At 44.0% G+C, this 115,437-nt stretch overlaps 2 protein-coding genes across 2 annotated transcripts; one reads left to right on the forward strand and one right to left on the reverse strand.

Annotated features, from left to right (window-relative positions):
* Nucleotides 1-51,406: 51,406 nt before the first annotated feature.
* Nucleotides 51,407-94,448, reverse strand: ATG4A (autophagy related 4A cysteine peptidase). Its single transcript, XM_063430983.1, has 13 exons — nt 94,389-94,448; nt 85,573-85,686; nt 69,581-69,652; nt 66,018-66,116; nt 64,786-64,887; nt 60,972-61,044; nt 60,375-60,454; nt 55,973-56,160; nt 55,412-55,490; nt 55,075-55,220; nt 53,878-53,934; nt 52,737-52,848; nt 51,407-52,091 (listed from the first exon to the last, which is right to left on the reverse strand). The coding sequence occupies exons 1-13, from the start codon at nt 94,396-94,398 to the stop codon at nt 52,027-52,029; spliced, it is 1,197 nt and encodes a 398-aa protein (XP_063287053.1). The 5' UTR covers nt 94,399-94,448; the 3' UTR covers nt 51,407-52,026.
* Nucleotides 94,449-94,614: 166 nt separating this feature from the next.
* On the forward strand, nt 94,615-113,701 carry PSMD10 (proteasome 26S subunit, non-ATPase 10). The gene is made up of 5 exons (XM_063432134.1): nt 94,615-94,763; nt 100,379-100,477; nt 101,910-102,056; nt 104,164-104,330; nt 113,410-113,701. Exons 1-5 carry the CDS (start codon nt 94,647-94,649, stop codon nt 113,561-113,563), a joined length of 684 nt encoding a protein of 227 aa, XP_063288204.1. The 5' UTR covers nt 94,615-94,646; the 3' UTR covers nt 113,564-113,701.
* Nucleotides 113,702-115,437: the final 1,736 nt, after the last annotated feature.

Here is a 115,437-nt window from a genome sequence, read left to right on the forward strand (position 1 = left end):
TAAGTTGCTCATTTGGAATATTAATTCCTTTTATACCTATATTTTGTCTAATACTGCATGCCAAGGGTTCCACTGAAATAACATATAACAGCGGAGAGAGTGGACAGCCCTGTCTCGTGCCGTTAAGAATTTTAAACCATTCAGATCTTAAGTCTCTGCCTACAATTCTGGCTGACGGTACTGAATAAAGGGCCTCCATTGCCCCCGTAAACCAACCTTCAAAACCCATTTTTAGCATAGTTTGTTTTAGGAAATCCCAGCTGACCCTGTTGAACGCCTTTTCGGCATCAATGGACAGGGTCAGCTGGGGTATCCCACTTTTTTGGGCCCAATCCAAAATCTCTATCATTCTTCTAGTGTTGTTATTAGATTGTCTCCCAGCCACAAAACCTATCTGGTCTTTGTGTATAATTTCTGGCATTACTAGTTGAAGTCTATTTGCCAAAATTGCTGAATAGAGTTTTACGTTGGCATTTATTAGTGATATTGGACGATAATTTGAAAATTCTGTCGGGGATTTACCCGGTTTTAGTATTGGAGTAATGTGTGCTCTTAAAAAGTCTATAGAAGCATGGCCTATGTTTGATATTTCATTAAATGTGTCTGTTAACACTGGAATAATTTGAGATTTAAAGTTCTTATAAAATTGATTAGTGTACCCGTCAGGGCCCGGAGCCTTATTTTTCGCTAAGTTCTTAATTGCCCATTCTAGTTCTTCTGTAGTAAAAGGTTTATTCAAATTCCTTTTTTGATCTATTGAGATTTTTGGCATTTTTATCTTTGATAAGTATCTTTCCATAACTGTTATTGGAGGGTTTAAGTGTAAATTATATAATTTGCCATAGAATTTCTTAAAGGCCTCGGCTATATCCTCCGATTTTATAATATTCTCACCTCCTACAATTATCTTATACATTTTTCTTTCTAAATTTTGTTTTTTTAGTCTATTTGTTAACATAGAATCTACTTTATTGTTTTTATAATAAAATTTTATTTTAAATTTTTTAAGATTTCGTTGAATTCTGGCCTCAATTAACTTATTTATATTTGTTTCACATGTCTTGATCTTTTTCAGTCTTTCTATTGAGAAATTGCTTTTATTCAAAGTTGATAAATTATAATATTCCATATACATGTCTGATATATTAACCTCTCTTTTTATTTTTTGTTGACTTGCCAACTTGATTCAGTACCCTCTTATTACTGTTTTAAATGTACACCAAAGACATTCTTTAGTAATCTCTTCAGTTATATTTTCTTTAAAAAATAATTCAATCAAATTAGTCATATATTCTATATTTTTCTTTTCTTCTAAGAGACAATCATGTAGTCTCCATAATAGAGGAATTTTTTTTTATATCTTCCGCAACTTCAGCTAGTATTAGATCATGATCCGACCATGTATTACCTATTATCTTAACTGAGGTCAAACATTTAGAAAAGTTTATATTTCCAAGTATCAAATCAATTCTTGCCGCTGAGCCGTGGGGGGCAGATCTGTGAGTATAATTTTTATCGTTGGGATGCATCAATCTCCAGCAGTCAATGAAATCAAATTTATTAACTGTTTTATTAATTTCTTTAGCCTGCTTTACCAAGTTTTGATTAATTTTTTGATTTACACTCAGTTGTTTATCCATAGTGGGGTCAAGTATACAATTGAAATCCCCAGCCACTATTACTTTTCCTTTTTTTTACCTGTTCAACCAGTCTCAAAATCTTAATTAATTTTCTGGTTGGGTGTTTATTGGGCAAGTATACATTCACGAGTGTATACATCACCCTCATGGGGATAGGTATTACCCAGCAGCGCAGAGACCCCAAGAAAGAGAAGATAGAGACTTTGTGGGTTTGGCTGACACTGTCATGGAGGACTATTGATACCGACCGGGCTCCATCCCCCTTGGCCGAGCGGAGCCTATGGTCAATGTAGCAATAGGGGGAAAAAGGAGTTCTTTCATGATCAACACTGGTGCTGAACATTCTGTGGTGACTAACCTAGTCGCTCCTCCTTCAGGAAGAACTATCACTGTAATAGGAGCAACTGTGAGGAGTGCTGCTAAACCGGTTCTTAAAAGTCGACTCTGTACACTGGGAGGCCACGTAGTAAAACATCAGTTCCTTTACATGCCTGAATGTCCAGTCCAACTTCTAGGACGAGATTTTTTATCGAAGTTACAAGCACAGATAACATTTCTGCCTAACGGAACGATATCCTTGAAGTTTAATGGACCCTCAGGTATAATGTCAATATCAATACCGAAAGAAGAAGAGTGGCGACTTTATACAGTGTTGACCAGCCAAAACCCTAGGAGTGATGAATCCTTGTTTAATATACCAGGAGTGTGGGCAGAGAGTAACCCACCAGGACTTGCTCGCAATATCCCACCTATACGGATTGAACTAAAACTTGGGGTTTATCCAGTGAGCCTAAGACAATACCATATTCCCCAAAAGGCAAAGAAGAACATACAGTCTTATTTGGATAAGTTCATAAGGTATGGTATCCTAAAATTCTGTACTTCCCCCTGGAACACCCCATTGTTGCCTGTTCAAAAGCCTGGGACAGATGAGTATCGCCCTGTGCAGGACTTGAGAGCAGTCAATGATGCGGTAGTAAGTATACATCCAGTTGTGCCCAATCCATATAACCTGCTTGCCTTAATTCCGGGTGGGGATACTTATTTTACAGTTTTGGACCTTAAAGATGCCTTCTTTTGCCTACGAATTGCTACAGAAAGCCAGTGTATCTTTGCATTCCAATGGGAAAATGCTGTAACGGGCTCGAAACGCCAGATGACTTGGACAAGATTGCCCCAAGGGTTTAAAAATTCACCTACCCAATTTGGATCAGCATTAAGTCAGGACTTACTAGACTTCAAGTCCATCCCAGGAGAATGTGTACTACTACAATACGTAGATGATTTGTTGATAGCGGCAGTTACAAAAGAGATATGTCAGCAAGCAACATATGATCTACTGCACATTCTTTGGAAGGCAGGATACAAGGTGTCCAGGAAGAAAGCTCAGTTGTGTCAGCTAACTGTCAAGTATCTGGGATTCCATATCTCTGAAGGTCAAAGGATAATGGGGCCTGAGAGAAAAGAAGCTGTATGCCAAATACCAACACCCAAGAATAGAAGACAAGTGCAAGAGTTCTTGGGGGCAGCAGGCTTCTGCAGGATATGGATTCCCAGTTATGCGATATTGGCGAAACCCCTTTATGCAGCTATAAAAGGCACAGAACACGATCCCTTCCTGTGGACCATCGAACAGCAGAAGGCATTTGAGGATGTTAAGAAGGCATTGATGAGCGCCCCAGCATTAGGTCTACCTGATCATACACGTCCATTCTACTTATATGTACACGAGCAAAGAAGGATGGCTGTGGGAGTACTGACACAGTACTTGGGATCATGGCAACGACCTGTTGCATATATGTCTAAACAACTGGATGCAGTGGCCAGTGGTCTTCCACCTTGTCTAAGAGCCGTAGCTGCCGCCGCCCTGCTGGTAGCCGAAGCTGACAAGCTCACTCTGGGTCAGGAACTCTACGTGCGAGTCCCGCATGCAGTACAGACGTTGCTAGACTATAAAGGCAATCATTGGTTTAGCAATAGCCGTATGACTAAGTATCAAGCCATGTTATGTGAGAACCCGAGAGTGCATCTTGAAACTGTCAATACTTTGAACCCAGCTACCCTTTTGCCACAACCTACTGAGAGTCAACAGGATTGCCTGGAGGTGATGGATGAAGTGTTCTCAAGCAGACCGGACCTTCGTGATTTTTCCATCCAGAACCCCGATGTCCAGTACTATACGGACGGCAGTAGTTACGTGAAAGAAGGGATTCGCTACGCAGGATACGCAGTGACAACCATAGACAAGGTGATAGAAGCTCGGCCATTGTCAAAAGGAACATCGGCACAGAAGGCAGAATTAATCGCACTCACACGAGCGTTACAATTGGCTGAAGGATTGAGGGTAAACATCTATACGGACTCAAAGTATGTGTTTTTAACCACTCATGCCCATGGAGCCTTGTATAAAGAAAGAGGACTACTGAACTCAGAGGGTAAAGAAATCAAGTACGCAGCTGAGATATTACAACTATTGGAAGCCGTATGGAAGCCGAAGGAAGTTGGTATTATACATTGTCGAGCGCATCTGAAAGGTGATGGTGATGTGGTGAAAGGAAATCGGATGGCAGATAATGCAGCCAAGCGTGCCGCTGAATCGGGACAACAGGAATATGTGGAGTGTATAGCTGCTCTCATACCAACCCCTCTGTCTCAGTGGACTCCAGTTTATACAGCTCAAGAAGAAGAGTGGTTAAAGACTGAAGCTGGAAAATATTTGGAGAATAATTGGTATCAGTTAGAAGATGGAAGGATAGTTATTCCAGCATCGCTAGCTGTAGAAATTGTCCAGAACTATCACAATGGGAAACATTCCGGGAGAGATAGTATGGAAGAATCTCTTAGGAAGCATTTCTACATACCAAGATTGTCCAACATGACTCAAGCCATTGTACGAAGATGTGTGTTATGTGCCAAAAACAACGCAAGGCAAGGTCCAGTGAAACCACCGGGAGTCCAGTACATGGGAGGGCTCCCTATGTCCGATCTCCAAATAGACTACACGGTAATGCCTAAATCCGGCGGACATCGTTACCTACTAGTAGCTGTGTGCACATACTCAGGATGGGTAGAAGCATGTCCCACTCGTACAGAGAAAGCAGGAGAAGTTGTGCGATTTCTGTTGCGGGAAATAATACCCCGATATGGACTACCATGTTCTATAGGATCAGATAATGGTCCAGCCTTTGTTCACCAGTGCCTACAACAACTGACTCATATGCTTGGTATTAAGTGGAAACTTCATACGGCATATAGGCCTCAGAGTTCTGGGAAAGTGGAAAGGATGAACAGAACTATTAAGAGCCAATTGGCAAAAATGTGTCAAGAAACCCAACTCAAGTGGAATGTTCTTTTGCCAATAGCTCTGTTGCGCATTCGCAGTACACCTACCAGAAGGATGGGTCTCTCACCTTTTGAAATTATGTATGGGCGTCCACCTCCCGTACTTAGTAACTTAAGGGGGGATTTGAGTCAGTTGGGAGAAGGAATTACCCGGCAGCAGGTTGTAGAGTTGGGTAAGACTATGGAGGAGGTACACAAATGGGTACAAGATAGGTTACCTGTGAATATTTTCCACCTATCCATTCTTATCATCCAGGAGACCAAGTTTGGATAAAGGAGTGGAACAGTGTACCGTTGGGGCCAAAGTGGAGGGGTCCTTATGTTGTCCTTTTGTCTACCCCAACAGCTATAAAGGTGGCCGAAGTGATTCTGTGGATTCATCACTCCAGGGTTAAACCAGCAGCAGCAGATTCTTGGCAAGTTACACCAGATCCTGAGAATCCCTGCAAGATCCGGTTGAAAAGAGAGACCCAGTTGGATTGAAAGTGATCTTTGCGAAGAGTTCTGTTACAAGGGAACATCAACAAGAATCTACAAGTAGGTGTTTTGACGGCCACAATAAAGCCTGACCACCTGCCTACGTTTCATAGCCAGAGTGTCTTGAAGGGATCTCTGTGAAGGAAAGTGAGTTAGGAAGAAGATGTCAGGAGTGATGTGTTTGATAATGTATTTATGTGTCTTTTTAATTTTTCAGGAAGGTTGTGAGGCTGTGAGGTTTGCATTAAGACTACGAAAACCGTCAATCGCATTTCCCAGACCCTTATTTGGCATTCCCAGTATGAGTGTAAAGGACATGTATCTAAGTGTAGATACTTAGGCATAGATTATAGTGTATGCCATTTAGGAGCAAGAGAACCTAAGTGTTTTAGCCCTGAGTATCAACCCCGTACTATTTAGTTGACTATTCGGAATGGAGACTCACAGGGGACCCTGATAAATAAGACCATACTAGAAACCGTACATTCTCCAGGTGTTTTGCTATTTGATGCATGTAAGGCGATATCAGGTGGTAGAAAACCATGGAATGTATGTGGCGATTTTAAATGGGAAAGAACGTATGGGTCTAATGATAAGTATATTTGCCCCAGTAGTAAGTATAAATATAGAGATCCAAAATGCCCAAATAAAAAATACAATTATTGTCCGTATTGGTCCTGTGTGGGGTGGGCAACCTGGGGACAGACAGTAGATAAGGATATGATCGTCACTAAGTTGTCTACCAAGCCATATTGTAAGTCTAGGGAGTGTAACCCAGTCCATATACTTATTGTAACGGACCGTTTCACTTACAAGAGGATAAAACCCAGTTTAGGCGATAATCCCCTTTTCCATAGACCAGCAGCTACTGCAAGCACCAATCTCCCGGACTGCAAACTGTACAAATCTTCCAACTCCCGAACTGGAAACACACGAACCCTGGAATCAGCTGAACAGGAAAAACATATAATCCGCTTACACTCCTGGCAGTCAGCATACAATCCAATTCCCCCAAAAAACGAGACGACACATCGGTTTGAGGGTCAAGCAGAATCTCAGGTCTGGCACACCCAGCCTGGTTTTTATTACAAGTGTACACATACAGGCCACACCCAGGGGGAGGCATAAAATAACCAATAGTATCATAGGTGCCACCCACACATCCCCTCCCCTTAGTGTGACACATAATCCCATTATACATACAGTTAAAATATACTTTTTACGCAACTTTCATAACTCTAAAACCATACAGCACATTCACATAAAAATACATATCCACACTCAATCCATTCAGGGGAACAACATATTAAAAAATTGCATGAATCAGACCAGGGGTTCAAAAGTTAGTAAAAGTATCTTTTGGGCCCTGGCTTGCAGCATGGCAAAATCTGGCTCAAACAGAAGTAAAACATCCCCCACAATGCATCCTGGCTTCCTCCCTTCTGCCCTGGAGATAATTGGAGAAGTAATCCAATTATCTCCCAGGTCAAAGACAAAACTCCATTACACATGTGGGGACCTAAATACAGGATTATGTTTTAAAATATATAAAGTCCATTTTTATACATTAAACACAGACATGTAACATATCCCCAGATAGCTCAGGTCTGCGTGCACATTATTAGGTGAATGGCACGCAGACCACACAAATACAGTTTAATTGCCATGGAGCCAAAGTCTTTCCCATAGTCTTTCATTATATGAATAGGCTCCATGGCATAGCTATCTGGGGGTATCACTGCTCACACAGGGCAAGTACCGAATGGCCCCACTGTGTTTAAAGGGCCAGAATGAGTGACATGCACTCTGTTAGGGCCGAATATGTTTTGTAAAAGGGCCCAATCTCCCAGGGCCATAGTCCAAAGGCAAGAGGCGGGCAAGCAGCCCCCTCCAAGGACACGTGGCGAGGTCGGTTTCGCCACACTTCTCCCCTTTACCCCCCAGACTAACAGGGTATCTGACCTCCTGCCGGTCAGTGCCCTGGTTAGTCCAGCAACCCACCCACAAAACAGAAACAGCAGTACAGCCCACCCACAATAACTGGTTACTACACCTGGGTAGAGGAGAATTTTGTCCAGGTCCAGGTGTCTCACCACGGCTGTGTGGGGGACTGGTAGTCTGCCTTGGTGGGTTGCTGAGTGGGCAGAGACCAGCGGTACTCTGCCCTGGTGCCAGTACTACCGCGGAAGTAGCCTGGTTGGAGCCTGGTTGTGGGAGGGAGAGACCGACTGTCTCCCCTCTGGCTACACTGCTCTGTGGCTGGGGGACAGGACCGACCGTCCCTACCCCTTGGGCTGTAAGTGCAGAGACTACGGTCCCATCTGCACAGTTGCGGGGCTCAACATCTCCCCTTGGTGGGTTAGGCTGCCGCTGGAGAGAGGGTGTAACAAGCTCCTCTCTCTGGACTGTCAACTGCCGCTGGGGATAGGGGTTAAGAGGCTCCTCTCCCTGACACTCTCTCTGCTGGTGGAGAGGGGGACCAGCTGTCTCCCCTTTCATTATTTTGTCCTGCTGCTGGGGTGTGAGACTGACGGTCTCTGCTCCCTGCAGGACACACTGCCGCTGGGGAGGAAGGACGACACCTTCAGCTCCCTGGGGTACACACTGTCGCTGGGGAGGAAGGATTGCACTCTCAGCTCCCTGGGGTACATACTGCTGCCGGGGAGGAAGGATTGCACCCTCAGCTCCCAGTGGTGCACACTGCCGCTGGGGAGGAAGGATTGCACCTTCAGCTCCCTGGGGTACACACTGCCGCTGGGGAGGAAGGACGACACCTTCAGCTCCCTGGGGTACACACTGCCGCTGGGGAGGAAGGATTGCACCTTTAGCTCCCTGGGGTACACACTGCCGTTGGGGAGGAAGGACGGCACCTTCAGCTCCCTGGGGTACACACTGCCACTGGGGAGGAAGGACGGCACCTTCAGCTCCCTGGGATACACACTGCCGCTGGGAGGAAGGATTGCACCTTCAGCTCCCTGGGGTACACACTGCCGTTGGGGAGGAAGGACGGTACCTTCAGCTCCCTGGGGTACACACTGCCGCTGGGGAGGAAGGACGACACCTTCAGCTCCCTGGGGTACACAGTGCCGCTGGGGAGGAAGGACGACACCTTCAGCTCCCTGGGATACACACTGCCGCTGGGGAGGAAGGATTGCACCTTCAGCTCCCTGGGACACACACTGCCGCTGGGGAGGAAGGACGGCACTTTCAGCTCCCTGGGGTACACACTGCCGCTGGGGAGGAAGGATGGCACCTTCAGCTCCCTGGGATACACACTGCCGCTGGGGAGGAAGGATTGCACCTTCAGCTCCCTGGGACACACACTGCCGCTGGGGAGGAAGGACGGCACTTTCAGCTCCCTGGGGTACACACTGCCGCTGGGGAGGAAGGATGGCACCTTCAGCTCCCTGGGATACACACTGCCGCTGGGGAGGAAGGATTGCACCTTCAGCTCCCTGGGGTACACACTGCCGCTGGGGAGGAAGGACGACACCTTCAGCTCCCTGGGGTACACACTGCCGCTGGGGAGGAAGGACGACACCTTCAGCTCCCTGGGATACACACTGCCGCTGGGGAGGAAGGATTGCACCTTCGGCTCCCTGGGACACACACTGCCGCTGGGGAGGAAGGACGACACCTTCAGCTCCCTGTGATACAATCTGCCGCTGGGGAGGAAGGACGGAACCTTTAGCTCCCTGTGATACAATCTGCCGCTGGGGAGGAAGGACGCACCTTTAGCTCCCTGGGTTACACACTGCCGCCTCAGGGGAAGACGGCTAACCTCCTCGGATGCAGCCTCTACTCTGCTGCTGTAACACTCTTTCCGCTGAGTATACTCTCCGTCCATCCTTGATTTTCGCTTAGCCATGACCTGGTTCCAGATCCCCTGGAATATCTCCATGGATACATAACCCCCATACTGGGCCACTCGCTGCCTCACCTCGGCCAGCCCATAATCTTCAGCGTCAGAGCCTTCCATACTTGTCTGCTTCAAGTCGCTGGATACCTCTGCTGCCAGGGGCGCTGCACGAGTGCTAACGTTGCCCTCAATTTGTAACTCCAAGGAATTGGTGTTGTCTGTAGCTGTCCTTCTGGCTGTAGGAACGATCCCGCCGCTTGCCACCAATTGTAACGGACCGTTTCACTTACAAGAGGATAAAACCCAGTTTAGGCGATAATCCCCTTTTCCATAGACCAGCAGCTACTGCAAGCACCAATCTCCCGGACTGCAAACTGTACAAATCTTCCAACTCCCGAACTGGAAACACACGAACCCTGGAATCAGCTGAACAGGAAAAGCATATAATCCGCTTACACTCCTGGCAGTCAGCATACAATCCAATTCCCCCAAAAAACGAGACGACACATCGGTTTGAGGGTCAAGCAGAATCTCAGGTCTGGCACACCCAGCCTGGTTTTTATTACAAGTGTACACATACAGGCCACAGCCAGGGGGAGGCATAAAATAACCAATAGTATCATAGGTGCCACCCACACATCCCCTCCCCTTAGTGTGACACATCATCCCATTATACATACAGTTAAAATATACTTTTTACACAACTTTCATAACTCTAAAACCATACAGCACATTCACATAAAAATACATATCCACACTCAATCCATTCAGGGGAACAACATATTAAAAAATTGCATGAATCAGACCAGGGGTTCAAAAGTTAGTAAAAGTATCTTTTGGGCCCTGGCTTGCAGCATGGCAAAATCTGGCTCAAACAGAAGTAAAACATCCCCCACAATGCATCCTGGCTTCCTCCCTTCTGCCCTGGAGATAATTGGAGAAGTAATCCAATTATCTCCCAGGTCAAAGACAAAACTCCATTACACATGTGGGGACCTAAATACAGGATTATGTTTTAAAATATATAAAGTCCATTTTTATACATTAAACACAGACATGTAACATATCCCCAGATAGCTCAGGTCTGCGTGCACATTATTAGGTGAATGGCACGCAGACCACACAAATACAGTTTAATTGCCATGGAGCCAAAGTCTTTCCCAAAGTCTTTCATTATATGAATTGGCTCCATGGCATAGGTATCTGGGGGTATCACTGCTCACACAGGGCAAGTACCGAATGGCCCCACTGTGTTTAAAGGGCCAGAATGAGTGACATGCACTCTGTTAGGGCCGAATATGTTTTGTAAAAGGGCCCAATCTCCCAGGGCCATAGTCCAAAGGCAAGAGGCGGGCAAGCAGCCCCTCCAAGGACACGTGGCGAGGTCGGTTTCGCCACACTTCTCCCCTTTACCCCCCAGACTAACAGGGTATCTGACCTCCTGCCGGTCAGTGCCCTGGTTAGTCCAGCAACCCACCCACAAAACAGAAACAGCAGTACAGCCCACCCACAATAACTGGTTACTACACCTGGGTAGAGGAGAATTTTGTCCAGGTCCAGGTGTCTCACCACGGCTGTGTGGGGGACTGGTAGTCTGCCTTGGTGGGTTGCTGAGTGGGCAGAGACCAGCGGTACTCTGCCCTGGTGCCAGTACTACCGCGGAAGTAGCCTGGTTGGAGCCTGGTTGTGGGAGGGAGAGACCGACTGTCTCCCCTCTGGCTACACTGCTCTGTGGCTGGGGGACAGGACCGACCGTCCCTACCCCTTGGGCTGTAAGTGCAGAGACTACGGTCCCATCTGCACAGTTGCGGGGCTCAACATCTCCCCTTGGTGGGTTAGGCTGCCGCTGGAGAGAGGGTGTAACAAGCTCCTCTCTCTGGACTGTCAACTGCCGCTGGGGATAGGGGTTAACAGGCTCCTCTCCCTGACACTCTGTCTGCTGGTGGAGAGGGGGACCAGCTGTCTCCCCTTTCATTATTTTGTCCTGCTGCTTGGGTGTGAGACTGACGGTCTCTGCTCCCTGCAGGACACACTGCCGCTGGGGAGGAAGGACGACACCTTCAGCTCCCTGGGGTACACACTGTCGCTGGGGAGGAAGGATCGCACCCTCAGCTCCCTGGGGTACATACTGCTGCCGGGGAGGAAGGATTGCACCCTCAGCTCCCTGGGGTGCACACTGCCGCTGGGGAGGAAGGATTGCACCTTCAGCTCCCTGGGGTACACACTGCCGCTGGGGAGGAAGGACGACACCTTCAGCTCCCTGGGGTACACACTGCCGCTGGGGAGGAAGGATTGCACCTTCAGCTCCCTGGGGTACACACTGCCGTTGGGGAGGAAGGACGGCACCTTCAGCTCCCTGGGGTACACACTGCCGCTGGGGAGGAAGGACGGCACCTTCAGCTCCCTGGGATACACACTGCCGCTGGGAGGAAGGATTGCACCTTCAGCTCCCTGGGGTACACACTGCCGTTGGGGAGGAAGGACGGCACGTTCAGCTCCCTGGGGTACACACTGTCGCTGGAGAGGAAGGACGACACCTTCAGCTCCCTGGGGTACACAGTGCCGCTGGGGAGGAAGGACGACACCTTCAGCTCCCTGGGATACACACTGCCGCTGGGGAGGAAGGATTGCACCTTCAGCTCCCTGGGACACACACTGCCGCTGGGGAGGAAGGACGGCACTTTCAGCTCCCTGGGGTACACACTGCCGCTGGGGAGGAAGGATGGCACCTTCAGCTCCCTGGGATACACACTGCCGCTGGGGAGGAAGGATTGCACCTTCAGCTCCCTGGGGTACACACTGCCGCTGGGGAGGAAGGACGACACCTTCAGCTCCCTGGGGTACACACTGCCGCTGGGGAGGAAGGACGACACCTTCAGCTCCCTGGGATACACACTGCCGCTGGGGAGGAAGGATTGCACCTTCGGCTCCCTGGGACACACACTGCCGCTGGGGAGGAAGGACGACACCTTCAGCTCCCTGTGATACAATCTGCCGCTGGGGAGGAAGGACGGAACCTTTAGCTCCCTGTGATACAATCTGCCGCTGGGGAGGAAGGACGGCACCTTTAGCTCCCTGGGACTTACTCTACCGCTGGGGAGGAAGGACGGCACCTTTAGCTCCCTGTGTTACACACTGCCGCCTCAGGGGAAGACGGCTAACCTCCTCGGATGCAGCCTCTACTCTGCTGCTGTAACACTCTTTCCGCTGAGTATACTCTCCGTCCATCCTTGATTTTCGCTTAGCCATGACCTGGTTCCAGATCCCCTGGAATATCTCCATGGATACATAACCCCCATACTGGGCCACTCGCTGCCTCACCTCGGCCAGCCCATAATCTTCAGCGTCAGAGCCTTCCATACTTGTCTGCTTCAAGTCGCTGGATACCTCTGCTGCCAGGGGCGCTGCACGAGTGCTAACGTTGCCCTCAATTTGTAACTCCAAGGAATTGGTGTTGTCTGTTGCTGTCCTTCTGGCTGTAGGAACGATCCCGCCGCTTGCCACCAATTGTAACGGACCGTTTCACTTACAAGAGGATAAAACCCAGTTTAGGCGATAATCCCCTTTTCCATAGACCAGCAGCTACTGCAAGCACCAATCTCCCGGACTGCAAACTGTACAAATCTTCCAACTCCCGAACTGGAAACACACGAACCCTGGAATCAGCTGAACAGGAAAAGAATATAATCCGCTTACACTCCTGGCAGTCAGCATACAATCCAATTCCCCAAAAAACCGAGACGACACATCGGTTTGAGGATCAAGCAGAATCTCAGGTCTGGCACACCCAGCCTGGTTTTTATTACAAGTGTACACATACAGGCCACAGCCAGGGGGAGGCATAAAATAACCAATAGTATCATAGGTGCCACCCACACATCCCCTCCCCTTAGTGTGACACATCATCCCATTATACATACAGTTAAAATATACTTTTTACACAACTTTCATAACTCTAAAACCATACAGCACATTCACATAAAAATACATATCCACACTCAATCCATTCAGGGGAACAACATATTAAAAAATTGCATGAATCAGACCAGGGGTTAAAAAGTTAGTAAAAGTATCTTTTGGGCCCTGGCTTGCAGCATGGCAAAATCTGGCTCAAACAGAAGTAAAACATCCCCCACAATGCATCCTGGCTTCCTCCCTTCTGCCCTGGAGATAATTGGAGAAGTAATCCAATTATCTCCCAGGTCAAAGACAAAACTCCATTACACATGTGGGGACCTAAATAAAGGATTATGTTTTAAAATATATAAAGTCAATTTTTATACATTAAACACAGACATGTAACATATCCCCAGATAGCTCAGGTCTGCGTGCACATTATTAGGTGAATGGCACGCAGACCACACAAATACAGTTTAATTGCCATGGAGCCAAAGTCTTTCCCATAGTCTTTCATTATATGAATAGGCTCCATGGCATAGCTATCTGGGGGTATCACTGCTCACACAGGGCAAGTACCGAATGGCCCCACTGTGTTTAAAGGGCCAGAATGAGTGACATGCACTCTGTTAGGGCCGAATATGTTTTGTAAAAGGGCCCAATCTCCCAGGGCCATAGTCCAAAGGCAAGAGGCGGGCAAGCAGCCCCCTCCAAGGACACGTGGCGAGGTCGGTTTCGCCACACTTATCAATGACCCAGAACTATTCATAGATAGGTTTGGGAACTTATTTGGGTTCCAGATATATGGAACAGGTTTGGATCCTGGGACAATATTATTTATAGGAATAGAGACCGATACTGTGGCAACCCAGACCCATCAGGTCTTTCATTCCTTCTATGAGGAGATGAGTGTGGAAAATAAGATCCAGCATAATGCGAAAAACTTATTTATAGATCTAGCCGAAAGCATTGCTGGTAGTCTTAATGTAACCAACTGCTATGTGTGTGGAGGTACTAATATGGGAGACCAATGGCCATGGGAAGCAAAGGAGGTATTCCGGTTCTGAGACAGTTGAACAGTTAATATCTTCTCAAACTGATTATCAAGTGAGTGTTAGAGGTAAATCTGAGTGGCGATTAAAGACCTCCATTATAGGTTATGTTTGCATAGCAAGGAAAGGAATAATGTTTAATACATCTGTAGGAGAATTGACTTGTCTAGGGCAAAAAGCTTATAATGATGATACAAAAGATACAACTTGGTGGTCAGCTTCAAATGTCTCAGAACCACCTAATCCGTTTGCAATTTATACCAGTTTAAAGGATGTGTGGTTTGACCTATCTGCTACATCTAGTTGGAAAGCCCCAGCAAATTTGTACTGGATCTGTGGTAAGAAAGCCTATTCGGAGTTACCACAGGGCTGGGAAGGGGCATGTGTATTAGGTATGCTCAAACCATCCTTCTTCTTGTTGCCAATTGAAACAGGAGAGACTTTGGGAGTTAAAGTGTATGATGTAAATCATAGAAAGAAAAGGGGACCCCTAGAGATAGGTACCTGGGAAGATAATGAGTGGCCTCCCCAGCGTATTATAGATTATTATGGGCCAGCTACGTGGGCAGAGGTTGGTACTTATGGATACAGAACCCCAATATACATTCTTAACCGTATCATAAGATTACAGGCAGTGGTTGAGATAATTACCAATGAAACATCACAAGCGCTTAATCTCCTAGCAAAGCATAACACTAGGATGAGGACAGCCGTCTACCAGAATAGATTAGCCTTGGATTACCTATTGGCAGTAGAGGGAGGTGTATGTGGGAAGTTTAATCTAAGAAATTGTTGTCTTCAAATAGATGATGAAGGGCAAGCAATAGCTGAGCTTACTAGCCATATGGTTAATCTAGCACATGTGCCTACTCAAGTATGGAAAGGGTATAATCCGAGTAGTTGGTTTGGTAATTGGTACGAGCAGTTTGGAGGACTCAAGGCACTGGTAGGTGGAGTCATGCTAATCTTGATGCTGTGCCTCCTCCTGCCGTGTCTGATTCCTTTGGTAGTTAGGTCTGTGCAGAGCATTATAGAGAATATAGCAGAGAGAAAGGCCGCTGCACAGATAATGGCTGTTTACAGGTACGAGGCTTTAAATCAAGGAGAACACGTACAGGAAGAGGAATGCTGAGGGGTTCGTATCTCTAGAGAGTCGCAAAGTCTAGTCTGGTTTATGGCAACTTGAGGTGTAAGCAAACCCTGATTAAGTGATGCATCTGGGATTATGAAATATCAGAAGCATCAAAAGGGGGAATGTGGTGGAATCTCGGTAAAAATAAATTTAGTAAGCCGAGATTGCCACGTGGTGTGTGCACGTGCATATGCTGATGTATCGGTCAGTTGGTTGCACGTGGTAACGATACAATCAGTAGTATAAGGAGCATGTGCAGAAATACAGGATATACGAGTATTCCCCTCCTGTGCTGGGCAAGCCAAGTGATCAAACAGGAAAGTTAGTCTTTATTCTGTTGATTGGGTTAGAATACATGTAGGTGGAACTGATTATAGGAGGAGCTATATGTCTATATAAGGGACCTACACTGTACAATCAGGACTCAGATGTTAGCTGTTTTTGGTGACATTAGTCCCTCTGAGTCCCGGTCGGTGAATCGAATAAAGATCTCTTCCTTCCTGAAGAAACCTGTGTCCATCTCTCTGTGCTTGGCTTCCGTCAGTTTCTCCGGTATCAGTGTTAGCCCTGACTGTGCCCAATAACCCCACTGTTACATGAGTATCAGGCTCCCCATGACCATCCCGGTGGGTACCAGCTGCTGTCAGACCTGGCTGTGAGAGAGGTTTTGGGGCAACGCCTGTGTGACCACGATATCAGGCCTGCTGCTGTCTGAAATGCAATGGCCTCAAGTTTCAGAAAATAATATATACACACATTAACATAAACTGCCTAATCATATATATATATATATATATATATATATATATATATATATACACACACACACACTTCCTAATAAATTCATACACACACACTGACTAACACATAGACAAACACATTCGCTCATACGTGCACACACAAACCTTCTGATAAATAGGTACACACACACATAGACACTGCCTAGGCCCTAATACATCCATCACACATACAGACTGCTTTATACACACACTGCCTAATGCATTTTTGCACACTGTTTCACGGACACATACACTGCCTAATACACACCCTGCTTAAAACAAACACTCTGCCTAATACACACCATTGCTAATACATACATACACACCCTACCTAGCACAGACACTCTGCCTAATACTCACACACAGCCTAACACACACAAACACATTTACAGCAAGCAGCCCTCCCTTACATACAAGGGCCCGGGTGAGGGTTGGGGGAAATCCAAGCAGCCCATTACACATAGAACAGTATCTCTTCTAGGCACAGTGCAGGGGGCGGCAGCTCCTGGATGCCGTGCCCTCATGGTACCCTGATCTTCAGGAGTCATGCACCCTCTGTCCACATCCTGTCTCGATGCCGGGCAGGCCGTAGTAATTACTGCGTCAAACGGCAGTGCGCTTTGTGCTCCATCCCCGCCGGCATTTGTGTTCCAGACAGCCAGTAAAGGTGCTGAGAGTGCCCCTCGATCTAAGTGAAATGCAAGCTGTGGGTTAATTACCCACTGGATGGGGGACACGCAGGGAGGTAGGGAATAATTTAGGTGGCACCTGCCCCGCTTTAACAGCAGGCTCCACCGGGGCCTATGGACGGGCCAGCCCTGGGTCCAAGGTAAACATGGGTGGCCAATAGCATATAGTACACTCATGGGATATATGAGGTCCAAGCTAATCAGGAGAACGTAATAAAAAGTTCAAAAGAGACATAATGGGAAAGAAACACTGAGTAGACATTAAAGGGAAACTATAGTGCCAGGAAAACCAACTAGTTTTCCTGGCACTATAGCTTCCCCTTCTGTCAAGCATCCCTACCTCGTGGTGCAGAAGGGGTTAAAAACCAGGGGATACCAAGTCATGCCCCGTCTTCCCCTGCCTGCAGCAAGCAGAGTGCTCTGCTTGGGTGCTGGGGTTACAGTAAATCCCGCTCCCTGAGCAGGTAATGCAGAGCTGAATGGCTGCGCTGGGGGATGGCTAAGAAGCGGCTCACCCAGCACACCAGCCCCAGACAGCAGCAGGGCAGCCCACCAGAAAACCTTCCGGTAGGCGTCCCCTGCAGGTCGGCGCCCCAGCTTAGAGCCCATTAAGGCACAAGAGGGTTATTTCCAGAAAGTGATGATCACTCCTATCTCCCTCAGCCATATAGCCGAATTCACTATCTAATCTATTTCATACAGACAACTTTCCCATTTTGCTATAAGTATCTCTGTAGCAGGATTATTTCCCCATTACAGCAAATTGTTATAGATTGCTGGGCTTACACTTAATTTGACATTTAGCACGATATTTAGTTAATCTTAGTAACGGCTTTACCTATATAGCATCTAGCACCTTATTATTTTGACTATTTAGTGTACCAGTGACCTGTGTATATTAACAGTAAACAGATGTGTTAACCGATAATAGAATATACTTTAGGTCCCTAGCTAGTTATGGGGATAGATTTACGTTCTACCTTTAGTGTATGGCACCACCTAGTGTGCAGCAGCGGTATTTAGCTGCTGACTATATTTTGCTAACACTGGTGGTAATTACTGTGTCTATGATCTCCATTACCCCATATACTTGCAGTCATATTACTGTTACTTGTAACACTTTTTCTTTTGCGGCAGTATTTGGAGCTTATTGTTAGTTCTTAATTATTAACCAAATAAATATATTTTTTTTTTTCTGGTATTATTGTTTCTGACCGTGCACTAGTTACCCATTGAATTATACTTTACCTTATATATACCATAATATTCTCCTAGTTCCCACATAGGTACACTATTTTTCTTCATTTCAATTTATTTAATCTTGGAGTTACCCCCATTACAAGTGTTCCTCTTGATTGGGCTCATTCTCTTTCCTTTTTCCAGGTTTTATGGTGTTTTCAACAGTCATAGAGTCAAATATAAAGCTTGCAATTCAGTTTTTTCACATTGAAATTTGCCAGATTGGTTATGTTGCCTTTGAGACCGTATGGCAGCCCAAGAATGAGAATTAGTGTTCAAATTAGTTTTTTGCATTTTTCACACACAACAAATATGAAGTCTAACTTTGGCCAGTGTTTGTGACTAAGTGGCTGCTAAAAAAGACTGGACATGCCCCATTTGCAATACCTTGGGTTGTCTACTTTTGAAAACGGTATGCCATCATGGGGGTAATTTTCATTCCTGGCAACGTAACCAATCTGGCGAATTTCAATGTGAAAAAACTGAAATTCAATCCTTATATTTGACTCTTTGACACACAAACCCTATAGATATATGTATATAGTGAAGTACTTTGTAAACAACAGTCTTTCACCTTCTGTTAAAATATGAAAGAATATATTTAATGCAAACAAATCAAATAAGTTAATTACAGTTCACACCCAAATTATTTAGTGGTGGAGCGCTTTTGTTTGGCATTTTGGATTCTCTGTGAACGCCTTGGCAGAATAGAATAATTGCCAAATAGTCCGATGTTTACTTTTTTGGTTGAAGTTCTCTTGGTTCGAGAGGTGTAAGGGCTGCACTTTCTCTTTTTCTTTCCACCAACAAATGTAAAAAATTCGCAGTCCTCATTTGATGCCTCGTAATACTGAAAGTAGATGCCCTGGCTTACTGCAGCATCGATGACAGATTGCACATCGACATATCGCCCATCTTCACCAATGAAGAGTGTGACAGAGTCATTAAGAAACGCTCCCTCCATTCTTTGCCGTTTAAACACCTAATAAAAGAAAGGAAAAAAAGTAGATTATAGTAAAGACAATTAAACTTTATACATATTGCGAGGAAGGCTTTTATAATTAAAATTAATTATTAGAGGTTATATATCATCCTGTGTCAACTAGGCGGCCAAAAGTTGCCTAACGACCCGGGAGTCCCTCAAGTAAAGGTAGAGTTAACCCTCAAAGGTTTATTAAAAACTGCAATAATTACCTTTGCAGGGTTAAGGGACCTAGGACACTGCACCCAGACAACTTCAATCAGCTGAAATGGTCTGAGTGCCAACAGTGTCCCATTAAGGTAATATCAAGGGCGCTGCACACTGAGAAAGGGTGAATATACACAAACCACTACTTTTGTGGTCATTCATTAAAATGGTAGCACTGAGGTGCATATAATATTCTGGATAGTGCTTGTTCTGTTATTCATTACCTTAAGGCAAGAAGATCACATTGAATTCATTGCTCCCTGTAATGATTTGCATCCAGCACTTTTATATTAATTTAAGTTAAGTCATTGGGTATAACGCTCAATAAAATTGTCAGACTCTGTACATGCCTGATCCAAGTTCAGTTATGATCTAGATTTCTTTAACCCCTTAAGGACCAAACTTCTGGAATAAAAGGGAATCATGACATGTCACACATGTCATGTGTCCTTAAGGGGTTAAAGGAACACTATAGTTACCTAAATTACTTTAGATAAATAAAGCAGTTTTAGTGTATAGATCATTCCCCTGTAATTTCACTGCTCAATTCTCTGTCATTTAGGAGTTAAATCACTTTGTTTCTGTTTATGCAGCCCTAGCCACACCTCCCCTGGCTATGATTGACAGAGCCTGCATGAAAAAAAAACTGGTTTCACTTTTAAATGGGAGATTGGAGCAGGAAGGACAAATGAACTGAACCCTCCACTTTATTCTGGACACCCCATCATAAGGCTTTGGTACCTGGGCCTGGCAGGGAAACTCTGGACTTTCTCATCTCCCCAGGTGTACCGTTGGGGCCAAAGTGGAGGGGTCCTTATGTTGTCCTTTTTTCTACCCCAACAGCTATAAAGGTGGCCGAAGTGATTCTGTGGATTCATCACTCCAGGGTTAAACCAGCAGCAGCAGATTCTTGGCAAGTTACACCAGATCCTGAGAATCCCTGCAAGATCCGGTTGAAAAGAGAGACCCAGTTGGATTGAAAGTGATCTTTGCGAAGAGTTCTGTTACAAGGGAACATCAACAAGAATCTACAAGTAGGTGTTTTGACGGCCACAATAAAGCCTGACCACCTGCCTACGTTTCATAGCCAGAGTGTCTTGAAGGGATCTCTGTGAAGGAAAGTGAGTTAGGAAGAAGATGTCAGGAGTGATGTGTTTGATAATGTATTTATGTGTCTTTTTAATTTTTCAGGAAGGTTGTGAGGCTGTGAGAAACATAGAAACATAGAAACATAGAAACATAGAATGTGACGGCAGATAAGAACCATTCGGCCCATCTAGTCTGCCCAGTTTTCTAAATACTTTCATTAGTCCCTGGCCTTATCTTATAGTTAGGATAGCCTTATGCCTATCCCATGCATGCTTAAACTCCTTTACTGTGTTAACCTCTACCACTTCAGCTGGAAGGCTATTCCATGCATCCACTACCCTCTCAGTAAAGTAATACTTCCTGATATTATTTTTAAACCTTTGTCCCTCTAATTTAAGACTATGTCCTCTTGTTGTGGTAGTTTTTCTTCTTTTAAATATAGTCTCCTCCTTTACTGTGTTGATTCCCTTTATGTATTTAAATGTTTCTATCATATCCCCCCTGTCTCGTCTTTCCTCCATGCTATACATGTTAAGATCCTTTAACCTTTCCTGGTAAGTTTTATCCTGCAATCCATGAACCAGTTTAGTAGCCCTTCTTTGAACTCTCTCTAAGGTATCAATATCCTTCTGAAGATAGGGTCTCCAGTACTGTGTACAGTACTCCAAGTGAGGTCTCACCAGTGTTCTGTACAATGGCATGAGCACTTCCCTCTTTCTACTGCTAATACCTCTCCCTATACAACCAAGCATTCTGCTAGCATTTCCTGCTGCTCTATTACATTGTCTGCCTACCTTTAAGTCATCAGAAATAATCACCCCTAAATCCCTTTCCTCAGATGTTGAGGTTAGGACTCTATCAAATATTCTGTACTCTGCCCTTGGGTTTTTACGTCCAAGATGCATTATCTTGCACTTATCCACATTAAATGTCAGTTGCCACAACGCTGACCATTTTTCTAGTCTACCTAAATCATTTTCCATTTGGCTTATCCCTCCTGGAACATCAACCCTGTTACATATCTTAGTATCATCCGCAAAAAGACACACCTTACCATCAAGACCTTCTGCAATATCACTAATAAAAATATTAAAGAGAATGGGTCCAAGTACAGATCCCTGAGGTACCCCACTGGTGACAAGCCCAAGCTTCGAATATACTCCATTGACTACAACCCTCTGTTGCCTGTCACTCAGCCACTGCCTTACCCATTCAACAATATTGGAATCCAAACTCAAAGATTGTAGTTTGTTGATAAGCCTTCTATGTGCAACAGTGTCAAAAGCCTTACTGAAATCGAGGTAAGCAATGTCTACTGCACCACCCTGATCTATAATTTTAGTTACCCAATCAAAAAAATCAATAAGATTAGTTTGGCATGATCTCCCTGAAGTAAACCCATGTTGTCTCTGATCTTGAAATCCATGTGTTTTTAGATGTTCAACAATCCTATCCTTTAACATGGTTTCCATCACTTTCCCCACTACTGAAGTTAGGCTTACTGGCCTATAGTTGCCCGACTCCTCCCTATTACCTTTCTTGTGAATGGGCACAACATTCGCTAACTTCCAATCTTCTGGGACTACTCCTGTTATCAATGATTGGTTAAATAAATCTGTTAATGGTTTTGCTAGTACACCACTAAGCTCTTTTAATAGCTTTGGGTGTATTCCATCAGGTCCCATTGACTTATTTGTCTTTACTTTTGACAGTTGAAATAGAACCTCTTCCTCTGTAAACTCACGTGTAATAAATGACTCATTTATCCTTTTTCTTAACTGAGGTCCCTTTCCTTCATTTTCATCTGTAAATACCGAACAAAACTATTCATTGAGGCAGTCAGCTAGACCTTTATCCTCATCTACATACCTTCCTTCTTTTGTTTTTAATCTAACTAATCCTTGTTTTACTTTTCTTTTCTCATTTATGTATCTAAAAAAGGTTTTGTCCCCCTTTTTTACTGACTGTGCTATTTTCTCTTCTGTGTGTGATTTGGAAGCTCTTATAACTTGCTTAGCCTCTTTCTGCCTAATCTTATAGGTCATTCTGTCTTCCTCACTCTGGGTTTTTTTATAATTACTAAATGCTAACTTTTTGTTTTTTACTATTTTGGCTACATCTGTGGAGTACCACAGTGGCTTCTTGAATTTTTTGCTTTTACTGACAAGCCTAATGCAATTTTCTGTTGCCTTCAGTAGTGCAACTTTTAAAAAATCCCATTTCTTTTGGACTCCATTTAAATTGCTCCAGTCTGATAATGACTCCTTTACACATATTCTAATTTTGGAAAAGTCTGTTTTTCTAAAGTCTAAAACTTTTGTTTTTGTGTGGTGTGACTCAGACACTGTTCTTATATTAAACCACACTGACTGATGATCACTGGATCCTAAACTTTCACCTACAGTAATATCTGATACCAAATCTCCATTTGTTAACACTAAATCTAGTATGGCCTCTTTACGAGTTGGCTCCTCAACGACTTGTTTTAGAGACAATCCCAGTAGGGAGTTTAGAATATGTGTGCTCCTGGCACAAGTAGCTATTTTTGTTTTCCAATTTATATCAGGAAGATTAAAGTCACCCATGATGATAACTTCCCCCTTCATTGTCATTTTAGCTATTTCTTCAACTAGTAGATTATCTAACTCTTCAATTTGTCCTGGGGGCCTATAAATCACACCTACACGAGTTACTGTGTGATTACCAAATTCTAACGTAGCCCAAACTGACTCTATGTTCGCCTCACTAACCTTTATTAGGCTGGATTTTATGCTATTCTTTACATACAGGGCCACCCCTCCCCCTTTCTTGCCTTCCCTGTCTTTTCTATATAAAGAATACCCTGGTATTGCTATGTCCCAGTCATTTTTCTCATTATACCATGTCTCAGTAACAGCGACTAAATCTACACTATCAGTTGCCATTATTGCCACAAGTTCATGGATCTTATTCCCTAAACTGCGAGCATTTGTAGACATGACTCTAAGCTTATCATTTTTTAACACACTTGCTACAGGCACCTTCTGTCCTTGTTTTGGGGGACAATTGGATTGATGTTTTATCACCCTTTTGCCCCCCCCTCCTAGTTTAAATACATCCTAGCAAAACCTCTAAACTGCTCACTGAGAACATTTGTTCCCTTTTGAGAAAGATGCAAACCATCTTTTTTGTACAGTTTATTTCCATTCCAAACAGAGCTACCATGAGCAATAAAGCCAAATCCTTGCTCCCGACACCATTCACCAAGCCACAAGTTAAAGTCCCTAATACGCATCCGCCTGTCATTCTGAGTGTTATGCACAGGCAGAACTTCAGAGAATGACAATGTGGGAGCAACCTGCCGTATATCATTGGCAAAAACACTAAAAACTTCCTTAACCTCTGAAACCTCATTGCAAGCCAAGTCATTTGTCCCTAAATGGACAAGTACATCCAATTCCCCTTCCTGCTTTGCTTGCTTAACAATATTACCGATACGTCTCCTGTCTCTGTGAGCAGTAGCTCCGGGAAGACACCTCACAAGACCACCATTGTCCATCTCCACACCTCTTATGATGGAATCCCCCACCAACAACTGCTTTCTATTAGGCCTCACCAAGCCTCTCTGCACAACACCACTAGCCTCAGTGCCTCTCTTCACAACACCACTAGCCTCAGTGCCTCTCTTCACAACACCACTAGCCTCAGTGCCTCTCTTCACAACACCACTAGCCTCAGTGCCTCTCTGCACAACACCACTAGCCTCAGTGCCTCTCTGCACAACACCACTAGCCTCAGTGCCTCTCTGCACAACACCACTAGCCTCAGTGCCTCTCTGCACAACACCACTAGCCTCAGTGCCTCTCTGCACAACACCACTAGCCTCAGTGCCTCTCTGCACAACACCACTAGCCTCAGTGCCTCTCTGCACAACACCACTAGCCTCAGTGCCTCTCTGCACAACACCACTAGCCTCAGTGCCTCTCTGCACAACACCACTAGCCTCAGTGCCTCTCTGCACAACACCACTAGCCTCAGTGCCTCTCTGCACAACACCACTAGCCTCAGTGCCTCTCTGCACAACACCGCTAGCCTCAGTGCCTCTCTGCACAACACCGCTAGCCTCAGTGCCTCTCTGCACAACACCACTAGCCTCAGTGCCTCTCTGCACAACACCACTAGCCTCAGTGCCTCTCTGCACAACACCACTAGCCTCAGTGCCTCTCTGCACAACACCACTAGCCTCAGTGCCTCTCTGCACAACACCACTAGCCTCAGTGCCTCTCTGCACAACACCACTAGCCTCAGTGCCTCTCTGCACAACACCACTAGCCTCAGTGCCTCTCTGCACAACACCACTAGCCTCAGTGCCTCTCTGCACAACACCATTAGCCTCAGTGCCTCTCTGCACAACACCACTAGCCTCAGTGCCTCTCTGCACAACACCACTACACTCTGAAAGTGCAGAAAATGAGTTATGTAGAGCAACAGACTGTGCAATATGCCTTTTATCCACAACTCCAAGTCTACCAGATCCTACAGTAATCCATCTGCCATTCCTAGTATGTCTCTGCGGCAGTGGCTTTGCAGCAGTTCCAGCTTGAGTTTGTTTACCAGATAATTTACAAATCTCAGACTTCAAAAATACAATCTCCTGCCGCAAAATAGAGAACTGTCTACAGATTAGACAACAACCAAACCTCCAAAAAGTGGAACGTGAAACAAATGCAAAGCAACTATTACACTGAACTAAGTCTGCCATTCCAATGAGGTGAATAATTTAAATCAAACAAACCTTAACTTTTTATTTATCCTCCTGAATACCTCGGATTACCTCCATTAAGACTACGAAAACCGTCAATCGCATTTCCCAGACCCTTATTTGGCATTCCCAGTATGAGTGTAAAGGACATGTATCTAAGTGTAGATACTTAGGCATAGATTATAGTGTATGCCATTTAGGAGCAAGAGAACCTAAGTGTTTTAGCCCTGAGTATCAACCCCGTACTATTTAGTTGACTATTCGGAATGGAGACTCACAGGGGACCCTGATAAATAAGACCATACTAGAAACCGTACATTCTCCAGGTGTTTTGCTATTTGATGCATGTAAGGCGATATCAGGTGGTAGAAAACCATGGAATGTATGTGGCGATTTTAAATGGGAAAGAACGTATGGGTCTAATGATAAGTATATTTGCCTCAGTAGTAAGTATAAATATAGAGATCCAAAATGCCCAAATAAAGAATACAATTATTGTCCGTATTGGTCCTGTGTGGGGTGGGCAACTTGGGGACAGACAGTAGATAAGGATATGATCGTCACTAAGTTGTCTACCAAGCCATATTGTAAGTCTAGGGAGTGTAACCCAGTCCATATACTTATTGTAACGGACCGTTTCACTTACAAGAGGATAAAACCCAGTTTAGGCGATAATCCCCTTTTCCATAGACCAGCAGCTACTGCAAGCACCAATCTCCCGGACTGCAAACTGTACAAATCTTCCAACTCCCGAACTGTAAACACACGAACCCTGGAATCAGCTGAACAGGAAAAACATATAATCCGCTTACACTCCTGGCAGTCAGCATACAATCCAATTCCCCCAAAAAACGAGACGACACATCGGTTTGAGGGTCAAGCAGAATCTCAGGTCTGGCACACCCAGCCTGGTTTTTATTACAAGTGTACACATACAGGCCACACCCAGGGGGAGGCATAAAATAACCAATAGTATCATAGGTGCCACCCACACATCCCCTCCCCTTAGTGTGACACATAATCCCATTATACATACAGTTAAAATATACTTTTTACGCAACTTTCATAACTCTAAAACCATACAGCACATTCACATAAAAATACATATCCACACTCAATCCATTCAGGGGAACAACATATTAAAAAATTGCATGAATCAGACCAGGGGTTCAAAAGTTAGTAAAAGTATCTTTTGGGCCCTGGCTTGCAGCATGGCAAAATCTGGCTCAAACAGAAGTAAAACATCCCCCACAATGCATCCTGGCTTCCTCCCTTCTGCCCTGGAGATAATTGGAGAAGTAATCCAATTATCTCCCAGGTCAAAGACAAAACTCCATTACACATGTGGGGACCTAAATACAGGATTATGTTTTCAAATATATAAAGTCCATTTTTATACATTAAACACAGACATGTAACATATCCCCAGATAGCTCAGGTCTGCGTGCACATTATTAGGTGAATGGCACGCAGACCACACAAATACAGTTTAATTGCCATGGAGCCAAAGTCTTTCCCATAGTCTTTCATTATATGAATAGGCTCCATGGCATAGCTATCTGGGGGTATCACTGCTCACACAGGGCAAGTACCGAATGGCCCCACTGTGTTTAAAGGGCCAGAATGAGTGACATGCACTCTGTTAGGGCCGAATATGTTTTGTAAAAGGGCCCAATCTCCCAGGGCCATAGTCCAAAGGCAAGAGGCGGGCAAGCAGCCCCCTCCAAGGACACGTGGCGAGGTCGGTTTCGCCACACTTCTCCCCTTTACCCCCCAGACTAACAGGGTATCTGACCTCCTGCCGGTCAGTGCCCTGGTTAGTCCAGCAACCCACCCACAAAACAGAAACAGCAGTACAGCCCACCCACAATAACTGGTTACTACACCTGGGTAGAGGAGAATTTTGTCCAGGTCCAGGTGTCTCACCACGGCTGTGTGGGGGACTGGTAGTCTGCCTTGGTGGGTTGCTGAGTGGGCAGAGACCAGCGGTACTCTGCCCTGGTGCCAGTACTACCGCGGAAGTAGCCTGGTTGGAGCCTGGTTGTGGGAGGGAGAGACCGACTGTCTCCCCTCTGGCTACACTGCTCTGTGGCTGGGGGACAGGACCGACCGTCCCTACCCCTTGGGCTGTAAGTGCAGAGACTACGGTCCCATCTGCACAGTTGCGGGGCTCAACATCTCCCCTTGGTGGGTTAGGCTGCCGCTGGAGAGAGGGTGTAACAAGCTCCTCTCTCTGGACTGTCAACTGCCGCTGGGGATAAGGGTTAACAGGCTCCTCTCCCTGACACTCTCTCTGCTGGTGGAGAGGGGGACCAGCTGTCTCCCCTTTCATTATTTTGTCCTGCTGCTGGGGTGTGAGACTGACGGTCTCTGCTCCCTGCAGGACACACTGCCGCTGGGGAGGAAGGACGACACCTTCAGCTCCCTGGGGTACACACTGTCGCTGGGGAGGAAGGATTGCACTCTCAGCTCCCTGGGGTACATACTGCTGCCGGGGAGGAAGGATTGCACCCTCAGCTCCCAGGGGTGCACACTGCCGCTGGGGAGGAAGGATTGCACCTTCAGCTCCCTGGGGTACACACTGCCGCTGGGGAGGAAGGACGACACCTTCAGCTCCCTGGGGTACACACTGCCGCTGGGGAGGAAGGATTGCACCTTTAGCTCCCTGGGGTACACACTGCCGTTGGGGAGGAAGGACGGCACCTTCAGCTCCCTGGGGTACACACTGCCACTGGGGAGGAAGGACGGCACCTTCAGCTCCCTGGGATACACACTGCCGCTGGGAGGAAGGATTGCACCTTCAGCTCCCTGGGGTACACACTGCCGTTGGGGAGGAAGGACGGCACCTTCAGCTCCCTGGGGTACACACTGCCGCTGGGGAGGAAGGACGACACCTTCAGCTCCCTGGGGTACACAGTGCCGCTGGGGAGGAAGGACGACACCTTCAGCTCCCTGGGATACACACTGCCGCTGGGGAGGAAGGATTGCACCTTCAGCTCCCTGGGACACACACTGCCGCTGGGGAGGAAGGACGGCACTTTCAGCTCCCTGGGGTACACACTGCCGCTGGGGAGGAAGGATGGAACCTTCAGCTCCCTGGGATACACACTGCCGCTGGGGAGGAAGGATTGCACCTTCAGCTCCCTGGGACACACACTGCCGCTGGGGAGGAAGGACGGCACTTTCAGCTCCCTGGGGTACACACTGCCGCTGGGGAGGAAGGATGGCACCTTCAGCTCCCTGGGATACACACTGCCGCTGGGGAGGAAGGATTGCACCTTCAGCTCCCTGGGGTACACACTGCCGCTGGGGAGGAAGGACGACACCTTCAGCTCCCTGGGGTACACACTGCCGCTGGGGAGGAAGGACGACACCTTCAGCTCCCTGGGATACACACTGCCGCTGGGGAGGAAGGATTGCACCTTCGGCTCCCTGGGACACACACTGCCGCTGGGGAGGAAGGACGACACCTTCAGCTCCCTGTGATACAATCTGCCGCTGGGGAGGAAGGACGGAACCTTTAGCTCCCTGTGATACAATCTGCCGCTGGGGAGGAAGGACGCACCTTTAGCTCCCTGGGTTACACACTGCCGCCTCAGGGGAAGACGGCTAACCTCCTCGGATGCAGCCTCTACTCTGCTGCTGTAACACTCTTTCCGCTGAGTATACTCTCCGTCCATCCTTGATTTTCGCTTAGCCATGACCTGGTTCCAGATCCCCTGGAATATCTCCATGGATACATAACCCCCATACTGGGCCACTCGCTGCCTCACCTCGGCCAGCCCATAATCTTCAGCGTCAGAGCCTTCCATACTTGTCTGCTTCAAGTCGCTGGATACCTCTGCTGCCAGGGGCGCTGCACGAGTGCTAACGTTGCCCTCAATTTGTAACTCCAAGGAATTGGTGTTGTCTGTAGCTGTCCTTCTGGCTGTAGGAACGATCCCGCCGCTTGCCACCAATTGTAACGGACCGTTTCACTTACAAGAGGATAAAACCCAGTTTAGGCGATAATCCCCTTTTCCATAGACCAGCAGCTACTGCAAGCACCAATCTCCCGGACTGCAAACTGTACAAATCTTCCAACTCCCGAACTGGAAACACACGAACCCTGGAATCAGCTGAACAGGAAAAGCATATAATCCGCTTACACTCCTGGCAGTCAGCATACAATCCAATTCCCCCAAAAAACGAGACGACACATCGGTTTGAGGGTCAAGCAGAATCTCAGGTCTGGCACACCCAGCCTGGTTTTTATTACAAGTGTACACATACAGGCCACACCCAGGGGGAGGCATAAAATAACCAATAGTATCATAGGTGCCACCCACACATCCCCTCCCCTTAGTGTGACACATAATCCCATTATACATACAGTTAAAATATACTTTTTACGCAACTTTCATAACTCTAAAACCATACAGCACATTCACATAAAAATACATATCCACACTCAATCCATTCAGGGGAACAACATATTAAAAAATTGCATGAATCAGACCAGGGGTTCAAAAGTTAGTAAAAGTATCTTTTGGGCCCTGGCTTGCAGCATGGCAAAATCTGGCTCAAACAGAAGTAAAACATCCCCCACAATGCATCCTGGCTTCCTCCCTTCTGCCCTGGAGATAATTGGAGAAGTAATCCAATTATCTCACAGGTCAAAGACAAAACTCCATTACACATGTGGGGACCTAAATACAGGATTATGTTTTAAAATATATAAAGTCCATTTTTATACATTAAACACAGACATGTAACATATCCCCAGATAGCTCAGGTCTGCGTGCACATTATTAGGTGAATGGCACGCAGACCACACAAATACAGTTTAATTGCCATGGAGCCAAAGTCTTTCCCATAGTCTTTCATTATATGAATAGGCTCCATGGCATAGCTATCTGGGGGTATCACTGCTCACACAGGGCAAGTACCGAATGGCCCCACTGTGTTTAAAGGGCCAGAATGAGTGACATGCACTCTGTTAGGGCCGAATATGTTTTGTAAAAGGGCCCAATCTCCCAGGGCCATAGTCCAAAGGCAAGAGGCGGGCAAGCAGCCCCCTCCAAGGACACGTGGCGAGGTCGGTTTCGCCACACTTCTCCCCTTTACCCCCCAGACTAACAGGGTATCTGACCTCCTGCCGGTCAGTGCCCTGGTTAGTCCAGCAACCCACCCACAAAACAGAAACAGCAGTACAGCCCACCCACAATAACTGGTTACTACACCTGGGTAGAGGAGAATTTTGTCCAGGTCCAGGTGTCTCACCACGGCTGTGTGGGGGACTGGTAGTCTGCCTTGGTGGGTTGCTGAGTGGGCAGAGACCAGCGGTACTCTGCCCTGGTGCCAGTACTACCGCGGAAGTAGCCTGGTTGGAGCCTGGTTGTGGGAGGGAGAGACCGACTGTCTCCCCTCTGGCTACACTGCTCTGTGGCTGGGGGACAGGACCGACCGTCCCTACCCCTTGGGCTGTAAGTGCAGAGACTACGGTCCCATCTGCACAGTTGCGGGGCTCAACATCTCCCCTTGGTGGGTTAGGCTGCCGCTGGAGAGAGGGTGTAACAAGCTCCTCTCTCTGGACTGTCAACTGCCGCTGGGGATAGGGGTTAACAGGCTCCTCTCCCTGACACTCTCTCTGCTGGTGGAGAGGGGGACCAGCTGTCTCCCCTTTCATTATTTTGTCCTGCTGCTGGGGTGTGAGACTGACGGTCTCTGCTCCCTGCAGGACACACTGCCGCTGGGGAGGAAGGACGACACCTTCAGCTCCCTGGGGTACACACTGTCGCTGGGGAGGAAGGATTGCACTCTCAGCTCCCTGGGGTACATACTGCTGCCGGGGAGGAAGGATTGCACCCTCAGCTCCCAGGGGTGCACACTGCCGCTGGGGAGGAAGGATTGCACCTTCAGCTCCCTGGGGTACACACTGCCGCTGGGGAGGAAGGACGACACCTTCAGCTCCCTGGGGTACACACTGCCGCTGGGGAGGAAGGATTGCACCTTTAGCTCCCTGGGGTACACACTGCCGTTGGGGAGGAAGGACGGCACCTTCAGCTCCCTGGGGTACACACTGCCACTGGGGAGGAAGGACGGCACCTTCAGCTCCCTGGGATACACACTGCCGCTGGGAGGAAGGATTGCACCTTCAGCTCCCTGGGGTACACACTGCCGTTGGGGAGGAAGGACGGCACCTTCAGCTCCCTGGGGTACACACTGCCGCTGGGGAGGAAGGACGACACCTTCAGCTCCCTGGGGTACACAGTGCCGCTGGGGAGGAAGGACGACACCTTCAGCTCCCTGGGATACACACTGCCGCTGGGGAGGAAGGATTGCACCTTCAGCTCCCTGGGACACACACTGCCGCTGGGGAGGAAGGACGGCACTTTCAGCTCCCTGGGGTACACACTGCCGCTGGGGAGGAAGGATGGCACCTTCAGCTCCCTGGGATACACACTGCCGCTGGGGAGGAAGGATTGCACCTTCAGCTCCCTGGGACACACACTGCCGCTGGGGAGGAAGGACGGCACTTTCAGCTCCCTGGGGTACACACTGCCGCTGGGGAGGAAGGATGGCACCTTCAGCTCCCTGGGATACACACTGCCGCTGGGGAGGAAGGATTGCACCTTCAGCTCCCTGGGGTACACACTGCCGCTGGGGAGGAAGGACGACACCTTCAGCTCCCTGGGGTACACACTGCCGCTGGGGAGGAAGGACGACACCTTCAGCTCCCTGGGATACACACTGCCGCTGGGGAGGAAGGATTGCACCTTCGGCTCCCTGGGACACACACTGCCGCTGGGGAGGAAGGACGACACCTTCAGCTCCCTGTGATACAATCTGCCGCTGGGGAGGAAGGACGGAACCTTTAGCTCCCTGTGATACAATCTGCCGCTGGGGAGGAAGGACGCACCTTTAGCTCCCTGGGTTACACACTGCCGCCTCAGGGGAAGACGGCTAACCTCCTCGGATGCAGCCTCTACTCTGCTGCTGTAACACTCTTTCCGCTGAGTATGCTCTCCGTCCATCCTTGATTTTCGCTTAGCCATGACCTGGTTCCAGATCCCCTGGAATATCTCCATGGATACATAACCCCCATACTGGGCCACTCGCTGCCTCACCTCGGCCAGCCCATAATCTTCAGCGTCAGAGCCTTCCATACTTGTCTGCTTCAAGTCGCTGGATACCTCTGCTGCCAGGGGCGCTGCACGAGTGCTAACGTTGCCCTCAATTTGTAACTCCAAGGAATTGGTGTTGTCTGTAGCTGTCCTTCTGGCTGTAGGAACGATCCCGCCGCTTGCCACCAATTGTAACGGACCGTTTCACTTACAAGAGGATAAAACCCAGTTTAGGCGATAATCCCCTTTTCCATAGACCAGCAGCTACTGCAAGCACCAATCTCCCGGACTGCAAACTGTACAAATCTTCCAACTCCCGAACTGGAAACACACGAACCCTGGAATCAGCTGAACAGGAAAAGCATATAATCCGCTTACACTCCTGGCAGTCAGCATACAATCCAATTCCCCCAAAAAACGAGACGACACATCGGTTTGAGGGTCAAGCAGAATCTCAGGTCTGGCACACCCAGCCTGGTTTTTATTACAAGTGTACACATACAGGCCACAGCCAGGGGGAGGCATAAAATAACCAATAGTATCATAGGTGCCACCCACACATCCCCTCCCCTTAGTGTGACACATCATCCCATTATACATACAGTTAAAATATACTTTTTACACAACTTTCATAACTCTAAAACCATACAGCACATTCACATAAAAATACATATCCACACTCAATCCATTCAGGGGAACAACATATTAAAAAATTGCATGAATCAGACCAGGGGTTAAAAAGTTAGTAAAAGTATCTTTTGGGCCCTGGCTTGCAGCATGGCAAAATCTGGCTCAAACAGAAGTAAAACATCCCCCACAATGCATCCTGGCTTCCTCCCTTCTGCCCTGGAGATAATTGGAGAAGTAATCCAATTATCTCCCAGGTCAAAGACAAAACTCCATTACACATGTGGGGACCTAAATACAGGATTATGTTTTAAAATATATAAAGTCCATTTTTATACATTAAACACAGACATGTAACATATCCCCAGATAGCTCAGGTCTGCGTGCACATTATTAGGTGAATGGCACGCAGACCACACAAATACAGTTTAATTGCCATGGAGCCAAAGTCTTTCCCAAAGTCTTTCATTATATGAATTGGCTCCATGGCATAGCTATCTGGGGGTATCACTGCTCACACAGGGCAAGTACCGAATGGCCCCACTGTGTTTAAAGGGCCAGAATGAGTGACATGCACTCTGTTAGGGCCGAATATGTTTTGTAAAAGGGCCCAATCTCCCAGGGCCATAGTCCAAAGGCAAGAGGCGGGCAAGCAGCCCCCTCCAAGGACACGTGGCGAGGTCGGTTTCGCCACACTTCTCCCCTTTACCCCCCAGACTAACAGGGTATCTGACCTCCTGCCGGTCAGTGCACTGGTTAGTCCAGCAACCCACCCACAAAACAGAAACAGCAGTACAGCCCACCCACAATAACTGGTTACTACACCTGGGTAGAGGAGAATTTTGTCCAGGTCCAGGTGTCTCACCACGGCTGTGTGGGGGACTGGTAGTCTGCCTTGGTGGGTTGCTGAGTGGGCAGAGACCAGCGGTACTCTGCCCTGGTGCCAGTACTACCGCGGAAGTAGCCTGGTTGGAGCCTGGTTGTGGGAGGGAGAGACCGACTGTCTCCCCTCTGGCTACACTGCTCTGTGGCTGGGGGACAGGACCGACCGTCCCTACCCCTTGGGCTGTAAGTGCAGAGACTACGGTCCCATCTGCACAGTTGCGGGGCTCAACATCTCCCCTTGGTGGGTTAGGCTGCCGCTGGAGAGAGGGTGTAACAAGCTCCTCTCTCTGGACTGTCAACTGCCGCTGGGGATAGGGGTTAACAGGCTCCTCTCCCTGACACTCTCTCTGCTGGTGGAGAGGGGGACCAGCTGTCTCCCCTTTCATTATTTTGTCCTGCTGCTTGGGTGTGAGACTGACGGTCTCTGCTCCCTGCAGGACACACTGCCGCTGGGGAGGAAGGACGACACCTTCAGCTCCCTGGGGTACACACTGTCGCTGGGGAGGAAGGATTGCACCCTCAGCTCCCTGGGGTACATACTGCTGCCGGGGAGGAAGGATTGCACCCTCAGCTCCCTGGGGTGCACACTGCCGCTGGGGAGGAAGGATTGCACCTTCAGCTCCCTGGGGTACACACTGCCGCTGGGGAGGAAGGACGACACCTTCAGCTCCCTGGGGTACACACTGCCGCTGGGGAGGAAGGATTGCACCTTCAGCTCCCTGGGGTACACACTGCCGTTGGGGAGGAAGGACGGCACCTTCAGCTCCCTGGGGTACACACTGCCGCTGGGGAGGAAGGACGGCACCTTCAGCTCCCTGGGATACACACTGCCGCTGGGAGGAAGGATTGCACCTTCAGCTCCCTGGGGTACACACTGCCGTTGGGGAGGAAGGACGGCACCTTCAGCTCCCTGGGGTACACACTGCCGCTGGGGAGGAAGGACGACACCTTCAGCTCCCTGGGGTACACAGTGCCGCTGGGGAGGAAGGACGACACCTTCAGCTCCCTGGGATACACACTGCCGCTGGGGAGGAAGGATTGCACCTTCAGCTCCCTGGGACACACACTGCCGCTGGGGAGGAAGGACGGCACTTTCAGCTCCCTGGGGTACACACTGCCGCTGGGGAGGAAGGATGGCACCTTCAGCTCCCTGGGATACACACTGCCGCTGGGGAGGAAGGATTGCACCTTCAGCTCCCTGGGGTACACACTGCCGCTGGGGAGGAAGGACGACACCTTCAGCTCCCTGGGGTACACACTGCCGCTGGGGAGGAAGGACGACACCTTCAGCTCCCTGGGATACACACTGCCGCTGGGGAGGAAGGATTGCACCTTCGGCTCCCTGGGACACACACTGCCGCTGGGGAGGAAGGACGACACCTTCAGCTCCCTGTGATACAATCTGCCGCTGGGGAGGAAGGACGGAACCTTTAGCTCCCTGTGATACAATCTGCCGCTGGGGAGGAAGGACGGCACCTTTAGCTCCCTGGGACTTACTCTGCCGCTGGGGAGGAAGGACGGCACCTTTAGCTCCCTGTGTTACACACTGCCGCCTCAGGGGAAGACGGCTAACCTCCTCGGATGCAGCCTCTACTCTGCTGCTGTAACACTCTTTCCGCTGAGTATACTCTCCGTCCATCCTTGATTTTCGCTTAGCCATGACCTGGTTCCAGATCCCCTGGAATATCTCCATGGATACATAACCCCCATACTGGGCCACTCGCTGCCTCACCTCGGCCAGCCCATAATCTTCAGCGTCAGAGCCTTCCATACTTGTCTGCTTCAAGTCGCTGGATACCTCTGCTGCCAGGGGCGCTGCACGAGTGCTAACGTTGCCCTCAATTTGTAACTCCAAGGAATTGGTGTTGTCTGTTGCTGTCCTTCTGGCTGTAGGAACGATCCCGCCGCTTGCCACCAATTGTAACGGACCGTTTCACTTACAAGAGGATAAAACCCAGTTTAGGCGATAATCCCCTTTTCCATAGACCAGCAGCTACTGCAAGCACCAATCTCCCGGACTGCAAACTGTACAAATCTTCCAACTCCCGAACTGGAAACACACGAACCCTGGAATCAGCTGAACAGGAAAAGAATATAATCCGCTTACACTCCTGGCAGTCAGCATACAATCCAATTCCCCAAAAAAACGAGACGACACATCGGTTTGAGGGTCAAGCAGAATCTCAGGTCTGGCACACCCAGCCTGGTTTTTATTACAAGTGTACACATACAGGCCACAGCCAGGGGGAGGCATAAAATAACCAATAGTATCATAGGTGCCACCCACACATCCCCTCCCCTTAGTGTGACACATCATCCCATTATACATACAGTTAAAATATACTTTTTACACAACTTTCATAACTCTAAAACCATACAGCACATTCACATAAAAATACATATCCACACTCAATCCATTCAGGGGAACAACATATTAAAAAATTGCATGAATCAGACCAGGGGTTAAAAAGTTAGTAAAAGTATCTTTTGGGCCCTGGCTTGCAGCATGGCAAAATCTGGCTCAAACTGAAGTAAAACATCCCCCACAATGCATCCTGGCTTCCTCCCTTCTGCCCTGGAGATAATTGGAGAAGTAATCCAATTATCTCCCAGGTCAAAGACAAAACTCCATTACACATGTGGGGACCTAAATAAAGGATTATGTTTTAAAATATATAAAGTCAATTTTTATACATTAAACACAGACATGTAACATATCCCCAGATAGCTCAGGTCTGCGTGCACATTATTAGGTGAATGGCACGCAGACCACACAAATACAGTTTAATTGCCATGGAGCCAAAGTCTTTCCCATAGTCTTTCATTATATGAATAGGCTCCATGGCATAGCTATCTGGGGGTATCACTGCTCACACAGGGCAAGTACCGAATGGCCCCACTGTGTTTAAAGGGCCAGAATGAGTGACATGCACTCTGTTAGGGCCGAATATGTTTTTTAAAAGGGCCCAATCTCCCAGGGCCATAGTCCAAAGGCAAGAGGCGGGCAAGCAGCCCCCTCCAAGGACACGTGGCGAGGTCGGTTTCGCCACACTTATCAATGACCCAGAACTATTCATAGATAGGTTTGGGAACTTATTTGGGTTCCAGATATATGGAACAGGTTTGGATCCTGGGACAATATTATTTATAGGAATAGAGACCGATACTGTGGCAACCCAGACCCATCAGGTCTTTCATTCCTTCTATGAGGAGATGAGTGTGGAAAATAAGATCCAGCATAATGCGAAAAACTTATTTATAGATCTAGCCGAAAGCATTGCTGGTAGTCTTAATGTAACCAACTGCTATGTGTGTGGAGGTACTAATATGGGAGACCAATGGCCATGGGAAGCAAAGGAGGTATTCCGGTTCTGAGACAGTTGAACAGTTAATATCTTCTCAAACTGATTATCAAGTGAGTGTTAGAGGTAAATCTGAGTGGCGATTAAAGACCTCCATTATAGGTTATGTTTGCATAGCAAGGAAAGGAATAATGTTTAATACATCTGTAGGAGAATTGACTTGTCTAGGGCAAAAAGCTTATAATGATGATACAAAAGATACAACTTGGTGGTCAGCTTCAAATGTCTCAGAACCACCTAATCCGTTTGCAATTTATACCAGTTTAAAGGATGTGTGGTTTGACCTATCTGCTACATCTAGTTGGAAAGCCCCAGCAAATTTGTACTGGATCTGTGGTAAGAAAGCCTATTCGGAGTTACCACAGGGCTGGGAAGGGGCATGTGTATTAGGTATGCTCAAACCATCCTTCTTCTTGTTGCCAATTGAAACAGGAGAGACTTTGGGAGTTAAAGTGTATGATGTAAATCATAGAAAGAAAAGGGGACCCCTAGAGATAGGTACCTGGGAAGATAATGAGTGGCCTCCCCAGCGTATTATAGATTATTATGGGCCAGCTACGTGGGCAGAGGATGGTACTTATGGATACAGAACCCCAATATACATTCTTAACCGTATCATAAGATTACAGGCAGTGGTTGAGATAATTACCAATGAAACATCACAAGCGCTTAATCTCCTAGCAAAGCATAACACTAGGATGAGGACAGCCGTCTACCAGAATAGATTAGCCTTGGATTACCTATTGGCAGTAGAGGGAGGTGTATGTGGGAAGTTTAATCTAAGAAATTGTTGTCTTCAAATAGATGATGAAGGGCAAGCAATAGCTGAGCTTACTAGCCATATGGTTAATCTAGCACATGTGCCTACTCAAGTATGGAAAGGGTATAATCCGAGTAGTTGGTTTGGTAATTGGTACGAGCAGTTTGGAGGACTCAAGGCACTGGTAGGTGGAGTCATGCTAATCTTGATGCTGTGCCTCCTCCTGCCGTGTCTGATTCCTTTGGTAGTTAGGTCTGTGCAGAGCATTATAGAGAATATAGCAGAGAGAAAGGCCGCTGCACAGATAATGGCTGTTTACAGGTACGAGGCTTTAAATCAAGGAGAACACGTACAGGAAGAGGAATGCTGAGGGGTTCGTATCTCTAGAGAGTCGCAAAGTCTAGTCTGGTTTATGGCAACTTGAGGTGTAAGCAAACCCTGATTAAGTGATGCATCTGGGATTATGAAATATCAGAAGCATCAAAAGGGGGAATGTGGTGGAATCTCGGTAAAAATAAATTTAGTAAGCCGAGATTGCCACGTGGTGTGTGCACGTGCATATGCTGATGTATCGGTCAGTTGGTTGCACGTGGTAACGATACAATCAGTAGTATAAGGAGCATGTGCAGAAATACAGGATATACGAGTATTCCCCTCCTGTGCTGGGCAAGCCAAGTGATCAAACAGGAAAGTTAGTCTTTATTCTGTTGATTGGGTTAGAATACATGTAGGTGGAACTGATTATAGGAGGAGCTATATGTCTATATAAGGGACCTACACTGTACAATCAGGACTCAGATGTTAGCTGTTTTTGGTGACATTAGTCCCTCTGAGTCCCGGTCGGTGAATCGAATAAAGATCTCTTCCTTCCTGAAGAAACCTGTGTCCATCTCTCTGTGCTTGGCTTCCGTCAGTTTCTCCGGTATCAGTGTTAGCCCTGACTGTGCCCAATAACCCCACTGTTACATGAGTATCAGGCTCCCCATGACCATCCCGGTGGGTACCAGCTGCTGTCAGACCTGGCTGTGAGAGAGGTTTTGGGGCAACGCCTGTGTGACCACGATATCAGGCCTGCTGCTGTCTGAAATGCAATGGCCTCAAGTTTCAGAAAATAATATATACACACATTAACATAAACTGCCTAATCATATATATATATATATATATATATATATATATATATATATACACACACACACACTTCCTAATAAATTCATACACACACACTGACTAACACATAGACAAACACATTCGCTCATACGTGCACACACAAACCTTCTGATAAATAGGTACACACACACATAGACACTGCCTAGGCCCTAATACATCCATCACACATACAGACTGCTTTATACACACACTGCCTAATGCATTTTTGCACACTGTTTCACGGACACATACACTGCCTAATACACACCCTGCTTAAAACAAACACTCTGCCTAATACACACCATTGCTAATACATACATACACACCCTACCTAGCACAGACACTCTGCCTAATACTCACACACAGCCTAACACACACAAACACATTTACAGCAAGCAGCCCTCCCTTACATACAAGGGCCCGGGTGAGGGTTGGGGGAAATCCAAGCAGCCCATTACACATAGAACAGTATCTCTTCTAGGCACAGTGCAGGGGGCGGCAGCTCCTGGATGCCGTGCCCTCATGGTACCCTGATCTTCAGGAGTCATGCACCCTCTGTCCACATCCTGTCTCGATGCCGGGCAGGCCGTAGTAATTACTGCGTCAAACGGCAGTGCGCTTTGTGCTCCATCCCCGCCGGCATTTGTGTTCCAGACAGCCAGTAAAGGTGCTGAGAGTGCCCCTCGATCTAAGTGAAATGCAAGCTGTGGGTTAATTACCCACTGGATGGGGGACACGCAGGGAGGTAGGGAATAATTTAGGTGGCACCTGCCCCGCTTTAACAGCAGGCTCCACCGGGGCCTATGGACGGGCCAGCCCTGGGTCCAAGGTAAACATGGGTGGCCAATAGCATATAGTACACTCATGGGATATATGAGGTCCAAGCTAATCAGGAGAACGTAATAAAAAGTTCAAAAGAGACATAATGGGAAAGAAACACTGAGTAGACATTAAAGGGAAACTATAGTGCCAGGAAAACCAACTAGTTTTCCTGGCACTATAGCTTCCCCTTCTGTCAAGCATCCCTACCTCGTGGTGCAGAAGGGGTTAAAAACCAGGGGATACCAAGTCATGCCCCGTCTTCCCCTGCCTGCAGCAAGCAGAGTGCTCTGCTTGGGTGCTGGGGTTACAGTAAATCCCGCTCCCTGAGCAGGTAATGCAGAGCTGAAGGGCTGCGCTGGGGGATGGCTAAGAAGCGGCTCACCCAGCACACCAGCCCCAGACAGCAGCAGGGCAGCCCACCAGAAAACCTTCCGGTAGGCGTCCCCTGCAGGTCGGCGCCCCAGCTTAGAGCCCATTAAGGCACAAGAGGGTTATTTCCAGAAAGTGATGATCACTCCTATCTCCCTCAGCCATATAGCCGAATTCACTATCTAATCTATTTCATACAGACAACTTTCCCATTTTGCTATAAGTATCTCTGTAGCAGGATTATTTCCCCATTACAGCAAATTGTTATAGATTGCTGGGCTTACACTTAATTTGACATTTAGCACGATATTTAGTTAATCTTAGTAACGGCTTTACCTATATAGCATCTAGCACCTTATTATTTTGACTATTTAGTGTACCAGTGACCTGTGTATATTAACAGTAAACAGATGTGTTAACCGATAATAGAATATACTTTAGGTCCCTAGCTAGTTATGGGGATAGATTTACGTTCTACCTTTAGTGTATGGCACCACCTAGTGTGCAGCAGCGGTATTTAGCTGCTGACTATATTTTGCTAACACTGGTGGTAATTACTGTGTCTATGATCTCCATTACCCCATATACTTGCAGTCATATTACTGTTACTTGTAACACTTTTTCTTTTGCGGCAGTATTTGTAGCTTATTGTTAGTTCTTAATTATTAACCAAATAAATATATATTTTTTTTTCTGGTATTATTGTTTCTGACCGTGCACTAGTTACCCATTGAATTATACTTTACCTTATATATACCATAATATTCTCCTAGTTCCCACATAGGTACACTATTTTTCTTCATTTCAATTTATTTAATCTTGGGGTTACCCCCATTACAAGTGTTCCTCTTGATTGGGCTCATTCTCTTTCCTTTTTCCAGGTTTTATGGTGTTTTCAACAGTCATAGAGTCAAATATAAAGCTTGCAATTCAGTTTTTTCACATTGAAATTTGCCAGATTGGTTATGTTGCCTTTGAGACCGTATGGCAGCCCAAGAATGAGAATTAGTGTTCAAATTAGTTTTTTGCATTTTTCACACACAACAAATATGAAGTCTAACTTTGGCCAGTGTTTGTGACTAAGTGGCTGCTAAAAAAGACTGGACATGCCCCATTTGCAATACCTTGGGTTGTCTACTTTTGAAAACGGTATGCCATCATGGGGGTAATTTTCATTCCTGGCAACGTAACCAATCTGGCGAATTTCAATGTGAAAAAACTGAAATTCAATCCTTATATTTGACTCTTTGACACACAAACCCTATAGATATATGTATATAGTGAAGTACTTTGTAAACAACAGTCTTTCACCTTCTGTTAAAATATGAAAGAATATATTTAATGCAAACAAATCAAATAAGTTAATTACAGTTCACACCCAAATTATTTAGTGGTGGAGCGCTTTTGTTTGGCATTTTGGATTCTCTGTGAACGCCTTGGCAGAATAGAATAATTGCCAAATAGTCCGATGTTTACTTTTTTGGTTGAAGTTCTCTTGGTTCGAGAGGTGTAAGGGCTGCACTTTCTCTTTTTCTTTCCACCAACAAATGTAAAAAATTCACAGTCCTCATTTGATGCCTCGTAATACTGAAAGTAGATGCCCTGGCTTACTGCAGCATCGATGACAGATTGCACATCGACATATCGCCCATCTTCACCAATGAAGAGTGTGACAGAGTCATTAAGAAACGCTCCCTCCATTCTTTGCCGTTTAAACACCTAATAAAAGAAAGGAAAAAAAGTAGATTATAGTAAAGACAATTAAACTTTATACATATTGCGAGGAAGGCTTTTATAATTAAAATTAATTATTAGAGGTTATATATCATCCTGTGTCAACTAGGCGGCCAAAAGTTGCCTAACGACCCGGGAGTCCCTCAAGTAAAGGTAGAGTTAACCCTCAAAGGTTTATTAAAAACTGCAATAATTACCTTTGCAGGGTTAAGGGACCTAGGACACTGCACCCAGACAACTTCAATCAGCTGAAATGGTCTGAGTGCCAACAGTGTCCCATTAAGGTAATATCAAGGGCGCTGCACACTGAGAAAGGGTGAATATACACAAACCACTACTTTTGTGGTCATTCATTAAAATGGTAGCACTGAGGTGCATATAATATTCTGGATAGTGCTTGTTCTGTTATTCATTACCTTAAGGCAAGAAGATCACATTGAATTCATTGCTCCCTGTAATGATTTGCATCCAGCACTTTTATATTAATTTAAGTTAAGTCATTGGGTATAACGCTCAATAAAATTGTCAGACTCTGTACATGCCTGATCCAAGTTCAGTTATGATCTAGATTTCTTTAACCCCTTAAGGACCAAACTTCTGGAATAAAAGGGAATCATGACATGTCACACATGTCATGTGTCCTTAAGGGGTTAAAGGAACACTATAGTTACCTAAATTACTTTAGATAAATAAAGCAGTTTTAGTGTATAGATCATTCCCCTGTAATTTCACTGCTCAATTCTCTGTCATTTAGGAGTTAAATCACTTTGTTTCTGTTTATGCAGCCCTAGCCACACCTCCCCTGGCTATGATTGACAGAGCCTGCATGAAAAAAAAACTGGTTTCACTTTTAAACAGATGTAATTTACCTTAAATAATTGTATCTCAATCTCTAAATTGAACTTTAATCACATACAGGAGGCTCTTGCAGGGTCTAGCAAGCTATTAACATAGCAGGGGATAAGAAAATCTTAATTAAACAGAACTTGCAATAAAGAGAGCCTAAATAGGGCTCTCTTTACAGGAAGTGTTTATGGAAGGCTGTGCAAGTCACATGCAGGGAGGTGTGACTAGGGTTCATAAACAAAGGGATTTAACTCCTAAATGGCAGAGGATTGAGCAGTGAGGCTGCAGGGGCATGTTCTATACACCAAAACTGCTTCATTAAGCTAAAGTTGTTCAGGTGACTATAGTGTCCCTTTAAGAATAAATGTCCTAATGAAATGATTTTTGTAAATGTAAACTTTATACAATGTTGTGTGCGGACCTATATCATTAGATCATGGAAGTATTGGAGAATAAAAGCATGATTGTTATTATAAAATAAACTATTCACTTAACATTTTGTAATTTAGTTTTTTTTCCGAAATGGTTCCTAATTTTTAGTTTTTCTTATTTGTTCTAAACATTGAAGTTTCCTAATTATTTTAGCATTTAGTGAATAAACCATTACTGTAGATTACCTCTTGAAAGGTGAAAATACTTTTATGATGTACCAGAGCTTAGTATTATTGCTAATCACAAGCTAATCAATGAGCCAATAGCCAAATCCAAATGAAGCCAAATCCTCTAAGACACTGGAGAAACCCTAGCAATGCCTCACGCGTGCCCTAGAAGAATTAACCAGAAGAAGAAATACAGTCATTGTAGTAGGATGCACTCTGCTGTCTGTGTACCTGTACAGTGACAATGGAATGCTGTCATAACCATGACAACAGAATGTTCCATTCCACAGTATGGGGAGAAAGTAATTTCCAAGCCTCTTGTATGCCTGGCTTTAACATTTAGACCAATAATGATAAAATCCTCTATTTCGGTACTTGCTTAAGATCATTTAAATGGGACACTTGAGATGAAACGGATGGTATAAGAAGCACAGAACCATTAATCTGAGTTTAATGCCCCCTTGTGGCCACCAGTAGGCTGCATAAGAGATTTGTAGCTCAGTGAATATACAGCAAAATATATTTGTTCATTGAAAAGAGGAACAATAGAATTATAATTTAAAAAAGAATGGTAAAGCAGAAAAGGTTGTGAAGAAGGACAGCTGGATACGAATACTAATACTTGCTATAATAATATAATTATTGCTTTGATATTCCGTCTGTTTTTATGGTCATTATGTAAAAATTAGAAAATAAAGGAATTTTGAGTCAAAATATTTTTTTATGGACAATAAATGAGTAAATTTAATTACAATTTCATTAAAAAACGAAAAACACTGTAAATAGTCCTGACTCCATGATGTAAATATTGAAGTTATTTGAACTATAAAGCTGCACCCTTGTTCTCTCTTTAGCTTTCATGATATGTTTCTAAATATTCCATAAAAGCATTACAGTCAACAGAAGAAAGCACGGATAAATACCACAATGATTGTCAATATTTGACATTTACTAATTGAGATTTTATATGTGTGATTTCATTTTAGTAATGTCTGTGTGTGTGCATGGGCGTCCGCAGGAATTTTTCCAGGGGGGGGCATAATTGTAATGACATCTATGCTTGGCCCCTTTTTGACAGTGTCATGAAGGGGAGGAGCATAGTGATTATCACATAAAGCCAGGGTGAATAGCGTTTTCACAACTATGGTGTCAGGAATACATGTTTGTATTCCTGACACTATAGTGTTCCTTTAAGCAAATTAAAGGAACATTCTGGTCACCATAACAACTTCATCTAAATGAAAATGCTATGATGCCAGGAAGCCCCTGGGTGCTCTTTCCTTTAAGGGGTTAAACCGCTCTCAAATGGTTTAACCCCAAAGGCTTCCTCCAGTTTCAGGTCCCTCAGTGGTATTCGGCATCTGAAACGGAGTGTCAGGAAGTGCAGATTGACGTCAGGCATGGGTGCCGCTGATTGGCTAGAGTTGACAGTTGACGCTCTAAGCCAATCGCTAGTTCCCGGTTCATAATTTTTTTAAACTTTTTTATGAATGGGGAGCTACTGATTGGCTTAGAGTGCCAGCTGACCGCTCTACCCAATCAGCAACACCCCTACCCAGCGGCACTCTGTGCTTCCTGACACTCAGTAAATAAAAGTGAACATATTAACACTGATATTTTTTTTTACCTGGGGAGATGAGAAAGTCCAGAGTTTCCCTGCCAGGCCCAGGTACCAAAGCCTTATGATGGGGTGTCCAGAATAAAGTGGAGGGTTCAGTTCATTTGTCCTTCCTGCTCCAATCTCCTTTTCTTCTCCTTCATTTGACAGTCTTCTTTTTCTTCTGACACTGTCTTCTATATTTGGCTCCTTCTGCTCCTTTACCTTTCTGCTCCTTTCTGCTTATTTTGCGCCCTTCTGCTCCTTTCTCATTCAGATTCCTTTCTGCTCCTTGCAGACCCTTTCTGCTCCTTCTTCAACGTTACCTTTGTGCTCCTTCTGATTCTTTCTGCTCCTTTACCTTTGTTCTCCTTCTGTCCCTTTCTGCTCCTTGCAGACCCTTCCTGCCCCTTGCTGCCCTTGCTCCTTGCATACTCTTCCTGCTCCTTGCTGCCCCTGCTCCTTGCTGACTCTTCATTTAGCCCCCCCATGCCTCACTTGCCTAATCTATAGGCTGCCCCCCCATGCCTCACTTGCCTAATCTTTAGGCTGCCCCCCCCATGCCTCACTTGCCAAATCTATAGGCTGCCCCCCCATGCCTCACTCCCCTAATCTATAGGCTGCCCCCCCATGCCTCACTCCCCTAATATATAGGCTGCCCCCCCATCCCTCACTCCCCTAATATATAGGCTCCCCCCATCCCTCACTCCCCTAATATATAGTCTGCCCCTCCCATCCCTCACTCCCCTAATATATAGGCTGCCCCCCCATGCCTTACTCCCCTAATATATAGGCTGCCCCCATGCCTTACTCCCCTAATATATAGGCTGCCCCCATGCCTTACTCCCCTAATATATAGGCTGCCCCCCATGCCTTACTCCCCTAATATATAGGCTGCCCCCATGCCTTACTCCCCTAATATATAAACTGCCCCCCATCCCTCACTCCCCTAATATATAGGCTGCCCCCCATCCCTCACTCCCCTAATATATAGGCTGCCCCCCCATCCCTCACTCCCCTAATGTATAGGCTGCCCCCCATCCCTCACTCCCCTAATATATAGGCTGCCCCTCCCATCCCTCACTCCCCTAATATATAGGCTGCCCCCCCATGCCTTACTCCCCTAATATATAGGCTGCCCCCATGCCTTACTCCCCTAATATATAGGCTGCCCCCATGCCTTACTCCCCTAATATATAGGCTGCCCCCCATGCCTTACTCCCCTAATATATAGGCTGCCCCCATGCCTTACTCCCCTAATATATAGGCTGCCCCCATGCCTTACTCCCCTAATATATAGGCTGCCCCCCATCCCTCACTCCCCTAATATATAGGCTGCCCCCCCATCCCTCACTCCCCTAATATATAGGCTGCCCCCCATCCCTCACTCCCCTAATATATAGGCTGCCCCCCATCCCTCACTCCCCTAATGTATAGGCTGCCCCCCCCATCCCTCACTCCCCTAATATATAGGCTGCCCCCCATCCCTCACTCCCCTAATATATAGGCTGCCCCCCCCACCCCTCACTCCCCTAATATATAGGCTGCCCCTCCCATCCCTCACTCCCCTAATATATAGGCTGCCCCCCCACATCCATCACTCCCCACCATCCCTTACTCCCCTAATATATAGGCTGCTCCCCTAATATTTAGGCTGCCCCCCATCCCTCACGCCCCTAATATATATGCTGCCCCCCCCATCCCTCACGCCCCTAATATATAGGCTGCCCCCCCATCCCTCCCTCCCCTAATATTTAGGCTGCCCCCCATCCCTCACTCCCCTAATATATAGGCTGCCCCCCCTTCCCTCACTCCCCTAATCTATAGACTATTTTAAACCCCTCTACCCCATCCCTCACTTACCTGATCTATAGGCTGTCTCTGGCTGCATGTGTTGCTCCCCTGCGGTTTCAATCAGCAGAGAGAAGCAGGGATAGATGCAGCTTCCTGTCCCTGTCTCTCTCCATTGAGCACATCTGGGACATCATGTCTCGCTCCATCCACCAACGTCACGTTGCACCACAGACTGTCCAGGAATTGGCAGATGCTTTAGTCCAGGTCTGGGAGGAGATCCCTCAGGAGACCATCCGCCACCTCATCAGGAGCATGCACAGGCATTGTAGGGAGGTCATTCAGGCACGTGGAGGCCACAAACACAACACTGAGCCTCATTTTAACTTGTTTTAAGGACATTACATCAAAGTTGGATCAGCCTGTAGTATGTTTTTCCACTTTCATTTTGAGTGACTCCAAATTCAGACCTCCATGGGTTGAAAATTTTGATTTCAATTTTTTTATTTTTGTGTGATTTTGTTGTGAGCACATTCAACTATGTAAAGAACAAAGTATTTTAGAAGAATATTTAATTCATTCTAGGATGTGTTATTTTTGCGTTCCCTTTATTATCTTGCAATACTTAAAAGCATTAGTTAATTTTTGCCTTGACTTTTGTAAGCTTTGTGGAGAGAGAGAGAGAGCGAGCGAATATATATATTTTACAATTAAAGGGACACTATAGTCATCAGAACTACAGCTTATTGTATTTGTTTTGGTGAGTATAATCATTGCCTGTAGGAGTTTTGCAGTAAACACTGTCTTTTCAGTGAAAAGGCAATGTTTACATTACATTATGGCCTAGGGACACCTCCAGTGACCACTCCTCAGATGGCTACTAGATGTGCTTCCTAGGACAGTACTGACATTCAGTGTCTCCACCCTCTACATGGAGACACTGAACTTTCCTCATAGAGATGCATTGATTCAATTCATCTCTACGAGGAGATGCTGATTGGCCAGGACGTTACTTGGCTCTGCTCCCCATCCCGCCTCCTTGACTGATATCATCAGAATTGACAATCTCAGCCCGCCAAGGAGGTAGATCGGGGCAGAGCCAGCACTTGCAGACTGGAATAAATGTAACATTTTACTATATTTAGGGAGGTCAGGTGGGCTTACTTCTAAGATTTTTATTTTGTGGACACATATTTTATGTATTAGAACCCTCTTTGCACATATAGGTATATATATACACACACACACACACAAATGGCAAAACTGGTGATTGTTCATGCTCCTTGACGAAGAGGTTGCATACTCACGAAGCACATAGGAGCAAACGATCGCTGAATCATTTTCCTTTTTTTCCCATGTGAGACTCCATGAAAAGCATCGGTTGCCGTTAAGGTGAGGGCGCACAACCAGCAGGACCAATTCATGAAGGGTTATACTTTTGGACCTGGAATAAATTACTGATGTGTACATCAGCATCTTTATTGACCACTATCTCCCACCCATGACTGTTTGTGAGTACACTACATCAGGGGGCAGATTTAGAAGGAGTGTGGATGTCACTATATGTGATTGTATAGTTTATTTTATTTATCCCTTGTATGTTTACATAGAGCTGAACTCCTAAGAGGTTTTAACTACACACACACACACATATATATATATATATATATATATATATTTTTTTTTTTTTTTACAGACAAGAAAAGAAAAGAATGTATCGCTTATACAGTAAATTAATTATCACCTTTGTTTCAGTTAGGAGGAAAACTCTCACTTTAGAGTCAAACAGGATAAGGACTCCCCTTTAGTGTCACATAAACAGATACCAGACTAATTGCATCATTGGCAATTGCTTAATGTGCTTATCTGATTTACATAGAGGTCACAGAGTTCTTTCAAAGCTTGCAGTATATAGAGATCAACATTTGAAGTGTGATATTGACAAAAAAAAAAAATTAAATACATTTTTTTGATTTCAAGTTTTCTTTTAATGCAAATTACTGAATCATGAAATATATAAAAGAGTTCAGCAAGAACATTAAAATAGATACAATATTAAACAGAACACATTACGAATATGTTAGATAACATCTGTAAGCCTGGAAGAAGTAAAAATTAAAATCACACGACACTCAATTCATAACCTTGTCAATGCCTTGTAATTACCAGGGGCTGTGCATCAGTACATAAAATCACACTTCTTCTATTAAAAAAAAAAAAAAAAAAAAAAAAGAAAATAAAAAAAAAGGTATAAACACGGATTCTATTGAAACTCTGCAGGCGAAAAACTTATTTTCATACATTGGGTTTAATTTCACACCTCACAGTTTTAGAAGTTATCGTGACAGATGACAATGTTCATGTTATTAAAGGAACAGAAATACAAACATGCAAGTTCTTATATTATGCAGACATTTAAAAAACAAACAAACAAACAAACAAACAAAAAAAACTGTTTAAAGGGCCACTCCAAGATCCATAACGACTTAAGCTCAATAAAGTCATTATGGAGTCTGGAGGTCTTTGTCTGGTTAAAGCATTTTTGAACGGTTTAACTCACCAAATTCTCCACAGCGTCTTTCTGATCGACCCATCTACCTCCTCCTCTGACTCAGGTCCTAATGCAGAAACATTTTCCTTGGGTGCTAGTGATAGGTTGGGAGCTTTGAGGTTATACTGTTCAAAAATAGTTGAACCCCATAAGACAAGACTGTACAAAAACCTTCAATGCCCCATAACGGCCTGGGGTGGTCCTATAAGTACTCCTGTTTATTTTGAATTCATAAAGTTGCCAAATTGACTAAAGACCTGCTTTTAAGTGTTTTATACTTGGAATATGTTATAGTTTACGAAAACTTACTTACAAAATCCGTTTGGAAGTTCAAGTGTTTTAACCAGAAAATAATTGATTGAACATAGAGAGCTTCACTCTGCTCCTCGTCATGTTAGAAACCCTAGTGGCTACAAAAAATAGCATTTTGTGTGTAGTAATCAGAGTAAAGAAAATGGGGTCTGTGTAAACATTTTACTGTGTTTTATTTGGCCAGTAAGTGTGACTACATGCTCCATCTACCCACTTCAGAAGTTAGTGAAAAAACACACATATAAGAAACTGGCCTATACTTCTGTCCCCGTGATCAGGCAACACATAATTGTGTGTTTTAAAATTTTGTCATGGAAAAAAGAAGCAGAGGAAAAAAAAAGCATAATTAACATATATATATATATATATATATTGCCAGGGCTGAAGCACTGAGAAATTGGTGTAACATTAAAAAGAACAATACTTATGAACGATTTATGTAAAATTGCCACATTCAAATAAAACATAGAAAGAGTGACAAGCATATAATTGAAAGAGAGGGTAAGACACATTTAACATGTCTCTCCTGAAGAGGACTGTGAAGAGTGCATATGTGCATTCTAGATGGGCCACTGGGCTTTATCTGCCATCAACGTGTAGATTACATATGCAGCATTGTGTAAAAATTGTAGTTTACTCAAATTTAAATTATATTGATTAAATTGGACCAGTGTTGTGGACCAGAAAAATAAAAAAAAAGTAAAACATTACGGTAAACACACGAAACATTTCCATGAAAAGTAACAAAAAATACATTTCTTTTATAAACGAAGCTAATATATTGTTTGACCCTTACCTTAAAATTTACCTCTTTATAAAATCTGAAGAAACTGGGCAAGTCAGTAACAAATAAAAATACAAAGTAGAAGATCCATAGACTGAGCATTGTACGTGACTGTACTTTGCCAAATATTACCTATTGTCCCTCAGTCTTTCTCAGAGTCATGTGATGCCAAAGTACACAATTCAACCATGAAAACAAATTCTACAAAATTTTTTTTATAGTTTGTGTCGCATTGGAGAAAACATTCCCGTGGAAAAGTAGTGAGAATTAGAAAGGGATGAGAAGGCTAATTTGAAACTCATTGCTTGACTGGATATTTTCTGTTGCTCATTGTTTCTTTAAAAACACTATTTATTCATACTGCATTTCTGTAGATCTTTTTACTTGCATATATTATTATATTTTCACTCACACTTAGTACTTGTGTTATATATTTCTTATATAATTTTATAACTTTAAAGGTTAATTTGATTGTGAACAGCTGATGGTGAACTGTAGGGAACCATCCCCAAATTCAACAAGTTACTCATCACTAAAAGACATCAACTACTGGCAGTTTTCATGATGCAAAATGAAAAAATGTTTAGCAACTGGTAAGTAGCAACTGCCAAAAATGTTAATATCTACACTAGAGATTAACAGGGACTGGTAAATCTATTTACCACCTGGTTTTTATGCTAGACAGTGATAAAAAATTTTCTTTTTTAAAAAATCACTGCTTGAAAGAATCCCGTGTAAGTATGCAAAGAATAGTTAAACAATGTTACAGGAGTGTGACAAATTGTTTTATTATTTTAGATTCTGAACCATTCATTCACTTAACACCGAACTGTTGTGAAATAAACTGAATTTGCCAACAGGCTAAAATAGGCAAACTGTGACTAGAGTGGCATTTCAGAGAAAATCTGCATTATTCTTGCCAGAATATTAGAATAAAAAAAAAATAAAAAAAAAATATATATAGATATATATTTTTATAAATTTTTTAAACTATACTGACATGTGAGAAGATCCTCATCAAATTCGGTCCTCGTATCATAATTTGTGTTACCTTGCACTGTAATGCCTGTATTTACTTTACTAATTAGATTTTTTTTTATAGTGGCCTACTGCTCAAAATTGCATACTGTAGTTATATATTTCATAGAGTGAAAGTATGTCTAATATTCCCAGCAGTAAAAGTATTACAAAGAAAATAAATTTATATATGTTTGTTTTAGAGTATTGCAATAAGAAAACAGTTACTTTTTTCTGCTACTATGTACTGCATGAATAGTCCCCTTTTTGCTGAGCGCATTGACCTGTAGTCTTCATTCCTTAATTTGTGTAATACACATTTCTTCAACGATCTCGGTTAACCTTACCAGGATGCGAGGAGTTTAACTGTAAACATTTTGTACTGTGTGTGGTCTTTAAAGAGACAGAAACACACACTAAATAGGAAGGTAAGTCTCAACTATGGTATTTACAACCCATTCCTGGAAATCCGGTCCAAAGCCCACTTTATTCTGCTCTAGTGCGCTGTTCCTTTTGTGTTTGAGGCACTTTCTGGTTATCAAAGCTTGCTTAGGTATTGTCCCACATCACAGCACAAAATAAGAGACCATTCACACAGTCAGGATCTCAAACTCTTCTTCCATATCAAACAGTTTATCAGTAGATTCAATTAGTTCTGCGAAAAAAAATATGCAAAACATGTTTGTTACAACAACGAGCGGAGTGTAAACACTTTACATATCCTTAACCTACAGCTATAGTGTATAATCATCACTAGTCACCACCTAATGTGCTAATCAACATTCAGGAAAAGCTCAAATTCTAGCGATATGCTTCGTTTAGGCTTAATGTCAAAATTACCAATGAGTAAGATCAAGGGTATCACCACCCCACTTGTTCATCTGCAGGAAAATACAGAACAAGCACATGTCCTTACATTCATCACAGCAATGTCAGGGTTAAATTAATTTTCATGGTATGCATGGGCTGTTTAAAAATAAATCATTTTGTGCGTTCCATTGAATTATTTGAAAGGGACACTCCATTACCCAGGGACTCCAGTTTTTGAAGAATTTAAGTGAAGAAACACAAAAATGTAGATCTGCTCTCTTAGCACTATTTATATTAAACACAGTGAAGCTAATCAGAAGGGCTAGTCAATTAGCAAGCACTTGTTTGCAACAAATTATACAAGATAATTTATATGCTGTAAACGGGGAGAATCCTGACCATTAGTGCAGGGAGCTGATCCTAACCCCAGTTATCACGTGGAGGACATTTGGTGCACAATTCTAATATTTATTATGTTATTTATACATACCTGCACCTGTGGTGGAAACGTCTGGTTTTGTTGGTGGTATAAAAGGAGGCCAGTGTGGTGGGTGCTTTGGTGCCAATTCAAACATCCGTAAACTTTGCTTCTTTAAAATTTCCTGATAATAGAGATTACACATTAAACGTTAATACAAGTGAGTGCAAAGATATTGGTCTCTTTCAAGCACAGTCAATTAAAACAAAAACTGAATTATTTAATTAAAGAAGCATGATATATATTAATCTGTTATTTTAAAGGTCAGATATTGTATTCCCATAATTCAGTGAAGCGAAAAAGTGAATTTGTTTTTCCTAATCGCAAAGGTTTAATGACAGTGATGGGAGGACTGTCGCCATTAATTTTGTCCCTCTTTTGTTACTCATATGATGGGCATGGGGCTAGGAAGAGAGAGACATGTCTCTCCTCTTACAATTGCTCACCTGAGATATTCCTAATGTTAGATCTCACCTAATGTTAGTCACCAGAGCAACTACAGCTTATTGTATTTGTTTTGATGAATATAATCATTCTCTTCAGGCTTTTTGGAGTGGACAATGTCTTTTTAGAGAAAAGGTAGTGTTTACATTACAGCCGAGGGATGCCTCCACTGGCCACTCCTCAGATGGTTACTAGAGGTGCTCCCTGGCCATTCAGTATCTCCACTGAACTTTCTTCATAGAGATGCATTGATTTATTGCATTTCTATAAGGAGATGCTGATTGGCCAGGGCTGTGTTTGGCTTGTGCTGACTCTGCTCCTGATCTGCCTTCGTAACAATCTCAGCCAATCCAATGCTTTCCTATGGGAAAGCATTGTGATTGGCTCAGATCATCACTTCTGATGAGGTCAGCCAAGCAGGCAGATCAGGGGCAGAGTCAGCACCGGCAGACTGGAAGAAAAGTAATATGAAAGGGGATTGGTCACAGATGCATGGTCTGTGTGCAACTGTTAATGTGCTGGAACACACTTAACATGGACTGACATACAGATCGACATTTCTGAGAAATAGAAAAGGCAGATCAGATTCCTAAAAATATAGGCATATAAAATGATTGTAAAATAAATGGAAGGTACTCCCTGAAGTTCTCAGAACAGCACAAAATATAATATGCAGACATGTTTATACTCAATAGTAATTATTCTTTACCTTTTCTACAACACTGCACCAGTCATCAAAATCCTTTTCTTCTTTACAAAAGAATCCCTAAAGAAGAAAGGCAATCATATGATTAGAAATGTGCAGGTACTCCAGTTACTGGTTTTACTCCATTATGTATGTTTTACCATCTTGATTATCATTTAAAGATGCCTAACGGGGAGACACATGCAGTATGAGTTGAACCCATAAAAAAACACTGGAGGAGGGAGTTTAGTGATAATGTGGTTATATTGGCTAAAACATGTAGCTTCAACAGATTAAATATAACATCTAATTACCTCTCTATTAAAGGATCATTAAAGTCATGTAGACTACGTCTTCTCAATGAAATAGTTTGGGTAAAGTGGTCCTGACACTTTAGCCCTTACATATAATAGATTGCTGGTTTGTAGAGAAAGCAATAATAACATGGAAGGGTAAATACACCTCTAGTGGCTGTCTTCCTTTTTACAAGCAAATGTGGCTGTACAGAAGGAAACCTATAGTCCCCAATTTTTTTGTTTTTATATTTTCAGGACTATAGGTTTCGCTACACAAAGGAAATGAGAGCAAAAAAATATACACACACTTTGACAGTAAAGGAGTTTATTAAAAACAGGATACTCCCTATCAGACTTAATATTGTTTTACACAGCTTACAATTATTTACACCAATACACTTATTTACACCGTTTCTTGTGTACAAACACTTCCACGAGAAGTTCTATCATACACAGAACATCCTAATGTATTGTTGGCCAAGTCAATAGAGTGATTTGCGAAATCCAAAGTTAATAAGTATGAGTGGCAGTACTACAATTAACACACACACACATACACGGTAAAACAATGAACAAAATAAAATAAGATTCACTCATGATGAAGCACGCTTGGCAAAATGCTCATTGAGTAGCAGGCACAGGTACATGCAGTCAAGTGCATCTAGACGTACGCTTCCTCAGTAGCCATTCAAGACCGTTTTTAAAGGTAGGCCAATGGTCTCTCTCATAACAACCCTCAACAGGAGTGTAGAGATTTATTTTACTCTATACATCTGTGTGATACGTATTGGCCTTTTTCAAGCTCTGAATTATTCACTGACAATCTCCATCACAGAGTAACAGGGTAAAATGGTAATCTGGAGTCTCTAATTCATTACACAGTATATTACAAGTTAAGGGATGTACAACTGGATTACAAACATACTAGTGCAACTGAAGGGTCTAAATTCAAGATTTTCATCCTGTTAGGGTTTTTTTGGCAGTGATATGTCTGGTCTTGCACTGTGCCAGCTTCTTCTGTGTCCACAAATGTCTGTGTGGTATGAGGATCCAGGTAGATTAGTTCATCTCCTGCACAAGGTAACAAAACAAATTAACCACTTCAACTGAAATAATAGCAGGATGAGTATCACACCAAATGTAGACCATGAGCATCTGAATAGCTAAGTGAGGCATCACTACGGTATATGTGAGAGTTCACTGATTGCACACTGTCTGGTCTCTTGTTACAGTTCAAATGGTTGATATTTTGAATGACTTACCTGAAAAGCCTATGAAGTAATAAGCGTTATTTGGTTTTCCTCCTAAAGCTCCTAATGATTGTGACATTTTAAAACACTCCTAGACAAACAAGAGAGAAAAATGCGTGTTATCATTTGTAGGTTAAAGTACCATTTGCCAAATCAGTTTTTTATTTGTTGTTAAGTCCATTAACATTTTACAGAGTAATGCCCGCATTCTTGCTTCAAGCATTGTAATAGGTATTGTAAGACAAAAATGAATTATCTCTATGTAAAAGACCTCTATATTCTCATACACGCGTACTGCATAAATGTGAACCAACATTCCTATTTAAAATTGGTGTTAAATGTTAAAAAAAAAAAAAAAAATATGAACATTTATTAAAAGGTTAATCCAAGCACCATAACCACTGAATTTGAAGTGGTCATGGTGCCTGTATGTGCAGCATTTTGTAAAGAAACACTGCACATTCAGAATTTAACCCATCTGCTGTTAAGGGTGTAACTCCATCTCTGGCCGTCTATACGGGATTAAAAACTCAAACATATCAAGTTGAATGAACACACTAGAAGTTTACTTACTTTAAAAGCTTCAATATAAACCGGATTGATGTGGTTTATCCCAAGTCGCAGAGGTACGATGAGCAGGAGGGGCCTCCACCCTGAGGACTGTGTTGATGTGTCTCCACTTCTGCTCCAAGCACTTTGGTGAGTATAAGAGCTGCACTGTGACATGCTACAGGTTTGAGGATGGTAACTGCACATTTTCTCTGAAAAAAAACCAAACTGTTTATTACAATGTACACTATAAAGCTCACTGTATTCTTTTTTTGTAATTCTTTATTTTCATTGTGCAGGTAGGTACAAAACAGTATCCAACGCCACAACAGCGTACTTACGTATTTCTATACAAGCATAACAGTGGCAAGAGTATGTGCACATTTTATTTTATTTTTTTGAAAAACAAATAAGCAAGATCAATATAACAGTCTTAACCATGGTGAAATGTTACTGCAATGTAGTTTTGCTTGTGTGTAAGTTAAGTTGCTTTGCTGTACACTGCTGCAGCGTTTGAAGTGCTGGGACAGCTAAGTTAACTACAGACTGAACCAAGAAATACTGTGCTCGCTGAGTTGTGATTAGGGGGTAGAATAAAAATGATGCTAGGAAACATGTATGGCTAACAAGGGTTAATAAAATCAGCTGGTTATCTAAGCGCACTTTCTTTAGAGGGCAAATATAATAAAGGAACACATTAGATATCACGTTTTGGCATTGAATAAACAAGCTGTGTGCCTAACATTATGCTTAAGAAAGTAGATAGTGGTGATTGTCCCTGAATATCCACAGGGCACCACCATATTATGTGGTTACCCTGTAGGCTGCTCAGCCGATGCCCTGCAGTGGGAGTCCGCAGGGATGCATGTGTCAGATGGCTTTTAAACAACAATGAGACAACAGGCTAAGCTATAAGTACTCTGACTGACAGCATATAATGATTAGCCAAGGTGAGTATTCAATACGTAAGCAGGGTTTTCACCAGCATTAAACAGTGGCATGATGCTTCTCCCAGTTTTTATAGTTCACGAGTGTAGCTAAGCAGATAGTTTGTCAGAGTGGGGTTTAGATAAAATAAAATAAAATAAAGATGCTCTGTGCCTAACCCCGCTAGATCGGCTTTGCTAGTATAGGTATACTGCGTTAGTACGCTTCATAGTGTATCGATAGCCGACCACAAGGCAGAGCACAGATACTTTGTGCTGTGTGTGTGTAGGCTAGGGGGCGGTGGAAACACAGGTTGGTAACACATTAATGGTACCCAAACTTTCTGAGTGCTGTGTGTGACTTTTATAATGCAATCACAGCGCAGGTTAAAGAGTGTATAAAGCTGCTGTGCTTTACTGTTGGATAGGTATTAGAGTATCTGGGGTCTATCTAAGCCCCTGCTGAAGCTTTTCCCAACTGCAAAAGGAAAAAAATATAATAAATAAAAAGGGGGGAGGGGGGGGGAGGAGGAGAAAGAAAGAAAGGAAAAAAAAAAAAAACAGTTATGTGCCTTATAAGCATTAAGTATTGGTAGATTAAATGATCATTAAACAAACAGTGGCTATGTGCGTAATACTGCAGGTGAGCAAACCCAAACATGCTAAACAGAGCGTCAAGGTCCCCCGGGGTTCTCCAGGCAAGAGTCCTGTTTCAAGTGTTGGTGTACATAATGAGAGATAAAAAGAAGATGAAATAAGAATAGTCCTCAAGGTCCTGATGATTGATATCATCAGCCGATGCCTTGCGGGGCATTGGTGGCGCCCCAGCGCGGTGCTCTCTTTCTCGGTAGTTCCATGTAGGCAGGTTGTGATGTTGCTGAGCTTGGAGAGTGCGCCTTTAGGCTCCATTTATGTGGTCACTGAGGCATAGGTGACCGGTGTGGTGCTCCGCGGTCTGAATGGGGCACTGTCTGAGCTGGATCCCAGCTGTGGGTCGAGGTGGTGGGGACACCGGGTCCCGCTTGTGGGAGTGAATCCTGAGATAGACCTAGGGTTCGCAGAAGGGCCGCTGCGTCTTGTATGCTGTATATTTGGTGTGTTGTTTCACCATGTTGTACCAGTAGCAAGTGTGAGGACCGCCAGCGATACGGTATGTTGTTGCGCTGGAGTGTGGAGGTGAGAGGCCGCAGTGACCTGCGCCACGCCAGAGTGCCGCTGGACAGGTCGGCGTAGAAGGTTAATTTAGCATTTTCAAACTGGATGGGGGCTTTTCCCCGGACGGCTGTGAGGACCGTCGATTTGTCAGTCCCGTTTTTAAAGGTAAGTATAGTGTCCCTTGTGGCCACGTCTGGGGCCCCAGCGGGCTTTGGGATCCGGAAGAGATCCGTGGGCATGACGGCCTTAGCTTGGTCTGTGGGCAGTATGGTGGTAAGCAGGCGTTTGATCGTGTGCGGTAGGTCAGCCTCCGGCAACCCCTCTGGGATTCCCCTGACCTTTATATTGAGTGTCCGTTTTGAGTTTTCCTGGGCTGCGAAGCGCCGTTCATACAGCATATTTTGGTTGCGCAGGTCCCGTCGTTTTGCAGTGGGGCGATAGTGCGCTGCTGTTCTTGGGTTGATTCCTCCAATACAGTAATGCGGCCTGTCAGGCCCTTCAGCTCTCCCCTTAGTGCGGTGACATCCGCGAGGATGTTTGTTTGTAGCTCCGCTAGTAGGGTCTTTAACACCCCGGTGGTTACCAGGTCGGCGTCTGCGTCCTTCCTTGGTTTGTTGGGATTTGCCCTCGGCATTGGGTCTGGGGCTAATCTTCAGCTCCCTCTGAGCAGTCGTCTGAGAAATCCAAGCAGCCTACGTGGAGCGCCGCCATATTGGATCCGCTCGGGCCGCACGCTTGCCGCCACATATCCCCTATTGTGAGTCCTGGAGCTCGTTTGTCCGGCAACTGTTTTTTGTGTTTGCGTCCCATGAGGGCTTAAGGGGTTCCCGCTTTCAGTCAGTGGTTATTGGGGGTATTATCAGCCGTTTTTAAGTTTATTTTCTCAGTTTTTTCTCGGAGCTCCTGAATCTTGCGTCTGCTTGCCTCTGCGGTCAAGCTCCGCCCCCCAAAGCTCACTGTATTCTTACATTCTGTTTCACTCCTGTTTGCATAGTATGCCATTTCTCACAGTCATAACAAAAAAAAAAACCAGTGTAAACTTTTGATAATTCTGTTTCTGCTCCAATATGATCAAGAATGTAACCTGGACTACTTTTTAGACTAATTAATAAAACAATACAAAGATAATTTCTATATCTTTATTGAACATATTAGTGTGTGTTTGTGTGTGTGTGTGTGTGTAATTGGAGAATAGATGCAGGAAACCTCTGGATGAAAACACTGCTGGTAAAGGAAATGATAAAACAGACTGATCCAAAGGTTTGCACACGTTCTCCAGCCTAGACAGTCAATGATCAAAGATATATGAAAATATAAAACTGAATATGTGTTGGTCACTTAACTGTTAAGACCTATTTTTTAAAGTGTGTGTCTGAATTGGTACAACATTATTAGAGTGTATTGTAATGATATACTCCTTTTAAATAAAATGTTTATGGTGTCTGGAGACCCCTGGCACTGTTTCTTCGTTCAGTGTTAAACTGTTTTCAAATAGACCAACAGTCCGTCCCCTCTGGGTCGCCCTGATGGGTGACAGTGATTAGCTGAGAACAATAGCTGACAGCTCTCAGCCAATCACAATTGATATGGCTAAGAGGGAATGGGTTGTCGGGAATCAATTAATAGTGAACGCAGGGATGATTCCAAGGGATTTCCAGGTACTATAACAATTTAGATGATTAGGCACTATAACAATTTAGATGAAGTTGTTATAGTGCCTAAAGTGTCCTTTTAAAGTGCATACAATGTTATGCACACACTGTGTTTGCAGAATGTATCAATGTTTGTAATGTCCCTCAATTCTTGGCACAGACCTCTGACAAAAAAATAATTGACAAGAAGGATGCAAGAGAACCCTGCTACAGGCAGCTCTCCAGCCGTCGCTCACAGCCACCCTCTGCCTAGCCTACAACCCAAACATCTCTAATGTGATTACCCCTAAACAACTACACCCAAGAAGGTCCAATAGTGTAGGGCAGAGCAAAGAAGATGTGGGTAATACAACAGTGTAACTACCACAACAGCAGCATGGTGGTGGTGTGCTCTCCACTGAACAGGAGGGTGGTTTTAACCTAATATCTCATTAGGTTATATCATTGAGTTCTATCACTGATCACTATTTGCCTAATGAAATGTTAGGGCTCAAAATGAAACCTGACATGATAGGTGCTCTTTAAACTCTATTAAATGTTTTGTGGCAAAACACTGTGTAGTTTCTTCTTTATCCTTGTGTACACAACAGATTATGCACATTCTTTATCTCTCCTTATCCCTTAGTACACACCAACTGTAATAAAATGACTTATTTTGCAACTGCAGTAATTAAACGGATTTCCAGTACTTACTAATATCCTCAATGACCACAGTGTTATCCATTGAAACGTAGACTGCAAATGAATTCCACTCATCAAATAAAGCAAGTTTCCTGTAAATAAAGCAAATCACATCATTTATACACGATTATTAAAATAGCGTAGTGAGACGGTTATATCAGAAAACATTTTCCTCTTAAAGGTCATTTTGAATTCACGAAAAAACTATATTTGCCAGATAATAACTTTAAAATAACAGGGTTTTTAAATGAACAAAATACAAGTAATATGCAGTTGTTAATAACCTAACAGACTTATTCATCAATGTGATGGCTGAAAGTGAATGTCAAATTTAAAACCAAAATAGCCAAACTGGAAGAAATGTAAAAATCAGCTATGCTCTCGTTTTAATTAATTTTAGCCTTCAATTTGAAATTTACTTTGAATTCTTACTTTAGTGAATTACCCTGTTATGCCATTTTCTAAAAAAAGAAGAAAAAAAAAGGGAAAGAAGAACAATCAGGATCCACATGGACATTGAGAAATGCAACTTTCACCGGACTGTGACGTGAAAAATAACCCAAGCTTGGTTTGAGCAAGGGAAAATATCACAATGGGTGTTTTACTTACTTTAAAACTTGAGCCACCGTGTTTGGTCCAAACCATTCACCTATTGACTTCCCTTCTCCTACACCCATCTGTGCTGGTTTGTCAATACAAAAAGAGAAACAATTGCCAGATATTATGAATGAGGATAGGTATATTTCTGCACACAACCATTCACTCTTACTGTATAAAATATATAAATAATATTTATACTATTTAAACTCAGTGTCTCACTTAAATTGAAGACATGAGTTTATAAAATAGCCGAATGCCATTCAGTTATCAATTTTTAACTACGTATGACTGCTTTGAAATTCATAAAAGGTTGATTTGATAATTTAAATGATATTTGTACTTTTCATCAGCTGCAGTTCAGTTGCTGAATTTTCATATTACCGGCCTGATTTTTCTGATCAAAAAAAGTCCAATTGTCTTTATTTGGTTGAACCTATTCCCCTGATACAGATAATCATTTTGTCTCTCCACCTTTGACTGTGCAACCATGGCATCCCTATCTTATGGTGGCCTCAAACTTTCAGATACTACCAGACCTGGTGACTCCAAGGACCGCTGTGCGGGTCTCCTTCTCTTCATACTATACACCTTTTTCAAAGTTATCTACCGATCTCCTTGTCACTCTGGAAGATTTCTCAGCCTGACTCAGTCATTTCCTGTCCTCTGACATTCGCACCATATACTGGGAGACTTTAACATTGTTATAGATGCACCTACTAGTTTCAGGGCCTCAAAATGTATCTCTATGACCACTTCCATGGGATTTACACAGTGGTTTAATTCTCCAACCCATCAAGCAACCAAGCCAGGAACACTTTAGGAGTTATCTTCTCCAGCCTTTGTTCTATCACTAACTTCACGAACACATTCCCTCCTTCTCTCTGATCACCACCTCCTCAGCTGCAATATTATCATGCCCTCCACCAAATTATCCTCATGTGTCACACCTCGACTTTGCAGAAACATGAAATCCCTTGAACTGCAGCAGCATTCCATGGATACCAAAAATCTCCTCTTACCAATCTCAACTACTTCATATCCTCCTATGACAACTACCTTATATAACTGACCCCTCAAGCACCGTAGATATGCTATGTCTAATTACTGCTTGGCTCGCCCATCAAATTAAACACCAACCCTGGCATAGGAAATCTATCCAATAATTCCAAATATGATCACGCACAGCAGAATATTACTCAAGGAAGTTTCGTAGTATGACCAACTTCCTGCACACAAATTTATGTTTTGTTAGTACAGCTGTACTTTCTCTTCTACTAAACATACCTCACCTCCCTCCATCTTCTCACATGACCCTAAACGTCTCTTTAAAACATTTAATTCACTAATGCACACCACATAGGATTGTGAATCCTATTTCACAGAAAAGATCGAAAACATTCAAAAAGTAATTGTCTCCCTCACTTCTCCCACAACTGTCTGACTCTTTGCCTGACCGCCTCCTGTAGACCTAGCATCTTCTCTCCTATTTCTGAAGAGGTTTCTGCACTTTTCATTTCCTCCTGCCCTACCAGATACCCTCTTAAAGGATCACTATAGGGTCAGGAACACAAACATGTATTCCTGACCCAATAGTGTTAACACCACCATCTAGCCCCCTGGGCCCCTCATGCCTCCATAAATATAGTACAAATCTTACTGTATTCAAGCCTGAAGCTGTAAATCTGCATGCTGTTAGACTCAGAAAAACAAGCAGTCTGCTGACATGTGGTAGCCTGATCCAATCACAATGCTTCCCCAAAGGATTGGCTGAGACTGACAAAGAGGCAGATCAGAGGCAGAGCCAGCATGATTCAAACACAGCCCTGGCCAATCAGCATCTCCTCATAGAGATGAATCTCTATGAGGAAAGTTCAGTGTCTGCATGCAGAGGGAGGAGATACTGAATCACAGGATGCTGTGCACAGTGCTGCCCTGTGCTCTGCTGACAGCAGATCTGAGTGGATGGAGGCATATTATGATTCACTCTCAGTGACTACAACTGGAGGTGTTCCTAGCTTTCAATGTAAACACTGTATTTTCTCAGAAAATACAGTGTTTACATGAGAAAGGCTGCAGGGAGCTATAGTTCTCACCCGAACAACCTCATTAAGCTGAAGTTGTTCAGGTGACTATAGTGTCCCTTTAATACTCTCTCCCATCTGAAGCTGTCCAAACTTTCCCATTCTGGCATTTTCTCCTGGTACTTCAAACAAGCATCTACTAGATGACTTTATGATTCCTAAAACTCAAAACACCCCCTTAAAGGACCACTATAGTGCCAGGAAAACATACTCGTTTTCCTGGCACTATAGGGTCTCTAGGTCCCCCCCTACCCTCAGGGCCCCTGTCCCGCCGGTCTAGGGGGTGGAATTTACCTCCTTTTCTAGCGCCGGGCAGGGGACTCTCCTCCTCCTCTCCTAGTCATCGGCTGAATGCGCATTCAGCCAGTCCACAGTGAGAAGCCCGGAAGTGCCTCTAGCGGCTGTCAATGAGAGAGCCACTAGAGGCTGGATTAACCCTAATGTAAACATAGCAGTTTCTCTGAAACTGCTATGTTTATAGAAGAAAAGGTTAATCCTAGCTGGACCTGGCACCCAGACCACTTCATTAAGCTGAAGTGCTCTGGGTGCCTATAGGGGTCCTTTAAGGCTATACCAGTGTCTGTTTTCCTTCAGGTCAACAAAGCAATCATAAAATGTAAAACTTAGGCAAAGTACCTTGGTGTGCTCTTTGACTCTGACCTTTCTTTCTCCCTTCAGACAAAATCAATCACCAAATCCTGTCACTTTCACCTTAAAAATATTTCTCGCATTCTCATCTTTCTTATTCAGATTGCGACCAATGCTTGTCGATGTTCTCATTGTTTCCCACCTTGCTTATTGTAACCTTCTGCTTATAGGACTGAAAGGGCCCAGACTGTTTCTCTGTAGTAAATAATTATTATTGGTATTTATATAGCGCCAGTTCATTCCGCAGCACTTTACAATAATGAACATCTATACCATATTCACCTACCTTATGGAAGTTGCTGGCGCTTTTTAAATAATAATAATAAAAATAATAATGTCCTACTGCTCTCACACCTTATCCTTCTGTCAGTCTGGCTTCCTGTTTCATTTAGGTTTTGGTTCAAAGTTCTCGTGCTTCCCTACCAAGCTCTCCATAGCTGCAAAGAGGCAGACAATGGCCCAGAGCATCTGCCTTGCAAATACTTTTCAGCTGCATTGGCAAGTTTGTGATTGGACAGCCACAGAAATTCTGGGTTGGGGAACAAGGGGAGGGCTTGCAAAGGTTGCAGACAAGAGATTGCAGCAACTTTTGCAAACTGTTTTTATATATACCCGAATTAACAAAATGCATAATTAAATGCATGCATGTTTTCATTGGGGTATATCTTTTATACAGTATATTTAGAATTTGGGCAGTGGAATGTCCATTTTACTCATCTTTCGCAACCTTCCCCTGCCATCTTTCATCTAGTATGCTCCCTTCTCCCATCCTTTCAGGTATATACAGATAATTTGATTCCCTCACTTCCCTCTGTAACTTTGTCCCTTTTTAGATTGTAAGCTAATTTTGTCAGGGTTCGCTTCAGCTACTACTGTTCATGTATGCCGAATATGCTTTGCTAGCCTTGATTTACCTATAGTACTGCATTGTGGAATATGTTGGCGCTATATAAATAATTGTGTTCGAGAATAAAGGTAGACCATTGTTCCCCCTCATCTCTTCGTACACATTCATATTAACATCCATACAAAAGGAAAGCTTCTCTGGAAAGTAATTCAAGAACAAGCAAGCTTGATTATTGATTACATCTTACCCATCTGATGAATAGAATAGCAGCAGTCTTTTCGATCAAGAAAAAAATGTAGAATTCGTCGGTATGCTTCTGGCTGTTCTTTGTGTTTCTCCCATCGCCAATCTAAGAAAAAACAAATTAAAACATAAAATAATTGTCACATAAATGAAATTACCATAATTACCTGAGAGTGCTTCACACCAGGCACTTCCAGAGTGGCTTTTGATAAGATGTAATACATGAAAAGTGGGGCCATTTCCACAAATACTAATCAAGTTAACCCCTTAAGGACACATGACATGTGTGACATGTCATGATTCCCTTTTATTCCAGAAGTTTGGTCCTTAAGGGGTTAAAGGAACACTATAGGGTCAGGAACACAAACATGTATTTAGTTTAAAACACCATCTAGCTCCCTTGCCCCATAAATATAGTAAAATCTCACTTTTATTCCAGTCTGCTGCTGCTGGCTCTGCCCCTGATCTGCCTGCTTGGCTGTCATCATCAGAAGTTATGATCTGAGCCAATCACAATGCTTGGCTGAGCTTGTCAAGGAGGCAGATCAGCCCTGGCCAATCAGCATCTCCTCATAGTGATCCATTGAATCAATGCATCTCTATGAGGAAAGTTCAGTGTCTTCATTCAGAGGGTGGTGACACCGAATGACAGTACTGCACACTGTGCAGCACTGCCCAAGGAAGCACCTCTAGTGGCCATCTGAAGAGTGCCCAATGGAGGTATCCCTAGACTGTAATGTAAACACTGCCTTTTCTCTGAAAAAAACAGTGTTTACTACAAAAAGCCTGAAGGGAATGACAAATACAATAAGCTGTAGTCGTTCTGGTGACTATAGTGTCTCTTTAAAGCATGCTGCAGTGTTTGTGCCAGGAGAGCCCAGAAGTCATACTCCCATATTAAAGGAACACTATAGTGTCAGGAATACAAAACGTAGTGCTGGAATACACGTTTAGCTTCCCGACCCTTCTCTCTGTGGAGATTAGGGATTTTTAACCTTACCTTAAACTTGTTTATAAATTTTATACTGTTTCCTTGAGCATGTGCGAGACTTAAAACTTTTCATTATATTATATAATATTAGTAATACTTGTCAAATTTGGATTTATGGGTCCTGGTACCAAAGAGTCCCATTCTGTACTTCTATTCCACACAGCAAACGCTTCAATAAAAAAAAATAGATTTACAAAAATAAAAATTATAATAATGGGCAATAAACAAAAGAACAATAAACTTACCTCTGCCTAGATGTTGGCATATTAAAGCTTGTGCTAGCATCATTTGTCCACATCTCAGCATACACCCCCAACCTGCATCTGAGGATGGACCTGTTCCTCCTGTTTGAAGATGTAAGGAAACAGATTATGTTTTCATAAGGAACAAATAGACAGACGTTAGGAAATAATCAGGTCTCGCTCTAATACTTTTGGATAAGAATTTTTAATTATTTAATATTTTTTGATAGTAAGGCATGCATGTATTCTCACTGTAGTTTAGTTAAATGTTTACAGCATAGGGAGAACTGAATCTGCATCAAAAGCATAGACACATGTCCTACACCAAGCATGTCAAACTGAAAGGCTAGCAAGGGCCAAATAACCAAGGTTTAAGTTTATGTGGGCCACAAAAAAACAAACATAAATGTTCACTTTGTCTACTAAACTCCAGCCCCCCCTTGTCTACTAAATCCCAGTCCTCCCCATGTCTACTAAATCCTAGCCCCCCCCCCTGTCAACTATATCCTAGTCCCCCCATCTACTAAACCCCTGCCCCTGTTTAAAAAATACATTAATAAAAAAAAAAACTAAAAACAAACAAACAAACAAACAAACCAAAAAAAAAAAAAAAAACACCCAACAATCAGTGTCCGGAGTGCAGCCTCTGGCATACCCCCATAGCCCCATCTGCACCTCAAAATAGCGGATCCTCCCGTTACTCCTTCTAACCCTCACACACACACACACACACACACACAGGCAGACACACAGAATCACTCCGACACACACATTCACTGACAGACACACACACATACACAGCCATACACACAGCCAGACACCTATACACAGAGCCATACACACACACACAAACACACACAGCCAAACACCTATACACACACAGACAGCCATACACACACACACAGCCATAAATCTATACACACAGACATCCATACAAACACACAAACAGCCATACACCTATACAGACAGACATACATACACAGCCATACACCTATACACACAGACAACCATACATACAGAGAGCCATACACCTATACACATAGACAGCCATACATACAGAGAGTCATACACCTATACACAGACAGCAATACACACACACACACACAGCCATCCATAAATCTATACACACAGACAGACATACATACACAGCCGTACACCTATACACACACAGACAACCATACATACAGACAGCCATACACACATACAGACTGGGTTGGTTTCTAACCTGGGGTCTAGTAGGGCTGCTGGGCGGGCAGGCAGGCAGTGAGGGAGCGCTGATGTCGGCAGCCGGAGTGACGTCATATTCCGGCTCCGGGCATCACTGCGGGGAGCTGAGCAGGCAGCGCTCCCTCACCACTGGCCGCATAAACATTAGTTGTGGGCCGCATGCGGCCCGCGAGTTTGACATAGCTTTCCTACACACCAATAGCCTTGGGTTGAGCAAATGAAGACAATGGTATTAATGGGTTGCAAACTTACTTTAATATTTAGACTGTTGCTAGAATACTTCCTGCATGATATCACACATTTAACAAAAGTGTTGGAATTATTCGCTTGTGTAAGTTCTGTGAAGATGTGGTTTCAATGCGGGTTTACTAAAAGAATATTTGCACTGCTACTGCATTCTTACTACAATAATCATTTTCTAACGTACACGCAAGACCCACGGATCATGAAAGTAATATGAAGTATTTATACGCATATAACAATTATATCCAGTACTGTTTTTGTTTCATCAGTTATCACCTTTAAAAAAAATTAAAGAGACGTAGACAGCATTTTCATACTAAAAGGAATAAGGTGGGGGTCGACGGATTATCAATTTGACTGATATTATCGGCTGATATTTCAGATTTTGGCAAATATTGTTATTTGCCACTATTGATACCAATTTTGCCTATATTGTGCGAGGTGGCGGTGACCCAGCGCACAATATATCCATAAGGAGGCACAGGAAGCCACTTTAGGGCGCACCGGCCCGGGGGTTGCAACAATCGAGTGACTGGCAAAAAAGAAGCGCACAGCACTCCCCCCTACCAGTCACTCAGTGTAGTGTGGCCGTACGGACCACGGTACAAGAGCTTCAGTTTCTTGTACTAGGCCGGACTGACAGGAAGTGCTCACTGAGAGAGTATTTCCTGTCAGTCCGGCCTGGTACAGGAAACTGAAGCTCCGGTACCATGGTCTGTTTCGCTCGGCGACGTGACAAGAGAGGTTATGAGGCACACCAGGGAGGGCAGAGGACCACAAAGGGGGGCACAAAGGACAGGGAGGGAGATAACACTAAGAGGGGGGGGGGGGGCGGGGTAAGGGGGGGGGGGCGGGGTAAATGTACAGAATATCAGTAAGGTATCAGCTATCAGCTCTCAAAAATCAATATCGGTCGGTCCCTTAAAGGAACACTGCAGATAGAAGATGACTTCTCTTTTTATAGCTTTATATAGATAAATGATTAGAAAAATATGCATAAAACTAAATAAAAAAATGTAAAAAGAGAGCGATAACCATCTGACAAGGTCATGTGTTTGCTGCAATTCCTTTGCAGCTGGTGAAGTGAGCTCTGTCTAGATCAGTAATCATATGAACTTATTTCAATCAATCATGGCTAGCTTGTTATGTTCAATGGAAAGTGAAGCTGGTTTTTCAGCAGGGATTCATGAGATGAAGCACAGGAATGGCAGCAGATTAATTATTGTAAATACATGAATCAAACTTTTTGCTCCAAGTTGACAGATTAAATTGCTTTCATCTCATAGCTTACTGATAGCGCAATAATTTTAAATCAATTCATTAGAAGGAAGCTGCAGTATTTATCAGCTTGGCAGTCCGTTTCATACAGGTATTTCATGAATGAAACTGCTGTCAGTGCTGAACTCCATATTCATAAAACCCCAACTGGATTTTAAATGTCACAGATGTGAGCTATACTTTTTTATGGCATGTGCCCAAAGGGACCTGAATGGCATGCAAGTCTTCTATTGCTCTAACTGGAGTAATAACAACTACCGGTATATGAAATAGCTAGTTAGAGGAGGTAGGGACGTTATGTCATGTGCAAGGGGAAGTGGGACTTGTGCAACATGAGCGAGAGCTTATATTTGTAACAACTGCAAAATGCATCAGTTGCAAATTGCCAGAGTTATAAGAAATTGAAGAAAAAGAGGCAAGGCAGGGGACCATCTTGCATCAAAATCTATGCAGGAAAGATAAGGTTTAATGGTGCTTGCTTGAAAGTGCCTTTATAGAAACCACTAATGTGATACAAACATTCACAGTGAGGCAGACACTTCTTGGAAAACACAGTCAAAAATCAAAGAAAGCAAAAAGCAGATATACCATATAAAGCTATAAATAAATAATTGGCAAAGTGCAATGACAGCTGTAATTCATTCATTCAAACAAAAACTGGCCCAGGTTTTGTTGTTATTCCCAACGGTCTTCTAAATCTTTGTTTCTGAGAAGTTACTTAACTTACACAAATCATCAGTGTGCAAGACAACTCTATTAACAGAGTGATGATAAACAGAGAAATGACAGGGTATCAGACAGTTCAACTCAATACTTACCGATAGGAGAGAATTTCTTTCTGTATGTAAACCACAGACGGGAAGATATATCACATAACAGGTTACATTTCTCTGTAAGGACAGACGGAACATTACATTGTTATCTAATTTTTTTAAAGAAATCAGTAGTAATGCCTGTGAATGTATGCCTAACCAAGCAGATTGCCCTAATGATAAAATGAAAAAATGTTCGAATCACATGCTCCCTCTAAAAGAACAGTACTTGTACGTATAAATACATTAGTTGATCTATAAAAGAGCACATTGAGATATTATTATTATCGCCATTTATATAGCGCCAACAGATTCCGTAGCGCTTTACAATATTATGAGAGGGGGGATTTAACTATAAATGGGACAATTACAAGAAAACCTACAGGAACGATAGGTTGAAGAGGACCCTGCTCAAATGAGCTTACAGTCTATAGGAGGTGGGGTATAAAACACATTAGGACAGGAGATAGCAATCAAATAAGGTGGGAGTGAATATTATATATATATATATACACACACATATACATACACACACACACACACCAACTTGGATATTTTTACTGTTATTGCTCAGTGAGAAAATACAATTTATAGCAGACAAAAGCTTCCACTCATTTACACTTCTTTGTGCATTTTCTAGTCAGGCATTCAGGCGAACTATATCTACAGTTGCGACATTAACCACATTTTCGGGACTCACATCACTAATTCAGGCACATGGTCATGACATGACTAGTGCTGCTCTCCAATACGGAGCATTGACATGCTGAAGGAGGGAGATAAATTCATCTGTTATTAAAGTAAGAGACAGTGCTTAGTGGCTCATCAGGATCTAGATGGAATAGTTATGCACCTGACTCTGTAAATGTGAATAAAATCCCACTTTTGCCTATTTGAAAGCTACTGTGACCCGGTAGTGCAAAGCGATCTAAATCGGTTCATGAAATAAATAGTAGAGTTTATAGATCATCCATTGAAATGCAATGAATAACTTGCCATGTATGGGCACCAACATTAAAATCTTTTAAATATTAGCTACTTAAAAAAAAAAAAAAAAAAAATGAATACAGGAAACAAAGAAAGTACAAAAGTGCTGAAAAGTATATGTGTACAAACACCTAAAAAACTCCTGTCCTGGTTGTTCAATCCTTGTAGGCATACTCTAATTATTGGTGCATCAATGGCAAGTATTTAATCACACTTGGGTACTATTCTGCCTATGTGTGGCACAGGAGGGCCAGAAGAAATGGCAATCCTTCTAATCTGTAGGTAAAACGGACCACTGAATAAAAAATAAAAAAATCCCTGGGGAGTACAAATTTGAGGAGATCGACTAAATAGTACACAGTTAGGTTACATAGCATATTTTTGGTATGTTGGAGTCCAAGTTCATATGGTATAAACTACACCTGGAGTCCACATCCAGACAGCAAAGCAAGGCCCCATGGAGGACCTGAATGTTATTTAGCTCAAATAATATGTTTTTGGTGTCTTTTAGATACAAGGGAATTTTTTCAAAAGAAAAGGTCTTGGCATCCATCTTATCAATATAGATAGTTGAATTTTGTATAAAATTGCACGAAACAATGGGTCTACCAGTTGGATCTGAGATACTCTAATGGTCTCTGGGCAGGCAATAGAAGGTCAATCTAGCTGGCTTTGGTGACCACATAAAATTGAATTTCTCTTTTGTTATCAGTTGTTTCTCAAATACTAGAGACAATAAGCTTTTAAGTTCAGAGAGAGAAAACCTTTTGTAGGGTCACCAGGAACCACACTTTATGTATTTGAATAGTTTAAGAGTTTTTCAGCCATTGCAATGTACTTTAAACAATCCACTAGTATAATATTGCCTCCCTAATCACATGGCTTAATGATTACGTCTCTATTTTGCGTAAGATCATTAAGGGCTCTCTGCTGGAAAGATTACTGTCGGATATTGAGTCACAAGAAGTCTCATCAAGTAGATACATTTCCCTACATACCATTTATATGAACACGTCGATGTTACGTTAGCCTTTTAATGGTGGTGTAAAGGTAATCTTCTGATGCAGACTGGTATATGGGATATTCAATGGTAAAGTTTGATCGCTTAAGTCCATCAGATCCAAAAATGTCTAATGGTATCTTCCAGAGAGAGACCAATAGATTTAGCTTTTGATTGTTGTTTTACATGATGATATTTAAAGAGTGTTAGTATTGGGGTAGAGAGATTATGACTTTAGTCCAAGCAAACTTATCAAAGGAAGTAACAGAGACAAATGATAGACCCTTTGACATAACCCTCATTTGATGGTTATTTAACTGAACCCTCAATAGATTAATCACTCTGAGTTGAGAATCCTGTGGAGCGAATACCTTCTGAGTCTGCCTTACCTTCCCGCCCGGACCTTTAACAAGTCCTTGGTCCATGAAGCTCCTTGGCCTGTCTCAAGCCTAAAAAGATCAACAATCTTTTTCAGAATTCCTCTAAGCGCACTGGTGGAAGATTGTGTATCCTGAGTGGACACTAGTTCTGGGTCTGCGGATTTATATTCCGAAGTTGGAAAATGATCAAAATCCAATCTATTTACCTTCTTAAATCTCCTGTAGACTCTACCACAGGGCCACCCAATAGGTAGATTCCCAGATGTTGTAGAATTACAACTCCAATGATGCTTTGCATGCATAGTTCAGAGACAGCATGGGTTTACTTCAGGTAGATCATGCCAAACTAATCTTATTTTTTTTTTGATTGGGTAACTAAAATAATAGATCAGGGTGGTGCAGTATACATTGCTTACCTAGATTTCAGTAAGGCACACGTAGGCCCCATGGATAAGATTTCCCTGTGGATAATTTTGTAGTGTATAGATCTCCCAACAGATCTTTTTTTTTTTTGTAATTCAAAGTTTATTTGTTTTTTCCAAAATCAGGTAGAATTAACATTTTGGAATTGGGGTACAGAAATAAAAAGGGGTGGGGTGGGAGGGGAAAGGACAAATTACAGGCGAACACAGTTGTACGTATGCAACAAGGTACTCTTTCCATTAGTTTACACGTTTTTCTGCTGACTCAAGGTCTACAACGTTCAGAACTCATATGATTACAACTCTGTACAGATTAACACATAAGTCCCTTTTGTCTGGCTGCGTTGGGTGTACATTTATGGCCATGTGGTTTTCGTGGTTTCCCTTGCTTTTCTCTAGGGTTATACACTTCTATTACCTCGTCTCTTTTCATTTTGTATACCTTCCTAACTGGTGTATTTACCCTCACACCTGGGTGTTACTGTCGATACCACTCACGGTATCCTTTTTCTGGTGGCGTATCCGCTATCTTACATTCATCCTAGCGTTTATTTGTTCCTAAACTCTGGGTTTGACACATGTAATCCACGTTTCGTGTGCCTTGTGAATATGTGTGCGTACTCCGAATTGCTGCACCGCCATAAGTTCGTACTCCCAGTTTTGGTCTATCTGTTTAACTAAACCCTCCACCGAGGGAGGTGTTGTTTTTTTCCACATTCTAGATATCAGTAAATTTGCTGATACAATGGTGTGGTATATTATCGTTTTAATGTGTTTCGGTGCGCCACTCGGTATCATGAATAGGACACAAGTTTGTGGGTTGTCCAGTCTTGGTGTTGGTAAAACCTTACTTATTAGTTGGGCTACCCCCTTCCAGAATTGATCAAGTATCGTGCACGACCACCACATGTGTAACATCGTTCCCACCGCACTCCCACATCTCCAACATTTGTTACTTGAGTTTGGCCATATATTGTGGAGTTTATCTGGCACTAGATACCAGCGGTACATTATTTTGCGTTGTAGCTCCAAATGTGAATTACATGCTGTCAGCCCCTTATGTGCTGTATATGCGGCCTCCCATGTGTCGTCCGGGATTGTCACTCCCAACTCTAAGTGCCATGCTTTTTTTATCCTGTGTAATGAATGTGATTGTGCCCTGATTAGCTCCTGGTAGCCCCAGGATAGTGTTTTCTTGAGGTTTGTAGTGCCCACACAATGTTGCTCAAACTTGGTCATTGTCCCTGTGTCCTCTATATTTTTTCTTTCCCCCAATTTGTCTGCTACGTATGACTTTAGTTGTAGGTACGAAAACGTGGTATTGCTAGGTAATGTGTACTCCATCCGTATTTCCGGGAGTGTTTTCAAGCGCCCCCTATCTATAACCTGGTATATATGGCGTATCCCCCCCCTTACCCACGTCTCCCATGGGAAGGTTGGTATTTCCAACCCTATTGTCTGTAATGGTGTGGCTAGGGGGAGTGATTGTTTCGACACCATCTCATTCCTCATTTTATTCCATGCTTGTAGTAGGGTCTGAGTGCTAGGCAGTAGTTTGTCGTGTGTACTTCTAGGGCATTTCCCTTGCCATAGGACTGCTCTCAGGTCTGTTTTTGGGGCCCAATGAGATTCAATAGCTACCCACTGTGGTGCTGTAGTGGGGTGGTTTATTTGTGCTATATTGTGGAGATACGCTGCCCTGTAGTAGGCTGTCAGGTTCGGGAGGCCCAGCCCTCCCTTCTGTACTTTCTGTTGTAGGGTTCCCATTGCCACTCTAGCTTTTTTACCTTCCCATATGAAGGTGTTAATGGCATGTTGCATGTTTTTAAGAAATTGTTTCGGGATGGGTATTTGTAGTGTACGGAAAAGGTATTGGATTTTGGGGATAAGAGACATTTTCACCTCTGCTATTAGGCCAGTCCACGATAGGAACTTCCCCTTCCATGCCTGCATGGAGTCCGTGAATTCCCTGTGTAGACGTGCGTAATTATGGTGAAATAGTTGAGATTGGTTTTTTGTAAGTTTAAGGCCCAAGAATGTCAGGTAGTCGTGTCTCCAGTCCAGAGGGAACGCTGTGGTTAGTCTCGTCATCAAGTTTCCCTCAATGTGCATCCCCAACGCTTGCGTCTTAGTTACATTTAGCTTGTAGTAGGAGACCGCTCCATATGCGTGCACGTGCGCCATCAGGTTTGGCAAGGATATCATGGGTTGTGTTAATGTGATCAGAATATCATCGGCGAAGAGGTTAAGCTTATACTCTCTACCGCCTATGGTGATGCCATGAATAGATGGTTCTGCTCGGATGGATGCCGCTAATGGCTCCAGTGCCAGAATATACAGTAGTGGGGATAAGGGGCATCCCTGCCTAGAACCGTTTGTTATCGTGATCTGTTCGGATACGAACCCCACGTTAAGTACTTTCGCCGTTGGGCGGGAGTATAATGCTCTCACTGCATTTGAGAATTGCCAGGGGAATTTGTATTTCTGGAGTACTGTTTCTAGAAAAGGCCAGTTGAGACGATCAAAGGCCTTTTCCGCGTCCAAAGACAGCAGGACCCCCTCTACCCGTCCCCTGCGTAGACTATGCATGAGGTCTAACACCTTCCTTGTGTTGTCCGATCCCTGTCTACCTGTGGTGAAGCCCACCTGGTCATCATGTATCAATGTGGGAATGATATGTTTTAGCCTAGTCGCCTGAATCTTAGCATATAGTTTCGTTTCAGTGTTGAGCAGCGATATTGGCCTGAAATTTGGACTGCATGTGGGAGGTTTCCCTGGTTTGGGAAGCGTTATTATGTGGGCCCCCAGCATGTCTGCCGGTGCTTCTGCTGTGTGGGTTATGGAGTTAAATAGATTTGCTAGGTGTGGTGCGAGTATAGCCGCAAATTGTTTGTAGTATATGTTGGTGAACCCGTCAGGTCCTGGCGCCTTCCCGTTCGGGAGGTGCGCAATGGCTTGTAGGGCTTCTTCTTTCGTGATGGGGGCTTGTAGGCTCCCTATCTGTGTCTCGTCTAGGCAAGGCAAAGTTACACCCTCTAGGTATTGTTCTATAGATAATCGTGACGGTTGGGGGGTGGCCGGGTCTTTACCTAAGTTATACAACGTCTCGTAGTACTCAGCGAAGACGTCGCTGATGTCCTTGGGCGTGACTTTTTTTTCTCCTTTTGAATTTATAATGAATGGGATTTTTGATTGTGCGTTCCTATGAGATAGTCTCCTTGGTAGTAATTTGCTTGCTCTATTCCCTTGGGCGTATTGCGTTGCGTTAAGCTTCCGCATAGCAAATCCCACCTTCACTAAGTCGTGCTTTTTAATTTCTTCCATTACTGCTCTAATTTGTTCCTTAAGTTGTGGGGTTGGTTTCAGTTGGTTCTGTCTATTTAGATTGTACAGAGTTGTTAGGCAATCTTTCATCTTAGTTTGGGTTGCCCGTTTCTGAGCGCTGGCTTTCCCTATAATTATTCCCCTGATTACCGGTTTATGGGCCTGCCATAGTGTTTCCGGAGAGATGTCAGGAGTTTGGTTTGCGGTGAAATAGTGGTTCATGTCATCTTTAAGTTTAGTAGTAAATAGGGGGTCTGAGAGCAAAGACTCGTTAAGTCTCCACGGGCTACGGTGTTTGTAGTCGTACGCATCCCGTAGTTCTAGTGTGGTCGGTGCGTGGTCCGACCACGTTATGTTACCGATGGTGCATGTTAGGAGTTGGTTTAGGGATGTCCCGTTTAAGTAGAACCCGTCTATCCGCGAGTATGAGTTGTGCACCTGAGAGAAGAAGGTATAATCCCTCTCCCCCGGGTGCAGCACTCTCCAAGCGTCGTAGAAGTTATATTCCCCAAGTAGTCGCGTTAGGGGTTTGCATTCCCTCTTTAGAGTAGCTGATCTGGGAGTGTTTGGTTGTACCGTAGTGTCCCACTGGGGGTCTAGTATGTGGTTTAGGTCCCCGCACATGAGTGTGACGCCCCTCTGGACTGGTTGAAGCAGTGTGATTATTTTGTGCAAGAAATTCCTCTGGTTTGTGTTTGGTGCGTAGATGTTGACTATCGTGTGTTCCACATTATTGATTTCGCATACTAATATTATATATCTTCCCTCTATGTCTACGGATTCGTATATCAGGTTGAAGGACACATCCTTGCTAATGAGAATAGAGACCCCTTTGGTTTTGGATGCAGAGGTGCTATGGAATTGCGTGGTGTATTGCGCCTGCGCTAGAGTAGTCGCCTTTTTGAAGTGGGTTTCCTGCAGACACACTACATCAGGATGCTCCCTGCGCAGGTCTCTTGTGAGGCAATATCGCTTTACCGGAGTGTTTAGACCCTTTACATTATGACAATATATTTTCATATTCTATAGCATTATATCTGGATTTTGCTTTTGGGGAGACGAACATGTCTGTCTCACAATCTGTGAATCTCGGTTTTCTGCTTGCGTGCCCTGTTTTTTCTCGACTCACGTCGCTTGGTTTCTCCTGGCGATGTGCCAGCCTGTCCTGATACCCAGAGACCCCATCTATGAGGTTTCCCTCACTAGACTGTACCTGCTTCGGGTGGTAGGGTGGGGGAGGGGGGTGTAAGGGTAAACAAAAAACATTTGCGCCTTCAAGGTATACAACTTGAAGAGCCGACAACATAACAAATATGACAACTATGATATCAGCAATACAATTGAACATTCCCCACTGAAGGGTAAGGCACCTATTACTCGGTGCCATTGGGTGCGTGGTAAACTCTTTTATTATGTATAGCATAACTAAGTGAGCACGCTAAGCCCATGTCTCGTTGTGGATGATTTTGTGTGCGTCTATATGCCGGAGTGTAACGGCTGAGGTGAATGATGATGCGAACCCGTGTGAAGTGAGCATTTTGTTGTGGTTGCCCCTTTTTTTTTTTTTTTTTATATATATATATATTAGTAGTTCCCTTATGGTGCGTTTGTCTCCCTGCATGTGGGTCTGGGATTGCAAGGCATGATCATATGCCATTTGTATGATTATTGTGCGTGTTGTTGTCTGCTTGTGTGTCTGCGTGCAGGTGCAGTGTATGTGTCTGGTATACTTGCAGCTCGAGCTCGCTCCACTCCGTTGGGATCTCTGCCTTTCACAACCCATACATTAAGTCCTCAGCACAGTTCAATTTTTGGTTCTTTTCCATTCCGGAGACAGTCTGTATTGGGCCGTCGCCGTCTTTCCCTCCTGTGTATTTTGGATGCCCCAGTTGCGTAGCAGTTTGCGGCCTTCCTCCGGGGTGTTGACTACCGTGATCGTGCCATTCCTACTGACCAACAGACGTATTGGGTATCCCCAGCGGTACTGGATGCTGTTTTTGCGCAGGGTTTCCGTGGTGTCTTTAAATTCTTTTCTTTTTTGTAGTGTGGCTGCCGACAGATCAGTGAAAATTTTTATTTGCCGGAATTTCTGAGGCAATTCTCTGCCCGCCCTTGTTGCCTGAAGGATCGCCTCCTTCACGTGAAAATAGTGTAGGTGGGTGAGTATGTCCCTAGGTGTGTCCTGTGGCAGGAACGATTGTTTTTGGACCCTGTGGTACCTGTCCAGGATCAGAACCTCCGCCGGGAGATCTGGGACCAGCGCCTGGAAATATTCAATTAGGAAGGCATGTATATCAGGTTGTTTCACCTCCTCCGGAATGCCCCGGAGTCTCAAGTTCTGTCTCCTTGAACGGTCTTCCAGATCCATGACTTTGCGTTGTGTTTGGTCCAGTTGTTGCTGCAGGTTTTGCACTTGATCTGCCATTTCGTTGTGAGCGGATGCTTGCTCCTCCACGCGCTGTTCCACTCGCGCGGTCCTGTCTCCCAGCTCCTGCATGTCCTTCTGGATCTCCCTCAGAGTGCCATGGATGGACGTCAGGATTTTGCTGGACATATCCTCCAGGCAGTTCTGAAGGAAGTCTTGTGTAACTGGCAGGTTATGTGAGCCAGGGGAGATCTGCAGCGGCAGTGTATCATTCCCGCCGTCGCCATCATGGTCCTGGTCTGTCAGGCCTGCAGCTTTTGGCGTCGACGATCGGGTAGTAAAAAACCCCGATCTGTCGGGTTTGTCCGCCTGTTTCTTCTGCTTGGGTTGAGACATATTGTTACTGGTCGTAGATACCGGTTTTGTCCCGTTGGATATGCTTTTTTCTTAGCTTTCTGGGCTAGCGTTGAGCGGAGCTCAGAACAGTGCGGCCATCCGCGTTGCTCGCTAAGCCACGCCCCTCCCAACAGATCTTGATGTGTTGTTTATAATGTTTGGTAAAGCTATTAAATTTAATTATGTATAAGATATTTTACCAGGAAGGTTACATTGAGATTTCTCTCGTTTTCAAGTATGTCCTGGGTTCACAAAACATTGCATTGATACAATAGGATATAATAAAATACAAAAACAATATATACAAAATTTCACATAGAACAGGTAGAAAATAGATAATCAACCATGACAGGTGCATTCTGTTTTGAGATATGTAGATTCGAAAAAATACAAATACACACAATCACCCGTGAACAAAGTGATTTGTGTAAACAAAAATAAAAACTTAACTTATAGGTACACAGCTTCCCAAGGTTATTTCCCAGCTGAATGCGGGAAGGATTTAAAATCTTCGGTGAATGAGCTACACCTAGAGGAAGATGCCGGGTAACGAATGGAAATTCAGAAGAGGGAAGAAACCCACTATTCCACCAATGACTTGAAGGGGTTAGCCCTATATAAGACCTTTTTTTTGGTAGTGTTTTTAGGATGCCTTGTTAGCTATTGTACATGTAACTGTTGTTTTTATTGAAAGAGGTCCCTGAGGAAGTCCTTTTGTATAAGGACGAAACGCGTAGTACCGGTGACCTTTTTATATTTGTTTTTATTTTTATTTTGTACACCTCCTGATTTTATGAGTGAATAAATTGCCTTTGAAGTATTCATCTGGTTGGAGTCTTTTGGATCATCTCGCTGACCCTGATACCCCACTGGCTACCACTCGAGGAGGGACACCTAATAACACCCCCCATTTACATCGTGGGGAGGCACCCATAAAACGCTTTAACAATTTGGAACTTGTGAGTGCATATAAACCAGTATATTATTTTGAGTATCAAACAATATTTGCACTGTCTTATCCTCTATTTTAGGTACACCAGCAGAATCCCTAAAACATCCTATCATTCATACAGTTGTTATATGGTTATCAGCTGGGAAATAACTTATAGGTACACAGCTTCCCAAGGTTAAGTTTTTATTTTTGTTTACACAAATCACTTTGTTCACGGGTGATTGTGTGTATTTGAATTTTTTCGAATCTTTGTTGTATTCCCAGTATTGTAATACATATCCATATTGTGTTTTAAATTACGTATAATGGCAGATAGCAGTAGCTATTTACAAAGGATACAGAAAGCAAGATCACAAAAGTTTGAGTCAATGTTTAAAAATGTAGCTAAACCAAAATATGTGGAGGGACTAGAGGAATTGTTCAAACAGAAAGAGAAACTGCTGAATTTGGAAACGAAAAAATGGTGGGAAATTGCTTTCCTGGAGAGTTATCTAAAGGAAAATCTCATTCCAAGGGGACTCCGTATAGATAAAACTCCAGCTTTTGGTTTAGATAATGAAGAATTTTTGAATAAGTGGGACGATATTTTGTTTAATTGTTCTTGTCAATTAATGACATTACTATTGAATCTTTCCAAAGCAAGTAAGATAAAGGCTGAAGAGGACTTGGAAATTTTAGACAAGACAGAGGTTGGAAACAGGGAGGACCCAGAATACAAAGAGAAAGAGGAAATCATGTTCAAAACACTAAAAGATTTAGATGAAAAAATCTCAGACACTAAAACTAATAAATATTTAAGGGATAAAGAGGATATGACACATAATATCTTCTCCACTAAGAATAAGGTTGCTCGTAGGAGATTAGGAAGATCTAACGCCAAAAGAAAATTTACTAGAACCCCATCAATGAATTTTAGAAAGAGAACCCCAGAGAGGAAAGGAAATCACCATATAATTTTGGGAAAAGAATTCCATCAATTAATTCTAGAAAAAGAACCTCAAATGAGAGAAAGGATGTTATCAAATGACCCCAGAAAGGGGACTCCAGAGAGAGGAAGGGGAGTATCATACAAAAAAAAAAAAACCCAGAAAGAGAGGGGAGGCCATCTTATAGGAGAATGGCAGATGAAAATGTAAATAGAAATGTAAATGATATGGAACGATCCCCTGGTGGAGGAATAAACCGTTTTGGATCTTATGCACAGGCCATGAAAAACAAAGATGAGAATAGAAAAGGGAACACCTCTGACTTAAGAGAAGAGGAAAATTTTCAAGGGAGAGCAAGAGCCCCCAAAGAGAAAATGATCACTAATTATTTCCGCCCTCAAGAGAAAAGGTGGGAACATCCCAACCGGTTCTCTCACCTATACACGGAATCCCCACAAAAAAGAAAACGAGCAGAGGATCAGGAGAGATACCAAGGGAGGGATTAGAAGTATCAGGGGAAGAATTAAGAAGGGGTATTGTGAATTTATCTGGAGTAAGTTTGACAGAACAGGAGATTCAGTTGCTAGAGAAGGGAATGAAATTTGCCCCTAATCAGGAGGCGGACGATTTCCAATTGTATATTAATTTTAAAAAATGTATTAGATCTATGACGGTGACGAGACATTTTTTAAAGTTTCCCATTCCAACTGGGGAAGATGTTGGAGATGAGCTAAATAGTGCTCAAAAGAAATTTAAACAAAGGTCTAGGTTCTTTCCAGTGCAGAGTAAAGGGTCCTATTTGGAGACTTTTGAGAGTCTAGTTGAGAAGGACTTTGAAAAATGGGCAGGAATGAACAAACGAAAGGGAGGAAAGAGCACAAAATTTGACCAAGGGGGAACAACTAGCATTAAATAATTTAACCTCAAGGGAGGATATTATCATCAAGTAGGCAGACAAAGGCGGAGCAATAGTGATTATGTCGGAACAATACTACCGACAAGAAGCCTTTAATATTTTGGCAGATGGCAAGACATATATAAAGCTTGGGAGTGATCCCACTTTAGCCTTCAATAAAGAACTTAAAACCCTTCTGGAAGAAGCCAGAACTGAAAATATTATTTCTGATAGGAATTTTGAGTATCTTTGGAATCCTCATCCAGTCAGTCATTCTGATTTTTTACTTTATCCCGAAAATTCATAAAAATTAGAAAAATCTGCCAGGACGCCCAATAATCAGTGGCATTGAGTCAATTACAGCCAATTTATCTGCTTTTTTGGATTTTCATTTACAGAAACATGCGCAAAAGGCACGGTCATACACCAAAGACACAAAATCGTTTTTACAAGAGATTGAAAATCTGTAGTGGCAGGAGGGTTACAGCTGGGCCACACTGGATGTGACCTCGCTGTACACGGTCATTAGCCATGATCTCGGGTTGGAGGCAGTTGCCTATTATTTGGATAGGGATGGAGACATTTCTCTAGGCCTTAAAACCTTCATACTTTTTGGTATTCAGTTCATATTGGAACATAATTATTTCTTCTTTGACAAATCGTTTTTTCTACAACTGGTGGGGAGCGCCATGGGTACCAGGTTCGCCCCCCAGTTATGCCAATATATACATGCGCAGATGGGAAGACCTCTGCGTGTGGTCAGGGCATGACCCATGTATTAGAAAGAGTAGACTGCGGTCAGTGTACTATTTGATTTTGCTTTGATGTATATATGGGAATTTTGTAATTTAGGTACTGTTCCAAAGAGCATTGTGACAGTTTTGTCAGTGTTTAGGAAGAGTTTGTTTTTTGTGATCCACTTTTCTACCTCTGGTCTTGGAGCACAGCCTCGAGCTGCGGTAGATCGGATTTGCTTGCATAGATTACTGTGTGGTCTGCGTTCATGTGTACAGTTGAGGATTTTCAGACATTAGGCATATCATTTATAAATAATGTGAATAGTAGGGGGCCGATAATGGAACCTTGGGGAACACCAAACATGACTGGGAGAGGGAGGGAGTCGCTGTCAGAAATGGACACATATTGTAATCGATCCGATACATATGATGGAAACCAGGTTAGGGGACAATCACCAATACCCAAGTTTTTTAGTTTGTGCAGTAGAATGTCTACTGTGTCAAAGGCCTTTGCAAAATCAAGGAAAACAGCTCCAGTTAGGTCTCCTTGTTCCATGCCAGTTTGGATGTCTTTTAAGAGGGCAGTTGTAGTTGAGTGATTTGGGCGAAAGCCTAATTGATCAGGGGTCAGATAGTTTGATTGTTGGTAATACTCACATAGTTGCGTATAGACGCATTTTTCTAAAATTTCTGACAATACTGGGAGCAATGATATCGGGTGATAGTTAAATGAGTATAAATGTTACGTGGAGTCAAATTAACGTCTGAAAAAAAGATTTCAACATCCTGGCACCATTGTTTAGGATCAGTGATTGAGGATAAAAAACCTGCCATGATATTTAGCAATTAAATGCTAGGATATATTTCCTTCAAACTAAATAACGGTGATGGACACCTATGGCTAAGAAATTAAAATGGAGATGCACTAAAACGTGCAGATCAGAAGGTAGTCTGAGCCTGAAACACTGAAATAGGAGATTAAGTTTGTGCAATATATTTTCCTTACTGTAATCATAGATTAGTTTTGATTAGACCAGAATACAAAGTTTATCATTCTGTGTACATATAAGCCATTGCTACCTCAGCACATTCTAATGTTTATTTAGGAAGCTTTAACAATCACTGCTGTGTATCCCTTCCCCCGTGCTGCGTTCAAAACAGAAAATAGTGCAGCTGTTTGTAACAAGTCTTGGCTGTAAACTAGCAATCAGTAAGGGATATCCACAAACATGTATATAAATATAATTGCACCAGGTTATGGATGTCATACCACAAGTCATTACAACATAAGCGTGCGCACGGGGTGTGCCGGGTGTGCCTGGGCACACCCTAATCCCCGCGGCACGCCTATGGATTAAGTCCTGCAGGAACGGAGTTCCTGCACTTTTTATGAGTGCAGCGCCCCCAAATGCCCCCTTTCCTCCCCCTGTCATGGGGGGGGGGGTAAGAGGTGATGGACCCCAAACCCCCCTCCTCCCCCGGTCGGGCGCCAGTCTTCATCTCAGCCGCGGCGAGGGAGCTGTGTGCTCTCTGCTTCCTCTCGCCGCGCGCCGTTTGCTGATGCCGGAGCCGGAATATGACGTCATATTCCGTCTCCCAGCTACAGCAGACAGCCCGCGCGGTGAGAGGGAGCAGAGGGCACACAGCTCCCTCGCCGCGGCTGAGATGAAGACTGGCGCCCGACCCACTGGACCCCAGGGACAAGTCCACGCCAGCACTCCAGGTAGGGAGGCTGGGTGGACATTTTTTAATAAAAAAATAATAATTTGTTTGTCTGTGAATGTGTGTGTATGTGTGTGTCTGAATGTGTGTGTATATGTCTGTATGTGAATGTATGAGTGTGTGTCAGTGTATGTGAATGTGTGTGTGTGTATGTTTGTCTGTGAATGTATGAGTGTGTGTGTGTGTCTGAATGTGTGTGTGTGTCTGAGTATGTGAATGTGTGTGTGTATGTTTGTTTGTGAATGTATGAGTGTGTGTGTCTGAATATGTGTGTGTCTGAGTATGCGTGTCAGTGTGTGTGTGTGCATATATATATATATATATATATATATATATACACACACACACACACACACACACACACACACACATTGGAGTGTATATTATTTTTTTTGGTGGGGGGAATCTTGGGAGAGTTCCCACACTTTATTCCCCAGGACTTTATTCTCCCCTGTCGGCTCACACAGAACCGGCGCTATCTGAGTGCCGGCTCTGCTCTAAGCCTCCATGGGCCGGCGGGGAGATCAAAGATCTACCTCACCGGCCCACAGCAGCATGGAGGGAGGCAGGAGAGGACCCGGGGAACTCCAGACAGCAGCTCCGCCAGGTTCCTCTCGCGATATCTTAGCGTTGCCATGACAACGCTCAGATCTCGCGAGAGTTAACTCTAGCCCCGCAGGCTAGAGTTAACTCTCCACTGGACCACCAGGGATGGCACATGGCAGCAAGGATTCCCCCCTCCCTACATAAGGTACAAAGGGAGGGGGGATATTTACTAATCTGCCCCCACCTCCACAAACCCTCCAAACATACAGAACACACACACATACAGCACCCACACACAAACAGCACCCTCACACAAACAGCACACACACATACAGTACACATACAGCACCCACACACACAGTACACTAACCACACTCTCACAAACACACAACACCCTCACACACAGCACACTAACAGCACCCTCACAAATACACGACACCCACACACATCACACAAACCGCACCATCACACACACACACATCACCCTCACACACACACACAGCACACTAACAGGACCCCAACAAACACACACACCCAAACAGCACCCTCAGAAACACACACACACAAACACCCTCACCCACATAGCACACTACCAGCACCCTCACACACACACATCACACTAACAGCACCCTCACACACAGCACACACACACACACAGCAGTGTGTGTATATATATATATATATATATATATATACACACAGACACACATACACATGCGGCGTGTGTTTGTGCTTTAGGGTGCACACCCTAATGCAATAGGCTGCGCACGCCTATGCATTACAAGCTTAGTTGCTTCTCACCATAGCATTCAAGTAGGATGAAATAAATATAGTAGGACAGGACAAGCCCCAGTTCAGTTAATTCGCTCAGCAATCCATCACAAAGGATGGGTTCAAATGACACAGGAATGACAAAAAAACAAAACAAACTAACACGGTTTATTGGACTTCATTGGTACAAGGACACTTCACACAAAGTCTCTGATTGCGTCAAGCTTTTTATGCATACATGTGACTCTCCATTTTCAAGGTAGAAAAACTCTCTGCTTCATCCATCATATCTTACCTTTGTGAGTAGTGATGCAAATGGATAAAGTGACCAAAATAATTTAACTAAAGCCCTCTCATTCTCTTCCCCTTCTTCCACTACTAGCCTTCCCCCCGTCTGCTGCTACAGGAGAAAAGCAAGCAATGTTGTATTTGTCAAATCAAGCTAAAAATTATAGAGTATTACAGGAATAACTTCCCAACAGAATTTTACTGCAACTCCCATTATCCCCAGCCAAGCACAATTTGCCTGTTCCAACTTCCTATATCCGTGTTACGTCTGCATTGAGAAAACAAACCTGTTTTAATGTCATATTGCTTTCCTAGAATGAAAACTGGCTCATCTGTATCAGGCAGTTCCTCCAAATCTAGGCAGTCTGGAAAGGCAGCTTGATATTCATACTTCAATAAAGCTGAAATAAGAGAATACAGGAGAATGAGCAACTGCAAATTGTAAAACCAACACAACAAAGCAGGAAAAATAGCAGTTTGACTTTCTTCCAAATCAATTGCTTTGGCCTAATAATTGAATTCATCTTGTCAACTCTCCACAATTCCCAGTAGATTAAATAACCATCTCATCTCAATGAGACAAACCACTTTCCTGTTCTTGACACACAACAGTGCTTAAATAGAACTGTATCTTAATTTATTATTAGTATGTATTACCAATATTTCTAACTCCGACAGGTAAAAATTAAAACAAACAGAAATCACGAAGTATAATATGTTAATTCAGGGACTTAAAAGTATACTCCAGGAATCTGGACAAGTTTGTCACAAAGTCACTTACCTTTATCTCTGTAAAACATTTCCATTTCCAAGAAAAGGCAATGTTTTCATTTGGCAAAAAACACAACTCTCATGGCTGTTAGACAGTCACTAGAAGTGCTTCCTCTTTCAAGACCTTTAATTTTCGAAAGACGTCACGCCAAATGCAGCTAATTCAGAAATTCTGGATTCAGCAGTGACTTTTATGAGAAGCATTGGACTGGCAGATCATGGTGATTGCCATGCATGTGCCATAGGTCTACAATGCTTGCTTCTATTAGAAACATTGGACTGGCAGATCGTGGTGATTGCCATGCATGTGCCATAGGTCTACAATGCTTGCTTCTATTAGAAACATTGGACTGGTAGATTATGGTGATTGCCATGCATGTGCCATAGGTCTACAATGCTTGCTTCTATTAGAAACATTGGACTGGCAGATCATGGTGATTGCCATGCATGTGCCATAGGTCTACAATGCTTGCTTCTATTAGAAACATTGGACTGGTAGATTATGGTGATTGCCATGCATGTGCCATAGGTCTACAATGCTTGCTTCTATTAGAAACATTGGACTGGCAGATCGTGGTGATTGCCATGCATGTGCCATAGGTCTACAATTCTGCTTTGAGAAACATTGGATTGGCAGATCGTGGTGATTGCCATAAGTCTACAATGCTTCTATTAGAAACATTGGACTGGCAGATCGTGGTGATTGCCATGCATGTGCCATAAGTCTACAATTCTGCTATGAGAAACATTGGATTGGACCGGAGGTCATCATAACTGATGGTTTCACTGTGGGCAGATCAGACTGTAGAGAGGAGACTTCCCCAGCACTGGATTACAAGTATATAGTTATTATTTATTTACCATTTAAAAAAGGAGGGCTCATTGTAACCAAATAAAGATCAGATGTAAAAAAAAAATTATATATAATTATATATATATATATATATATATATATATATATATATATATATATATATATATATATATATATATAAGAAATAATGAATGAGAGCACTCCAAAGGACTTGATGAAAAAATTTTTTATCTGTGTACAAGAAGATCGACGTTTCGACCCGCAGGTCTTTATCAAGATAACATCAAATATAAAACAGTGTCTTTATATAGCAAGAGTGATTAACCGGTAATTACTTACCCTAACGTGACCGTGATGCCCCACCATCATGTGTAACCGCTATGTGATAATTGCGGTGTGACGTGTAGCATGCGTCGCAAAGTGATGACGTGAAAAGTGTGTGTCCAATGAAAGTTGTGGATGAGCGTCATGTAACTATGGCAACCGCCATTAGGTGCGCATGCGTGACAAAGTGAAATACGGAACATTTAAAAACATAGGAAGACAATCTAACAGCTATTATGAGTAAAGAGAGCTGATTATGTCCCAGCCTGGATTTCATCAAATGATGCATATTTGATTTGTTAACATAAAAAATGCGCAACTCATGGAGTTAGTGAAGGAGCGTCATGTAGCCATGGAAACCTCCTTTACGTGCGCATGCGTAAAAAGATGTAAGGCTCTCAAAGGGACATACGAAGAAGATCTAACATATGTATAAGCAAAATATGCTAACTGTGTCCCGGCCTACGTTTAATCAATAGTACATACCTAAGTGATGATGGATCGAATGAATATAACTAATGTGACGTGATGAGAGTGTGTGAGAGTGACATACGAAGAAGATCTGGCATATGTATAAGCAAGATGTGCTAACTGTGTCCCGACCTGCATTTAATCAATAGTACATAGCTAAGTGATGGTAGATCGAATGAATAGAACTAATGTGACGTGATAAGAATATGTGAAAGTGGCAAGAGGTGGGATGAGAGTGAATGAAAAAAAAGTGTGTGGACTCCTGGCGATCCAGAGAGATAAAGAGTGAAACAAGTGTGCTAAAAGTGAGGAGAAAACAAACTAAGATATGTGTGGTGATGAACAAATACGTTGTGACACCAAAACGTGTATGTAAACAGAGTGGGGGAGAAAAGAGGAAAAGAAGAGAAGAAAGTGTGAGCTGTGAATGGGAGTGTATATACAACTAGTAAATCTATAAACATATGTACAAAACTGTAAGAACCTAAAAAGCCAGGCATGGGAAAAATGTATCGATGCTAAATATAACATATAGGTCTAGGCGATAAACTAAAGAATGACTATATATACCATATGTGTGAGCATTAGCATAAAAAAATAGCAAATAATTATTTCTAAAGATGGATATGAGAGACAATATTTAACGATTGTCCAAGAAAGAATGGAACGATATGTATTCGTTAAGGCCTCTAGGGTGCCCTGTGTCGAGTGTCCTTATCCAATACGCTTCACGTTGAAGCAGGCTTTTCGAGCGGTCACCTCCTCTGGACAGCGGGGGATATGATCGATGGCTATAAATTTATAGCCATCGATCATATCCCCCCGCTGTCCAGAGGAGGTGACCGCTCGAAAAGCCTGCTTCAACGTCAAGCGTATTGGATAAGGACACTCGACACAGGGCACCCTAGAGGCCTTAACGAATACATATCGTTCCATTCTTTCTTGGACAATCGTTAAATATTGTCTCTCATATCCATCTTTAGAAATAATTATTTGCTATTTTTTTATGCTAATGCTCACACATATGGTATATATAGTCATTCTTTAGTTTATCGCCTAGACCTATATGTTATATTTAGCATCGATACATTTTTCCCATGCCTGGCTTTTTAGGTTCTTACAGTTTTGTACATATGTTTATAGATTTACTAGTTGTATATACACTCCCATTCACAGCTCACACTTTCTTCTCTTCTTTTCCTCTTTTCTCCCCCACTCTGTTTACATACACGTTTTGGTGTCACAACGTATTTGTTCATCACCACACATATCTTAGTTTGTTTTCTCCTCACTTTTAGCACACTTGTTTCACTCTTTATCTCTCTGGATCGCCAGGAGTCCACACACTTTTTTTTCATTCACTCTCATCCCACCTCTTGCCACTTTCACATATTCTTATCACGTCACATTAGTTCTATTCATTCGATCTACCATCACTTAGCTATGTACTATTGATTAAATGCAGGTCGGGACACAGTTAGCACATCTTGCTTATACATATGCCAGATCTTCTTCGTATGTCACTCTCATCACGTCACATTAGTTATATTCATTCAATCCATCATCACTTAGGTATGTACTATTGATTAAACGTAGGCCGGGACACAGTTAGCATATTTTGCTTATACATATGTTAGATCTTCTTCGTATGTCCCTTTGAGAGCCTTACATCTTTTTACGCATGCGCACGTAAAGGAGGTTTCCATGGCTATATGACGCTCCTTCACTAACTCCATGAGTTGCACATTTTTTATGTTAACAAATCAAATATGCATCATTTGATGAAATCCAGGCTGGGACATAATCAGCTCTCTTTACTCATAATAGCTGTTAGATTGTCTTCCTATGTTTTTAAATGTTCCGTATTTCACTTTGTCACGCATGCGCACCTAATGGCGGTTGCCATAGTTACATGACGCTCATCCACAACTTTCATTGGACACACACTTTTCACGTCATCACTTTGCGACGCATGCTACACGTCACACCGCAATTATCACATAGCGGTTACACATGATGGTGGGGCATCACGGTCACGTTAGGGTAAGTAATTACCGGTTAATCACTCTTGCTATATAAAGACACTGTTTTATATTTGATGTTATCTTGATAAAGACCTGCGGGTCGAAACGTCGATCTTCTTGTACACAGATAAAAAAATTTTCATCAAGTCCTTTGGAGTGCTCTCATTCATTATTTCCTGCATATCTACGCTCTGTAGCACCGAGGCATTTTTTGAAGAGTCAATCGTTAAAGGTAGAGTGCCAGATCTCGAATTTGTTTATATATATATATATATATATATATATATATACACACACACACACACACACACACACACACACATATATATAGTTATTTATAATGTTAGAGCTTTTCTTTACATGAGGTCCAAATTTCTATGTGCAAAATAAATGAAAAATTGCAGCAGCCTAGCATTGTTACACAAGTCTCGGTAAGAGGAAGTGAGATACCCTGATTAGAAAGCAGGTCAGATGTCCCTATCTCAGAAACTCATGATCACTGCTGCTAATTAAAATCCAAGCAAAGCAATATGTTCCATTCGCTTATAGGAATAGTTTTAAAGAGCTACTTTTAAAACTTTAGCACAATTAAACAGCTACTGAAATGTAGCTACTTGTTACACTAATTTAAAAATATATATATATATTTTATTTTGATTTATATCCTTTGCTAGGCACACCAAACAAAACACGCAAATACGTTAACCCTTGCAGTGGCATAAGCAATAATAATAATCATAAAGCATTATGTAAGAAAATTTAAAGGAACACACCAATGTTAAAAATATATAGTTTTGTTTATTTCTTTTAACATTGTGTGCGTTGTTTAGTAGGTTTAAATTATGGGTCCTTTCCTTTGAAAATAATAATAAAAAAAGCCATTAGACTTACCAGCAAAGCAGTGCCAGGACAGACTACTCACTGCAGTGGTTATGGTGCATAGAGGCTTTAAATAAAGCAAAATTGAAATGTCCACTATTCAAAGGAATGCAACATTAATACCACTCCACTTATAATTAAGAGACCTAGCAAAATTACTGTTAGGGGACAGGTAAAGGTTGTGGGTTTTCGTGTTGTTGCAGAAGGCTTCAAGATGCTGTGGATTGCAACTCAGGATTCAAAGCAACTTTAAAATTATACTTTAAGCGCCATAGCCACACAGCACGTGGATCACTTTTTGTATGCCACTACGGTGGAAGCCCAACAAGATCCAGTGAAATGTAAAACTATTCATAAACCGTTTAAACCCTGTAGTGGTTATGGAGATCAATGTTTAATTTAAGGGTGGATAAGCAACATGGGAATTGGGCCGCCTCTTCTGTAACTTGTTTTACTTTTTAAGAACTGCTGCTGTGGCTTCCTAGCGTAATGCACATTACTTGCCACGATCTGTTTACTATCACTAGCAGATTAAATGGCAACATGACTCAGGCCTTCACTAAACCAAATCAAGCTACAGGCAATGAAACTCCAGAGTCCTAACTCTTGTAAATGAAATTGATACAAAGTCATGCTCTTGCATTCTAAAATTAGCTGCACATAATTGCATATTTATTGTGGAGCTTGTCATTCCTAGGCTAAGAGGAGGTTTCAGAGACACTAATCATCTTGCTTGACTAGACTTGATAACATGAAGCTGGAAAACTCCTTACTTTTCAAAACTGTGTGGATCTGAAACAGCTTGCATGTCTAGCCTTCGTTGATCCATGAACCTCTTACAGTTAAAGGGATACTGTAGTGCCAGGAATACAAAGCTATATTCCTGGCACTACCTATCCCTCTGCCTCCCCCTTCCCTTGCGGTCCCCCACCCCCCGGTAAATAAAAGGGTTACAAACCTTTAATTTACTTATCTTATTCCGGCGCAGATGTCCCTCGGCGCTGGGTCGAAGCTCCGTCCCTCGATGAGCAGGGTTTAATGCGCATACACAGCAAATGCTGTGTGCGCATTAGACCTCCCCATAGGAAAGCATTAAATCAATGCTTTCCTATGGGGAAAAATCTGACGCTGGAGGTCCTCATGCAGAGCGGGAGGACGTCCAGCGTCAGATAACGGACCAAAAGTCTGTTACAATTCCGGAAGCGCCCACAGTGGCTGTCTGGTAGACAGCCACCGAGGGTAGACTTAGAGCTGCAATGTTTTACATTGCAGCACTAGGTTCAAACGGGACACGGCACCCAAACCAATTCAGTGAGCTGAAGTGGTATGGGTGCCTACAGTGTCCCTTTAACCTGTCATTTACAAATCATGTGCACGATTTGTCAGATAGGTAAAGATTTAAACCTATACTCAGTGTTGGGAAACTCATAATGCAATGTACTGAATAAAAGAACACTGTAGGCGCCATAACCACTCCAACACGTAGTACAGCCAGCAACACCTAGCTGAGAGCTGATCCTGGCATGCACTCCTGCAATCCATAACACCATAGGCCACTGCGATCGCTTGCCTTTGGGGACCTCTAAAATTGCTATTTTTAGCTAGCTGATCCCGACATAACAGTAGATAGAGATTATTTACAAACCTTAAAATGAAAAGGAAAAATTACAAGACTCTCCAACCATGTTGATTATATTAAATATTTGGACAGCTGGTAAAAATATAAAGGAACACTGCACTGAATATATAAAATTTTATTTTTCAAATTCCTCTATGTAAAATAGATTATTGCGCCTCACTTACTTTAAAAAATGACTAATTCCAGCACTGACAGCAGTCCTTTGTGGCTAGAACCGTGAGAATGCATGGCATCTTACAATTGTTTGTTGATGACAAGCAACACCCGCAAGTCCTTCAAAGTCAGCACACTTGGCATGCAGACATAAGCGACTTTAGTAAGAGTCAGTATGACAGCCAGGAAGTGTCATTCCTGGCTCTCTGAACCAAAGGGCTTGGGGGCCTGGTAAGGAGAGACATTTAAAAGAGACATTTGTCCGAAAGAATAATTAATAACGCTAAATGATTCTTTTGAAGGAGAAGACAGATGTGACGCAGGCACAGTTAAGTTGTCAAACTGTTTTAAAACAGCATATCAAATTACTCTGTGAGGATGCAAAGGTTGCTCCTGGTATACCAACCACTATAGTGGACTGTAGTGGTTATGGTGCTTCAAGTATTATTTTAGCCGTGTATAGTATTATTTTCTATTACCTTAGCTTTCGGCTATAAAACAAAAGAAAACATAAGTTTGAAAATATCTCATTTGTAAAAACAGATGAGCAATTAAAGTGATACTGTCACTTTTGATGTCTTTGCGTGACATCTCCACTTACTGTATGGCATCCCATAGGAACATGCAAATGGGAGATATACTGTACTCACCTGATGCACTCCGCTGTCATCATCATAATTTTTCTGTTGGAGATTTGTCTTCAACTCTTCATACTTCGTCCATCAGGATTCCGCGTCACTGAAGTACATTTGTATATATGGGGGAGACCAATATAGAGATCCAAACAAGATTCCACAACATCCCAAGTGCTCTCGCGAATGCACGTGAAGAATTAATTTTCTCACAGTTATGCTTAGAATTGACAAAGGTTTATGGAGGAAGCAAATTCCAACTCAGTCAATATGAGTATTTCAAAATGTTAGATTTATGAAATACTCAGAAGCTAAAGGGGCACTTTAAAAGCTCTGCCATGACATTTTCCAGCTTTTTTTATTTTTTTTTTACAGTTACCCATTCTGCATTAGATGACATACACTTTATATCTAAGACAAGGTCATTTACTAAAGTGTGAAATTTGAAGAATACATAGTAAATTTTAATTTAAAAAGAAAAAAGCCAGAATTAAAGGAAAACTATAGTGTTAGGTATACAAACATGAATTCCGAATGCTATAGTGCTCCCCTACTTATGTAGGTGACCAGCACCCTTGCATGGGTTAAAATATAAGATTTACCGTACTTACCTTACATCATGCAGCACGCTGGTTTCTATACGTCCACTCCGCCTACCTGGCTGAAATCACCAAGACTGATGAGCTTGGTCAATCCAGTGCTCCCCTAGAAGACGTACGGGAAGGCGAGTGTGTGTATGCGGGAAAAGACGCGCTGCGCCAATCAATGAGAGTCATTAAAGCTATAACTGAATGTAACTCTGTTTTATGCGTGGAAGCGTGTCTAGTGGATGTCTTATACAGCCACTAAAAAGGTGTTAAACCTGAATGACAACACTGCAAAAGGCAATGTTTTTAGTTTTTGGGTTAAACAGACAGGAACATGGCACTCAGAACACTTCGTTTAGAAGTTGATGACTCAACAAAGGTTTCAATTTATTTTTCTACATTCCCCACAATTTACATTTTGGAGTATACCCCTGTATATCCTTATTGCTGACATATTACAGGCTCAAACTTCATATACTTCAGTACCCTCCCCCCTAAAAAAAAAAACATCTGACCCCCTGCCCCTGGAACAAGTAAACATGTGATCAGGGAGAGAACCTCTCTCCCTGTTATTGTGGAACTACAACTCCCATGATGCTTTGCCAGCCTACATTTTGCCCAGTCTAGAAGATGAAGACCAGCTCAGCACAAACAAGGAAAAGCAGACAGCGTAACAAAACACTGACACACAAGAACCCGCAACTAGTAGGCATTTCCTGGGCCTAAAGAGCTCGCAATCTATAGCTGCCAAGTTTCTGTGAGCCACCCTTGGCATAATTCCCGACACCCAGTGCAAGCAGGGCACTTACCGGCCTCCATCACTGCCCTGTCACCCAGGGACCGGTGGAATCTCGTCCACAACAATAGTTGGCGCGTTGCTCGCTGGGAGGCGTAGTTCTGCGCAGACTCCAGCTGCCGCTAGAGTTTCCTGACAGAAAGAAGGTAGAGAACTACAACTCCCCGAATGCAGAACTCCAAAGTGCGTCCGACAGTTTGACGTCAAACTCATGCGAACTCCTGATTGGTGGGCTGGCCAGGCGGCTTTATTGTGCTCTCCCTTAGTCAGCATGGAGGATGTGCGGGTGTCCAATGTGGAGGTGTGTAACCTGGCTTACAAAGGAGACTTGGAGGGGCTGCAAAGCGGAATCAGCGCAGACAAGTGTCTAGCCAGCGTGAAGGACCAGGTAAATGAAAAGCAAACAATGGCAAACATTAGGGAACACTTTGCTGGCAGTCCAGTACCTGTACACTGCATCTCTGGCTGGCTGAGCATCATTAGAGTTCAGATCCTTTACATATGAAGTCCAGTACCTGTACACTGTATCTCTGGCTGGCTGAGCATCATTAGAGTTCAGATCCTTTACATATGAAGTCCAGCACCTGTACACTGTATCTCTGGCTGGCTGAGCATCATTAGAGTTCAGATCCTTTACAAATGAAGTCCAGTACCTGTACACTGTATCTCTGGCTGGCTGAGCATCATTAGAGTTCAGATCCTTTACATATGAAGTCCAGCACCTGTACACTGCATCTCTGGCTGGCTGAGCATCATTAGAGTTCAGATCCTTTACATATGAAGTCCAGCACCTGTACACTGCATCTCTGGCTGGCTGAGCATCATTAGAGTTCAGATCCTTTACATATGAAGTCCAGCACCTGTACACTGCATCTCTGGCTGGCTGAGCATCATTAGAGTTCAGATCCTTTACATATGAAGTCCAGTACCTGTACACTGTATCTCTGGCTGGCTGAGCATCATTAGAGTTCAGATCCTTTACATATGAAGTCCAGTACCGGTACACTGCATCTCTGGCTGGCTGAGCATCATTAGAGTTCAGATCCTTTACAAATGAAGTCCAGCACCTGTACACTGCCTCTCATGCTGGCTGAGCATGATTGGACTTCAGATAATTTCCATATAGAATGCCAGATGTTAGCCTCACATCAGCCATCACCAGATATGAAGTCCAGCACCTGTACACTGCCTCTCCGGCTGGCTGAGCATGATTGGTGTTCAAATCCTTTATATATGAAGTCCAGCACCTGTACACTGCATCTCTGGCTGTCTGAGCATGATTGGAGTTCAGATCCTTTACATATGGAGTGCCAGAGGTTAGCCTCACCTCAGCGATCACCAGATATTTCTGACAGTATTGCAGCATAGACCTGTAAAAGGTCTTAACAACAATATATTTACACACAGTATATGGCTACTTGTGATACAGTGGCATTTACCCAACATATAAATAATTCACCCATTAATGCAATATTTGGCCATAAAGAAAATACAGATTGGTGGAATGTCAGTTTATGCTAATGAACAGCATACCTGTACTCCCTTTAAAACCAAATGTTAAAGTGGGCCTGATTCTACCTGCAAACCTGTGCCAGTGTTGTGGATTCTTTTAGTAATTTTGTGTAATTAATGGGGGGACCTACTCCCAAAGGTATGAATTTGAAGTCTGATATGGGCAGGAGTTTGTGGTAGGTATATTGAATATTTTGGGGAGTATCCTGATTGACAGAGAAATCTCACCTACTTTTTGGGCTCCAGCAGAAGCGTTCTCTGATTCTGAGCAAAATTCATGGTTCATTCAGTGATGTCTAGTTGTTTAGGTCCTGATGCAGCAAAGCAACCCAAATCCTGGTAGGTGTGACTAAGGCTTAAATTGCCTATAACGTTTAAAAAAATAAAATAATAATAATATATATATATATATATATATATATATATATATCTATCTATCTCTTCTACATAGAGCATTGTTTGGGTGCTCTTGATGATTATCAAGGAGCTATTGTCAATATTGAGAACAACAGCTTCCTGTCTGAGACCAAGATTAATAACTTTGCTAATCAAATGCACACTTATCGGGAAGTATTGGGATACTAGTGTGCATATCAAACGCAGAACAGTGTTGATTCTGTTCTCAAAGGGAAGCGCCTGTAATTGTTGTCAGGAAGAAAGCCACTAGTGAAATCATTGCCGTTTCTACAAAATTAAGATGTTTTATATAGCAGGGTTAAACCGAAACTGCATTTAGATCACTACATTGAGATGAAGTGGTCTGTGCGCATTTAGTGGTCCTTAACAGAGATAACATTCATGTTCAGGTGGCAAGAATACCCAAGATGCTATATTGAAAACAAGGACTAGCCTCCAATATCCCAAAATATACATAGTGACACAGCTTCACCCCTTACATAAAATCAATCACCAAATCCTGTCGCTTTCACTTTAAAAACATTTCTCACGTTCACCCCTGTCTCACTCATAAACTCAACTAAGACACTTGTCCATGCTCTTGTTTCCCACCTTGATTATTGCAACCCTGAAAAGATTGCCCCCTCAATAGTCTGTAATATACATCTCTGCCCATCTTGTGTATCCACCCCTCTTTCAGTTTCTACACTCGCTTCCTGCTTCCTTTAGGATTTGGTTCAAAGTTCTTGTGTTTACTTGCAAAACTCTCCATAACCATGCCCCTAGTTATGGAGAGCTTTCTTTCCTTTGTGTATTTGTCCCTCATCCCTTTTAGATTGTAAGCTAATTTGGGCAGTGTCCTCTACATCTACCGTTCCGGTAGTTTGTCTTGTTTCCTTTTGTACAGCTCCATGGAATGTTGCTGCTATATATTACATACGGTAGTTATATAGGACATCTCAATATATGCTTCCTGGTAAAATATTTTATAATTTATAAATAAATAAATAAATATAGCTGAAAAGAGACATGCGTCCATCAAGTTTAGCCTTTCTACAAAGAACTGTAATTGTAATTAGAAAAATTACTATACAATGTCTTAGACTTCACATCCAGATTAGAACCAGTGCCATGCCAATGAGACCTAAAAGGTGGTTTCTTGATTTCTCGAGTTTTTGTGCCCAAGGAAAACTTTTGACAGTCCAATTTGAGAGATGCAAGTACTGCACAGCAGTCATTTTTCTAATTACACTGTGGGGAGTTTTATTGTGTTTGGCCTCACTGCAATCTTTTTGACACATGGCTGTGGAATAGAGAAGGATTTTAGTGGCAGTGACACTCTCAGAAGACCAGCCCGTCGCATTTCCACTCTACTACTCTGCTATGAATCTCATGCTTATTCAGCATGCTTCTGCTAGGGTGTTATAACGCTTTACCTGAAACCAGAGAGGACTGTAGGTCCTTAGATTTTATTTTATTTAGGGATGCACCTAAATCTGCCGAAAATGGGCCTATCCCATTTCAGCCGAAAACAGGTAAAATTTGGGAAGAACACTATTGGACAGGGGAGGTGAGGGGAAGAAAACTATGGGACGGGGAGGTGAGGGGAAGAAAACTATGGGACAGGGGAGGTGGGGGGGAAGAACACTATGGGACAGGGAAGGTGGGGGGGGAAGAACACTATGGGACAGGGGAGGTGGGGGGGGGAAGAACACTATGGGACAGGGGAGGTGGGGGGGGGAGAACACTATGGGACAGGGGAGGTGGGGGGGAAGAACACTATGGGACAGGGAAGGTGGGGGGGGAAGAACACTATGGGACAGGGGAGGTGGGGGGGGAAGAACACTATGGGACAGGGGAGGTGGGGGGGGGAGAACACTATGGGACAGGGGAGGTGGGGGGGGGGAGAACACTATGGGACAGGGGAGGTGGGGGGGGAAGAACACTATGGGACAGGGGAGGTGGGGGGGGAAGAACACTATGGGACAGGGGAGGTGGGGGGGGAAGAACACTATGGGACAGGGGAGGTGGGGGGGGAAGAACACTATGGGACAGGGGAGGTGGGGGGGGAAGAACACTATGGGACAGGGGAGGTGGGGGGGGAAGAACACTATGGGACAGGGGAGGTGGGGGGGGAAGAACACTATGGGACAGGGGAGGTGGGGGGGGAAGAACACTATGGGACAGGGGAGGTGGGGGGGGAAGAACACTATGGGACAGGGGAGGTGGGGGGGAAGAACACTATGGGACAGGGGAGGTGGGGGGGAAGAACACTATGGGACAGGGGAGGTGGGGGGGAAGAACACTATGGGACAGGGGAGGTGGGGGGGAAGAACACTATGGGACAGGGGAGGTGGGGGGGAAGAACACTATGGGACAGGGGAGGTGGGGGGGAAGAACACTATGGGACAGGGGAGGTGGGGGGGAGAACACTTTGGGACAGGGGAGGTGGGGGGGGAGAACACTTTGGGACAGGGGAGGTGGGGGGGGAGAACACTATGGGACAGGGGAGGTGGGGGGGGGAGAACACTATGGGACAGGGGAGGTGGGGGGGGGAAGAACACTATGGGACAGGGGAGGTGGGGGGGGAAGAACACTATGGGACAGGGGAGGTGGGGGGGAGAACACTATGGGACAGGGGAGGTGGGGGGGAGAACACTATGGGACAGGGGAGGTGGGGGGGAGAACACTATGGGACAGGGGAGGTGGGGGGGAGAACACTATGGGACAGGGGAGGTGGGGGGGAGAACACTATGGGACAGGGGAGGTGGGGGGGGGAGAAGAACACTATGGGACAGGGGAGGTGGGGGGGGGAGAAGAACACTAAAAAAGAGGGGGGAGAGAGGAACATTAAGCAAGGGGGACCACTAAAAGAGATGGGAAGTTTTTCATATTAGATTAAAAAGTCTAACATGAATAAAATTATAGGAAAAAAACTGCTTTAAAATCATTGGGGGGGGGGGGGGGGGCAGTAGTCTTCGTCCAAGGGCATCCAGAAGTTTTGGTTTTGGCACAGAATTTTCATTTCGGTGCATCCCTAATTTTTTGTTTCCAGTTTCCATATCCATTCTGCATGACCTTTCACCTTACCGTAGGATAAATTTTGGTTGGATTGCAACGAAAATTAGCTAGTAATTTCATGCTGGAAATGGAATTATGCTGCCTGGGTGAAAAATCAGAAATGCAAACTTAACAGTAGGATATGCTTGATGGTTCTGTATACATATCCTAGCTTTTCCTTATAGTTGAGGGAATTTGAATCGCACGTAGACTTCAGTTCTGACAATTATGATATATTTTGTTAAATTTATCAAATGAGTGCATGGATAGTCTTCCTACTTAAAACTGCTTATTTTGTATTAAATAATACTTCATTTTTTATGTCTTTAACCCCTTAAGGACACATGACATGTCATGATTCCCTTTTATTCCAGAAGTTTGGTCCTTAAGGATGTGTGCGTCCTACGCTCAAAAGATTAAATGAATGGCATAAAGAAATATATTTTTTGTTTGACCGATGTTTTGAGTGGGGTTAACAACAATAGGGGTGGAGCCAAATACCTTCCTAATCCTTCACTGTTGAAATGGCTATTTTACTGTTCGTTGTGTCATGATATAGCTCTAGTACATGTGTGTTGACAACCTTTGTCTTTTTTTTTTTTCTTCCTTTAAGATATGCACTATATATTACTAAAGTTCGTAAACTGACATTTTAGCATTTTAATTCCACGTTTGCCACACTGTAACTTTAAATTGGGTATAAGATAAGGCCATCACATCACTGAATGAATGGCTACAACTTTCTGTGCTGTTTGGCTTTTCATATGCTACCCACATTGCTTCTTGACTTTCCAATATATTATTTAGAAAGCATTAACAAGTCAAGTTTACTAAATATAAAAAAAATAAAAATTCATCCATTTTTTTTCTATAGTTAAATTATTACACTTTTTTTTCCTTCTGTAAGTGCATGCAATATTTTTAGCATAAAGCTCAAAGTCTAAAAGTGCAATACTTGAATATATTCATTCAAAATGTATGTAGAAATGTGCGTTTAATAATAAATAAAATATGCCTTCTCTCCTTTTTGTTTAGGATGATCGGACACCGCTGCACTGGGCTTGCTCTGCAGGACACACAAGCATAGTGGATTATTTACTGCGAATTGGTGTTCCAGTTGACGAAAAAGATGATGTAAGTTGCTTTTTTTTTATTTTTTTATTTATTGTAGTTTTTTGTGATCCAAGTGCAATGAGTGAATTTATGATGCTAATTAATACTTGGAAATACAATATTAAATATCCAAAAATAGCAGGAACCCAATAATTGCTTAGACGTAAAAAGCACACTCATAAAAACCACTACAAAAAAAATTAGTTGCGCTGTGCCTTTAAATATAAATCTATACTGTAAAATGAAGTGCAATTATTTTTTTCATGATAAAGTGCAGTATATGGAAAAAGTGCAGTTTACTTTACTGAGAAAAGTGTAAACAGGTTTACAAAAATATGTGATACACCCTTATCTCATTGGTACAATTAGCAGAAATGCACAGTAATGACCTAGAAATAGTGATGTCCCGAACAGTTCGCTGGCGAACATAGCGTGTTCGCGGTTGCGAACACGTGCGATGTTCGGTCCGCCCCCTATTCGTCATCATTGATTAAACTTTGACCCTGTACCTCAGTCAGCAGACACATTCCAGCCAATCAGCAGCAGACCCTCTCAGACCCTCCCACCTCCATGACGAATAGGGGGCGGACCGAACATCGCGCGTGTTTGCGACCGCGAACACGCTATGTTCGCCGGCGAACGTTTCTCGGCGAACTGTTCGGGACATCACTACCTAGAAATAAAAAAAGGAATTATGTGTGTGTGTGTGTGTGTATGTATATGTGTGTGTGTGTATATATATATATATATATATATATATTTATAATTTTTTTAAATTATTTTTATTTTTTTGGTGATAAGCTATTAGCTGATTTTTATGCAGGAACACGTTTTGGTTTTTAACATTCTTCTATTTTGTTTTCTTCATAAAATACAGGCTCATCTTAATATAAGTTTATCTTGTATTTTATTAATGAAGGATAAATAATGAATATTTGTTTAGTTTTGTATAATTAGATCTTTTTAGTATAATGCATCATTTTGTTTGCAAATTAGAATAATGCATGGAAGATATATATAGTCATTTATACAAACTCTTTGATTATAATGGTCTGGACTATTAGTTTATTGTTTAAATGATGTCTCTGTATTTATTGTGTTGTGGGTTTTTTTTTGTGGGTTTTTTTTACATTTATTATATTCTCTTACAATTATTGAATTTGATGCATTGAATTTTCCACAGTGAGGAATAATGGTTATATATTTTCATACAACGGTATTTGCATGGATAAGCAGTATTTGCCAAACTAAAAAACTGCTAACCATATCAGTGTCTTGGTAGAGATGAGATCGTTAAGAGCAATTCAAATAATACTTAACACTAAACATATTGGACAACTAATGAAGACATGAAACTTGTGGGAAGACAAATTTTTCACTAACATTTGGCCTGTGAGTCATTTATTTTTCCCCATTCCAGAGTTATGTAATGTTATTTTTATATTCCTTGCAGGCAGGATGGACTCCTCTACATATTGCATCTTCTGCTGGCCGCAGTGATATTGTGAGAGCCCTGATTGAGAAAGGTGCTCAAGTAAATGCTACAAACCAGAATGGCTGTACCCCTCTACATTACGCAGCATCCAAGAACAAACATGAGGTACCCCGGGCACAGCTGACGTTTCCACTATACCTGAAACAATAGCTCCCTGCTGTTTGGTGTAACAATATTTACTGTATATGTCAGAGCCAAATTATTTTTAGTGCTGGTGGAGCTCAGGGGTGTGGACTTTGTTTTTTTTTTATTTAATTTTTTTTGTTGTTAAAATATATTCTTGTCCAAGGGAATATAGTGGTAGCCCAGTCAACTTGTCCTGACACAAAGTAATTTCAGTTACATAGATTAGAAAATTCTACTAAGAGAGCCCTGGCTTTTTCAAATTAAATCTGAATGGAAAAACAGAGGCAAAAATCACTGATCTAGAACAATTATCAAACTCAGCTACAGCATCAACATGGTTTGTTTTGCCATTTGAATTTATTTAGCAAACATGCTGAGTTTTGTGAATTACCCAGAGTTTTTTGCTGTTTGCCCTCTCATACTCTCTACCTTTGTTATAGTGTGTGGTGAATGCTGGCTGTGTGTGGTGGTGTTCTGTATAGCCCCCCTACAGCTTGGCTCTTTGCAGGTAGGGGGATACTAATCCAATGGGGGAGGGTCATACTCCATGGTGGTCTAGCAGTGGTTAAAGGAAAACTCCAGTGCCAGGAAAACAATCCGTTTTCCTGGCACTGCAGGTTCCCTTTACCTCCTACCCCCCAATCCCCAGTTGCTGAAGGGGTGAAAACCCCTTCAGTCACTTACCTGAGGCAGTGGCGATGTCCCTCGTCGCTGCCTCCTCCTCCAAGCCGCTCCTCCTACTGACTCCGGTGGGCGAGACTGATCCCGCCCACCGGCCGAGGAGACCTAATGCGCATGCGTGGCAATGCCGCGCATTAGGTCTCCCCATAGGAAAGCATTGAAAAAGATTTTAAATGCTTTCCTATGGGGAATTGAGCGACGCTGGAGGTCCTCACACAGCGTGAGGACGTCCAGGGACGCTCTAGCACAGATAATCTGTGCTATGAGTCAGGAAGTTCCCTCTAGTGGCTGTCTAGTAGGCAGTCACTAGAGGTGGAGTTAACCCTGCAAGGTAATTATTGCAGTTTATAAAAAAACTGCAATAATTACACTTGCAGGGTTAAGAGTAGTGGGAGTTGGCACCCAGACCACTCCAATGGGCAGAAGTGGTCTGGGTGCCTGGAGTGTCCCTTTAACTCTAGTGGGATTCGTGGTCTTGGTAATGCTTAGTTTTGGTGGATGCTTGGTGTTGAGCAGCTTATGCAGACCTTAGTAATCCTTAAGTGGTCCCAGCATTCGGTTAGTCAGAGTGCAAGCTAAAAGCCTCCAGAGGCTGCGCTCTGACTCACTAGAGAGCAATGGACCGCAAGTGAGCAATTACTGAGGGCTGTACCCACTGGAGGAGCAGAACTAACACTAACTGTCCCTGGCATAAATAACCACCCCCCCACCCCGTAGCAGGACTAAAAGAATTAAAAAAACAACTGCTTGTGCCAGCGAATATCATTTTCACATCCCTGAACCTAAAGCTTCCAATAAGCTCAGACCCCAAATTGCCTTCAGTCTCTTTTATTTTATTTTATTTTTTTGTCTTTGGAAGCACAGATTTTGCAAGTGTAAGGATATGAGTGCTGGGGCTAGCTTAGCACAGTGCTTACAGCTCATCATTACTGTCCAAAGTAAAAAAAAAAAAAAATCTTTGTTTGGATAATCTGAAAGGCACTGCAACATAACCACTGCAGTAAGCTAATGTGGTTATGGTGTGTAGTATGTCCTTTTAACGGAACACTATAATGATGGGAATACAAATCTGTTTTCCCAATGTTTTGGTGCCTTTGTCTCCTGTGTATGTTTTAAAAATTAACTAAAGGATTTACTCCCCTTTTTCCAGCACTCAGGCTCCTTTGGCACTGCTCATCTCTCCACCTCCTGTGACCTCCTCTACGATGGTCTAATCCAATGCTTTGAGTGATGCTATTGGCTGTTAGTATGACCGATACTAGAAGAGGATTTTAAACCTGCAAATGATGATGTGGTCTGGGTTACTTTAGTGGCCCTTTAAGTTAATAAACCCTAATAATGTATAGTCACTGACATACATTCCGTTTCTGGCCCTTCTAGTCTCAGTTCTATGTTTCTCTTGCAGATTGCTGTAATGCTACTAGAAAATGGTGCTTCACCTGATGCAAAAGACAAATTGGAGTCAACACCACTGCACCGTGCAGCTTCCAAAGGCAACCTCAAGATAGTTCAGTTACTTCTAGAACACAAAGCATCAACAAATATTCAGGACACAGAAGGAAACACTCCCCTGTAAGTCATTCTGCATGTAGTGGGTTTATTAACTGTGAGTGAACCATAGATAATGCGAATAACTGGGAGAAAATGTTAAAGACCTGTTGTATTTGATAAACCTTTTCTCTGGCTAACTTATCCTTTTACTTTATACACTCAACCTAATCCTGGATATTATTTGTTTGTATTTTTTTGTATGGTCCTATTGTGGTTTACCAGTAGATAGCTGCACCTTTAATTTCACTTCACCCATCAAAATAGGTGTATACAGGTAGACAGCACATTTTCAATAAGTCAACTTGACCTCTTAATTTATATATCCATCCCGCTTCTATTTTAAAGGAGCACTCCAAGCATAAAATGAAAGTTTTCAGGATCAATTTTTTTTTTTTTTTTTTTAGACATTCTTTATTTATGAGAGATTTTTCAAGTAAGGAAGGGGTACAGAAAAAAAAAGGAAAAGGGAGGGGAGGGGCAGGGGAAACAAACATCAAATTGCAAAGGATGACATACATCGGCTCAGAACATCGAGCCCGGCATGGATACATAATCGAGTATAATGTTTCAGCAATGATAAAGTCACAATCAGTGTACAGCGTGTCCGCCTAAGCGGGTTATAGTTAGTAATATGGGGCACCTTCCTCAGGAGTAAAATTTATTACAGGCGTGTCTATAGCTGTCAGATGAGTCAAAGGTTGGGTATAGGAGGGGGGGGTGGCTAAGTCTGGGGACTAATCTCCGTCATAGGGACATGTATCGGGGTAGCAGGCGAGGGTATCAGGCGTCTCCTGGGGGGCCCGGAGTACGAGGTCAGGCCCGTCCCCGTGCAGTATAGGACGTCCAGGGGTACCATTGGAGGGCGCACTTGTCCGAGCGCTCCCGCAGGGACGCAGTTAGCATTTCCATCCCACGGATCTCCTCAACCTTGTCTACCCATTGCTTGTAAGTGGGTGCCATCTGGCTTTTCCAAAGCAGCGGGATAAGGCTTTTCGCAGCAGAGAGCAGGTGTATTGTGAGGGATTTTTTGTACTGTTGAATGGGCATGGATGTGTGGTGGAGGAGCATTGCCAGAGGCAAGAATGGGAGGTCTGTGTCCGTGATTTCTTTAATTTTGTCGTGTATCATGTGCCAGTATGGAGCTATGCGTGTGCAAGACCACCAAATATGAAGGGTGGTGCCCAGAGCGGAGTGACATCTCCAGCAGTCGCCAGAGGTTGTACCATGCATGTGTCTGAGCACCTCAGGGGTTCTATACCAGCGCGTGAGTAATTTGTAGCTCATCTCCTGGTATTTGGAGCTAATGGAGCATTTGTGGGTTAGGAGAAAGACTTTGCCCCACTCCTGGGCAGTCAAGTGCACGCCCGTCTCCCGTTCCCACCTGTCCGTGAACCCCAGTGTGCCCTCATTGTCCAGTGTCAGTAGGCGTACGTAGAGGTGGGATACAGCGTGGTCAAGGTGTTTTCTGTCAGTGCACAATTGTTCGAAGTCGGTCAGTTGTCTGTGAATGTGGTCTTTGCCTTGAATGTTTGTGTAGTATGTCTTCACCTGGTGATAGTGGAACGCGTCTATCAGGGTCGGCTGCTGAATCGATACGACATCGGGTAACGGTTTAAGGGCCCTGTCTGCGATCCACTGATGCAGGTAAAGCCAGTCCGTCTGGTGAAAGTTTCGCATTGCCGCTGGGGTGAGACCGTCCGCGAGAGACGGGTTATGTGTGATCGGGGTCAGTGGGTTAGGTGAAGTGGTGAGCCTGTGCTTGAAGCGTAGTGAGCACCATACCCTAAGGGTGGCGTCTATGAGGGGATTGTGGAGTCGGAGCTCGGAATACGTAAGGGAGCCAAGCCAGAGTCTAGCAGGGATCGTACCGCGAGATTGCTGTACCTCCATAGACACCCATCTCCTGGCACCCGTGTTCGCGTGCCAGTCCACCACCCTTTGTAGATGTGTGGCCTGGTAGTATCGTTGCACGGAAGGTAGTCCGGCCCCCCCTGCTGACTTTGGGCGTTCCAGGGTGGCTCTGCGAATGCGGGAAGCGTAGCGGTTCCATACAAAGCTACGGATGTCTCTGGCCAGTGCACGGAAGAACGTTTGTGGGATCGCGACAGGTAGTGTCGTGAAAAGATATAAAAGTCTGGGGAGGACATTCATTTTCAGGGCTTGTATGCGGCCGAACCAGGTGAGATACATTGGGGACCAACGCAATAGGTCCTTTTGGATAGTAGCGAGTAGGGGAGGAAAGTTCATCGGGTAGAGTTGTGCGAGATCCCTCGGCAGCCAAGTGCCCAGGTACCGTAGTCTATCTGGTCGCCAAGAGAAGGCGAACTCTGAGCTCAACCGATCAACCAGCTCGGTGTTATCGAGGAGAGGTAGGGCCTCTGACTTGGACATATTTAATTTCAAGTTGGAAACTCGATGAAAGTCGCGGAACGCTTTGAGGAGGTTAGGGATGGAAATTAAGGGTTGCTCCAGGAAGAACAACATGTCATCAGCATAGGCGGCAAGTTTGTGTTCTTCCGCTTCCAGAGTCACCCCCGTAATACCCCCGTCCCGTCTGACCGCCTCCAGGAAAGGCTCTAGAGAGAGGGCAAACAGGAGGGGGGACAGGGGACAACCTTGCCGCGTGCCATTGCTGATGGGGAAAGGTTTCGTCAGTGCACCGTTGACGCGAATGCGTGCTGTCGGGGTCGTGTACAAAGCCGCCACCCAGTTGCGCAGCTGTGGGCCAAATCTGAAGTGGTGGAGAGTGGACGCGAGGTATGACCAATCTACCCGGTCGAACGCCTTTTCGGCATCCGTCGATAACAGGACAACCTCGCGTTTCTTGGATTTAGCGATATGGATGACGTTAAGGGCCCGGATCGTGTCGTCACGGGCTTCCCTACCCGGGATAAACCCGACCTGGTCTGGGTGAATCAGATCCGGGAGGAGCGGGGAGATCCGCAGTGCTAGCGCTTTAGCAAAGAGCTTAAGGTCCGAGTTTAGGAGCGAGATCGGGCGGTAACTCGAGCAATTAGATGGGTCTTTACCTTCCTTGGGGATTATTGTGATGGTGGCGGCTAGCGTGTCTGTCGGGAACTGCCCTCCTTCGCGAATCGAGTTCAGACCGGATAGAAGTTTAGGCAAGAGTGTGTCACTAAAAGTGCGAAGGTATGAGACCGGTAATCCGTCCGGGCCCGGTGCTTTGTGAGGCTTCATGTACTTTAGAGCGCCTTTAAGTTCGTCAAGTGTCAGGGGTAGTTCTAGGTCCTCCGATTGTTCCTGGGTGAGCGTTTTGGCTATGTGCTGGGAGAGGTAGTCGGTGATTTGACGTTGGTGTGTCTGAGATGTTTGTCCGTGAGCGGTCTGTGTCTGGTTGTATAAGTCAGCGTAGTAGGTCTGAAAGGCTTCAAGAATGCCTCCCGGGAGTCGTGTGCTACGTTGGCCGGGTGTGTTTATTTTATGAATGTGTTGCGTCCGTCTTTTTGTCTGGAGCATCCGTGCTAAAAGTCGACCACTCTTATTAGAGTGTTCATAAAAGTATCTGGCCGACTTCGACAGGGTGTGCAGCAGTCCCTGCGAAAGGTGGTCCCTAAGATCCCTCCTAGCCTCAGTCAGTTGTAGGTAGGTGTCGTCATCTAATGTCTGTTTGTGCTTGTTCTCCAAGTCAGTAACCCTGGTGGTGAGATTGGTGAAATGCTTAAGTCTATCTCTCTTACGTTGAGTGCAAATGGCGATGTAGTGGCCCCTCACAACACATTTGTGTGCCTCCCAGACCGTCAGGGGTGGTGTGTCCGGGTTTTCGTTAGTGTCGAAGTATTGTGTGAGCGTCTGATGTGTGGATGCGCGGGTGACAGGGTCAGTCAGTAGGGATGCGTTCAGTTTCCATTGCCTGTCCTTTGGTTTGTAAAGTGGGGAGCTCGTGCAGACTGTAACCGGGGCGTGGTCCGAGTGGGTCGTGATTCCAATGTGCGCGTCGCGTAGGAGGGAGAGGTATTCCTGGGACATGAAAATATAGTCAATACGGCTATAATGGCGGTGGACGTGTGAGAAGTGTGTGTAGTCTCTGTCATCGGGGTGTGCGGTTCTCCAGCAGTCTACTAGTCCTAAGTTAGTCAGAGCCCTAGTAGCTGTCCGCAAGCAGTGCGGCGGGAGCGTGCATGTTCCCCGTGACGTGTCCAGGAGTGGGTCAAGTGGCATGTTCAGGTCACCAGCCACCAAAAGAAGCCCCTCCCTGAACCTGTTCAGCCTGTTTAAGGTGCGGGAAAGAAAGGTGTGCTGGCCGCGGTTAGGGGAGTATAAGCAAGCGAATGTGTACGTGTGGTCAGCTATCGTACCCTTGATAAAAATGTACCTGCCTCCCGGATCTCTTTGGGTCTCTACGTGGCAGAAGGGTGTGTTGTGTGCGAACAATATTGCTACGCCTGCTCTCTTAGAATCAGGGTGGTTGGCATAGTAAGCCAGGGGGAAACGTTTGTTTTCCAGTTTGGGAGCATTAGGACCCCGAAAGTGCGTCTCCTGCAGGAACGCTACGGACACCCTCTCCGCCCAAAGACGGCGGAGCAGGTGCGAACGTTTCTCCGGTTGGTTGAGGCCCCCAGTATTATTGGACCAGTATTTAAGCAGGGCCGGGCCGAATCCCGCTCCGGCCCCCGCACGGTGGACGCCTGGGGGATGGGAGTACGCCATCCAGTAAGGGGGGGGGGGGGGAGGGGGGGGGGGAGGGAGAGTAAATGCAACGTGTGAACCTTGACCGGTTGACAGCGTTCGGGAGACTGTGGGTCTGGAAAGTCTCGTAGAACTACGGTCTTATTTACAAAAAAGTTCAGTTGCGTGAGGTGCGGGGAAGGCCACCCACGGAGTCTGTGTCACGTGAGGGGATATAATCGGCACCCATGTCCCTCGGCTCCCAATCCGCCGCGGGAGATGGCTGTCTAGATCTTTGCGTGTCCAGGGGAGTGGGGGGGGGGGGAAGAAGGGGGGGGTTGCAAGTCCGTCGGTAACGTAGGGGCATCTGTCAGCACCGTGGGTTTACGTCCCTGTCCAGAGGGCGGGCGGAGGGGGAAGGCAGAGCGGGGGTGGGGGGGGGGGGGGGGGAGGGGGCTGGCCCCCAGGGCAGGCCTGCGGGGAGTGGTAGTCAGAGCCGTGTGTCATTCAAAGATACGGTTAATACAGCACAGTGTAACACAATACAATGTAGGACAACACATGTGAACAGAACGTTATATTCTCAACATCGGCCTTTTAGCCCAAGTCATCAGCAAAACCATAACAGGGTTCGGGAAACCACAAACATTTTTCTACACAAATATAACAAGCACAGGGTATGGATCTCTTGGGTGTGCGTATGGTACTAGTTTTACGGAGAATAACAATATGAGTGTTGGCCCACAGTACCTATGGTAGGCGGCGTGCCTTGCATCCCATTAGGGCCCTGCTGCGCGTGCCTGAGGCATAGCGGGAACCTGGAAATGGGGCGCGACACGTGTGTATAGGGCGCTCAGGTGGGTTATGGCAGTAAGGGGAGGGAGGGGGTCGCCACGTGCGGTACCAAGCAATGTAGCATGTAGCTGGATAAGAAGCGAGAGCAGTGCAGTACCGGCCCCAGTAGCATATGATGCCGCAGGCGGCACGTGTGGTATAATTTAGGCGTATCGGCTATATAGAAAGGGCATATGAATGGCGGTGGTGTACCCATTACGCAAGGGAGACCAGCACCCGTCACCCCGGCCCATGTGCGAGCTATCCTATTATACAGGGAGTGGCCGTGCAGTAGCGCAGCAGGGGGTGACAGCATAGTAGGCGTATTCAAGAACAACGTATGTCATGGAAAACGCAACGGCACCCATGTCAACTTTGAAATACACGTTATTAATTAAACATTTGCGAAATAAAGCATCACAAACCGTTAGACATACAAGTACAACAGTCCAGTTATCGAAGCCTCTCTGGGGAACGTGTGAATGGAGGCAAAGGAAGTGGCCAACAATATAAGTACAATTTAACACGACCTACATCGGGCAGTGTGGTGCCGCACCTACGTCAGCTGTTTAATCCTCGCTAGGTGGGCGGCAAGTACTGGGGCATTAAGTGCCGCGGGCTAAACACCACGACATCTCTAAGACGGGAATCAATGGGGCGGGTCAACATGTGGAATACAGTGCAATGCATTACAAGATATATGAACCAGTAAGGTGGCACGTTAATTATCGTTAGCTATGGGATATGTGCCTGGGATGTTGTCTGAAAACAAGTTAAGCATGTCATGGGAAAACAAAGTTGAAAACAATGGATATAGGCAAGAAGCATTACACGTGGGGAGTCGTACCTCAATACCTTGCCCCCTGGGTGTGTCAACCTGCCAGGCCCGGGTACGACTAAGAGCCAGCACTACATGAGGTTGGGCAGCCCAAACCCGCCTCCCAAACAGTCCAACGCATCACAGCCCACCCAGTACTGTCCGTGACCCCCCAAAAAACCCCCCCCACCCAAAGTGCAGCTCTAAGTCTTAAGCCCTGCAATGAGCTAGTGATAGTGCCCCACTAACCTGCGGTCAACTTCACAGTGTCCACCTAGTACAGGATGAGGTCGGCAATCAGCAAAGTCAGAGGGACAGGTGTGGTACCTTTGTAAGGGCTAGGTAGCGTAGGGTGAGGTCCATGGTTCTAGGCAAAGGTGGTCGGTAGTGGCGTCACCAGGTGTTATTCTTCTGGGCCGGCAGGGCCTCCACGTCGTTGCGGAAGGGGGGCAACACGGTCGCCCGACAGGTTCTCGGCCGCTGGGTGGGGTCCAGTCGGACGTGCAGGCGGATACTCAAGAATCCAGTTAGGAACGTGGACATGTGGCAGTCCAGCGGACTGGAGGAATCTGGCGACGTCGTTGGGCCAGCGCAGCGAGTGCCAACGGTTCTCGATCTTGGCTTGTAGGCTGAATGGGAAGCCCCATTTATAGGGAATCCGCTTCTCCGTTAGCATGGTCGTGAGCGGTTTCAGCGCTCTGCGGGCATCTAGCGTGAGAGGCGACAGGTCTTGGAAGAGCATGACCTGGGAGTCCATATATGTGAGCGTGCGTCGGGCCCTGGCTGCTCTCATTATGGCGTCCTTGAGCTGGAACGAAGTGAGGCAGCAAATCAGGTCCCTGGGCTGGCCATCTCTTCTAGGGCCTCGGAGCGCTCTATGTGCGCGTTCCATGGAAATATCAGGGGGTGCGTCTTCTCCTAGCAGGTACAAGAAAAGGCCCGTCAGCAGTTCCCGTGGGGACTCATTGTCGGCTTCAGGGAGGCCCCGTACTCGTATGTTATTGCGGCGGCCTCTGTTGTCCAGGTCCTCGACCTGTCTGCGCATCTCAAGAAGTATATTCCCCTGTCTCGCCGTAGCTAGGTCTGTGGCCTGCTGGTATTGCACAGTTTGGAGGCGAGTCTCTTCCAGGTCATCCACCCTCTGCTCCAGGGCCGTCAGGTCCCTGCGCACCGCGGCTACCTCTTCCCGGATGACGGTACGCAGCTCCGCGACCAGGGCCGTCTTGTCACTTCGTGTGAGCATGTTGGCCGATATAGCCGCTATGTCCAGCGACATTTGGGACAGCGCAGCTGCGCCGGGTGTGTCACTCGCGGAGCCCGCCAGGCTGCTGGTGCTCGGGGAGGTGGGCGCCATCTTGTCCGTGCCGCGTGTATCTCTGAGGTGCTGAGGTGTGGACAGAAATTCGTCCATCGGACCGGGTCTAAGGGTGGTGTGGGGTGTAGGAGGAGGTCTCGGGGTCGTCATACGTTTGGTTCTCCCCATGTGGACCGCAAATTTCGCTCAGGGTCTGGGTTTAGGCGGATCGGGGCCCGGGAGCAGGTGCAGCGTGCGACCTACTCCATGTGCAGTCAAGCCACGCCCCCCCATTTCAGGATCAATTTTATGCACCATTTTGTTTTCAGTTTAAAGAACCCCTCCTTTAAAGGACCACTGTAGTGCCAGGAAAACATACTCGTTTTCCTGGCACTATAGTGCCCTGAGGGTGCCCCCACCCTCAGGGTCCCCCTCCCGCCGGGCTCTGGTGTGAGGAAGGGGTTAAACTTACCTCTTTTTTCAGTGCCGGGCGGGGAGCTCTCCTCCTCCTCTCCGCCTCCGAAACTGCTATGTTTATAATAAAAAGGGTTAATCCTAGAGGGACCTGGCACCCAGACCACTTCATTAAGCTGAAGTGGTCTGGGTGCCTAGAGTGGTCCTTTAATATTCGTAGGTTTACAACCACAGAAAGCATGCATTTTTCTTGCATGTTTTATGGTTTTTGTTTTTTGCCATCAGTAGCCTTTGAAAACCCTCCCCTCTTTCCCAGGCACTTTCAGTCTGTGCTGGGGAAATAACCTGTCTGATGCTCCCGTGCTGGAAAAATATGCTTCTCAATGGCAGATGACATACTCCAGGCACATAAAGCATGTAAGCAAGCTGAAGTACTTTTTGCCTGGAGTGTTCCTTTTAAAGGAACACTATAGGGTCAGGAACACAAACCTGTATTCCTGACCCTATAGTGTTTAACCCACCATTTTGGTGGCTTGCCCTCCTTTAGCCCCCCCCCCCCCCTATAAAAAAGTTTAAAGCTCACTTTATTTCCAGCGCAGCACGGGTCTGCCAGCGCTGGCTCCACCCCATTTGTGATATCATCAAAATGGCCAATTGGCAAGGGGGCAGGGCCAAATACAGTTTTGGCCAATCAGGACCTCCTCATAGAGATGAATTGAATCAATGCATCTCTATGAGGAAAATTCAGCTTCTCCATGCAGAGCGTGTGGATGCTGAACATCTGTGCTGCTTTATTTTTGGCAGCATTGACCCAGGAAGCACCTCCAGTGGACATCTTAGGAGTGGCCACTTGGAGGTGTCCCAAGAGGCAATGTAAACACTGTCTTTTTTTTTGTCTTTCTGAAAAGGCAGTATTTGCATGAATAAAACCTGAAGGGAACTATTATAATCACCAGAACAACTACATTAAGCTGTAGTTGTTCTGGTTACTATAGTGTCCCTTTAATCTGTAATTTTGAATCGTACAAATTTTAGTCTATCACTGATGCAAAATTTAATTGATTTATCTTGTCTAAATAAACATTCAACTAAGTGTGTTTATTTTGTTTTGTTAGCCATCTTGCCTGTGACGAAGAAAGGATTGATGAGGCTAAGTTTTTGGTGGAACGTGGCGCAAGTATTTATATTGAAAACAAAGAGGAAAAGACTCCATTGCAAGTAGCCAAGGGTGGTCTAGGAATCTTCCTGAGGAGAATAGTGGAAGGATAGTTACCTTCTCTACGACAAGTATTTGGACATTTCTTCAAATGTGGATTGCATTATGCAGTAGGTTTTTATTTTGGAAGCTTTTGTGGTGTGACCCTAAACCGTATCTGACTCAGAAATAAAATAAAATGGAGAACTGTATTTTTTTTACTGTTCGAAAATATCACTCACTATGTTTTAACAATAAATTGCTAATTTGACACATTTGGGAAAACCTATACAAACTTTTGAATTGTAGGATGTTTGGTTACAACAATGCGTAAATATACTGCTTAAAGAAATTGGCATAGCCCTTTTTTTTTTTTTTTTTTTTTTTTTTTTATCAAGCTTTATTTATACAGACGGGTTTACTTGGCACACACAAGGTGCAGATGGGAGGCCTTTAGTCTCCACTCCATCTTCATGTTTGTAGCCAAACGACACTCCACTTGAACACAGGAACTTAATATATGGTAATTTTATTAAAATCTTACAAATATTTTTAAATATGTGCGGTTCTACACTTTTCATCTATCGAATATACTTCCTCCGGGTCCATAACAATAAAAAAACAAACTAAAAATAACCCTACCCATCTCTGTGTCTCTTTAACCCCTTAAGGACATGTGACATGTCATGATTCCCTTTTATTCCAGAAGTTTGGTCCTTAAGGGGTTAAATAGCATCCATATTCTGGATTTATGAGTGCAACTTCCCACACTCAGCTGTCTCCGTCCTGCAGATCACCTTCCCCTTGATGTAACATCTCCGTTATCTGGCAACATCCAGTGCAAGTCCCTGTGAGCTGCACCCCCATTCTCCTCCAGATTAAATGTTATATGGTCCCTGACTACTTTACATTATGTGACATGTCAACCTCTTCACTTGCTTTGATTCCTAAATGGTTCAGAAAATAGCTCACTAAACATAGTCCTCCCTTTGACCAGCCCGATGTTGGCAGATCTGTGGAAAGCAACTGCAAACTAGAGGTGGTCTAGTAAATTTAAGGTTTTACCCAATAATTTCCCAGCCCAGTTTTGCCACATGCTCAAATAATGTTTAGTTGTAGAAAGGCAATAAATGTGGGGTTTGTATATGTGAGATGTGAGTCATAGTAAGGAGATGTATAATATTGTTTTCGATCTGGGCCCACAGAAGAACTGAGGTAGCTCTCATCAAATAAATTATTAGGGCTAGAGTAGTAGCTACATAGTACATTTTCAGAACCCCCTAAACTTGTAGGCAGCCAACATATTTTGTGGGACACTCTGGGTGGACGCCTCCTCCAGATGCAGCTATTCACCAAGGACTGATATAGTTTAATACTAGGTTGCTATACCCAGACGTATTGTATGAAATAAGTAAAGCGTAAACCGGAAGATTTTCAAAGCATTAATTCATTTACCTGATGTGGTGCTAGTTGTTGACTGTAGCTGTAACGGAAGCCCCAGGCATAAAAGGGGTTAACAGCCGTTTAGGAGATATTCCCTTCCTTACACAGGCAGCTACTGTAGACACCAATCCAACGAACCGGAGAAGCATACAAATGCTCTCAAACATACAAATGCTGTAAACAGTCGAATAGGAAAAAACATACGAAAGGTTTACACTCCTAGCAGTCAAACTGGAACAGCATACAATAAATCCCTGCCCCCCGCCCTCTGTAGAACATGACAAAACAACCAATAAACACGTACAATACACTCCCACACAAAATCCTCCCCTCTGCCTGTGATACAATCACCTTACACAATGGGTTAATGTAATTATCACATGCCGAGAAATACAGTTTTTCCACATTATTCATAACTTTAAAAGTATACATCACATTCACATAAAACTTACATTTTCAGAATCTACTCCAAATACAAACATATGTCAAAATCATCCAAATTGGT

Source organism: Pelobates fuscus, chromosome 9 (assembly GCF_036172605.1).
Source record: "Pelobates fuscus isolate aPelFus1 chromosome 9, aPelFus1.pri, whole genome shotgun sequence".
Classification (NCBI taxonomy): domain Eukaryota; kingdom Metazoa; phylum Chordata; class Amphibia; order Anura; family Pelobatidae; genus Pelobates; species Pelobates fuscus.

Coding starts and splice junctions, on each gene's coding strand:
- ATG4A (XM_063430983.1), bottom strand. Junction 60,455..60,971: donor ACGGTGGCTCAAGTTTTAAA/GTAAGTAAAACA, acceptor CTTTATTTACAG/GAAACTTGCTTTATTTGATG. Junction 52,849..53,877: donor GGTGCAGTGTTGTAGAAAAG/GTAAAGAATAAT, acceptor CTCTATTATCAG/GAAATTTTAAAGAAGCAAAG.
- PSMD10 (XM_063432134.1), top strand. CDS start 94,647: ATGGAGGATGTGCGGGTGTCCAATGTGGAGGTGTGTAACCTGGCTTAC. Junction 94,764..100,378: donor TAGCCAGCGTGAAGGACCAG/GTAAATGAAAAG, acceptor CTTTTTGTTTAG/GATGATCGGACACCGCTGCA. Junction 100,478..101,909: donor CAGTTGACGAAAAAGATGAT/GTAAGTTGCTTT, acceptor TATTCCTTGCAG/GCAGGATGGACTCCTCTACA.